This window comes from Camponotus floridanus, unplaced genomic scaffold (assembly GCF_003227725.1).
Source record: "Camponotus floridanus strain SB8 unplaced genomic scaffold, Cflo_v7.5 scaffold69, whole genome shotgun sequence".
NCBI classification, from domain to species: Eukaryota; Metazoa; Arthropoda; class Insecta; order Hymenoptera; family Formicidae; genus Camponotus; species Camponotus floridanus.
Window position 1 is genome coordinate 143715 of NW_020229837.1, and position 121896 is coordinate 265610.

A 121896-nucleotide genomic window follows, 5' to 3' on the forward strand; every position below is an offset into this window, starting at 1 on the left:
AATAAGCTTGTTAATTGAATTAATCCGTTACCCTTCTTTCCTTCTCAACAATTTAGAAACCATTAAAAAAGTATTATGAGAATTCGAAATTATTACACGAACGTAATTGTCGCAACAACGTGACTAAATGTTAAATATAAGTGCGCTCTCTAGCTTTTTATCTGCTCTTTTCGTATTTTTACTCATAGACGCCTATCTTATGAGTGTCTCTTTCTTCTTATATTCTTCTTATATTTTGACATTTAGTTTTTATTTAATTGTACACAGAGTATACAATAGTTTCATAAAATGGCTTATGCTCATAAATAGTGGAAATATCGTTTTTTTTAATATAATGCAATAAATAAGCTTGTTAATTGAATTAATCCATTACCCTACTTTCCTTCTCAACAATTTAGAAACCATTAAAAAAGTTTTTCTCGCCTACGTCTCTTCAGGGGGGTTAAGAGGGGTTTTATAGTGTGTTCTCGGATTTGAGAAACCTATATCTTGGCTTTATGCACCAAGTAAAATATAGGCATATGTCATTAATTTTTCAATAATTACGCGGTTTAATTTTCACGAATTACCAATCATTTTAAATTCACGCACTACCATCCGCCTTGGCTCTTAATAATAAGCTCTTATTCTCAAACAATATTCGTTTTGGATGTGAGATTCCCGTGTAAGGAAAATTGTTTTAATACATAACAGAGCCTTAATTTCTTTATCTAGTTATTAATTTATTAAAAAAGTATTATGAAAACTCGAAATTATTACACAAACGTAATTGTCGCAACAACGTGACTAATGTTAAATATAAGTGCGCTCTCTACGTTTTTATCTGCTCTTTTCGTATTTTTACTCATAGACGCCTATCTTATGAGTGTCTCTTTCTTCTAATGTTCTTCTTATATTTTGACATTTAATTTTTATTTAATTGTACACAGAGTATACAATAGTTTCATAAAATGGCTTATGCTCATAAACAATAGAAATATCGTTTTTTTTATATAATGCAATAAATAAGCTCGTTAATTGAATTACGATTTGGAAAAATTAAAATATTATCGAACATTTTAAGAGAGAGTGATCTAATACTATGCGTGTAATTTTCGGTAATTCTGACTACTCGCTTTCTCTCGGTACTTTCTCTACGGTTTGTGTAACTCGTGATCTAATTTTCCCGCATTTACGTGCTCGATCGTACATTCCTAGCCTTTGTCTGTTAATTCGCTTTAGTTACATGCGTGTTTGTGCAATGCTTATGCAACAAGCGAAGCTTGCAAATATTCAGAATGTTTTAAGTGTCGGCCAATTTTAATTCACATGTCCGTAACAGAGTGCTTTTCGTTTGCAAAGACTTGTAGGATTAACTAAACGGACATTTAAATCAGCAATCTAGAAAGAATTCCAGACTAAATTCAAATATTCGAGAAGGATAAAGCAGGTGCATTCGCCATTAACGCGAATCATACAAGATGAATGTACAATGAATCCTTTCTCTCGTTAACTAACATTTTTATAACGCAATTTTAATAACGCTCCTACCTTCTCTTGTTATCATTATCGTTATCGCATAGTTGAAAAGAATGAATAGCACGATTCTGTCCGTTAAACGGCTGAAAGAAAATCAGTCATCCTTTTCGGCCGCCCGGCTCTCTTTTCGTCGCAAAGTTGAATAGAGGAGGAGCGGCGAGGCAAAGGGGCAATGGTAAGTGAAGAATGCAGAAACAGGACGGCTCTTATCGAGCTTCTTTCTGTTTTTACCTCTCGCGGATTTTTGTATCTTTATTTTAGATCGTTGCCGGCACCCAGCCGATTCTCTCGGAGGCGTAGCCGCTGTGTAACTCCCGTCTTTCGCGGAGAAAATCTGGGATAAAGAGAGTGAGGGTAGGCAAGAGAGAAGCGTCCGGCTGTTGCCCCAGAAGTGGTAGACGTGAGGACGGAGAAATGGTAAGAAAACGAAAAAGGACAAGAAAGAATCGCTTAGTGAAGGGCAAAGGAAAAGGAGAAGAAAGAAAGAGAGATCGGAGTAGTCGCTCTCTCTTCTGAAGAAATGGAGTTTTTAGTTCGTCCCGAGGGAATCGCGAGGTAATAATCTTCTTCCGAGACCGTTCCTTAAAAAAAAAGAATGAGAGAGAGAGAGAAGATTGCACCCTGCCATTCCTACTTCCGAAATAGGCGCGCGCGATTAGCTCTCTTCCGTCCGTTATTTGTGTCTTTTTCATATTCACTTCTTTTTGCTCTCTCTCTCTTTCTCTCTCTTCTTATCGACATATTATCCGCCTTCATATCTATCCTCAATTTTACCCCCTCCATCTCAATCAAGTATCATTCTCGCGGAGCTCGATATGGATAATTGAATATATTTTGATCACGCGATCTTTCCTCGTCTCTCGCGATTCTCGCCAATAACAGAAAAATCTCGACGATCTTTTCTACCTATAAACGGCAAAGTGATACGCTCTTGTTCAAGGAAAGAGCTCCATTGTCTGCGGAAATCTTTGAGTAATAAATCCCCATTTGTTCAATCATAATAGGAAAATAAATAACGTATATTTTTGTTAATTAATCATGATTGATTAAGGATGTTTTATGTATGTAATCCCAGCAAAAAGTAGCTGAAAATCAATATTGACGAATATATCCACTTTTGGTGTATTTTGAGTAAGAAATTGTGTGGAATATTACAAATTGATTTTAGCTATAGCGCAGAGATGTATTTTTTAATATTTATTGCATTTTTACTGAAATATTCCGAATTTTGTTAATCAAAATGATTAATTTTTGGCAGAGAATTTCGCCTTGTGACAGATACATGTCTAACTTCATTCAATTATATTTAATATCTTTTTAACCAGTTAGTACTTGTATAATATTATTTGACCAAATATTTCCTCTGTATCTAATCTTTTGCAAATTTTAAACAAATTCTGAATATTACTTCCATGTGTCTTTGTCATTTGAATCGACGTGGTTATACGTTTTCCATAAGAACACATGTTAATTCGGTGCAAATTAAAATCCTTATAACTTGTGAACGCTTTAGTGAATCAATTTAAAAATTGTACTGAAGATTCTAAACACATGTAAGGACATTCTGTGCAATTTTCATTAAATTCTCAATAGTTTGAAAATAGGTACAAAACATCATTAATCGAAATGATTAACTTTTGGCAGAGAATTTCGCCTTGTGACAGATACATGGCTAACTTCGTTAAATTATATTTAATGTCTTTTTAACCAGATAGTACTTGTATAATATTATTTGACCAAATATTTCCTCTGTATCTAATCTTTTGCAAATTTTAAACAAATTCTGAATATTACTTCCATGTGTCTTTGTCATTTGAATCGACGTGGTTATACGTTTTCCATAAGAACACATGTTAATTCGGTGCAAATTAAAATCCTTATAACTTGTGAACGCTTTAGTGAATCCATTTAAAAATTGTACTGAAGATTCTAAACACATGTAAGGACATTCTGTGCAATTTTCATTAAATTCTCAATAGTTTGAAAATAGGTACAAAACATCATTAATCGAAATGATTAACTTTTGGCAGAGAATTTCGCCTTGTGACAGATACGTGTCTAACTTCATTCAATTATATTTAATATCTTTTTAACCAGTTAGTACTTGTATAATATTATTTGACCAAATATTTCCTCTGTGTCTAATCTTTTGCAAATTTTAAACAAATTCTGAATATTATTTCCATGTGTTTTTGTCATTTGAATCGACGTAGTTATACGTTTCCCATAAGAACACATGTTAATTCAGTGCAAATTAAAATCCTTATAATTTGTGAACGCTTTAGTGAATCGATTTAAAAATTGTACTGAAGATTCTAAACACATGTAAGGACATTCTGTACAATTTTCATTAAATTCTCAATATTTTAAAAATAGATACAAAACATCCTTAAAAGCTCACACGATCCTATTCAACACAACTCGAATCGTCTCTCTTACATATTATCGACTTTGTCTACGAGAAGATGGAAACAACGTCAACTGTTCTTAATCCTGAATCAGCGAGCAATACCTTTCGACACCTTTTATACCGTACGGATGCGATAATACGACCGCCGATATTACACGGCGGTGGGGCACGACAAAGAGGATCCATCAAGGATCGTACAATGGACGATTCTAAGTGACGATGACGGGTAGGCGCGTCCCGGCGGGACGGCATAGAAGCGAGCAACGGAACGCGGTATTGATACCGGTATTTCTCGCGTAGCTCAAGCTCGACCGACAGAATTCAGAGATTCCATTTGGCATTCTCCAGAGACAACGGGCTTGGATTGCCAGTATGCGTGAACCCGCTCCAGCACATCCTCTCTCTTTCTATCTCTCTTGTTTAGTAGTCGCGTGCACAACACATCCATACATCCCATCTGTTGTCCGTCTCATCGGATGCGCATTTAGGTGCGTATGAGTGTACATGTATATCGCGGCTATCCTCGTCTTTCTCTCTCTCTCTGTTTCTCTCTCAACTTAGCATTATAGCTATCGATGACAATTGCCTGCGGTTCCTACATGTTGAATGATCCGACGATGATATACCTGTTGGCCATTTGAGAGCCGACAGGTAGTTTCCTTACGACCTGTCGCAAAGCTGCGTTGATGTCTTCCGGCCATTCGCTTCTGTCCGTTCATGAAACGACGCGAGTACCGAGTCTCTAAATAATACGAGGCTTCTATGACCTCTTGTATCTCTGGCGACACTTTGGGAAGGGTGAAACTCGCGCGCGTATGCCCTCCACTCAGAAACAACGGCCCGGGCATATTACCACCATTAATCATGCCCCCGTATTGAGTGGAACACTGGCGGAGCTGGAGAGAGACCGCTGTTGTATGTGACGACATGGGACGTGAGAGGGAAAGAGAGAGAAAGGGAGAGAGTGGACGAATAAGTACCGATCCACTCACACGCCCTCTCGACAGGTTCCCCGGTTATCTCATTAATTATTCCAACGCTTCTTTCCCCTCCCTTCATTACCGGATATTACAGAACGTCATCGTGTTTTTACACGAGACTGGAAAATGATGGCGGACCTTATTCCCGAGACGGCGCGGATGACGTCGGCGTAATATTACGGTTGCACTACTGTGTTCGTCGAGCAATGCGGGACAAGCTTTTCGTTAAGTGAAATATCGACGCGACGCAATGCGATGTGTATTCGAATTTCACCTGAAAAAATTGACAAGCTCGCCGTCCATAACAAATCGACAAATAAGACAACTTTCAATCCGCAAAATTAAATTGCCGATTCAACAACTGAGTTTCGATGAACATACCCAATGAAATGTCGCAACAATTTTATTTGAAAAACACAAGTGCAATAACAGCTCTATATATATATATATATATATCTATATATATATATATATAAGTACATTGTGTAAAATGGAAAATATAGATTTCTATGTTTATTGATATTCACCATACTACTATTTATCGATGCAATTGTTAAAACAACATCCTGTTAATAACTCCACTTGAAAATAGTCGACGTGTAACACGCAATCCAATTTGCATGCACGTAATTTACATTCCAGACCTATTTGTCCATTACGCAATAATGTTCATCAACAATACTTGGATCGATCTCACGATTCTTTGGACCGATCACGTACGAGTTTCACCCTGGCAAGTTGCCGAAATTATGAAATCAGCAGTACGTGCGAAGGATTTCCTCGATATGGCTGATACGAGGCTAGCGAACGGAATGAGAGTACGAGAAAGAAGGACGCGCAAAGGGGTTGAAGAGAGAGAGAGAGAGAGAGAGAGAGAGAGAAAGAGAGAGGCAGTGACAGAGAGGTAGACCTCTGGCTCGGGGAAGACGTATTAACCGAGCTCCCGAGAGTGCCATAACCTCTCCTACACGTCACCGCGCTGCGAGGCACCCGTGTGTACACAGTGTGGGTGTTATGGTGTCTCCGGTGTAGACCGCGTCTTATCAAGAAATATGGAACAACCGCGCGTAAATTGGAACGACCGCAGAGGCGAGCCAAGCTAGGTCGAGCCGCTCGAGCCGCGTAATTATTTCTATTCAATTACGACATCGACTTCTCAGGAGCGTCGTTGGCACAAATTGAATGATACGCATCTTATTACGGTTCGATGAGGTATGAAATAGTTTCCTTAAGAAATTACTGTCTGCTTAAACGTCAAGAAAAATAAGTCGATCTCCGCAGTTTCTTTTTTACACTGGATGCAATTTTGATCTCCAAAGTGCTCCGTTACGTTACACTTTTGAGAAAATTTGTTAGCTTGAAATTATGAAGAAAGATTGCTTTAAATATGATTAATATGTATGTGTGTTGATAAAGTTATATTCTATTCAAAATTAAGTATATTGTTAAAAACTTTTAGACCTCGGAAAGAATTTGTTGGGAAGATTGAGGATAACAAGATTTTCGTGATTAAATGTTGAATTATTAATTGCGGGAAAGCTGTAAATTAAGCCATTGAAAATCACGAGCAGTCTGCCAAACATTTTACAATTGTTTATTGAAACTTAAGAGTCTTTCAGATTCATTGAATGCAAATCTGATGTTAAAACAGATTAAAAGTCAAAATAGCAAAATCAATATAGCGGATGTCAAAATCAAAGATTGTCCGTGTGATCTTCAATGGCTTAATTTATTTTTCTCCCGCAATATAATATTTTTTACATATTTGCAAAAATTCATACATATAAATTTTTCAGATTGCTGAATATAAATCTGATATTAAAAATCAACAATTGTAATTTGACGGATCGAATGTGAATGGATAATTAATTTTAATTTCTCAGTGGTGCGCATGATAAATTCAATATTTCATCTTTTATTATCAAAATCTTATTAATCCTAATATTTACTATTTTTTTGAGAGGTTCAAAATTATAACAATATAAACTTAAATCTCAAAAGATTAAATTTTCTATATCGTAAAGATAAAGCTATAAATTGCATGATAAATTATTAAAAACTTGACCTATTTTATATAATTTAAATTATAATTTAAATTTTAAATTGAATCTTTTTAAGATTATAATGGAAAATTTTATAGAACTTGATTTTAATTGAATTGATTGATATTAAATATATTTGAAGAGATAATTTATATATATTTTTCTTGAATTTCTTTTTTCGGCTGTTATTTAACCCAGTTTTTTCCTTCTAGATTAATTGATGAATAAAACGATCCGATATATGCTTTTTGCCTTTTACTTCGATTTTAATAATAAGAAAAGAAACCGATCACGAATTTACAAGAAAAAAATATAATGGGACGAATCGCAGAGCAATTGTGATCGAATGTGCAATCAAGTACATCCGATATCACATTATAAGTGTAAATGAGCTGGACAAATGCAGCAAACTCCGAGGATAATTGACGGATCGTGTCCATTGTTGGCAAGTATTCTGCGGGCGTGCAGAAAGTGTTATCCCCCTGATGGAGTGTCAATTTCCCATTCTCCTTCCCTCTACCGTCGTAGATAATTAACGGTCTTGTGGCCTCGTGTTTCTTCGCGGTAACTTCATCGCAACCGAAACTTGGCCATTGATCGAGCAAGACTCGTGTCTGTCCTCCGTGGCACAAGTAGTGTAACAACTGGTCTTTCACGGGTAGAAACACGACGAAGGCGAGAGGGGAGAGAACGGCAAGGATTGCGCCACGTTATTTCGTCCCGTTCTACATTCAGAGCAAGGAAGTTTCATCGATCGTTCCCACGGAAAATGAAATCGAGCGTTCTCCTTGCGCCAGGATTGTTCCGTAGGATTGAACGGACGTGGACGACCTCTGAAATGTTTGTCGCAATCATCATTTGTCTTCGCGGCCACCGATACAAGCGCATCGCCGCTCGTAGTACATCCTCCGTCTTCGCGTCCCGGCTCCTTCTTCCTCCATCAACCTGCCACGGACCGAAATTCTGTCCCTTCTCTCTTGATCTCGCCGTTTTGTCTCTTGATTTTTCTACCTCGATTTGCTACGCGCTTGGCACGAGCCTCGTTCCCTCTTTCTTCCCTTTCGACGAACGTGCGCGGAATTGTCCGGTTGTCCGTGCGATCGTTCACCAGGATGGGGGAAATCTTGGAGCAGATGGGGAGCCCGTGAGGACAAACGCGAAAGGGTACGAGGGCTCGGAAAACGTACGTGTCCCGAAACGTACGCGCCGAAAGCAAGAGACAAACAAGAGCGGGATCGGAAACTAGTTTTAAGAATTGCCTCGGTCACGTAAGCTTGGTAAGACGTTTACTCGTGACATCGATCGCCACTGCCCGTTCCCTCTTCGGGATGAGTGCGTTTTTTGATTTTATGTGATAATAAGAAACGTGCTATTACAGTTCGCATGGGTATCTATTAAAATTATAGCAGCGCGCTTCTCTCTTGTAAAAATGTATTAGATTTTCGCGATAAAGTGTGAATATTAAAAAGCTTTTTATTTATGAATATTATGAGGAAACAAATGCACAGTACTGCGTAGTTTATTACAATTTTAAAAGTCTTTTTTTATTCGGGCATATTTTTTATTTTCTTTTCTTTTTCCCTTCTTCTCCTTATTTGATGTTTCGAGAAATTAAGATAGTATATCGTTGAATTAATCCATCAATCGTTACTTTAAAGCGTATGCCGGAAACAAATGCATAGTTATTGTGCAGTTTATTACAATTTTAAAAATGTCTTTTTTTATTTGGGAATATTTTTTTATTTTCTTTTTTTTTCCTTCTTCTCCTTATTTGATGCTCCAAGGAATTAAGATGGTATATCGTTGAATTAATCCATCAATCGTTACTTTAAAGCGTATGCCGGAAACAAATGCATAGTTATTGCGCAGTTTATTACAATTTTAAAAATGTCTTTTTTTATTCGGAAATATTTTTTTATTTTCTTTTCTTTTTCCCTTCTTCTCCTTATTTGATGCTTCGAGAAATTAAGATAGTATATCGTCGAATTAATCCATCAATCGTTACTTTAAAGCGTATGCCGGAAACAAATGCATAGTTATTGCGCAGTTTATTACAATTTAAAAAATGTCTTTTTTTATTCGGGCATATTTTTTTATTTTCTTTTCTTTTTCCCTTCTTCTCCTTATTTGATGTTTCGAGAAATTAAGATAGTATATCGTTGAATTAATCCATCAATCGTTACTTTAAAGCGTATGCTGGAAACAATTCAGCGAAAGAGAATGCAATGACTGCCGCGAAATAGACGGCGATTTTCCACGTCCGACACGGAAATGGAAGGAAAAGGAGACCAGACGCGGGCAGGTTCAACAGATAGACGAGGAACGAATCGTGAATAGCGGGCAATCCAAACCACTCTGGGGAAAAATAGTTGGACTGAAAGGGAACTAGATGGGAGAGAGAGAGAGAGAGAGAGAAAGGAGAAAAAGGGAAACAATGATCTTTCAGGAAGAAAAGAGATAATATATTTATAGATCTGCCAGTGGCATTATTGCGAGAACTCGCTGCTCGATGAAAAAAAATGGAAGATCTTAAACAGATTATCGTGTTCGAAACTCAAACATAATTATGTAAAACAAAACACTAATATAATTAAATATTTAATACATTCGTTGGAGAAACAGTTGTATTAATATTCCCGTTGGTAATTTACCATCCTCGCAATCATCTTCATAATCTTGATTAATAATCCTAATAGTCTCACGCGCGAAATGAAGGGTGATGAAACGAATTACACGTTATACACATCGCTATCATATAAATTATCCCGTCCTTATTACTTCGTAACTAGTGAAATAACGCTATAACAGTGAATGATATACTCATAAAGAGTATAACGTGAGGTAGGAAAGTGGAGCCCATTAGATTATATCTTCGCCGGGATCAATACGGCGGCTTATAAACCGATTTTCGACAGAGAATAATACCCACGATTCCTCAGTTTCATCGAACCTAGCTATTACATTGCACTTGGCACGCGTACATACTCGCGTGCATTTTCTTACGTCGTCAAGTTGTGCTTATGTCAACGTAATTTTTCGTCACGTGCGGCAACTTTGTCTCGCGACGAAACTTATCGATCTTAGAAATTTAACCTCATACATCAAGCGACGCAAATTAGACAAATTATATAAAATTATTATAGAATTCTCAATTACGAAAATTGCAAAAATAAAAATAACCAAATTGATTCCTATCGACTTTTAATTATATGTTTCAACAATAAATAACTCTTTTTAAATCCCAAGAAAACACTTTGATATCGAATACATATTTTAATTTCTTTTAATTTATTAAAATTTATGTTACAATTTTGAAAAATTCGAAATTAATTATAAAATTATGATACTACGATACGTATTAAAATAATTTTATTCTATCCATAATTAAATATTTAAAAAAATGTAAATCTTCTGGCACACCACATGTCACAGTTATAGCGTGATGAATTATAAAGATATATTTTTTTACATCTTTAACCTCGTATCTGTCAAAATTCTAACGCAATGAAACATTCACCTGTATAAAATCACGTTAACGTTAAAAAAGCTGAGAAATGAGAAATTATTTTTTTTTCTCAGGCTGTTCTTGTCGTACTGTATTATCCGCGATGTTATTCGCAAAATGGAAAAATTTTACAATAAGTCGGGGGAGCCGTAGAGCATTGTCATAAACCGCAAGAGAGAAAAGGGGAGAGCGAGGGTGTGGAAGATGATACGATCCGGTGGAACGACAAGTGGTATTCGTCGACAGCACTTTATACGCTCGATGACGATCGATGCGAGGGAGCTTTTCGCGATAACAATTTGTACGATGGTCGTCTTTCTCCGCGAACGTACCAAGTCCGATTGCAATCGTTACAGGCAGTTAGGGCATTAAAGCGAAGGGAGATACCTAAGGGAGGAAGTCCAAAGCCCTGGTACGCGATATATGACCCTAGAATGTACCTGTAATGGATGCTTATCTCGTCCCGTGGACGCGAGACTGTCGTTCGTCCGGATCCCAAGGTGGATAATCAATTGATTCCTTTCTAAAGCCGATGACCGGACGCACGTGAAAAAAATGATAAATAAGCAAACAAGCTAGTTTTCTTTAAGGATGTTTTGTATGTACAATATCAGCAAAAAGTAGCAGTTGAAAGTCAATATTGACGAATATATCCACTTTTGGTGTATTTTGAGTAAGAAATTGTGTGGAATATTATTTGATCTTAGCTACAGTTCAGAAATGTATTTTTTAATATTTATTGCGTTTTTACTGAAATTCCGAATTTTGTTAATCGAAATGATTAACTTTTGGCAGAGAATTTCGTCTTGTGACAGATACATGGCTAACTTCATTAAATTATATTTAATATCTTTTTAACAAATTAGTATTTGTATAATATTATTTGACCATATATTTTCTCTGTATCTAAACTTTTGCAAATTTTAAACAAATTCTGAATATTATTTTCATGTGTTTTTGTCATTTGAATCGACATGGTTATATGTTTCCCATAAGAACACGTGTTAATTCGGTGCAAATTAAAATCCTTAACTTGTGAACGCTTTAGTGAATCGATTTAAAAATTGTACTGAAGATTCTAAACATATGTAAGGACATTCTGTACAATTTTCATTAACTTCTCAATATTTTGAAAATAGGTATAAAACAACCTTAATCGAAATGATTAACTTTTGGCAGAGAATTTTACCTTGTGACAGATACATGGCTAACTTCATTGAATTATATTTAATTTCTTTTTAACCAGTTAGTACTTGTATAATATTATTTGACCAAATATTTCTTCTGTATCTAAACTTTTGCAAATTTTAAACACATTCTGAATATTTCCTTGTGTTTTTGACATTTGAATCGACGTGGTTATACGTTTCCCATAAGAACACATGTTAATTCGGTGCAAATTAAAATTCTTAACTTGTGAACGCTTTAGTGAATCGATTTAAAAATTGTACTGAAGATTCTAAACATGTAAGGACATTCTGTACAATTTTCATTAAATTCTCAATATTTTGAAAATAGATAGAAAACATCATTAATCGAAATGATTAACTTTTGACAGAGAATTTCGCCTTGTGACAGATACATGGCTAACTTCGTTAAATTATATTTAATATCTTTTTAACCAGTTAGTACTTGTATAATATTATTTGACCAAATATTTCCTCTGTATCTAAACTTTTGCAAATTTTAAACAAATTCTAAATATTATTTCCATGTGTTTTTGTCATTTGAATCGACGTGGTTATATGTTTCCCATAAGAACACGTGTTAATTCGGTGCAAATTAAAATTCTTAACTTGTGAACGCTTTAGTGAATCGATTTAAAAATTGTACTGAAAATTCAAAATATGTAAGGACATTCTGTGCAATTTTCATTAAATTCTCAATATTTTGAAAATAGGTACAAAACATCCTTAAAAGAATATTCGATAACGGTGATTATGTCCGCCGACTTTTCGTCGTATGAGTGCACGAACGAAAGGGATCGATAAACGTGCGATTAATTAACCCTTGTTTTACACCTCACAATACATACGTTTTACACGCATTGCAGTAGAGCTCATATAGATTACATATAGATACAGGTTTTATCGGACAATATGTATACAGTATAAAGTGCAGCAATGTATCGATTAACTTTTGCGTGCTTAAAAACGGAAGTGCATTCAATGTTCAATGCGATGTGTTTATGAGCGAGCGAACTGCGCTTTATCCGTTGAATCGTTCACCGGTACTTCGTGAAAGGGCTTTATGTAATGTGTTTTCACGCTCAAAGCATAGCGCGATGATATTAGCAAATGGGCGTTCGAACATAACTGGCCATACGAATTGAGCTGAATAACTTCGATATAACTATACGCCTGTGTGTTGAGGTATGTGTGCGTGTGCGTGTGCGCGCGCGCGCGCGCGCGCGCGCGTGCGTGTGTGTGTGTGTGTGTAAGTTGGTGACCTTTTTGCCCGAATGTATCCTATCAACCTGCAACGCACTAAACGTGCCATTCCGTTAGCGTAAGACCGTCGTAAGAAAGCACGGTCGCGTGAATGAAGGAAATTCTTTTACCTTTTTTTTTTTATACGATGAAGCGAGAGACAAAAAAGAAATTTCAAGAGAAAAGGGTCATGCGCTGTTAGGGAGACGGTCGTCTTTCCTCTTTCCCGGGGGACCTGTTTTCTACCTCGGTCAAAATCGACGAGATCTTCGCTCCCCGGATAGCCGGACGCCCGTAAAGACGATGTCAACCGATACAACTCAGGATTGGATGGACGGGAGATGATATTGTACGACACCGTTTTCCTCATCGTCGTCTCGCGGTCGTCGCGTCCCTCGCATCCTCGACAAATAAGATCTCGGGGAGGGAAAAAAGAAGAAAGGGGATATTGGATAGCCGGTTACACGGATACCTGAGCGACGCGGGGGCTGTTCGCGTCCCGTATATGCGTATAAACCCGCTCTAGTGTACCGTAACTCTTCTGTATTATACGCCGAGAGAAAGGACTCCAGGGTCGTCGACACCTTCATGATAAAAAGAGGATCCCCCGATATGAATCCTGTCGAAAACCAGTCGCGTCTCTGTTTCCCCGTCTCCCTCTCTCTCTCTCTCTCTCTCTCTCTCTCTCTCTCTCTCTCTCTCTCTCTCTTTCTGCGCGAACGAAAAAGTTTTCCAACGCAATATACCGTTCAAGAATCCCGGGCATTTCGAGAGCAATCTAGGTTCATGAGAAAACGAATCCGGCTCATGGAAAGATACACAAAACATGAGAGAGAATCGAACAATCGTCGGGAGGGAGGAGATGAATGCGGGAGAGGAGGTCCATTTTTGCGCTTCGAGTACACTTGTGTCACTGTTTTGCTGTTCCGTCCATTAGATACGGTTTACCGAAGAATAAAAGGAGTAGCCGAGTATATATACAGAGAATTTTTATCATAGTCGCGCGCCTGCGCTCCGCACATGTATGAGGGACGATGAATGGACGAAGGAAGGAAGGAAGGAAGGAAGGAAGGAAAGAAGAGAGAAAGGAAGGAAAGAGGAAAAGATGTAACACATAGCTAAACCATTGCTTTAGATTTCGAAATACTGTTCACAGTAGCAGCAGCAGCAGCAAGTAGCTGGCTCGTTGTTTTCTCCTCCACCATCTCTCATGTCCCACTCTCGCAAGTTGCGAGCCAGCCCGACTACCTTCGCGAACTTTCACCTCTTTCTCTCTAGCTCCCACCATCCCCCCGTCACTCTCGCCTTCTTTTTCTCTCTCCCCTTTCTTTCCACCCTCCTCCTTTTCAGCACACTCTTCTTTTTACCGTTCAGACATGTTCCTGCCGCGCAGAAAATTTAAGACCCTGTGCATTATCGTGTAATTTAGGATACGCGAAGCGTAGCGGAGGAGAAGACGAATAAATTATTTTATTGGTCGAGCACAATGTCTTCGTTATATACCGACCCAAGATGGGCGTATAAATCGCGTATAACTTATTACGATACCCACCCCAAGGGGTCAGAAAGCGCTTCTCAAGGAGCTACAACGTAGATTACCTGCTCGCGAGACGGATAAAGAGCAAGGATGCTGGCGAAATGACGAGCAGCCGAGAGGCGATCGAGGGGCATTATGGATATTATCGAACCCGTACCGTAATCCCCGCGAAAGCCGGAGGATCCAATATGCGAACGCTTCACGATGCGCTCGCGCAACGTTTCATATTACTCTCCGTTGTTGAATATTGCTCCAAAGTTCATCCCGACCAAAAATTCGTATCGTAAAAGGTTAGCGCACGCGCGCCGGGCAACATATTATTTGCGCGGAACGAAATTCAGAGAGGTCGATTTCGGTTTACGAATCGACGGCCGCGTGTAAAAGGACGAGAAGCGGGAGGGGATGGGGGGGGGGGGGCGAAATGAAAATTTTTCTCGTTCCGGTAAAATCGATATCCGAATAATTTCGAGAATCCCGAATCGAGATATCCGCGCGTTTGCTTTCGTACGCGAAATAACTGGAGCGCGGAAACCTAGAGAGAGAGAGAGAGAATTTCGATGTCGCTGTGCTTGCTTTGTCCTCGGCACTTTGACGTGACCGAATAATCCCGCGACATCTCGAAGCGACCTGACCTCGCGAATGACCGCAATGCGAAACGCTAAACGCGTAAACCAAAAGCGCTAGGCCGTTTCCACTCGTTTTGATAACCGTAACGTGCAGGGTGTGTGACAGTTCCCTCCCCCTCCCCCTCCCCACCCCGGCGCCCCTCGTTGCAGTTGCACGTGAAGGGTGGAATACAGGTGGAGAAATGTATTTTCTCTCTCCCCCTCTCTCTCTCTCTATCCTCGCAGTTACACATGGAAAATCGTACACAGATACGCATGTACGTGGTTTACGATTCTCGACACCTGCGCGAGCAATATGTCCGACCGGCCGCACTCTGTAATCCATTGTACAATCTCCTATCGGAGGCATAAACTACGATACGCGGTATCAGGATTAACCGAATACGACTATTTCGAATCGTCCTGGCCGTCTTCGACCGAGCCTGTATCTTATCCTTGTGGGAGAATCCTTGCGCGGAATCATTTATCGCCTCTTATCCGTTATCGTCTCTTTGTTGCAACGAGCAACCCCTGTCATCGCGTTTACGTGCGACCGAATGATTGCGTGTCTAGTGCGATAAATGGGCACCCGCGGCGACGTCCTTGAGCTTAATCGTTTGCGAGCCACGTGTCGCCGGAGCATACTCATTTTCTGCGGCCGGTCGGCGACGCGAGAGTAGCGTGCTCGACGTGTCTGGCGGAATTTGTTTGCCGAATGACAATTAATTCAAATTAAAATACGATCTTTTCCACAACATGCTTAAAAATTTTAACAGGCACACTGAGAAAAATCGTTTGATTGTACCAACAAGACGTATATATGATTGAAGGCATTTTAGTTAAATCAAACAAGAATTTCTAATTATCATAAAATAAATTAATACAATTATTATAATTATCAATAAATAATTTAATATAATAATATAATTATCATAAATAAATAATTAATATAATTATCATATAAGTCATATGATGACTTGATTTTTTATAACTAGAACGTTTAATAAATTTTACTACACAGACAAAAATATCATTCTACTGCCAAGAAAAGCGATTACTCAGTTTATTTTTCTTTTTTTAAGTAACAGTTTTCTTCGACAAAGAATATATTCTTAATAATAGTCTTAAAATATATTCATCACATTAAAAAATCTCATTATCATGTAATGAGATTATCACTCAATATCTCATTATCACTCAAAAGAAGAATTTATTTTCTCTTCAAGAATATTGTAAAGTCGTATAAAAAAAAAATCAAACATATTTTGCGTCAACTCTTGTGCAAAGCAAATCAAATTTTTGTTTTAATTTAATATTCTTGACTAAAATACTGCATTTACTAAAATTCAGAATATATTCAATTAAATTTAATGCTTGTGGTGAACTTGTATGGATACTTGATATATTTGCGGATATACAAACTTATGATATACTTAAAATAAATAATATTTGCTTGAATACAGTATACATTTTTCTCTGTGCATAAGGATTTAGTTAGTATTTTCTGATTGGATCTATAAAATTTCTTGTTACATTAATTTCTTTGCTTGTCGGTGAACCATTTTTAACTTAACTCGTATTCAATATTTGCTATGAAATGTATAAAGAACTAGTATTAACATTAAATCCAATGCATATCTCTTTCTCTTACGAGCAGTAGTGCCAGAAAGAGGCTAGCTTTCCGATTGTGTGTTTGAGCTGCATCCTCTTCTTGCATCACTGTTTATCAGTTTAATTTCTAACAGACTGAATTTAAAATAATTTATTCAATAATCGGGATTAAATTTATTTAATAATCTTGTTGGAATTCAGAATATTAAACAGACTTTTGAGATTAGATGGAAAAAATTTTAGACGACTTGGTGCTGGCGAGTTTAGTATTATTAACCAGAAAATTGGTAAATTTAATAGGAAGGAATTAATCAAATTTATCTGGTAATTCCTACAAGAATTCTGATTCGTCCATTTTTCAACAGACATACTGGTTGAATCTACCAGAATTCTAATTAATGCAACCAGATTTTTTCTCAGTTAAATATCGCGATCTGTGCCATTGCTTTATTACTTTATTTTTATTTCCCGCGCTAAAAAATAATAAACTAAAATTATATAAAATGCACAATGTCCCTCTTTCCTCTTTCTGTGACACGCAAAATGACGCAAACAGATTTTACGATGCGACATCTTTGTTACATCAACGTCACTTGAATTATATTCTTTATCTACCAGAATTCTAATTAATGCAACCAGATTTTTTCTCAATGCAAGATCGTTTGATGATTTAATATCGCCAGGATTCCGCGAACAAATTGCTACGCGGCACGAAAATAGTAAGATTACGTTTGGAAAAATTCATTTAGCAACGTATGCAAAGTGCACGAAAGTGCGATCTTCCAAGAGGAAGAAGTAATTAATCGTAGAATACTAGGCGAAGCAATCGGACGACTTGGATCGTTAGTTATATCGCCCGCTGTCGCAGTAAGTTAACTTTTTGCGGGCGAGTCGCGACACGAAACGAAAGTGCCATGCTCGTGTTCGGCGAAGGAAGCATTCGTCCAACGGCTGCAATTTATGTAGATCACGCAAACATTGCATTTTCGTGAGAAAATCTCAATGACGCCGACCGACACGTCGCCGGCTCGATCGTTAGTGTCGCCTCGCGTACCAAAGAATAGTAATTCTCTCTAAACAAGTTACACGAAAGTAGCGTTGACGCGAACGAAAGAATGCCCTTCGACGAAAAAGAAACGTACATTTTACGTGCGAACCGCAGACAGTCGCAAACTCGTAAGAATATTACAACGGTGATGCTGCGAAGCGAGAGTCAACGCGACGCGACGAAATCGCATTCACGTAAATTAAGGCCAAATTGGCTAAACGAGCTCCGAAGCGCGACGACACCACCAGTAATAAAGTGTCACTGCGTCGACATTTTTATTTGCGCACGTCGTTTCACATCGGTCGTTTTACGCGTTTGCTTTATAACTTTCATCGATTCCTTCATGAACGCTCTACGGATTAAAACGTGAGAGAAACTATCAGAGAAAAAAATTGTTGAAACAAAGAAAGCGCAAATTCATATCGCATTCTGAATATTATCACTGAATTTTATCACTGAAGCTTACGCGTGGTTAAAATAATTTTGTGTACATTTTGCAAAACACATACAGATATATCAACTGTTTAATTATTATTCTCAACTTTGACATGAACGTTTGTTTAAACAAGATAATTGCGGCATTCTATTAAATGTAATAATCCACGAGATATTGAAATGATAAAATAAATATATTCCAATGATGTGACTGGATTTATACAATAAGCATATTAATATTGAGCATATTGTTATTCTTATACAAATTGTTTATATTATTTGTAGATATCAGTCTAAAAAATTCCTTCTTCCAATATTTAATTGTGATTTTTCTGTGTAATATTAATTCACATGTATAATATTACATATCTGAAAATACATATATACACTGAGGAAAAAATTATCTTGAAATAAAAAAATTTTAGTTAAATCAAGAAAGCTATTTATTCGGTGGGTACTAATCACGTATTTACTTGTATTCAAAACGTCAATTTGCTTAAGTTAAATATTTATTTATTTAAATATTTATATGTTTCAAAAATATATATGCTTAAAAAAATATAATTTTTAATTAAATATTTTTATTTTAATTTTACAAAATATTTATTAAAATGCATTTTATTTTCCCAAAAATTAAAAATTTTTTAATTTTAAAAAATAATATATTTAATTTAATAAATTATAGTATATATTTTACGAAAACAGTATTTAAATATGAAAAATATCTAAATAAAAATAATGTGACTTGATATAACATGTATATTTAATTAAAATTAAATGCTTTTGCTTAAATGAAATAAACAATTTCTTCCATTTAAAATACAAGTTTCAAGAAAACAAATATATTTGATTTAAAAAAATTTTTCCCTCAGTGTATAAGAGAAAATTTGAAGAACTAATGGAACTAGACCCTCGATGCACGTTCGAAACGAGGGATGAACGTGAGCAGCGCTGATCGGTGGCAACGTGTTTTGTGACAGCTTCGAACGAAATATCCCGTTCCCAGCCACCGTCGGCGGTTTAATGGATAAAACGATTCGTCCGGACGCGCGGATCAGCCGAATCGCGTGAAACCCCGTCACAGATCAATCCGGGTAGAATCTGATTGCAATTAAGAGAGGGCCAACATAGAGGCCGACGCGGCTGTGCACGTGCCTTTTGATTAAACGCACGCGGCGAGCGTGCGAATTGGAACGGGCGCGAGGCACGATTTTCTGTTCCTATCAATTCCGGAATCGTGAAAGTTACCTCATCTCCTCCGGCGGTATTGCGGCAGTTTGATAGAACGCGGCTGCCGTTTCGCTCAATCGAGTCTCTTTTTCGACACTCAACGAAGATAGATCATTATTAATTTCGGAAACCGAAATCGGAAATTCCACGCATTCGTTGCAATGCCTCTTTCATTTTTGGATTAGGTATTTTCGTATTGAATCTAGATATGTATTTGCGCGTCACCCTGTTGAATTGTGTCCGACAGATATGGATATGCATGACAAATAAAATAAATAAAAATAACATGTTATATAATGTTATATAATGGAGTTGGATTTTGAAGTTTTTTAACCAATAGTCGTGACGAATATATAGATGCGATGAATTCAATCCGACAATATTTAAATCCAGAAATAAAAGGTATTAATAAAGTCTAATATGATAAAAATGAAAGAAAATTTATTTGATAAAAATAATTGTATAAAAATAATTATATAAAATTATATAAAAATTAAATAAAAATTATATAAAATTATATAAAAATTATATAAAAATTATATGTAAATAATTATATAAAATATAATAATTATATAAAAATTTATATAAAATTAATATTAAAAATTTATATAAAATTATATAAAATTTATTTATTAAAAATCTTGCAACAAAATTATTTTTAGCAAATTTGAATAAAAACTGACATTTAAGAGAGAGAGAGAGAGAATTTAGCACCAAATAAAATCTTTATATACATTTATATATGTATGTATAAGCTTTAAAATAAAACCTCTTTAATATGTAGTAAAATCTCTCTTTAATATATATTGTAGTTAAATCTGCCACTTTAAATTTTGAAAACTTGGCCTTGTACTTGAATTTAACTCACGACAATCGCTGCATGTAAATTTTCATTAAGATTACAAATGATTTTAATCTTTTAATTTTATCGAAGCTTAAATTTGCCTTAACTTAATAAACCTCAAAATTTTCACACGATATTTAACTTTGTTTCTCTCTTGTGAAATTCTTTATAAATTTTTATTAAAATTTCAAACATATTTCAAGTTTTGAATTCGCTAATTAAATTTGCCATTTTAAGTTTTAAATTTTTAAGTTCACAATATGCGACCTCGGAAGCTCTCAGACATTTATGAATCTTGTAGACAAGATAACAAAAAAAAATTGACCCGCCAAAAAGTTAAGATTTTTAACTAATCAACTATGCAATCAATTTTGATTATTCAGTCCTTCAGAGTGATTATTTCTCTGGCTAAAAAGTTTGTGCTAATTTTGCATTTAAATTGACTTTCAAGTCAAGTTTAATATCAAATCGCCGGAACGAAATTGGTTTCAAATTCTTGCGCTGCCGATCGAGAAGCGTACGAAATCAATGGTCTCGCGTGCTCGCGGCCGCGTCGCGTCAATCGTACGTTCGTTCTACTTACGTAGGTAAGATAAGCGCGCGTCACTTGCTTGGGCCCTATTAATATCGTATCGTATCGCCGCCCAGTCACAACGAACGAGTTTGAAACGGCAAAAGCGACTACCGGCGTCCATTGTAGCCGCAGGCTCGCAGCAACGAAAGAGCGATACTTAGTCGGTCCCGCAGAAATGCGGTTAAATGAATGTCGCGAGCACCAGCCGTTCTCGAGCGCGTAATGTGCGGCGGTTGGGCGTAACGTCGACGCTATTTCTTCCGTGTATAATCCACTTTAAAGTGCGCGGAACAAAGGCATTCCGGGCAAACGAGCGCACGCGCGATGCGACAACGAAATTGTTGGTGAAAAAGTGCTACGCGCAGTCATTTGGGATCGATTTGTACGAACGAATGGCATCGGGAACGGCAGGTTTTATGTTGCGCTATTATCGGGCGGCGGAAAGAAAAACAGATAAACGCTTAATTGGTCACTGCGGCGTTATACCAGTATATCACGATTAATGACAGCGGTTATTTTTCTGCGCGATATAGAAATACAGCAATATGCGCGTATATCGTTTTCTGAATCGAATAACGCACGCATTAATCGTCCATTGATATTCCCATTTTTGATATTTGATTTAACAGGCAAGTCTCTTTTATTGTACAGCGCTATTTAAATGATTGACTAATCAAAAAATATAGCAATAAAGTAATCTCATACAATATTTAATTACACACTGAAAAAAAAATCTGGTTGCATTAATTAGAATTCTGGTAGATTCAACCAGTATGTCCGTTGGAAAATGGACGAACCAGAATTCTTGTAGGAATTATCAGATGAATCTGATTAATTTCTTCCTGTTAAATTTACCAAATTTTCTGGCTAATAATACTAAACTCGCCAGCACCAAGTCGTCTAAAATTTTTTCCATCTAATCTCAAAAATCTGTTTAATATTCTGAATTACAGCAAGATTATTAGGTAAATTCAATCCAAATTATTGAATAAATTATTTTAAATTCAGTTTGTTAGAAATTAAACTGATAAACAGTGATGCAAGAAGAGGATGCAGCTCAAACATGCACAATCAGAGAGCTAGCGTCCTCCTTCTGGCACTATTGTTCGTAAGAGAAAAAAGATATTTGGATTTAATGTTAATACTAGTTCTTTATATATATTTTATTGGAAATATTGAATACGAGTTAAGTTAAGAGGCAAGCAAAGAAATTAATGTAACAAGAAATTTTATAGATCCAAAGAAAATACTAATAGAATTATAGATCCAGAAAATACTAGCACACAAATCCTTGTAGTAAAATCTATTAAACGTTATAAAAAATCGAGTCTCATTATCTGATAACTAGAAATTCTTACTTGATTTAATCAAAATGCCTTCAATTATATACATCTTGTTGGTATAATCAAACGATTTTTCTCAGTGCATCTTATATAACATATATACGTACGTATACGAGTATACTACGCGCAAAATATTAGCGAGAAACAAAAAGTATGATATCATTGGTATTGGGTATTACGATTAAATACGTTCCTATCATCCATCTTAGCTATCAGATTATAGCAACGCCGGATCGATAAAGCCGGAAGATGAATCGGATTAGAGTTAAAACTTGACGCCTCGCGGAAAGTACAGCGCCTGGTCATAAGAGTAACCGCTCCCTCACCGCCAGGTGGATTAGCGGGGTAAGCCCAAGCGAGTGGAAGAGAGTGAATCAATAAGAAAGTTTTTAATTTAAAGTCCGATATCTCGCCCGCGCGCGCCGCGGGATTCCATTCGTCTGCCCGAAACGTTGCGATTGATTAACTTGTACTCTCGTTGACAAAAAGAGAAACACACCGTCGTTCGATTAAATTTGCAGCGAAGCGGTATCTAATTTTCGCGATCTCATGCCCGGTTCTCATTATCTGGTCACGAGATCGGATAATATGCAAGTTTGCCGGGATAACAATCAGTGCGCGGAGGCACCTGGCTCGCGGCCGGCTTTACATTTGCCGTTACTACTTCATCCTATTTTTCGCGACTTCCTCTCTTCGCTCGGTTCTCGCGACCGTTTTCCACCTCTCCTCCCTCTCCCCCTTCTCACCTTCTCTCTCTTTCCTTCTTATCGCGCCGACCTTTAGTCCCGGTTATTGTCTTCTCTGCATTTTTAACGTCACTTTATCCTTTTTGCCAGAGGCTGCGGAGATACACCGGCAGATTATTACCACCGCACTGCGGCGCATCTCGTTCTATTATTTCCCGAAGTAAGTATTCCGGTATAATTTATCGATAAAAACACCGCTAATCGAGCGGTGACTGCGATTTGAAATTCGAGAAAGTGCACGAGCGCGAAAGAGCGCGTTATCGTTCGCATTCGCGTAACTTTCTGTTAGCTCAAGCCCGTTAAAATAATCTTTCGTTTTGGTCTTTCGTTATTTCCACTTCTATCTGTATTTTTGCAATTTTATATTCCCCTCTCCGTATCGTCCGCCCGTAGATGTACCGGCGAAAACTTTAATCTGATAATCAGAAATTACGAACGCCGAAAAAAATCGAGTTAATTAAGTAGGTACGATATGTCGAGCGCGAAATTTGCGGTAATATTTGAAGGGAATAGCGGGGTCGGTAGAGCGGCAATTCCGATCGTCCCGCGAGAAATCCGCGTTACGGTAAATATGGCCTGAATCTTTGATTCTTCGGCGGTTTCGATTTTGCGAGATCCTCTCTCTTCTTGATACCCGACGCGCTCCGGGTTCTTTTCGGCGCGTGAGATTAAAGATTCCTGACCTCAATCCCACGCCAAAGGATTATCCTAGAGATATTACCGTCATCGTCGACTTTTTCCCCCCTTCCATACCTTCTCTCATTCCTCTCCTCTTTCCCGCTTCTCCACCTTTCGCAATTTTTGTTTTCAATATTTTCACCTCTCTCTGTCTCTTCTACTTTTTACGTTCTCGTATACATCTACCGGTTATCATATACGATGCGCAATTGATCGCGCAGTGGTAAAAGAATATTTTTCATCCGGCATAAAAATCGTGTGCTGAAATTACGATGAAATATCTTTCCGCGGAAAGAAATAGATAGATGGATGGAGAAAAATAAAAAGTATCGTTGCAGCAAAGAAACGTATATACGCCCTTTTGCAACTTTGGATAACGGCGAGTCTCGCGATTTGCATAATCTTTGTCTTTACAACGCACGTGCTCGCATTTACATTCTCCCTCTTCCATTTTCATATAAATCTATTGCGATTCTAATACGTGACATTTAATAAAAGCGCGGAGAAACAATGCGATGTGTAGTTTTATACATCGGGAAAATAAATCCGATAAACAGCATTTTCCACCGCAGCGTTTAATGACGCTGGAATAACGAGATTATCGACAGGTGTAAAAGTAACGCAAGTCCAAACACATATATATCGCGTATATTGATACAACCGCCGCAGAATGTGCGTGAGCAATTTTTCGAGATAAATAGTTAGCGTTAAATTATATTTCCACGACGATCAATTTCGGTCGAAAGAAAGCCCATATATTATCGTAAGACTGGACATTTTTTTCTCGTGGAGACTAACTTTATCATTTCTAAATAATATCAGCGAGAGCCTTCGAGCCACTTGGTTAGACTCGCGACTTTATCGCGACATCACGCTTCAGGCTTTATACCGTAGACGTAATTGTAAGAATACTCTTGGCAAGTCACGCGAATTGCCAATCCCGCTTCTTTTTGATTTATTATTCCGAGCCCGATACAGGAAACTCAAGGAGCGTTAAGAATGAATAAATGTCGATTTTCGTCAAAATAAATCAACGTTAATTAGCATCTTTTTAGCGTCCTCTATTCATTAATATTAATTAAGTAGTATCGCTCGTTATAACAAAGTCCGCTGTAACGAACAAATTAAGTAGCGAATGAAATGATTGCACAGATAAATTTGACATTGTAACATTCTGCGTAACGAGCACGTGAAAGATGAGATAAAGAGCGCACAATGGCCGACGGTAAACAGGTATAGAGGTCCGCGCGCGCACTTAATTGGCATTAATTAATGTTTTGTCGCATGCGACGGAATGCAACATCCATTAACCAATGTCAAAAGTAAATTCAGGTTGAGGCTGACGGGTATCGATTAAGGACCGATAAGACAGTTTCATATTACGTAAGTTCGCGTAATGGATGATTAATGAAACTAAGTGTGCACGGTTGCCACGGGTGCGGTATTAGCGAATCTTTCCAAAAATCAGTATCGCGTGTCGGTCGGCCACTTCGATATTAATAACCACGTAATCTATAACAATTATTTGTTATAGTATACACGTGTACAGAGATCGGAAAAAGTCACATCACGCTTAGTCAACTAATTTACACTTGAGGGATAAGGATAGCGATACCGATCGCCGCATGCAAGTTTAAAGAAGAAAGAAATGAATCTCGCAAAATGCTTGGAAAAATATTACACGAGTCGTATCCGGGAATTGTTTTATAAATATTAGATAATAAAATGTGCCACGAAATAATAGATTAACAGATGCTCCCATTTTTTTTTTTTTTTTTGATACATCCAATCGAGATATTTCCTGGTGCGTATTCGTTGACATAATTGGTAGCTTGTATGTCAGCCACGTTACAACGATTCCTTCATATTCCGCCCTTTCAGACATGGTATGCTGACAATTTCTGGGTTGAAATGACCCATTCGCAGCTCCGCAAATTTAGGTCACGTTACACAAGATTCTCAGATATTAGGGTCATTGAGGAGAGAGAGAGAGAGAGAGAGAGAGAGAGAGAGAGAGAGAGAGAGAGAGAGAGAGAGAGAGAGAGAGAGAGAGAGAGAGAGAGAGAGAGAGAGAGAGAGAGAGAGAGAGGGAGGTTCCCGACTAGGACCCTGGTTAAGTAACAGAAACTCTCAGCAGTTGCTTATCAAAGAAAGATCTTATCAAAGAACGGCGATTGTTAATATTTCATTCCTCTTTGGGCTTGATGTGTAAAGCGTGATATAAAAACGCAAAACTTGTAACCAGATGAAAAATTTCGCTTATTCGTGATGTATTGTAAAGCTTAAAGTAATTCATTAATACTTCTAGATATTAACAATCTTATTGTCGTTTAATTATTTTTATGAGATACAATTCGCCGCACTGAGAAAAAAATCTGATTGCATTAATTAGAAATCTAGTAGATTCAATCAGTACATCTGTTAGAAATGGAATCAGAATTCCTTTAAGAATTATCAGATGAGTATGATTAACTCCTTCCTGTAAAATTTAAATTTTCTTGTTAATAATACTAAATTTACTTAAAAAATGACATCATTGTGTCTGTGTTTAATTAATATAATGAGAAATTTTATAGATTCAACTAGAAAATACTAACCAATCCTTGTAGTAAAATCAAACGTTCTAATTATAAAAAATCAAGTCTTATTGTGATAACTAGAAATTCTGCTTGGTTTAACCAAAATACCTTCTATCAGATACATCTTGTTGATACAATCAAACGATTTTTCTCACATTGAGAAAATTACCAGATAAATTTAATTTCTTTCTGTTAAATTTATCAAATTTTCTGATTAATAATACTAAACTCATCAGCACCAAGTCGTCTAAAATTTTTTCCATCTAATTTTAAAAATCTGTTTAATATTTTGAATTCCAACAAGATTATTGGATAAATTCAATCCAGATTATTGAATAAATTATTTTAAATTCAGTTTGTTAGAAATTAAACTGATAAACAGTGATGCAAGAAGAGAATGCAGCTCAAACACACACAATCAGAGAACTAGCGTCCTGTTTCTGGCACTACTGCTCGTAAGAGAAAAAATATATACTTTCGATTTAATGTTAATACTAATTCTTCATATACATTTCATGGCAAATATTGAATACGAGTTAAGTTAAGAGGCAAGCAAAGAAATTAATGTAACAAGAAATTTTATAGATTCAACCAGAAAATACTAATCAAATTTTTATAGTAAAATCTATTAAACGTTATATTTATAAAAAAATCGAATCCTATCATGATAACTAGAAATTCTTGTTTGATTTAATCAAAATCATATACATCTTGTTGGTACAATCGAACGATTTTTCTCAGTGCAGTGCGGATATTTCAATCTCGCCGCTTCTAATCAAAAAACAGGTCGCGATGAGAAAACAGATTAGAACGCGAAACGGATCGCACGCGGGTACGATTCTGATTGCTTCCCGTAGGACGCACGGACGACAGCTGTTATCTGTATCAATTTGTCGCAGACAGTCCGGACACGTGTGCTCGCGCGCCACGTCCTCCAAAGCCGAGTTGCAGAAACTCCCTTTACGTGGCCGATTTCGATAGTCGGTTTTAACGATTGCGATGTGCGGTCTGCGACGGATAGCTCGTGGTTGTATCCGCGTTTCTCCTACGGCTGTTCCGTCTAATTTGACCAATCGGCGGGTTTCCCGGCCGGTTTTGGCCCCCGCCGCAAGGAAAACATCTCGCCCGGAGAGTTTCCTCTCCCTCGTAGCTTAACCGGAGGGTTGATGCAGGTGCACCGAGAGAGATACGACGAAATGCGAGCGGCGGCGTCTCGTGTATCTCGCGGAAGAAAGGTATACGCCGCCAGAAAGGGAGCTCTCGGGCACAGCTGTGAACGGCTACGACCAACACAGCCACCAGCTTCCACCCCCTTGCGCCGGTCTAAATTACGGGGCCGAGTGGGTAAGTGGTGGAAAGTGTAAGGTCGGCTCGAAGCTCAAAGTAAACTTTACTTTTCACGCCGCGCATTTGTCCAAAGCATAATTCGGAGTTCATTCCACGAGCAAAATCCCGTCATATTTTCTCATTCTTTCTCTCTCTCTCTCTCTCTATACCTGATTACTTTCTTTGCTCCCTATTTCGATATAACTTTCTCTTCTAATATCTCCTCTAATATCTCCGCATCCCTACAGGCATCCCCGGTTGGCTTATCATTCGCTCGGCTTAGCTTCGCCAGTCAACTGTACGAGAATGCGATTAATGCCTCAATTCCCACTGTGATATGAAGATAATCGAAACTTACGTAAGCGTGGATACTGTTACAGTTCCCGGACGTCATGGTCGATCGCGCACGTAGACGTTATCGTGCGCATGATGGGACAATGCCCGTCCAAAATAACTCGCGCACAGTAGAACAGCTTCGAGAGGGCGACAATAAGACGGTGGCCTCGTGCGAATTTCAAACACGTTCATAAAGCGCGATAAACTTTTCGTTATTTTATCGTATCCCCGGAAAAGCAAATGGCGAATGTTCCGAAGTATCCCCCGATTGTTCTACGTGCTTCCTGCGTTTATCTCACTCGCGACTCGGTCGGACACACGTCGCGATACATTTCACATTCTCGGCCGGAGGAGTCGAAATGAGAAAAGTTTTTGCAGCGTAATAAGCGACGGATCTAACCTTCCCCCTTTCTTGCGCCTCACCGACTTGATCCGGCCGCCGCCGCGGGATTAACACTCCGCAATGGCGCGATATAGCGCGAGAAATAATAAAAGGTAGAAAAAGACCAGCTGGGAGATGGGAAAAAAGGAAAGAGAGAGAGAGGCAACGCGAAGAGTGGGGTACGAAACTCTCTTAATGACGATTCGTACCATCCAGCCATCTAGATGATAAAAATTTTGTTCGATATTGCGTCCAACGTCGAGATTATCCGTTGAAAAATATACGACAATATGCGAAATAGTGCAAGCACTTTTCATAAACGACTAATTGCAAGTATTAGTTTCCCAAAAATATCTCGTTACACTATTCAAATGTGTTTTAATCCTTTAAGGTCCGTTATTAATTTTCTTTAATAATCTTCATTTATGAGCAAAAAACGGAAAAATATATTTACGCAAAAATAATATCAACGATTTAATTAATTAGTTATTATTACACAAATGATATGAAGGTATCTTGAATCATGGAATATTAGTAAAAACTTTAAAACTGAAAAATATATTTAATAAATTATATATTTTATCAAATAAATTTAAAAATATATTTAAAACTGAAAAATATATTTACGCAAAAATATCAACGATTTAATTAATTAATTAGTTATTATTACACAAATGATATGAAGGTATCTTGAATCGTGGAATATTAGTTTGTCGAATTATACCATCACTAAAATCGGGGAACAGATCTGCTCCAACAAGTCGGCAATCAAGAAAGCTTGTGAGCCGTCTAATTAATCTACATACTATTAGGATTACCTTGTATGTGCGGATTTTAATTACGAGATAATTTATGCACCGGGTGGGCATTTTTTCTTTCCGCTTACATCGATTTCGCCCGCACAGAAATAAGAGTCGCGAGAGCAGATGAGAGAAGAGGGAGATAAGGTAGGTCGTGAGGTAACTATCCGTATACTATATATTCTCTGGAACATTTACCATCAGGATTTCCCCAGGTGGCTGCTGTCACGTGCCACTAGGACACGTGCCAGGCGTACGTCTGAGGGGGCTAAGAGAGCTTCCTCGCGCCTCTCATTCCCCTCATCGCGCTGCAATCTCTCGCTCTTTTTCTCCTCTGCCATCTCCTCCTACTCATCTTTCTCTTTTCCCATTCCGTCGTCCTCATCCTGAGCGCTCTCTGCGAAGCAGATCCCGCAGGAGAAAAATGGCGGAGGTAGAAATGTGTGCGCGCCGTGCGAGTAGGGCTGTTCACGGGTCAAGCGAGAGGAAGGGCTCAAGTCATTTTGTACACTTTACACCTCATGTCCACGTTCATCTCGCGTCCGCCCTTTCGTATCACGAGCAACGCGCTTTCATCCTCCTCTCCTCTGTCTCCTGTTTTCTGACTTGGAGTCCTGGACGCTTGTAACGCCGGATTAATGAGTAAACCGAGATTAACAACAAAGTCCCTGCAATTTATGCGTCACTCGAGTCACCGCATCTTCTTTAACGCAGCTTTAATTGAAAAATCAATCGCGCTTTACCTCGCGTATCGATATTTCTTCCTGATATTGTCCAATGTTTTTTTTATATTAACCGGCGCAAAATGCTAAATGCGTTAAAGCACCGCAAACGACATTGCTAACGAATGAGAAAACCGTCGAACACGTATCGCAAAAAGTATTATTGATATATATTCAAACGCGAGCCGCGAATTCTCGAGACTCATAAACTTCGCGCGTGATGGAAGTCCGATAATTCCATTCACGTTGAGAATCAATGTAAATTTTGATGCGCGCACGATTAAATGAATGCAAGATAAGGCAGGAGGAAAAAAAAGTCGGGAAATCGACTATCGGAAACGGACGTGAAATTTCTACAATATCCTGCAGCGCTACGTTTCACGGAAAGATTTTAATTAATTCTATCTGTGCTCGCGATCAGCGGGATATTTAGTTAGTCAAAAGAAACAAATATCAGAACACAGCCATAAGTCTACATCTATTAAAATTAAAAAAATAATTACCGATAAGATGAAATCTGTTGAAGCGATAATGAAGCGATACACGTTACTTTTCAGCAAAGGAAAATAGTAAACTGTATTTCGTCTATAGTTAGTCAAATCAAAAGAAACAAGTATTAGAACAAAGCCATAAATCTATTAAAATTAAAAAAAAATTGCCGATAAGATGAAATCTATTAAAGCGATAATGAAGCGATACACGTCACTCTTCAACAAAAAGAAATAGTAAACTGTATTTCGTCTATAGTTATTCAAGTCAAAAGAAACAAGTATTAGAACACAGCCATAAATCTATTAAAATTAAAAAAAAATTGCCGATAAGATGAAATCTATTAAAGCGACAATGAAGCGATGCATGTCACTCTTCAACCAAGGAAAATAGTAAACTGTATTTCGTTTATAGTTAGTCAAATAAAAAAAACAAATATTAGAACACAGCCATAAGTCTATTAAAATTTAAAAAAAAATTGCCGATAAGATGAAATCTATTGAAGCGACAATGAAGCGATGCATGTCACTCTTCAACCAAGGAAAATAGTAAACTGTATTTCGTCTATAGTTAGTCAAATCAAAAGAAACAAGTATTAGAACACAGCCATAAATCTATTAAAATTAAAAAAAAATTGCCGATAAGATGAAATCTATTGAAGCGACAATGAAGCGATGCATGTCACTCTTCAACAAAGGGAAATAGTGAACTGTATTTCATCTACAGGTGATCAAATCAAAAGGAACAAATATCAAAACACAGTCATAAGTCTACACCTATTAAAATTTTAAAAAAATGCCGATAAGATGAAATCTGTTGAAGCGACAATGAAGCGATACACATCACTCTTCAACAAAGGGAAATAGTAAACTGTATTTCATCTATAGGTAATCAAATCAAAAGGAACAAATATCAGAACACAGCCATAAGTCTACATCTATTAAAATTTAAAAAAAAATTGCCGATAAGATGAAATCTATTAAAGGGACAATGAAGCGATGCATGTCACTCTTCAACCAAGGAAAATAGTAAATTGTATTTCGTCTATAATTAGTCAAATCAAAAGGAACAAGTATTAGAACACAGCCATAAGTCTATTAAAATTTTAAGAAAATTTCCGATAAGATGAAATCTATTAAAGCGACAATGAAGCGATACACATCACTCTCTTCAACAAAGGGAAATAGTAAACTGTATTTCATCTATAGGTAATCAAATCAAAAGGAACAAATATCAGAACACAGCCATAAGTCTACATCTATTAAAATTTAAAAAAAAATTGCCGATAAGATGAAATCTATTAAAGGGACAATGAAGCGATGCATGTCACTCTTCAACCAAGGAAAATAGTAAATTGTATTTCGTCTATAATTAGTCAAATCAAAAGGAACAAGTATTAGAACACAGCCATAAGTCTATTAAAATTTTAAGAAAATTTCCGATAAGATGAAATCTATTAAAGCGACAATGAAGCGATACACATCACTCTTCAACAAAGGGAAATAGTAAACTGTATTTCATCTATAGGTAATCAAATCAAAAGGAACAAATATCAGAACACAGCCATCAGTCTTCATCTATTAAAATTTAAAAAAAAATTGCCGATAAGATGAAATCTGTTGAAGCGATACACGTCACTCTTCAAAGGAAAATAGTAAACTGTATTTCGTGTATAGTTTACTCCGGAGAATTCTGGAAAAAGAAATGCGTAAACAGAGGGGCTGTGTTGATACTGGGTGCGCGTCTCGCGTCAAGAAGAATCATGGAAAGGAGAATCTGCGAAACGCCAGACGGTGCCGTCCGTCTGGTAAATTTACGGCGTCGGAGTTGAGTGCGCGCACTCGGAAACGGGCTCCCCGCCAGAAAAATAACAGGTAAATGGAACGGAGGGAAAGGAGGGCGCAAGATTGTTCATCCGGTGCGTCGGCGGAGATAGAAAAAGTGACCCGTCTCCGGCGCCGACATCTCCACCCTACGTCTCATTCCTTTGCACGCGCGTTCGCGTGCGTGAATCTCCTTTCTCCGACAATATAATATCGCCCTTGTGAGCATTCACCGGCCGAGGATTCCATATCCTCTTCCGCCGTGTTGCCGCGATGTCGGATTGAAGAGCCGAAACGTCCTCGCGCCGATATTCCCTCTTTTTTTACTCGAGATCTGCCCGCTATCTCGTCGCGAAACCGACATATACCATTCTTTTTTTCAGTATTTTCACGAGCATACATCCGTTAATCCGCCATTCCGACGAGCATATGGAATTACTCTCCTTCCGAAGTGTCGCACTTCGACGGAGGAAAAGCGATTCAACGACGCGCGAGATGAATGGAGTAAACGGAAACGCCCGCGAGTGCCCGCAATCGTGTTTACGAGAAGAAACGAAAACGATTTATATACCGAGAGTACGAAGTACTATTACATTGTCGACGAAACATGATGCGCTTCTCTTCCGCTCGGCGCATCTCTTTCGATTCACCGCGCGAATCCTCCGGGCGTTCCATCTGCCTCCCCACGCATCCATCCTGCCGTCCCGCATCGGTATGTACTTGGTTTTACGCTTCTCAGACTCGCGGAGTTCTAAGCAAAAGCTGTCAGATTAAAAGTGGTCATTCGAGCGCATCTCGACGTACAGGCTCCGCATGTATGACCCTCCATTAATTCTCCTCTTGCTCTTTTGCGCTCGCGTCTTTCCTAGAGCCCGAGAGATTTAAAAGAGCGGAAGTGACAGCTGTCATAATTGGGAGCATCCCGACAGGTACCGACTATTGTAACCATCCCGATCTTTGCATTACATCAAAGAGATTTTACGTAGAACTGTACATTCTCTTGAGAGATTGCATGTAACTTCTATAGAATTATATACACGCGCGAGAAAAATAACAGTAAAAGATGTATAAATCACAAATAAAATTAATAGTACCCTTCTTCCTTACATAAAAGTAAATTCGTTTGGATTCTGCCGAGTCTTTTGTACAGCAATATTTCATATTATTATTTTATATTATATATTATATATTTTATATTACAATTTTTTTATTATTATTTTATTATTATTTTATTATTTTATTATTATTTTTATTATTATTTTTTATTATTATTATTTTATATTATTATTTTATATTATAATTTTTTAAATTTATATTATATTATATTTAATTATATATTTAAATATAATTTTTTAAATTTATATAATATTATATTATATTTTATATTATATTTTATATTATTATTTTATATTATTAGAATTATTGCAAAAAGAATAAAAATAACGGGGAATATTTTATAACATTCTATATATTTTCTCTCTCTCTCTCTCTCTCTTTCTCTCCTCCTCCCTCCCCTTCTCTCTCTCTCTCTCTCTCTCTCTCTCTCTCTTTCCCTCTCTAATAGTTGTCTCATAGTTTCTTAAACTATGTTTGACCATTCCACCCGGTTCCACGATCCACCGTGTACAAATTGTAGTCGGAAACTACTTTCTCGAGATCGCTTCCCTTATTGTGCGCGCACAGGCAGACTATTAAAAATGCTTTGAAAATTTGCGGAGCATAGTGGAGACCTCGGCGATGAGATTAATTCGGAGTACGTCGTTTGGCAAGTCCCCCCGTCGAGACTTTCTTCGGAATAGTTTACGAGCGCGTACTTCAGCCCTTTGCAAGCCTTTAAACGGATTTCACGGCGCGCCCGCGTAATTACATTATTTATCGCGGTTGACCATGCTACTTCGTAACATCTTTCGCCTCTATCTATCGTCAAGACAAAAGCGATCCCGTCGAGGGTTTTTAACGATCAAGGGCGATGCCTGTGCGCGTCTCTCTTTGTTTTCTTACCACTCATCGGCGCAATTGATCCATTTAACGACGAACGTAAAAGTGAGCGAGAAAAGAAGATTCCCAAGATCGCATGCATACTTAATGATTTCGTTACAATTCAGACAGTTTGCGGAACTTAACTTCGAAAATATTTGTACGCGATTTCGCGCGTATGATATATCGAATATTACATTACAATTTTAATAACAAAAAATGGATGGTGTAATTTTCCTCCATTGCCCGTTATATTATTTCATGAATATTTTATCCTCCTCTATACATATGTGCGCACGCGCGAATGTATGTGTAACGTTGCATCATCAATTATTTCTCTTTCGCGCGAGGCAACGCGAACGTAAAAATGACTGATTAACAATGCCTATCATACACATGCGACAAGTAATCCGATGTGTATATCGTCCAATTGTTAAAATTTCAACGCAATTTTATTATGTGCGTACACACGAATTTATACACATATCCAAGTGTCACACGTGCATATGCATTTTGTGTGCTTAAATTCAATTATTAAGATATTATTTTTTGCTCCAGAAACATCACGAGAAACTACTTCGCTTCAAACTTCTTCTCTCAAATTTCTTCTCCCAAACTTGTTCTTTCGCGAAAAAAAAATTTGTCAATAATACATCATCACGCGGCAGTATAAGTAATCGCATCATCGCGCCTTTTACCCGAAATTGCGACATATTTTCTGGAACTGTGGAATTTTATTCCTCGGAGGGTCGCGCGGGAAAAAAAAAGGGTCCACCGCTCGATGAATCACGACGATGTGTCGCGCGAAAGAAGAGCCAATAGCGCAAACTTTTAAACTGCCAGTGTCGTCCAGTTTGCGTCATCGTCCGTCGGTTGACAAGTCGAAGGGAAAGTCCACGTAGCTCTTCTCCCGCGGGATAAAGTTGTCGGCGGACCGACGATGAGAGGTAGTCACCGCGATGAAAGGCGATAAATAAGGCTCGATTGGATTCCTGCTGGTCCTGAAAGTTTCCCCGGCGCGATAGTCCTTTAACTCTCCCGCGCTTCCCATATGCTTTTCCCCGACTCTCCTTAACTATCCATGACTCCCTTCCGTCCATTCGGTCCCGCTAACTGCGGGACTAACTGGATTAATCGAACCCTCTGCAGACGGAAACGAGACCGCACTTTGCCGTACGATTCGCCGCTTATCCGTATCACCAGGTTATTTTTGTTGGTAACAATTATTATCTGTATGCAATCGATTTTTATATTTTAATTTGTTCAAAAGGCATTTATAATTGCCGTCTAAAAATATTACGACCGAAAATCTTTATAATATTGTAAAAATATAATATAAATATTGTAAAAATATAATAATATTTGCGAAAAAAATAAATAGGAATATATTAAGGATGTTTTATATGTACAATCACAGCAAAAAGTAGCTCAAAATCAATATTGACGAATATTCACTTTTAGTGTATTTTAAGTATGAGAAATTGTATGGAATTACAATTTGATCTTAGCTACAGTGCAGAGATGTATTTTTTAATATTTATTGCGCTTTTACTGAAATATTCCGAATTTTGTTAATCGAAATGATTAACTTTTGGCAGAGAATTTCGCCTTGTGACAAATACATGGCTAACTTCATTCAATTATATTTAATATCTTTTTAACCAATTAGTATAATATTATTTGACCAAATATTTCCTCTGTATCTAAACTATTGCAAATTTTAAACAAATTCTGAATATTATTTCCATGTGTTTTTGACATTTGAATCGACGTGGTTATACGTTTCCCATAAGAACACATGTTAATTCGGTGCAAATTAAAATCCTTATAACTTGTGAACGCTTTAGTGAATCGATTTAAAAATTGTACTGAAGATTCTAAACATATGTAAGGACATTCTGTACAATTTTCATTAAATTCTCAATATTTTGAAAAATAGGTACAAAACATCCTTAACTTTTGGCAGAGAATTTCGCCTTGTGACAGATACATGGCTAACTTCATTAAATTATATTTAATATCTTTTTAATCAGTTAATACTTGTGTAATATTATTTGACCAAATATTTCCTCTGTATCTAAATTTTTGCAAATTTTAAACAAATTCTGAATATTATTTCCTTATAACTTGTGAACGCTTTAGTGAATTGACTTAAAAATTGTACTAAAGATTCTAAACATATGTAAGGACATTCTGTACAATTTTCATTAAATTCTCAATATTTTGAAAAATAGGTACAAAACATCCTTAACTTTTGGCAGAGAATTTCGCCTTGTGACAGATACATGGCTAACTTCATTCAATTTATATTTAATATCTTTTTAACCAGTTAGTACTTGTGTAATATTATTTGACCAAATATTTCCTCTGTATCTTTTGTAAATTTTAAACAAATTCTGAATATTATTTCCTTATAAGTGAACGCTTTAGTGAATTGACTTAAAAATTGTACTAAAGATTCTAAACATATGTAAGGACATTCTGTACAATTCTCAATATTTTGAAATAGACAAAACATCCTTAAGTACGAAAATAAAATAATATAAAATAATATAAAAACTTAATATTTCATAAAATACCTTTTCGTATAAAAATACTGTTGGTAAGAATGATTAATTAAAATCACCCAACTTTTTTTCATTCAAGATATAATACAAGTCCAAAATTATATTCCTCAAGTTTCTTGCTCTTGGAAATTTAATACGCACAGCAGGCTATTTAGTATTACGAGATGCGACAGTTCAGCTCTCTGATGCGAAAGTGATTGCTAAGTATGCAGTCATTATTTCGCAAAGAAAGTCTATTATTATGAGAAAGAACACAAAAGTGTTTAAGTTTATAAAAATGCAAGCGTCGCGACACCCCAATTTCCATAATACACTACCGCATCAGCAATGAAAATGCCCGGGGCTTAAAAGCAAAAAAAGAAGATACACGAGGAAAGTTCGAATTATCCAATTTTCCATTTTATCCCCTCGTAAACGAGAATGCATGTGCATTACGTATTAAATCCGTCGTCATGTCGAGATAAGGAAATATATTCTTCAATTTCACTGTACGCGATCTATCTTTCAAGGGATTACCGTTACATATTTAAAACGGTAAAACTCAATCGAAACTGAAATGTTCTTGGTAAGTGATTTTTAAAGAAAAGACTTGAATGACGTCGTTCAGAATATATATATATATTCCCAAGCGACAGCGCCGAGGAAAGATGGTCGATCGTTCCATCATGGCGAGCAGACTCTCCTTTTAGCGAGGGATTATGACTTTTTATATGTCGCGAGTCTGGTTTTATCGACGAGCTCATAGTAGTCCCTCGGTGGCCTCCGATATGAATAGCGTCCAAGTCGAGGACCATCGACGCGACCTTGGGTCCTCGGGAACGAGTGCGAGGGAGACGGACTTGACGGTCCGGGTTTCCATTTATCTCGAACGTCCATTCCCGAAGGAGCCGTCAACGTCGTCAGGAGGATCTACCGCGAATTACGGTACGCGGTAGGATCCCCTCCCTCCTTTATAGCGCTACGGAATTGACCGCGGCAGGATATCCCCGACATAGAACTCGATCAAATATAAATCGCGAATCCCGGCTTACGGCTCGTCCCATTCTTCGATATCGGAGTCAATCCTAGTTTACAGTCGCCGTATATGTCGCGATAGATCGGGAGAGAGCCTCGAATCCGCAGTGCGATACATACATATTTCAAGAGGAGTCGATCGGGCGGAAGAGCGAGAGCTGAGACACGGAGCGCCGCGATATAGCCCTCGACGCAGGACGCGGAAAGGGGGGGAAAGGAAGAAGAGGATTCGACGTCGTTTCTTCTTTATCGAAACTTGACGGACGCGGGAGCTTATAACCGACGCCCCCGTCCCGGTTCCAGCGGAGGAATACTTGATCGACAATAATATTTCGAGCGTAAACAAGTTCCGAGCGATCCATATTCGGGACGAGATTCCGATGGATTATTGCATTTATAGCCGACACATTACACGCTAACTCACCAACCGCCAACCGGTAGTTGCGTTGTTACCTGGCCGGAATTGCTACTGGCTCGGATGATAAACAACGTATTGAAATACCGTCGGATCCGCGAGATTACTACTAGAGAGAGAGAGAGAGAGAGAGAGGAAGCTGCAGGTTTACATATTCTGCGAAAAATGTTTCCCACAGAAGAATCTCGAATAAGAAAAAATAAGCGGAATAGCATTTTCGCGATTATATTTCCACGCCCGTGTTGTGATTTATTACCCGTGAAAACTAAATTATCGCGCAAAAATCTATCTGAAATGCAAAAATCTGAAAGCGCCTCGTAAAAATGAATAAATAACACGTGTAATTTATGCGACAGGCGCGAGTACCAATGATGCGCCGTTTATCCGAACATTCCTTTCCTTTCTCTCGGCGCGGAAACAAGCCATGTCGAGGCGTTTCGGAAATCCAATTTCATGGCGGAGATCTCGAACGCGTCTACGTCCGATACTTGGAGAGAGGCGGTGGAAAACACAATGCGCTAGCCGGATCGAGCTGGATTCCCTAAGCGTATTTGTAATACACCGATGATCTAGTAGCAGCGGCACAGATTCCTCGTGCAATAGCTACTCTTTCGCAACGACACATTCGAGAAAAATTCCATTCGTCAATACTAAATTCCTGCGCGTGGTATATTAAATTCTTTTACCAATTCTTTTTTTTCCGTATGCACGGAATAATTGTTAAATTCTTGATTTTAATATACAGATTCAATATTCAAACGTCTAAAAATCGCTCGGAAAACATTGTTTTCGAAAACTATATTAAATATTGAATTAATTTTTGTTCTGTCAAATAAATATCACAAAACTAAATTTGAAAAAAGATGCATATTTTTGTATTTTGACGCAAATTTTTTTTTGCCAGCACCATTTTCTCTCTCTCTCTCTCTCTCTCTCTCTCTCTCACACACACACACACACACACACATTGTTCTTAAAATTTTAATTTGTCTTTTCGTAATAACACAAACATTTTTTATATATGCACTGATGAACAATGCTAGTTGATATTTTGATGCTTTTAAAATACGAGATTATCATCCAAAAACATACTATAAGCGCGAGAAATACGATATAATCCATATGTGTAAATCGAAACATTTCCTATATCACGCGTTATTTATATTTTTCGACCAAATTTATAGAATGCACGTAAAAATTTACTCATTTATCTCCTACGCAGCCTCTTCTCCCCCTCTCCCTTCCCCCTCCCTTTTCTCATTGTTCGGATGGCGATAAACACTGTGAAATTGATTAATGTATACGGCACGTTACATCATACACAACTACGTGCCATCACTATTGAAAATACGCGATATTCGAGTGAAGGCAAATATATAAACGAAAAATATCGACGATCGAAAAAACGGCGTTTTTTTTGCCGACGAATACCTTGCGCACCACCTCCGCAATAGTAGGTTAATCGTAGGTTTATAGCAGGTTTATATCTCTCTCTCCTTTCCCTCTCTCCCTTCCTTCTTTACCCCCTTTTCCATAGTTCGCGTGCGGAGGCCGCGCTGACGTTTTAATACCAACGGCAATGCATTATTACGCAATTACGCTTCGATAGCGGAATAATCGAGTCCGCTGTCTGAATTACACGCGGCGTTGCCCGGAACAGCGTAACGAGTATCGCGAAAGATAACGTTATTCGCCGAATAAAAAAAAAAAAAAAAAAAAAAAAAACACTTCCCGTTCCCATGTCTGGGGAAAACAAAAACTACATCCCCGTCGCGTTTCCATTTCTCTTTTTTTTCCGCATGTTGTCATACCGTGCATTCATCGCCGTGTATTCATCGCGATGAAGCATCATCAACGAAATAAAGGTAAACTATTCTAACCCGGGTCGACCGATGCGCGCGACGCGTTACCGCATTTCCCGCGTGCGATAATAATTGAACAATCGGTTCGGCAAAGTTCCGGCCTTTACGTCGAGAGATATTCGTGACAATGCATGCACTGAGAAAAAAATCTAGTTGCATTAATTAGAATTCTGGTAGATTCAACCAGTATGTCTGTTGGAAAACGGACGAACCAAAATTCTTGTAGGAATTACTAGATGAATTTGATTAATTTCTTCCTGTTAAATTTACCAAATTTTCTGGTTAATAATACTAAACTCGCCAGCACCAAGGCGTCTAAAATTTTTTCCATCTAATCTCAAAAGTCTATTTAATATTCTAAATTCCAACAAGATTATTGGATAAATTCAATCCAGATTATTGAATAAATTATTTTAAATTCAGTTTGTTAGAAATTAAACTGATGCAAGAAGAGGATGCAGCTCAAACACACACAGTCAGAGAGCTAGCGTCTTCTTTCTGGCACTACTGCTCGTAAGAAAAAAAAATATACTTTAGATTTAATGTTAATATTACTTCTTTATATACATTTCATGGCAAATATTGAATACGAGTTAAGTTAAGAGTGACTCGCCGTCTATACAGAAAAAAATGTATACTGTATTCAAGTAAATATTATTTATTTTAAATATATCATAAGTTTGTATATCCGCAAATATATCACAAGTTCACTACAAGCATTAAATTTAATTGAATATATTCTGAATTTTAGTAAGTGCAGTATTTTAGTCAAGAATATTAAATTAAAACAAAAATTTGGTTTGCTTACTACAAAGAGTTGGCGTAAAGTAAGTTTGATTTTTCTTTGATACAATTTTACAAAATTCTTAAAGAAAAAATAATTCTTCTTTTGAGTACATGATAGTGAGATTTTTTAACACTTGTGATGAGTATATTTTAAGACTATTATCACGAATATATTTTTTGTTGAAGAAAACTATTATTTAAAAAAAAAAAAAAATAAACTGAGTAATTGCTTTTCTTGACAGTAGAATGATATTTTTCTCTGTGTAGTGGCAAACAAAGAAATTAATGTAACAAGAAATTTTATAGATCCAACCAGAAAATACTAACCAAATCCTTATAGTAAAATCTATTAAATGGTCTAATTATAAAAAAATCATTATAGTTATAAGTTTTAGTTATAAAAAAATTTGTTCTAGTTAAATCGAGTAAAAAATCGAGTCTCATCATGATAACTAGAAATTCTTGTTTGATTTAACCAAAATGCCTTCAGCCATGTACGTTTTGTTGGTACAATCAAACGATTTTTCTGAGTGTGGATTTGCGACGATTGCAAAAGCGGGGGAGCGTCGTCGCAAATTCGCCTAACGAGACATATCTGAATCCTTGTGTCCTGCAAGAGAGATGTGCGTCTCTTCTCCATACCGTTCGGATCGACAATTTTCGATTTTCGAATTTTCGGATCGACAAATGTGCTTTCGTGTTTCGAGGTCTCTGCCAACTAGCGCGAAACTGGCAGCGTAAAATCTCGCGCAAGAATTATTTTCAAGATCCCGACGCAAGAAGAATATCGCATCAACGCAAACAATCGCATCCGAGCCTCCATCCTCCGAGAGAACGGGGCGAGGTAACCATCTGTGTAGTCGGATGGAACTCTGGAGAAATTGCAGCTACCAGATCGTACGCCGTCCTTCATCATCATCGTTTGCGTGCGAAGTTTGTGCTGACGCTTTAATAATACTCACCGTGCCCGATGCTTTATTACGCGATTACATCACGATGACGGAATAATCAAATGGGAGAGAACGAAGGTAGACGAGAAGAGAAAGAGGAGAGGAATGAAGGAAGGAGGGAAAGAAGTGGAGAAAGTGAAAACTGGCAAAGCGCGGAAGGGAAGGAGAGAAGAGGGCCAAATACCATCGAAGAAAGCGAGAAAAAGGAAGAAAGGGTGCGAAGGAAATGGATAAAGAAGGGGAAAGAGTAAGGATGTAGAGGAATGTCGACGGCTAGCAGATCTATCCAGCGGAATGGGAGATGGAACTCGTAGTCTGAGATAATACTACCTGAGAAATAATTGCGACCACCCCGAAGAATCGGCGATGAGACTCCGCCGCCGGTAATTTGAATATATTCTAATGAAACATTTCCCCTCGGCGCGGCGTCTTTCCTACTCTGCATTTTTCGAACGAAAAAAATGTGTTCCCTGCGGAGGGAATGGGAAATGATAATTGCGAAATCGTCGATAAAGAGCACACCGGTTACGAATTTAAAAAAATCCTCCGCTCACCTCTATGCGAAAGGTTTCGATCGTTTCTGGCTTGGTGAGCAATAAATTCGCCAACGCGCGAAATTATTGTCGGCGATAAAGCTTCGGCGTCGCGAAAAAATGGTGACGGATGAGAGGAATTATGTTCAGTTGACAGCTCGTCGACGCCGATGAGACTTGGACGTTGAAACGCGGACGTCGGATTTAAAAATAACAGATCGCTGATGCTCGAATAAGCGATGTAAGCTGTTGAATGTATTTTTCAGAACGATGTCGCGAGTGCTCTTATATGTTGTGTAACGTCGGAATACGTGCATGCGAAGAAAATTCAGAGAGTTGAGGATGTTTTGTACTGAACCTATTTTCAAAATATTGAGAATTTAATGAAAATTGTACAGAATGTCCTTACATATGTTTAGAATCTTCAGTACAATTTTTAAATCGATTCACTAAAGCGTTTACAAGTTATAAGGATTTTAATTTGCACCGAATTAACATGTGTTCTTATGGGAAACGTATAACCACGTTGATTCAAATGTCAAAAACACATGGAAATAATATTCAGAATTTGTTTAAAAGTTTCAAAAGTTTAGATACAGAGGAAATATTTGGTCGAATAATATTATACAAGTACTAACTGGTAAAAAGATATTAAATATAATTCAATGAAGTTAGCCATGTATCTGTCACAAGGCGAAATTCTCTGCCAAAAGTTAATCATTTCGATTAAGGATGTTTTGTACCTATTTTCAAAATATTGAGAATTTAATGAAAATTGTACAGAATGTCCTTACATATGTTTAGAATCTTCAGTACAATTTTTAAATCGATTCACTAAAGCGTTCACAAGTTATAAGGATTTTAATTTGCACCGAATTAACATGTGTTCTTATGGGAAACGTATAACCACGTCGATTCAAATGTCAAAAACACATGGAAATAATATTCAGAATTTGTTTAAAATTTGCAAAAGTTTAGATACAGAGAAAATATTTGGTCAAATAATATTATACAAGTACTAACTGGTAAAAAGATATTAAATATAATTCAATGAAGTTAGCCATGTATGTGTCACAAGGCGAAATTCTCTGACAAAAGTTAATCATTTTGATTAACAAAATTCGGAATATTTCAGTAAAAATGCAATAAATATTAAAAATCGATATATTCGTCAATATTAATTTTCAGCTACTTTTTGCTGGGATTGTACATACAAAACATCCTTAAGTATAAGTGCCGATCACTTCGCTGCGTCTAAATAATTTTCACATCGCCAATTCTACGATAAACGGTGAAAATGTATTAAACTATTACGCGTCCTATATTCAATTGTACTCGTAATATAAGGTATTATTGGCGCAATATTAATTCAACGTATATTTGCCCGTGGGAAGGTCGGCGATGGATATACAATGCAATATGTACCAATCTTTGAAAAGCTGCTAATAGAAACGGTAGACCAGCTTTGTTTGCCTTTATGTTAAAAGCAATTTACTTACAAACAGTCAAATTAATATAAATTTCCACGAACGCGTGGCCTCATTATTGCACAAAATGAATAACGCGCGACAGGGGTGAGTTAAGAAGATACTACAATATTATTATTTAATTTTCTTCACCGTCGAAAGTAATAAAACGTACGGACGGAAATAAAATGTCGACGTTGCGCAACGTTATTTGAGAATAAAATAAATATTTCGCGATGCAATTTTTCGACAAAATTCAATAGACAGAAAATACAGAGAAGCATAAAATAAACAGTCGGCTAAATTCTCGTAGTACCTATTACAGCGTCAAACAATTCTTGTCGCTAAGTTAACAGAGTATACCTCGGTCACGCGAGTCCACGTCGAATTTCGCTCGAAAACGCTCCATTAACTCTCTATATGTGATTTTCTCTATATGGTTTTCCGCCTGAATATATAACAGAAAACGTGAATTAAGTTAATTTCGCGTCGGTTCTCTTTCCCACAAATAATATTTGATATCCGGCGCTACGTATGCGAGCGCATAGCTTTATTTCGTCTCCTCACTTCTGCCGAGTATGTATTAATTTTCGCGCTTTTAACCGACATCGTGCGCAACAAAAACGATACGAAATACGCCCCAATTATCAGATTCATCGAACATCGTGTTAAAACATATGAACGAGATAATATCGGTATTCGGTTGCTATTTTTGCTTATTTTTGCGGGATCGATTGCGCGACGATTATTTATTAGCATTATTTGCTTTAGCTCGCAGCCACGCAGCCGTCATTTTCGTTGAAAATCATGGCGAAAATCAATCGCTATCGCTATCGCAACGCGTATGATACGATGATCGTCAAAGTTGCTACCGATTACGGATGGTTGGTTTCGCGTTGGAGCAAAAGCTGGCGATGAAACGCACGACGCAGCCGGGCAAAATTCGCCGTCAATTATCGATATCGCGACGACATTGAAAGTGACAACGCCCCCGTGCAACAATCTCGGCTTGTTGCGTGTTTGTCGCGTTTTTAATATACACATCCCCGATCTAATTTACAGACGATACCGGCGCGAAACTTTGCCGAAGGCAAATATACCGCGTGACAAAGAAAACGATAGAACGGAAAACGAAAATCAAGGATTAAAGGATTGTCGAGACCGCCACAAAGGGCGCCGTCGATTAGTTTTTGTACATGGTTGGTCCAGATTTGTTTGCGACCGGAGGCCAAAGCGTTGATAACTTTTTTAACATCTGGCTGAAAACTGTTATTATTCGGAGCACAGAAACAGACATTTGTATATACCACGCAATGATAATATTGGAATATCTGAAAATTCACCAATTTCGATCGCTTTCAATCAAAGTTTGATAGAGTCCGTTAATTTAATTTTCAGCCGAATATATCTAAATTTATTACGCACGACGTAATATAAAATCATTTCCATAGAGATTGCCCTCTATCCTGTTTTGAAAAAAAAATCCAAATCCCTTTATTACTCTTGCGTGACGTAATTGCCACAGATGAGCGAGAATGAGCAAGGAAAGAGCGCGTATAACGAGAGTGCGATAATACGACTACATCCGAACAAAGCCCAAGATTCGAAAGAGAATGTTAATCGAATGCTAATCGAAATAATGCGCCGAAAGCACGTCCGCGAGACCAGCGTATCGATTCCATTGAGACACTGCTCATCACCTTCTGCCCGAGTGTGTGCGATCGCGGCAATAGACTTTTGAGAAGGTGGTGGAGAGAAGCACGACGAAGCCAATTAATTAAAAGCCAATCGACGACGTAGGTGCCACTCGACTCTGGCGCGAATAATCCGGCAGTACTTGTAGTATATATGTGTATATATATATATGTATGTGTGTGTGTGTGTGTGTATGTGTGTAGTAGTAGTAGTAGTACATATATATACGTATATACACATGGATATCAACGTAAATGCGGAAATACGTATGTGTGTACCGTCGCACACATGTACATATAAGTGTACCTAACGTAGGTACTTTTCGGACGCGGACAAGTCGATTAGCATAGAGATTGAGTCGCGGCTGTTTATGCAAATGTGCCACGATAATGGTGGTAGTAGCGGTAGTTGACGTCGGCGACGACGAAGACGACGATGGGCTGCGACGATGCCGTTGTGCCCCGTCTTACGCACGTAGACCCTTCGGCACTACCCTCGGGGAGACGGCTTTTTTTCCTGTTTTAAACACGCCACGTTGTAAGACGCGGGCCGTCCCTTTGGCGGGGCCGCTATTATTATTCCTACGCCGGAGGCCCCGGTAATGAAAATAGCGACTATCGCGAAATTAGATCGGCCAAATTTAATAAAACGCTAACCGCTGTTAATACGTTATCATTGATTCGCAGTGACGGTGAATTATTACGCCATGTGAACCTCGTTACGCGTCAGCCATTCATGTATCCAGCATGCATATGGCCGACGTGCACGCGTATCTTGAAAGGGGGATCGGGCTTTATATCTCAACTGCAAAAATACGTAATGTTTGCGGATGTGAAAAAGCATCTCAGATTAAATATCGCGATCTATGGCCATTGCCTTATTTTTATTTCCCGCGCTAAAAAAAATAATAAACTAAAAATAATAAATAATATAATAATAATGATATAATAAAATAATAATAAAACAATAAAATAATAATAATATAATAATAATAATATAATAAAATAAAATAATAAACTAAAATTATATAAAATGCACAATATATAAAATTATATAAAATTATGTAAAACGCGCAATGTCGCTCTTTCCCCTTTCTGCGACGCGCAAAATGACGCAAACAGATTTTACGACGCGACATCTTTGTTACATCAACGTCACTTGATCAAATATATTCTTTATTTTTCGTGACGTAGACAAATCGAGGCAATATTCCTTCCGTTCAAAAACAAGCGCGCAACAAGACGAACAGCGGCTTCGATTGATTGGCTTATCGGGCCGGTATTAAATCGTTGATAATCAATTACGGACGAGAACGCGGTACGTGCCTGTCGGCCAGTCCATTCGCGAACGTGGATCGCGGCTTGCGCCGAACGACATCGACGCCATTAGCATTGACATTAGCATTAGCATTAGCATTAACGCCGACACCGGCAGTAACGTTACCCCTTTCCCGCCTCCCTCTCCCCCTTCCGCCTCCGCCGTCGCCCCTCGGTCCTCGTTGCCGTTCTCTATGAACACCTACGTACACGTCCGCAATATCGCTGCCTGTCCTTCGGTCTGTATGCTGATCGTTCCTGTGTATGTACACCGAATTCCTCGACAGCCGCAAATCGCAATTGACGTTATCGTAGCATAACATGCTTATCGTTTGTTTAAAACTCGCGGGAAAATACAAGCGAGTCTAGTTTTTCGCGAAATTAATTAATCGGAGGAAGGATATTGAAAAAAATGACATATCTCGTTTTTAAATTGTAATTGAAAAAGTTTGAAAAAGTTTACGTGCGCAGAGATATTTTGAAAATTCCGCTGTCTATCTCAGATCGTATCACAATTTCGATAATATTGTAATGAAACATTTTTCTCTGTTTTTTTGTCCTTCCTTTTTCGAGCAACCGATCTTTTTTTTGGAAAAAAAATAGAAATTGAAAAATCCGAGAAAATAGTTCCAGACATCAACTCATTAAATCTATACAAAATGCAAAATATTAATAAAGTAGAGTCTTGGCTTTATTTCTACCAACCAGCTTATATAATTCGTTCGTAAAGAGAAAATAGGACAAACATTGTTCAAATTTAATATAGATCCATCTAGCACATAAAAACAAACGACAAATGGGAATTTAAACCTCGTAATGAATAAATTTACAAGTAGAACAAGAGTTCATGTTAGTTCCGACATAAAAATAATAATACAATTTAGAGATGTGCTAGTTTTGATATTTATTTGTTCCACTAAATAAATATAGTATATGTATTATACATATATGTACAGCTACTTTTTATTTAAAGTGGCGCTGCGAATTTTATTGCATTAACTGAATCGCATAAAGCAAATACAACGGCTACAATTTTTTCGATAGCTCGATATTTTCCTGACGCGCTATCCTGACAATTTCGCGAAGTAATGCGTGCGATCGACGTATTATCTCGCATGTCGGAATTTCGCCGATATAAAACAATGTCGGTGACCGAGATATATTTTTCATGACATCGAAGCTTGTGTGACACCCGCGGAACTTATCGCTCCTTCAGCGACCGCTTCGACCGCGAGTTATATTTATCTGTCCGGCTGCTTATTTCGCGACGTGTTCTTCTCGAGGATCCACTCTTTCTCTCGATAAAGAAAGATTTCCCGGGGCGGTAAAAGTCGGCGTTTTGTTTCGCGCACGCGACACGCGAGATGAGAAAATCTCGCGTCCGATACAGCGGATCTTTCATCTGGATCCGATCAAAGGGGGTTGATTTTGGAACAATCGAACGCGCCTGCAGGTCAGGGGAAGTGAGACACACGACGAGGAACTGTCCCGCGTGCATCGAAATCCTTTCGAGCGAGGCTCCTCCTATTGTCATGCTGATTGGAAAGTTCGTTAACGAATAACAACAGCATCTGCACGTATGGACCTAATCGGAGCCGGGATCTTTGATTTTTCAAAGGGAGAAGCGCAATCGAAAATTCGCGCGCATAACGAATTAATCCGTCAACGTTTCGCCAGTACATTACATGCATTATGTGTATACTGTATGCATGTAGCATGGAGTCCACGTTAGCATATCTGTCGCGTGTTATCGGCGCGATGTATGCAGTAGAGTAGAGTACGGTGCAGGAGAGTGCAGTACTGGCGATGTGGTGCACGCGCGGCGCACAGCGACGGGAATTATTAAAATGGCATATAAATAAATGATAACGTAATACTATAAATCAACCGGGGGCAACACGGAACGGCGAGCGCGCGATTATTTATCATTATTACGCGTATTCGGTCCGCGTCCACGTCCGCGAGCGCGCAGCCCTGTGTGTCCGCATGCATCTTTGATAATCGCGGGATCCGCGATTATGATACCCAAGCTTCAACAAATACAATACAGCCGCTCGCGGGGAATGAACTCACTATCAGCGAGTAATTACAGACAAATAATTACAGACGGGACTTACAAAATGGAGCGCCCATATCTCTCGTGTGTGCTTGCGTTAATAATAATAAAATATTAGCCATAATATTTCGCGCGCTAAATAACTCGGGACAACACTGAGAAAAATCGTTTGACTGTACCAACAAGACGTATATGATTGAAGGCACTTTGGTTAAATCAAACAAGAATTTCTAGTTCATCATGATAAAACGCGATTTTTTATAACGAATCTAGAACGCATTTTTTATAACTAGAACGTTTAATAGATTTTATTACAAGGATTTGGTTAGTATTTTCTGGTCGGAGCTATAAAATTTCTTGTTACATTAATTTCTTTGCTTGCCATTACACAGAGAAAAATATCATTCTACTGTCAAGAAAAGCAATTACTCAGTTTATTTTTCTTTTTTTAAGTAATAGTTTTCTTCAACAAAAAATATATTCTTGATAATAGTCTTAAAATATACTCATCACAAGCATTAGAAAATATCACTATCGTGTACTCAAAAGAAGAAATTATTTTCTCTTTAAGAATATTGCAAAATTGTATTAAAGAAAAATCAAACTTACTTTACGCCAACTCTTTGTAGTAACAAACCAAATTTTTGTTTTAATTTAATATTCTTGACTAAAATACTGCACTTACTAAAATTCAGAATATATTCAATTAAATTTAATGCTTGTGAACTTGTGATATACAAACTTATGATGTACTTAAAATAAATAATATTTACTTGAATACAGTATACATTTTTTTCTGTGTAGACGGCGAGTCACTCTTAACTTAACTCGTATTCAATATTTGCCATGAAATGTATATAAAGAAATAGTATTATCATTAAATCCAAAGTATATTTTTTTCTCTTACGAGCAGTAGTGCCAGAAAGAGAACGCTAGCTTTCTGATTGTGTGTGTTTAAGTTGCATCCTCTTCTTGTATCAGTTTAATTTCTAACAAACTGAATTTAAAATAATTTATTCAATAATCTGGATTGAATTTATCCAATAATCTTATTGGAATTTAGAATATTAAACAAACTTTTGAGATTAGATGGAAAAAATTTTAGACGACTTGGTGCTAGTGAGTTTAGTATGATTAACCAGAAAATTTGGTAAATTTAACAGGAAGAAATTAATCAGATTCATCTGGTAATTTCTACAAGAATTCTGGTTCGTCCATTTTCCAACGGACGTACTGGTTGAATCTACCAGAATTCTAATTAATACAACCAGATTTTTTTCTGAGTAAATGTATGCAAATTTCGGATCTCTAGACGATTTGTTTCTCTCGTCAAGTATACGCATCGAGTAGCGTGAAACGCCCGGAGAAACGCATAGTCGCACCCGGATTTACACAGCTCGTGGGTAACTAACTTCACCGAACCGTACTCGGACCGAATCGGAGTTGTCGCCCGGCAGCAAACGTGTACGGCATATACGCATAAGGCGGACGAGGGGAAGAGGGCGAGAGAGGGGAGGGGAATTGTTGCCATTGTGCGGCAAGGGTGGCGCGGCTATATTGTACGCGCGTCAAGCTCGCCCGTATTGTTTTGCAATATTTCGCGCACTAATTGGCCTGGAAATTGCTATTTCCTGAAATTACAACCGAGCTCCGAGGTCGCCTCCATTCAGAAGACGTAATAGCACTTCGCTCATATCTTTCACTCTCTTTCATCTCTCTCTCTCTCTCTCTTCTTCTCTTTCTTTCTCTCTGTCTCTCCCTCTTTCTTTTTTTTTCTCTGTTTTTGGTAAAAAAAAAACAAGATCTTTAAATAGAATAAGTATTTATATCGGCGTGTACTATGTAGATGTATTGTATAATACATAAGTTCAATCATGGCGCCTCGCTTTGAATATTGTGCAACGTTGTTAATTGATATAGGAGAAACACAGTTGAATAAATTGCAAATGGCGCAAAATCAAGCCACAAGAGTCATGTTGCAATATGGTAGGTATATCAAAGTGAAATATATACGTTGCAGTTTATGCCACAAGAGGCTATAACGTATATGTATATTTAATTTTATGAGTTTAAAAAGAACGTGTTACCAGATCAATTAAGTAGTAGATGAAATATATGAACTGAAAGAGTGAAAAGCGAACACGACGAGGGTCGAGTACATTGCAATTTCGTAAAACAAGAAGTACGCAGAAAAGTACAATTTACAAAGGAGTAAAATTGTATAATGCCAGCTAAGATAAAACGATGCGAAAAAATTGAACCGTTTAAGCAAATGGTTCAAGGAGCCATTGTACTTTATCCAACGTAATTTAGATAATTGCAATGCAATTTTCTACTACAAATGAAGAAAGCTAATTAAAATCACTCAATCATCAATCAATCTTTTTTTCTCTGTCTCGGATAGATTTACGGAATCTCTTTATGATAGCTTAATTTAGGAGGAAAGAAAAGTTCTGTTAGCTCATCTTTTAATACGAGAAACGTATCATCAACTACAGCCGCTGGTATTAATCAACAAAACCGAGAGATTTTCATGTTAAATCTCGAATCTCTTGATTAATCATATTAGCATTTAATATCATCGTATCAAACACACGTTTATTTTCGGAATAATCTTAGGCAAAATTTGCTGCATTCGTACTGAGAAAAATCGTTTGATTGTATCATCAAGACATATATGATTGAAGGCATTTTGATTAAATCAAACAAGACTTTCTAGTTATCATGATAAGACTCGGTTTTTATAACTAGAACGTTTAAATAGATTTTACTATAGGAATTTCGTTAGTATTTTCTGGTTGGATCTATAAAATTTCTTGTTACATTAATTTCTTTGCCACTCTTAACTTAACTCGTATTCTATATTTGCCATGAAATGTATATAAAGAACTAGTATTAACATTAAATTCAAAGTATATTTTTTTTTTCTTACGAGCAATAGTGCCAGAAAGAGGACGCTAGCTCTCCGATTGTGTGTGTTTGAGCTGCATCCTCTTCTTGCATCACTGTTTATCAGTTTAATTTCTAACAAACTAAATTTAAAATAATTTATACAATAATCTGGATTGAATTTATCCGATAATCTTGTTGGAATTTAGAATATTAAACAAACATTTGAGATTAGATGGAAAAAATTTTAGACGACTTGGTGCTGGCGAGTTTAGTATTATTAACCAGAAAATTTGGTAAATTTAACAGGAAGAAATTAATCAGATTCATTTGGTAATTCCTACAAGAATTCTGATTCGTTCATTTTCCAACGGACCTACTGGTTGAATCTACCAAAATTCTAATTAATGCAACTAGATTTTTTTCTCTTGCATGAAATGTATATAAAGAACTAGCATCACTGTTTATTAGTTTAATTTCTACCAAACTGAATTTAAAATCATTTATTCAATAATCTGGATTGAATTTATGCAATAATCGTGTTGGAATTCAGAATATTAAACAGACCTTTGAGATTAGATGGAAAAAATTTTAGACGACTTGGTGCTGGCGAGTTTAGTATTATTAACCAGAAAATTTGGTAAATTTAACAGGAAGAAATTAATCAGATTCATCTGGTAATTCCTACAAGAATTCTGGTTCGTCCATTTTCCAACGGACATACTGGTTGTCTACCAGAATTCTAATTAATGCAACCAGATTTTTTCTCAGTGCGAAACTCTCGATATTGTTAAGACGAGGTAAATGATAGCGGAAGGCATCATTGTATCGACCGGCAATAAGGGCACGTCTATTCGACGTTACGACGGCGCTGGCCGTTCCAAAATCAAAGCGGAACGGACGAAAATGGACGATAAATTTCATACGGATGTCGTTCGGCGCAACGCGGTGGAGTTGTAAAACGGTGATTTATTTACAATGCGAGCTAATTGATTTACAATCGCGGGCAGTGCCGTTTTCCAGTCGCGGTTCGCCCAACCTCTGCTGCGAATGAGCATCGCACTTTTCCTCTATCGCTCCATACGTATGCGTGCTTTCGTTCTCTCTTTCTCTCTCTCTCTCTCTCTCTCTCTCTCTTTCCTCTTTTCTCTCATTTGGATATAATTACAGTTGAGTACGGTATCAACATATAAACAGAAAGAGGCAAAGCGTGGAAGGCAAAAACGGAATATAAACGCAGCTTTTCTCTGATATCAGCTTTTTGAGATAAAAAATTATAAAACGATATTTGCAGCATTGTGCTTAGATATCGATCTCATGGTAAAAAAAACTTTTTTATAAAGCGCGATATGGGACGACAGTTTAGAGAAAGCTGCAGTTTTTCTTTTAAAGCTAAATTTATAATAACCTTGCATTATAAAAATGACACAATCTTTGAAATATATAGCAAGATTTTATATAAATAATATTAAATAACGATAAAATATACTTTTGAAATAGAGATATGCATTTCTAGATATTCAGTATTTTAAACTATTTTCGTCCTTTTTTTTTACGCGCGACTATTCTTTTTTTCAGAGTACCTTTTGTCCTTTCTTCCTTTTGCAAGACGACAAGATTTCGTGCACAATCATAAAACTGATAAAAATATATCTCGTGGATCTCTGACTCGCGTGTCCATCATCATCGTTGCTTGTAAAAGTTACTTTTTATCCAGCACGCGAAATTATAAAAACATAAGGCGATTGCAACGACCACGGAATTTTATATACGTGCACAATCGTGCATAAAATTTCGTGTTTTATTGAATGAGTTCTCTTCTATACATATAATATGATGTTACAGATGAAATTTACGATTATAATACGATGTTACAAAAGTAATTATAAATTATATAAATTTATAAAGAGAGACGCGAGAAATGGAACGGAATATTTAAAGAATCTGGCCAGGATCTTTAGGATTCTATGAGAATAAATATATATTTTTGAAGATATATTGCATCAGAAATTAGATATCCTGTCATGAATGAGAAATTAAAATAAAATCTTTAAAAAATAATAAGATGTATCCATATATTTATTCTGTATCTTATATAATAATAATTAATGTAATTTATCTAGTATAATAACTTTTCTCAATCAAAATGTAATAATATCGAATGATATTTGAGACTAGAGTAACCAGTTTCTGTTAAAATCAATATAAATCCATTATCTTATGTTATTATGATAAAATATAAAAACAAAAAATTATATTGTATAAATGTTATATTATATAAAAATTATATTGTATAAAAATTATATTGTAAAAATTATATTATAAAAATTATATAATTATAACTTGATATCAAAAATGGAAAGATGCGAAATACAATATATGTCAATTACTTGTCGACAAGTGCATAAATTGTAGCGCATATTTTAAACTCACTCTTCAAAACGAGGTCTCTTACCCGAATAAGCTTCAGATTATATATAACGCAGTCACGCGATCAATATAACCCCGTTTTACTCAATCTCGTAATTAGTGACATATTACATTACTCTGCATTCTTTAACTTGGACGGCGTATAATCTCTTCATGATATGTCTAAATAGTGATATATGACCTCCTAAATGTAATCCGATATTATTTTGATAGGAAAATATTTTATTAACGTTAAAAAAACAATATAATATTTTTTATACAGAGAGATATTGAGTGTTCTAGATACAAGATATTCTAAAAACTCCGCGTATTTTGGTAAAATAATGTGTATCAAATAATTTTATAATTTAATAATTCGATGATGGCACGAGAAGTATTGATAATTGACACGTCGAAAAATAACAATATTTTTACTCATTCTTTTTTTATAAAGGATAATTTTATTTTTTATAAAGGATAATTTTATTTATAGAATGTGAAGAAAATCAAAACCTAGATTATGGAAACGTCATATTAATTTTTTGATTATATCTTTCATATATTTGACAGAGAAAAGACAGTTTTCATTTATAATAAATATTAATTATCAATATTTCTCATAAAATATTTCGTGGAAATTTAACGGAAATTTGTCCTATTTCATCAAAATACGCAAAAGTTTTTCCACATTATATAGATAAATAAAAATTAGATAAATATTAATTGTATAAATATTCCAAAGAGATGAATGCAGTTCGTACGATATACAAAAAGCTCTCTTGCAATCGATAATCGATAATTACCGATATAAATCGCATTCTTTCGTTAATTTTAAGGCTAACCTAAATATTCAAATATAGAATTTTTTTTCTCCGACGACATGTTGACTCGTTTTCGGAAATCCTGCGACTTAGATTCTTCCCGTGGGATTCGTGCGGTCGCGTGACAACGACACGTCACCCTCCATCCAACGCGCCTTAGTTCTGATTAACGTGTACATGAGTCCTGTCGCGAGCTTGTGGCAATTTACAGCTAGGATCAGTGTCCTTTAACAGACAATCGTACCACGGTCGTCCCTTAATCCTCGTATATCTCGGCAACTTCGCACGCTCATCCCGATGTCGCCAGCGTGAACGTGAGACACAGACCCACTTTAATCTATTAAACGCACATAGTAGGACCTTTATAAACTACTTATCTATCAAATTCTTCATTTCGCATTTTTGTAAAAAAAAATCGAGTTTAAATAACATTTTTTTTCTTCGAAAAAATTGTACGACATCAAACATCATTGTTGCACAAATTGTATTTAAATTTATCTCCTTTTCTCTCCTTTTTCACATCTGAGGGAAACATGCATTTTACAAGTCTTTATGTGTCTGCATTTTTAATTGACTTAAAACATAGCATAAACCGCGCTATGTGAGACATATATCTCGTACAAGCTTTCCGCCATTTTCTCGCTTACGAGAAGTAGCGCGATTGAAGGATTTTTCGTGAAAGATGAAAGGTATGATTAGACATCATCGCGAATAACAAACGAAATACTGTAAATATTGCAATTCATAAAATGTACGCAGATCTCTGATTTTGGGAAAATAAAATCGATAATTTTACAAGTAATTAATCTAATAAATTTGTGTATCACACATGTTGACGTTTAAATCTTCTTTATATGTGTTCTTTATGTGTTTTTTTTTCTTTTTCATTGGTATCTTATGATAAGGAGCTTGATCAAATATTTAAAAAGTTATATGAAAAAGAGGTAATTAATGAAACTAGCGTAGTGACTGACGGGGATATTTGAAAGGCTCGATCAAAAGTGCATCAAAAGAGTTTATAATGAACTGCACGGTCATCACTGTAGAGCACAGTTAGTTGATATTGACTTTAAAGTGATGTAGCTTTATATGTCTGCGCCGGATAAAAGCCAGTCAACGCTAGCGCAAGGACAGGAGTTTTCGATCAGAAGTCGACAGAGCAAAAATGTCGATATGGTTTTATAAAACTAGTAGCATCATAAAGTTCCATTGCATTCCCACTTATCTTTTCGTTATATTCGTATTCGACGAAAACGTCATCGAGCTATTCTGTCTGTAACGACGAGTGAATTTTCAATACCTCGATATACGTTTCTTTGCACGTATTATGCGATATTTTTGTCTACTTGCGATATTTCTGTTACCATGTTATAACAAATTATGCGAATCTGCGATGCAGACTTTCAAAATATAGCAGAAACTTCGGCAACGAGGGAAACTCGCGAAGACTGAAATATCTCATGTTCGTGGCTGAGAATAATGAAAACGCACTTCGTAGAAGTTATTAGTAGCTTTTATCCGGCTTCAAAATGTTGAGATAAAGAGAATGTAGAGGGAACATTTGATAATCTTAAGATGTACGGTTATTCGGATTCCTTCTTCCGTTGATATTTGAATAAGTCGCGAAACTCTACAGTTGCTTTAACTAATCTTTGATTCGTCAAATAAGCCGGCGGAAGCTTATCGTCGCGTTTCGCAAATGATACGTTACGTTAATGCAGAATGGCTTAAAAACATCAGCGCATTTTACGGTAAACGTAAAAACGCAATACCGATCGCAATGACACTAAACAGGAGTCGGAGCCGCCGGGATTTCTGTAGTATCCGAGGTCGACCGTAAACCGGAAGAGCTTATTGCGTATTCTCTGGGCAAACTAGATTCGCCGTGTACACACACACACATACACACAACTAGGCCGTTGTCGTAAATAAAAAGGTAGAGCGTCGGAAGGATATAACAAGTTTCAAAACTCTGGTAATACCGGTATTATGCTGGAGCGTTGTTTATTACATCTTGAGAAAGGTAGTCAATACATTAATTTTATCTTAATACACAACGCAAAATGATGAAAGGTAATAAAAATAATTTTCCTTCAATCGCGCGACGTAATAATTCTTACGTAATAAGCAATCGGTGATGGAAAAAAGCTCATTTGTCAAAGTGACGGGGGAATGCATAAATAAACAACAAGATTTTATTCTTATTTATTCCTGCCAAGCAGCTTATTGGCAAAAGTTTCAAATATAATTAAAGATATAGTTATAAAAATATATTACGGTAAAAGACTGTTATATTGAAGGATGACAATCACTTGAATTATTTTAGACGAAAGATTTACTTTCAATTTCTCAAATTCTTTTGTTCGTAAATAAAAAAAAAAGTTTCATTTAACTGTGAAAGATTTTACTGCGACAAAAACATGAGACAAAAGTGTAATAAATTAAATTCTGTTAATTTTCTAGATCCATTAAAGATACGCGTTAACTCTTTTGCTTTATATTATGCAAGATATTCTATTTCTGTCCACCATTTTGGCGATTGAAATAGCTGACAAAGAGTAGAAACTAGGTTACCTGCAGAATGTATCACGTCGGCTAAATCATTGTGCGAGAAGACAAACATATCCCGTTACCCGCTTGATATATCTAGAATTCTACACGAATGCCACATAAAATCGCAATAGTAGCGCGCTAAACGCCGCGCGAAATCGATCATTGATGCGAATTGTAATGGCGAGGCAACCAGCAGGGTTATCAACGCTTCGAATCGCACGGCAGATTTATCGAATCATGAGTTTCGTGTTATTCAATGTCAATCGATGAGAATCACGATCAATGAGAAAATTGTCACTTATGAAAATCGAACGAAAATACGATTTGAGAGAGCTAAATCAAGAGTTGGGGAAAATGAAAATTGCCGATAAATATACCAAAAGGAAATTAATTAAAATATCTTTCAAAATAAAATAATTTTCTCAGCATCATGGGATGCATTATAGTCCTTCTAATTGTTTAATTCTTTAAAAAAAGCAGATAAAAATTTTAATTTAAATACCAAACATACAGTAAAGTTAAAAAGAAATGGTATTTAATAAAAAACTATTTACCAAAGTGACGGAAAAATGAAATATATATTAAATGGAAAATTATTTCACATCGATATTATGTCATAAGAGCTGAAAAGAAATCTGAAAATTCCAAAATTTTACCTTTTCGCGCATATTGAATAAAATAAATATCCATTATAAATATAATTTAAATTTAATGAAATTATAATTTAAAACGTCAACGTTTTTATAGAAAAGACACTTGAAAATATTATTGTAATTTAAAATTTTTAATGATATTATTTCTTTGATGGAAAGAGGTTGGAAATCAATTATGCTGGCGGCCTTTAAATCCGGCGTCGAGGAAGCGGCGGGAAAGGGGGAGAATGGTCTGACGTATGGCACGCGGCAGGATTCGGCGGCTTGAAAATCGAGGGTCGACCACGAAATGCCGCGTCGTAGATGGGGAAGAGGGTGCGGAACGGACGGACGGGCAGACGGACTGACGGATGGACGGTCGGTCGGTCGGTCCTTTTCGCCCTTTAACGAGGCACAATAGCCGGTCATTTGAGGGTTCTCGGATCAAGCTGAAAACCGACACGGTCATGCCTCTGTCGAAGGCCCATCCCCGCGAGTAGATAGGTAGGTAAGTGGATAGGAACATCGTCGTCCACCGCTGAGAGCATCTCGGTAAAGGGGTGAGAACGCGTTGCTCGAGACTCGAGCAACCATCGAGAATCTGGGTTCGTCTTTCCGTCTCTCTTTCTCTCTCTCTCTCTCTCTCTCTCTCTCTCTCTCTCTCTCTCTCTCTCTCTCTCTCTCTCTTTCTCTCTCTCTCTCTCTCTCTCTCTCTCTCTTCCTTCCTCCCTCCATATTCTCCGATGTCTTACCGAGTGTAGCCGGGCGGATACCTCGTGGGGCTGCGAGCTCGTCGCCCTCTTATTTTGCACACACCTTCGGGCGAGTTGTGTATCTTGAGCAGCATTGTGATGGAAATTCTCACCGCGCGTGGTATTCACCCGCCAATCATTCGGGCCGAAGAAAACACTTATCGGAGGTACCTGCCATGTCGGCGGGAGACGAGAGAGAGAGAGAGAGAGAGAGAGAGAGAGAGAGAGAGAGGAAGGGAGAAGGGAACAAAGAAGGATCGCGCTGGATATGTGGTCAAACAGAAATGGAGCGATAAAGCTTTTCTCGCGTGTCTATTGTGCGCCTCATCGATACGTGCAAGTTTGATAAATTTATCCCTTCGTTTCGAGAAATCTTACAAACAATATAATTGGATACAAATAAATCTTGTTCGAGAACCGGCGCTGCCCATGTTTCGTTCGCCCCTTGAAATCTTTATCGGTTTCAACATCGCTTGCGGAAATTATGATTAACAAAATAAAGAGTGAAATTTTGATGATTTATCGGAATAATAACAAATACCATGTTTACGAAGGATGTTGTCTCGTCAAATATTGCTGTGCGCGCACATGAGCTGCATTGGGCGGCTATTCAGACGGAAAAAGAGGGTGAGGTAGAAAGAGAGAACAGAGTAAAATTAAAAGTTAAGCGCATAAAGCTTCAATAAAGCGTTCCGCGAACGTACTGACAATGGTAAATTGCGCCCAACGAAAATCGGGCGACCACTCGCGACTGAGCGAGTATTAATTTATTCGCTTTGAATGCTTCTCAGATGGCGAGTTACGACGATGAAATGAATTTGCCATTGCGTTTGCAGCCGGCCAAGCGACAGAAATACGGTATTTTGTGTCGGGAAACGATATCGAGCAATAAAAGCTATTTACATGTTGGACGTATAAACCTCCTCGGACATTCGTATAAAGAGCATGTGCGATTAAAATATCCGACTCTCTCTTCTATAATACTTATAATTCTTTATAACATTTATCAAAATAAGAGTTGTTGATTTTATATAAAATTAAAAGACTCAAAAAAATCTCGCGAGATTCAAAGATCCCAGGTCGATTATAAAGGAGAGATCTCTCTTTAAGATGATTGTCGTGCAAAAGGGTACGCATCGTCTCTCGGAGAAATTATGTCGCTCGATAAGGGAACGAGCGGGCCAAACGCCTACTTTGCGATGCCGAACATGAATCCCGAAGGCGCTCGCATAAATTCGGGAAGCCGCTTTTCGCGCCGATTCCTCCCGGTCGCTAAACGCCCGATGATCCGGACCGGCGTGCTTTATGGAGCGCGCCCGCCGGACGACGACGGACGAACGTGAGGCCCCATATTTCCAGCGGATGTAGAACGATTCGTGAGTTGGTATCGCAAATGAAATCACGTACTCCGCCCGTTGAACGCGGCGGAAACGACCGTCTGGCGAACGGTTCCGTATGTTTGCGAGCGCGAATACGTTCGAACGAGGAGAAGGCACGTTTATACGAGTTGACAATTTCGAGTCTGACATGGGGCGGCGATATCTACTGAAATATTTTTCAAGCTATACATAGCAATCCTCTCGCGATTTTAAGTTAATCCTTATAGACATTTTATATCGTTTCTCGAGATAGCCTCCATTTTTTTATTGATTCTATTTTATGTTAAGGATGTTTTGTATGTAAAATTCCAGCAAAAAGTAGCTGAAAATCAATATTGACGAATATCCACTTATGATAGATTTTGAGTATGAGAAATTGTGTGGAACATTACAATTTGATCTTAACTACAGTGCAGAGATGTATTTTTTAATATTGCGTTTTTACTGAAATATTCCGAATTTTGTTAATCGAAATGATTAATTTTTGGCAGAGAATTTCGCCTCGTGACAGATACATGGCTAACTTCATTAAATTGTATTTAATATCTTCTTAACCTTAAGTTAGTACTTGTATACTATTATTTAATTCAGAATATTATTTCCATGTGTTTTTGTCATTTCGAATCGACGTGATTTCCCATAAGAACACATGTTAATTCGGTGCAAATTAAAATCCTTATATCTTGTGAACGCTTTAGTGAATCGATTAAAAAATTGTACTGAAGATTCTAAACATATGTAAGGACATTCTGTACAATTTTCATTAAATTCTCAATATTTTGAAAATAGGTACAAAACATTCTTAATCGAAATAATTAACTTTTGGCAGAGAATTTCGCCTTGTGATAGATGCATGGCTAACTTCATTGAATTATATTTAATATCTTTTTAACCAGTTAATACTTGTATAATGTTATTTGACCAAATATTTTTTCTATATCTAAACTTTTGCAAATTTTAAACAAATTCTGAATGTTATTTCCATGTGTTTTTGTCATTTGAATCGACGTGGTTATACGTTTCCCATAAGAACACATGTTAATTCGGTGCAAATTAAAATCCTTATAAATTGTGAATGCTTTAGTAAATCGATTTAAAAATTGTACTGAAGATTCTAAACATATAAAGACATTCTGTACAATTTTCATTAAATTCTCAATATTTTGAAAATAGGTACTAAAAGCATTCTTAATTATAGAACAAAGTTATAATGATATATTGATCTTAATATTAATAATCAATAACGTGGAAAGAATAATCAAGATTACCTGCTATGATACACAATCGATCTGATATTTTCTTAATGAGATAAACGATATAATAAAAATATAGCGATTTTGTAAGTCAAAATTTAAGGCACTATTAATATCTTTATATATTATTTTATTAAAAATTATTTATACATTATTTTATTTAAAAAAATTGTAACGATAAATATTACACAGATTGCGTAATCCAAACGCGCCTCGAGATAACTGAATATAATAATATTTCGACGATAAAATGTACGCGACTACAATGTTGAGAATTAAACGCGTTGGAATTTCGATATTCGAGAGACACGGTATTCACAAATTTCTTGAATGTTCGAGACTCCAAAAAGCATCGTTCGTTTGTTCGACGTGTTACGTGTGGAGAGCTAGCTCGCTAGGTAATACATCGCGTACGACGGAAAGAGGAAGGAGAACGAGACGCGCGCGACAATGAAGCGACGCGACGTCCGCTCGCCGGGTTCACCTGCGCCCGGGACTAAAATCAATTGTAATCAACACCGATGTATAAATCAAATCGTCCGTAGGGTAGGCAGCGAGCGGAGAATAGAAACGGTAGGAAGAGCGGCAGAGCGGCGCGCTTCCCTCCGAATGATTTGTCGATGGCACGCTTTACGAACCGTTTCCACGTAGTGTGTGCTCCTCGTACCATTCGGCGTTCCCATTCGCGTCCCCTACCCATAAACGTCATCGTCGTCGCGTAACGCGGTCGTCGCTCGACGCGGGAAGAAAAAGGGGAGAAAACTTTCGCCATATCGACGGAAGTTTCTGATCGCTTATAAGGAAATAATGCCTATAACAAGACAAGATGTGTCCCATCAACCCATATTTTCCTTCAATGGCGAAAGGTATTATTATTGTATTCAGTTATCGGAGCGCGTTTCGCCATCTGTGTAATATTCCTTGTCGTTACAGTCTCTTTTTTATATAAAATGATACGTAAAAGTGTCAATAACAATTTAAATTTTGATTTAAAAAATTACGTTATTTTTACTATCGCTTATTTCATTAAGGATTGTTTTGTACCTATTTTCAAAATATTGAAAATTTAATGAAAATTGTACAGAATGTCCTTACATATGTTTAGAATCTTCGGTACAATTTTTAAATCGATTCACTAAAGCGTTTACAAGTTAAGGATTTTAATTTGCACCGAATTAATATGTGTTCTTATGGGAAACGTATAACCACGTCGATTCAAGTGACAAAAACACATGGAAATAATATTCAGAATTTGTTTAAAATTTGCAAAAGTTTAGATGCAGAGAAAATATTTGGTCAAATAATATTATACAAGTACTAACTGGTTAAGAAGATATTAAATATAATTCAATGAAGTTAGCCATGTATCTGTCACGAGGCGAAATTCTCTGCCAAAAGTTAATCATTTCGATTAAGGATGTTTTGTAGCTATTTTTAAAATATTGAGAATTTAATGAAAATTGTACAGAATGTCCTTACATATGTTTAGAATCTTCAGTACTATTTTTAAATCGATTCACTAAAGCGTTCACAAGTTATAAGGATTTTAATTTGCACCGAATTAACATGTGTTCTTATGGGAAACGTATAACCACATCGATTCAAATGACAAAAACACATGGAAATAATATTCAGAATTCAAATAATATTATACAAGTACTAACTTAAGGTTAAAAAAATATTAAATATAATTTCATGAAGTTAGTCATGTATCTGTCACAAGGCGAAATTCTTTGCCAAAAGTTAATCATTTCGATTAACAAAATTCGGAATATTTCAATAAAAACGCAATAAATATTAAAAAATACATCTCTGCACTGTAGCTAAGAAATTGTAATATTCCGCACAATTTCTCATACTCAAAATACACCAAAAATGGATATTCGTCAATATTGATTTTCAGCTATTTTTGAAATACATATATAACATCCTTAAATCAAAGAATAATCTGTACATTCTGGAGCAATCGAAAACGACAACTGAAATCTCTTTAATAAATTTTTATAAATAGTTCTTATTTGTTTTCGATATTTTCCAGTATCACATATTAACCTAGTCCGAGTAAAGAGCAAAGTTACAATTTCCTAATATCGTTTTTTGCCTCATCTCGCTATCGATTCTTCGATTATCAGTAAACATAAGCATAATCCAACTATTATTCTCGTGACATGTATTCTAAAGTTGTTTTAAACAGATTCCAAAAATTCAATACCGTTCTATAAAAATATAATGTTTCATAAAGTACCTCGATTTTCACGAGAGAAAAAAATGACATTAATTTCCAATATAATTCATCCAATATAATTACTTTTTACTGAAAAAAGTTCACTCGATATTTTATGCTTTTTATTACACGTTGGCCACGTGACAAAATCAACATTTGTCAGCTGCATTTTTAAACTTATGGGCATGTCACGCTTCACACTTAAAAGTTAATTTAGTACAATAAAGCATCGCTTCTCTTTTATATTTATTCAATGTGCACGCTACATATTCACGGCGGTAACGAAATTTTGCACGAGCGTAATATTGCTTGAAAATTTCATGTCGCGCCACATTACGAATGTCTATTGTAGCGCGTACGTTACATGACGTTATGCATTTCATAACATTCACTTCATTAGAAAAAAAATGTATTCTCGCAGGCATTCCTATAAAGTCACCGTAGAGAGCGGGGCTGGCGCGCCAATTTAATATCCTCGCGCGCTCGAACGCACACGTTACGCGTCCTTAAATTAGGCTCGCTTATCGCTCATGGACTTCGTACACGAGATAATACACGGCCGAGGGATTATTCAACTCGGCACGCGGCGACGAACGGAGTTGACAGGAATTTCGCTCCGACGGGGGTTGCATTTCGCCCGCCAAAACAATGCAGAGAGAGAGAGAGAGAGAGAGAGAAGGGGAGACCGTCGTGTGTTGTCTGCCGATGTTCCGCCTTCATCCTTAACGTCGCGCGCATACAACACGTGTCGCGATCGCGTGTGCGCGCGATGCGTGCCGCTGCACCTGTCCGAGGTTGTGAGCCGCCCCCGCTCGTCCCCGAAACTCCGCTAATGCAGTTTTCATCGAGGAAGTTACACCGCGCGACGTACGCGAGTACAGGAGTAGCTGCGGAGTTTCGGGAGATGTCAAGTCCGTACGTTTTCGGGAACCGGCAGTTATCCTCCGATATTTGAAACAAAACGGAGCCAACATTCGGACGCAGGTGTGTCCCCGTCGAGGACGAATAATTCTATAATGAGAGAGAGAACTCTTCTTCGTCTCCCTTTCTTTTTTCCAATTTCATGTATGTGGCGGTTGTTTTGGTAAAAGGAACACTCGTTTCATCGATAAATTTATTTTTACTCTGTAGGGAGTGAGAAACGCTGCTCTCTTTTTGTAACCGACTCGGTGAGATAAAGAAGATTCGATTATCTTCGTCTCTGAATAATAATATTCGATATTGATAAATTAATAACGCTCGTGCATATTTCCCTGCGGAAACTCTCTTCAAAGTTTCCTATGTTAATAATAATCAAATAAATATTTCGTCACATAATTTATTAATTTTTATTAATTTATTAATTTAATTATTTTTTCAAGATTTATTATATATAACAGAAATATTTAGCATCGAGATCTGATCGATCGATTTGATAGTGAATTCTAAGCCTTATATTTTTATCGAAGAATAGCGAATCTATTTCCAAAAAAATTTCCAAAATATCATCTAAACTATCGAAATATCAAAATTATTAAAGTCGAAAATAGATCATTTTATAATCGATTTGATAGTGAATTCTAAGCCTTATATTTTTATCAAAGAAATATATATAACAAATCTATTTCCAAAAAAAATTTCCAAAATATCATCTAAACTATCGAAATTGTTGGAGTTCAACGATTTCAGATATATACATCTATTTTGGACTTTAATAATTTTTAATAATTTTTGGCATTTCGATAGTTTAGATGACATTTTGGAAATTTTTTTGGAAATAGATTTGCTATTCTTTGATAAAAATATAAGGCTTAGAATTCACTATCAAATCGATTATAAAATGATCTATTTTCGACTTTAATAATTTTGACATTTCGATTATATCAATTATAAAATGATTACGAATTGCAAGATATATATCGTAATATTATAAAAATACATATTAAAAATATAATATTAAAAGAATACATATTAAATACATGTTTGTTAAAAGAATTGTAAAAGTGATGCATTCCTATAACATGTAACACTATGAAATAATACTATGAAATTAAGTAAATGTGAACGTATACATCATAATCCACTATTACAAAATCTAATTACAATTCGCGCTTCAATTAAATCGCACGATTTAATTAATAAATAAGTTAATAGAAAAGCGAACATAGATAATTTGCCAAAACCAACCAAAAGTACAAACGCGCTGTTACGCAAATTATATTGCAATTACATTACGCGGTACAATAAAATACAATTATCCACCAGTTATACATCTAATTTCACGTATGATCGTATTAATTACTGCCAATTTCCTGTCTAATTCCAAAATGCACTCGTATAGCGATGACGCATGACAATTACGTGCTCGCTTGATTATTAAAGGCCACCGCGACACGACTATGGAAAGTCGCGCGCTACATTTCGCGCGACGAGAAAAACCTAAATCCGCGATATTCATATCTGTCTCGTAGCCGTAGTATCGTCGGAATATCGCGCGGAGAGAACATATTTTAAGTACCGGAATAATCCGCCTCCTCGATCCGTCTGCCGTCCTTCCTTTCGGCCCAATCTCCATCCTGCCATCATTGTACGTCGCCGTACGTCTTAGCTCGTAAAACCGAGGCGGCTTATAAGCGTAAGCGGAGGGGTAATCCAAAAGCGGCCACCCGTAATTTAATGACGTTTAATATTCAGCGACAGACTATTATTCTGACCTTTGCACCAGCGCGAAATTATCTCAAAATTCTGAATCGAGTCGGCGGCATTATTACCGGGAGCGAGAAACGGATTCCCACCCTCCTCCGTCTTTCCTCCCTTTCTCCTTCCTCCCCCCTTACTCCTTTTCACGCGGTTATTGCGCGAAATTTTAAATCACCGCCGAAAGAATTCCACGCGACGATAAAACATTTGTTCAGGTAACACGGCGGCTAATAAAATTCTGACGGGCTAGAAAAATTTCATTACAATTTCTATCGAATCGTATTTTGTGCCCAATATGCAGTATAAATAAAAAAAATGTATCGTACGAATTAGCAAACTCCGGGGGATTCGAATCAAAATTCATATCCAGGTAGACTCAATTTAACGCATCTGTTGAATTGACGTAGCAAAAATCCCTCGAAACGCGAAAATTGCGCGTTCAGACGGTATCTCGTACAATTTCGCTCCGAGCGGAGAGCAAGATCGCAGTGCCGCAATTTGAATCTTTTTCCAAACAGAGATAAAACACTTTGCGTCTCTCAAGCGTGATGAAATTCCGGCTGCATCGCGAAAACGCCGTTGTTGCAGGGGACGTCGAGTACAACGTTTTCGTCGACGACGCCATCGATGGAATATCGCAGATGGAATATCGTTCTCGACTCTCAAGACAACGTGCTGCTCGAGACGTTATTCTGGTTGAGAAAAAAAAATCCCCGTCGTTTTTTCCCTTTTGTTTTCGCTACGCTTTTTACCGGTAGTCTCAGAGATCGACTTCAAGATTGCGGTTTGATGCATTCTAGATCATTAATTCGTTCAATCGCTCGAATGCGATCGACAGGCGTAGCCCGAGTCGTGTGATTGGTTCGTTGAAAGGATCGTCGCGGGGGGCAAATTACAATTAATCTGGAAAAATTGTAATCTTCGAGTGTAAAAAATTTGCACCGAAAACATGTATATAATATGTAAAACGAGACGAATATGTTAATGGCCGCAAATATAAAGTTTTTATCACGTTCGTTGAACAATACGGCATTGCTACTGATGCCCGCAAGTTTTTTTCTCTCGGTAAAAATAACGCTTTTCGAAAAGAAAGCGTGTTACATCGTACGTGCAAGAGAATCGTCACGCTTTTATTCTTCGTTAACGAAGCGCAAGGTACAGAAATAAAACGTTTCTATTATCATGATCGCGTATCTTACCGCAGAGTAGGAAGACGGCCGTCCTTCTTGATCGAGCTTCACCATAGTTCATTCGACACCTGATGAATAAAATATTAGTTCTCATGCATTATGATAAAAATATTTAGGCGGCGAGCTCGTTATAGTCGCGTTTCTCGAGTAGTAGTATGTATCTCAATCCAGAGATACACAGAGGTAGAGATAGTAAATGGTTCGTTCAAATGGAATGGTTTCAAAGCAGCATACGGACAAGTGTATTGTCTCTTTGGTATTGTGCAGTCTCGTTCTCGAGAAACATTAAAATCTAAATATCCAATCGGCTATCTAATGTTCATCATTACAGCTAAATATCGAGTATCAGTAAATGGAACGATCAAACAGACGGGATTTACGGGTCATCCCTACGCAACGACACGAACACGTACATACACAAAAGGGGAGAAGGTCGGGCGGGCGGGGGCGGGAGACGCGCGCATTGACAAGGCACGCACAGATAAGGACGTAATTCATCACAAATCTAAACATCGATCAACTAAAAACTAGAGATATACGAATCTTCGATCAAAAAGAAAAAAAAAAAAGGAAAAAAAAAGAAAAAAAGAAGAAAAAAGAGAAGACAAGTCAATCGGTGTCAATCGAGTCGAAGTGGTGGTGGCGTCACACACACTGTTTGATACGAAAAATCAATCGATATATATAATAAATCGGATATACACATATCCATATATATGCGTATACATACAACTTGATACGTGTGAGTCTAAGTACACATATGCAAGGATCGAGTCTGCATGTACGTATGTATAGATATATATGCTACGATTAGTAACGATCAAAGGTGGTGATTGGTGTTAGCATGGTTAATCGAGCGACGATCGAGGCATCAAGAGAATAAAGGAAAAGGTAAATAGTGAAAGACAGAGAGAGAGAGAGAGATATATAGATAGATAGATATGTATATATATATATATAATATAGAGATAGATATAGATAGATAGATAGAAGTAATAAGTATACAGGGGAAAGATAGACGAGTATATATATTATATGTATGTAAAAGCGAAGTCTATACGCGTGAGATAGAAGAAGAAAGAAAAAGGAAAAGGACTAGGGCTTTTAGAGAAAAAAATCTACTGACTAATCCTAATTGCAAACCAAACAAACGAACCAACCTCCTCGGTAAGGCCTAGCCGAAAATGTTCGCGGGACCCCTGTAACAAAAACATATATAAATCATAAGAAATCATAGAAGAACAAAAAGAAACAACTACTGAACTTTTAATGAGTGACAGACGATATTGTTACAGTAGATATCACATGAGGGCGAGAAAGGTGCGATGAGAATCGACTATCTTCTCGGGGTGTCAAACGCGTCGACGCGAATTTTATCGTCGATATCCCTTCTTTCGCGAGTCGAGTTGTTTGTCGCGACGATAAATCGGTGTCGATATTTCTCGTACGTGTCTCCTCTGTCTTGTTGCGTATATCATAAAGATATGGCATTCGCGAAAATAAAGACCGATAATAAACAAATCTCTCGAATTCGCGACGGTCGGTTCCGAGCGTTCGATTCGAGGCGCGATCGATACGCGCGTATATTTGCTTATAATTGCAAACGTTTTTGCCCGAAACTCCGATCGGATTCGCAAAACAAAAATATTCCCGTTTGACACCCCTGCAGAGATACGCAGTCTGCTTTATACTTTTTTTTCACGGCCGGGTGGAGGTATGCGATCGCGAATTGCGTGGGAGGGGGAAGGATCGGGGAGGAGGAGGGTTACATTGTAGTGGCCATCGAGCGCGAAATAAAGTTTGCACCCGCTTTTTCGCCCGCGATTAGCCGCTATCGAAAGCGCGCCATCGACTGACGAATAGCCGACCGCAAATCGGTCGCGTTTAACCCAGCTCTCAAAATCCGACGCGCTCGTGCGAGTCTTTAATCAGACGCGACAAAAAGTGCCGCGCGTGAAAAACAAAAAACGGTGAGTTACACGCGAAGGAGTTATCGCGTCGTACATGACGATAAATCTGTACGTCGAATATTTTCGATCCTGTAATTTTCAATTGGAAAAAGTATCTCGCAAATTAACGCGCCTTCCTCGCGAGAAATAAAAACGCGAGCAATTATTTGACGACATTAATTCCCCGATTACGTAACGTATCGAGAATGTGTAACGTGTGTTTGTTTTTATCTGTACGTTTATTCCTGCGAATATCGAATCGATAATCTCCTTCCTCCTCTCGGTTTGACATGCAAAGGCCTTGGCTTGTTCTAATTACTCTTTCGCGCGTAAAAAAAGAATGTAAACACGTGATGTCCCACTACTCTCCACACACGTCGGGTTTACACACGGTTCGTACGCGAGCTCGCGAAATATATCGCATAATAAATCGTGTCTTTTATTTCCGAACGTACGCGTCCGGAAACTTTATTTTTTCCTACCGATGCGCGTAAAACGATCATCGCTCGCTCTCGTATCAAAGATGAATATCGTCGGGGGGTGAAAACGAAAGAGAGATGCATGGTATCTCTCCCTCTCGGTATCGATGATTTGTGCGTTTATCGTATTTTTTTCGCGAAAATAAACCTCGTTACTACCCGGTCTCTTTTTTTCTTCTTCCTCCCTCGTGCGATCCGCCCCGCAAAACGCGGCGGTAATACAACAAGTTTCTAATTTACAGGCGACCGCGATAAGAGACTCTGATAACGGGAGAAAGTACCTTTTACCGTTTCTGTATTATTCGCATTCATTACATTGCGGAACGCGTTCGCCGGAAGATTAAGTTTCTCCATCCGTTCGCCGCTGCCGCTATGCTTTGTTCCACTCGGCATTACGGTAGTTCATACAGAGAAGCGTATTACTATCGCTACGATGGCGGTAACTTATATACGCGGGCTAAGTCGATGGATAAATGCCCCATTGTGTAAGTGGTGCACCGAGATAACGGCAAAGCGCACGGATGGAAGCCCTCTCGTCGAAAAATTGAACGTTCCACGACGAGCATCGCGAGAGAGGGTGAAGTTCTCGGCGACCTCTCGCGATTATCTCGGAATTGTTTCTCGATAGCGAGGGGGAGACACAAATAGAAACAAGATATCGGACAAAGGTCGGGGCTAAACGTTTGTGTACGTCGTTTGGAAAGTTATTAAAAAAAGTACGTTAAAAGTGGATTACGTGTCCTCGGAAGAAAATTACGGGCGATAAGAAAAATGGCTGTTGCTGGAACTTAACGCAACGTTGTCGTCGAAATGATCTCGCTGCAAACTGGTTACGCGACATGATAAATAGGAAAAAATTGCTAAGTGCGATCTCTCAAGGGAAACGCGTATATATATATATATATATATATATATATATATATATATATATATATCTCGCGGAGAATAAATCAGGCTCAAGATTTTAGACACCGGCGATAAATACGTGCGCACAGCTGGTTACAACTGCGCGACGATCGATACTTGTTCCATGCTCCCCCGGTAGGACGACTTCGCTGAATGTTACGAGAACAGCTGTGCGTGCGCGACATCTTAAACTCGGAAGTCTTACCTGCGTTTAAAGACACACAGCACACATACACACACGCACACCTCCAACGTTTCCGCTTACGCATTTCGAATTTCTAGCGCTGACGGATATTTCCTTCCCAAGTGAAATTAAAGCGAGGAACATCGAAACGGGAAACGGAAAAGACAAGAGGTGGAAAACGAATCTGGCCGATGATCGCCAACAAAAGTTAATCAAGATTCTTCCCGGAACAGTTGGCAGTGATTACGTCGGAAGTAGAAAGTTCCGGTCACAAGGGAGCTTCTGGCGCGCGCACACACAACATAATCTCGGGAATTCTACTACGGGAGTAAAGTGCGGTGACGATGGGGTAGATGGGCGGAAGTTGGTGTTAACGGAGGTGCAGCGAAGGTTGCGGGAGATTCTAAATGTGCGGCGTTCCCGTGTCCGCGCTGTGTGTTACATATGTAGTTACCAAGTGTACGTGAAGAGACACAGGCGTGACCGAAAGTCTCATAACACTTGGAAACAGGTGGCGTACTCTCGTACTCTCATCTTATTGCCTCGACTAGTTCGTGCCAGAGGCAGAGAGAGAAAGAGAGAGAGAGAGAGAGAGAGAGAGAGAAAGAAACGAGATGAGGAAGAAGAGAGAAAGAGAGAAGTTGATACTCGCCAAAGTAGGAAAAAGGGCGAGAATACGAGAAGCGCGACGAGCTGGCGGACAAACGAGAAGAAAAAAAACTAATTCGATGTTAACCGAGTGAGGATGCTCGGCAAAGAGAAGACGGGATGTGCACAATAGACATTTGACTTTGATCACTCCCTCTCTTCCTTCGTCGACGCTCCAAAGTTTCAAGACCGAAAGTATAAATGTCGTATTGCGGGGAAACAATTATTCCTTATCGGAAGCTTACTTGGAGGAAACGTACCTAACGATCAGCATGTGATCACCCATGTAATTTTGTAAGTGACATGTACAAAAAAAAAATAAAATAAATTCGAAATCTTGAAATGCTTGCGTTTAATACATTCACACATGCCAAAGCTGTCGTGTCTGTGACAAACGTAACCTTCTGCAAAACTGCAGCATTATGAAAATTTCCATATCTGAGTGTTGATTGCGTGATGAAAGAACGTCCAGGCAAGTTGAATTATTAATGTAACAGCTATTCGTTCGCAAATACTAGTATCAGAAATGAAACCAACGAAAAGAGAATATGCAATAATTATCGTAAAACTTGAATCATCTATGTGTAATCATCGCTGGACGCTTGGCTGCCTTTCGATAAGGTTTTGCCAAGGAATCGAAAAATGGTGAAATTAAATCGATAAACCGATACATATCAAAGTAAAATATCATTCTTCTTTTTACGGCAGACACATGCCGGCACTAATATATCTTTGATCGCTCAAGTTGAGTGAAACAACACCGGTATACACGATCAGACATTAAATGCGACGACGTCTAATAAGCGCCTTTTTGCACGAATCAGTTTCAGGTTGCATCGCTGTGCACTTAAGACGGCTCACCGTCTGAAAGTTCTCATTTATACAGCCCTCTACTTTCGAACAATTTTCCGCGGAGACAGACGTAGCATCACTGAAAATTGCTTCGTGCGAAAAGAGTCTACGCGACTGCGCTTTATACAACTACGCCCTATTTCACGAAGCTACTTCGCAGTTTGTCGCTTTACGCCATTACATTTTGCTTTCCTTTCCGCATTTTATTTCTCGGCAAACGAAAATCGCGCACAAGCCGAATGCAAAGCGCAATGCGACAAAATGTCAAATCGTCGGCGAGATAAATATTGATCTGAATAAAAAAAGAAAAACAGCTTTTACACGTATTAAATGGCTATCGATTACTGTGAAAAACGTACTAAAAATATATATATAATATGGGAAACGCAAGGAAATCGCGTACGCATCGCATAAAATTGATGAAAATGATGTACCCTGACGTTCCGCAGGCACAAATACATCTAAGGAGGGCATGCTTCGGGATAAACGAAACGCGAGGCAGGCAGTCATTCCAGTCTTTGGGACAGAATACAATAAATAACAACAACAACATGCAAAATTACAACGAGAAACAACCACGTGATGCGTTCCAAGGTCTAATAAATCGTCCACACAAGAGTCATCTCTTGGTAAGAATACACCGATATACACATAATCGTGCGAGTCGCCGTGCATCATCTGGCACCGCATGCAAACGCATTTACGAAAGTACGTGTGCTCTCTACCGGTCGTAAGGAAGCGTCGCACGGCAAGTAGCTGTGAAACGTTGAACGCTGCGCGCCTCGGCCTCGAGAGTGTGTCACACCTGCTCTACGCGTTGGTACTCTTGGCGTCGTAGGTGATTCTTTTCGCGCCGAGTCTCTCTCTCTCACCCAGTCACTGTACCAGGGATAGACCTCGAAGCAGACATCCAGCGTGATCCGATTAGAAAACGGCGAGGCCTCGTAACGCGATCGCGTTACGTTCGCCAAATTGTTTCGCTCTCCTCGCAGAACGGGATCGATGGACGTGTCGATACCGCAAACGATGCTGTCGGCCCTCTTGCTCGGCAAGTTCGATAATTTCCAACCTTTTGCCCCGGCTCGCACTCGGGCGCAACTTTGATTAATGATACCGTCGCGGCAAACTCACTTCGCGTCACTTTTCTCATGCGTTTACTTGCCATCCGCCATGTTTACGCCATTATTAGCCGCGAGAGGGTACGCATAAAGACCACGACTGCGTTTCGCAAAAATGAAGATTTCGCTGCTGGTCATTTTATTCGATAACGATATATTGGTTCGTTTGAATCGGCAAGTATTTCTGGAAAACTTATAACATATATTTGATTTACGCGATACGGAAAAGGTCTTTTAGGTCTAATTTATGAAGAAGAAAATGTGTGACGGCGTAGCGAGTGAATCCGATTGCGCATTAAATTTCTTGCCGCAAAATAATTGCGTAAACCAATTCCACGCAAGACCACGCAATCAATCAGCGAACAGTTCTGCAAACACGACTTAATTAATTACCTTTCACTTTGGCGTTGTATCAATAGCTCCCGCAGATTTGTTCCGCAACAGAAATCAATGATTATGCGCGATATATTAAGAGAAATTTCATTAGTTCGCTCGCCAAAATTACCAACACCGATAAAGGCAAAATTTCATCAGGTCGGAACGGTAATTAGTCTATTAATTAGTTAACCTCTTGAGGGAACACGCACGCAAAATTTGCCGATTATTCACATATATATATTGCGAGAGCTTTGGGGGCGAGTGAAAAAAAACATACGTTTTTTATCCGCGCATTTTTCATACGAGAAGATAAGTCGCGTGAATAATGGACGGGGCCGGCCGAGCAAAAACAGAAATAAGAATCTGCATCGCGTCGACCGCGCCCTTGGCAATGATGTAATATCACGCAATGTCTTTGTAATTAGCTCGGCTACGCGAGCGATAACTTTTATGGGTTTCGCGTCTTCAGGAGGGAAGTGTCGAATCTCTCTCACGCGACTTCAACATCGATCCGCGTCCCCAATTATAGCAATAATCAACGTTTATTTGACAGATTGATCAAGTGGTTAGTTCCCTGAATTTTTTCAAGAGCATTCCGGTTTACGCATTGAGAAAAAAATCTGGTTGCATTAATTAGAATTCCGGTAGATTCAACCAGTATGTCTGTTGGAAAATGGACGAACCAGAATTCTTGTAGGAATTACCAGATGAATCTGATTAATTTCTTCCTGTTAAATTTACCAAATTTTCTGGTTAATAATACTAAATTCGCCAGCACCAAGTCGTCTAAAATTTTTTCCATCTAATCTCAAAAGTCTGTTTAATATTCTAAATTCCAACAAGATTATTGGATAAATTCAATCCAGATTATTGAATAAATTATTTTAAGTTCAGTTTGTTTAGAAATTAAACTGCACTGAGAAAAAAATCTGGTTGCATTAATTAGAATTCTGATAGATTCAACCAGTATGTTTGTTGGAAAATGGACGAATGAGAATTCTTGTAGGAATTACCAGATGAATCTGATTAATTTCTTCCTATTAAATTTACCAAATTTTCTCGTTAATAATACTAAACTCGCCAGCACCAAGTCGTCTAAAATTTTTTCCATCTAATCTCAAAAGTCTGTTTAATATTCTAAATTCCAACAAGATTATTGGATAAATTCAATCCAGATTATTGAATAAATTATTTTAAGTTCAGTTTGTTTAGAAATTAAACTGCACTGAGAACAAAATCTGGTTGCATTAATTCGAATTCTGGTAGATTCAACCAGTATGTCTGTTGGAAAATAGACGAATCAGAATTCTTGTAGGAATTACCAATTCTTGATGAATCTGATTAATTTCTTCCTGTTAAATTTACCAAATTTTCTGGTTAATAATACTAAACTCGCCAGCACCAAGTCGTCTAAAATTTTTTCCATCTAATCTCAAAAGTCTGTTTAATATTCTAAATTCCAACAAGATTATTGGATAAATTCAATCCAGATTATTGAATAAATTATTTTAAGTTCAGTTTGTTTAGAAATTAAACTGCAACTAAGAAAAAAATCTGGTTGTATTAATTAGAATTCTGATAGATTCAACCAGTATGTCTGTTGGAAAATGGACGAATTAGAATTCTTGTAGGAATTACCAGATGAATCTGATTAATTTCTTCCTGTTAAATTTACCAAATTTTCTGGTTAATAATACTAAACTCGCCAGCACCAAGTCGTCTAAAATTTTTTCCATCTAATCTCAAAAGTCTGTTTAATATTCTAAATTCCAACAAGATTATTGGATAAATTCAATCCAGATTATTGTATAAATTATTTTAAATTTAGTTTATTAGAAATTAAACTGATAAACAGTGATGCGAGAAGAGGATGCAGCTCAAACACACACAATCAGAGAGATAGCGTCCTCTTTCTGGCACTACTGCTCGTAAGAGAAAAAAAATATACTTTGGATTTAACGTTAATACTAGTTCTTTATATACATTTAATGGCAAATATTGAATACGAGTTAAGTTAAGAGGCAAGCAAAGAAATTAATGTAACAAGAAATTTGATAGATCCAACCAGAAAATACTAACGAAATCTTTGTAGTAAAATCTATTAAACATTCTAGTTATAAAAAATCGAGTCTTATCATGATAACTAGAAATTCTTGTTTGATTTAACCAAAATGCCTTCAATCATATACGTCTTGTTGATACAATCAAACGATTTTTCTCAGTGCGTGAACATTATAGAACGCAATCCTTCAAGCGAGCGAACTTGCCTTTCGTTTTCGGGGAGCTTTAAACCTCCAAAGTCTACTTCCTTCCTTCTCTCTATCTTTCTTCCTATCTTTCCTCACGCCACTTGAATCCAGCGCGGTTTCTAATCCCGACTCGGCATCTGCACGGCTATCATTTTATTTCGATTCAGTCTGCCTACTCCGTTCCCGCAAGTGGCAAAGTTTTTCGATTTAAGTGGAGTACAACGATATATATCCGATGCGTGCAGATGAAACGCGAGGATAAGGAACCCGGAAACGGCACGAACAAATCTCCCGAGCAATTCTTAGTAGAAGAGCAAGCGAAACCACTGAACCTCTTTTCAGTCACAAATGTAAAAAACAAATGAAACTTGAAAAATACGGTCGCGTCGCAAGGAACAAGACAATAATTGTTTTACGCGTCTCTAATATAAAGCACGGAATATGTTTGTTTTGTTAATAATTGATTCGTTGTATTGTATTGTATCAGATTTATCGCGCGCTTCCGCTTTAACTTTATGTACACACATTACATATTCAGTACAATGTGCATTATAAAATATAATTTAGCTCGTGCAGGCGCAGGACAGGCGAATAGTATCGCGAAATTCGTCAACCGCATCTGCATAAATATGTCTGTAATTGGAACTCTTTATTCAGCGAATTCGAATGACTTCGAATATCATTTATAACGAGCCTCGTTTCATTTGTAATACGATATCGCGAACGATATGCGATAAAAACGAGCGTGTTTCACTCTCTCGTGTCACGGTTATCCGGAATCGCTGTTTTCCCGTAACGAGCACGTTAGTCCAAATTACCATCATTGAAATTATTGCGCTGATTGTAAATTGACAAATTTCATAAATATCGATTATCGCACGGCTCGCACGAGTCTCGACGTCTGATCGATCAACTCGCGTCCCTCGCGAATAAGACGACCGAACGAATCTTTCTTCTCGACTCTTCGCGCTCTTGAAGAGACTGCGTCTCCAAAAGTTTGCGAACTTGAAGAGTGAATTTTTTTGCAACTTGTTCGACAAACTCCCAAAGATTGTGTCGCGGTATTTCGATCGGATATTCAACGTTAAATCAGATTCTGGTGCGGATAGTGAAGAAATTAAATGATCAAATTCATGAATACATCGAATACGTAAAATATGGACAGCAACATGACATTAGAATTGCGTAAAATTTGCTTGTTTGTATTTTTATCATATCCGTACAAGAGCAAACGATTAATTAAAATTCTCACAAAAGCTTGTTTGTTTCATGCGCAAAAAACGCGGCTATTTTTTCGATTATGTGTACTTTTTATGTGTACTCGCCTGCGGTTTCTGCGTAATCTCGTCTTGAATAGATAAATACACGCGTTTTACTCAAGTGAACTGAAAACAGCACATGCGATAGTAATCACGATTTAATTAGTAGCGACATAAAATTCATTTTTTTTTCATTAGCCTCATCAGATTTAAACGCCTGTGTCTGAAAACAAGCCAGCTAATGTAGGCTATAAATCTGAGGTTAATAATAATTTATCATAAATCTTTTATGACCTGATTTACGCGACTTTTACGGCTATCTAACTTCCTGCAAGAAATCATTTTCACTGCGTGTGTTGCGTATTGCCCATTTTATCGCCGTAGCTGCTAAAATATACTCTTAATCCAAGAATATTAGATCTTTCGCGTAAACCCAGCGCAAATTCATGATATCTCTGAGGAACTTTACATATATATAACGAGAAGCGTGGATAAAAATAATCGAATAAAATTTACGAAATGCGACAAATATCTCGATAACTGTTTTAGCTATTTTGGCAACGCGCGTAATAAATACAGGGGCAATGAAAAATAATATTGACTGTAAAAATAATGTGTTATTCCTGTCTCGGAAAGTTTGTCCGCGCGCGTCGCGTCCGTAAACAAAACCGTGAAATCGTATTCTACTGTGTGTCGTAAAGCGATGTGGGCAAATGTTCGCTGTTGGTTGAGCAAATGTCATTAGACACGGCGATTGTCGTTGTCTCTTTAATAGCGTCAAGTGCGATTCTCCGCGGGAAATCAGTTGTTTATTGCCGTGAGCGACTAGCGGGGAAATAAAAGCAAATCCACTGAGCGAGGAGGAGCGGAGGAGATTTCACCAGCGACACTATAAAAGTTGCGACCGAATGCACTGACCCGCGACTGAATAACCTGTTGTAAAATTTACGATCGTTTTGCTATCGCATGCGAAATATTCTCTTTACTTTACTTTATCGATAATTTAACGATAATTTTATCTCGGAAAATTGATGTATATTTTTTTCAATCGTTGATTCCTACCTTATGAATGCAGTCTCTTTATCGATTCGTTTCAAATTAGTAACAATTGGCTTTTAGAAGATCAATTTCGATTATTTAATTTTATTCGGCTTATCGTTTCAATTTGATACGGCATCAAATCATTTGGATACATTTTCAACATCGATTTCAAATTTATATTAAATGCTATTTGTCTTACAATTAATTACTTTTCAACATGAAACGATTATTTTTAATTATTTAATTATGCTAATTTAAAAGAAATTTAAAAAAACATATTTTGAAATAAATCGCTGTTTTCAGCACCGATTATTAATATTTCGCAAAGAGAGAGATATATGTTATTATAATAATATATATATATATATATATATATATATATATATATATCTGTAACTGTAATATATATGGAATAAATATTTCACGAGCGTTATCTACAATTTTTGCACAAACACGGCTATCCAACTAACGACCAAATATTCAGAATTAGTGCGGCACAGATTTCACAAACGGCGACCATCGGTTTTACATGTCGGTGCTATCGAAATCCAGTTATCCATGAACAGGCAATTAATTACGTAGAATATTGTATAATATATTCAGCCCATTTTATCAGACCGTATATTAACGCGTATAATGCAATACGTGAAGTGAACAAAGTCAGACTGTAACAAAAGAGTCAGACATGAATCAGAAAAATTCAAATTTTCAGCATTTTTCATTCAGTTTTTTGCCAAAAAGAATCGTTCAAAATATTTACAGAATTTAATATTATTTTTTGCGTTTCACGTTTTAATATTCGCTCGATTCTCGACAAAATTATACGTGAAAAATCGCGCTCTTGTACGAAAATAATTTAATTGCACGGGGATATTCGATTACGTACTCGATTATGAGACATTATTGTCTTAGTACAGCCGTTTTCGACCCTCTTCGAGAAACACTTTCGTTTTTTCGAGCAGCGGACTTCAGTACTCGAGTCATCAACCGCACTACGCACTAGTGTGTTCTTGTCCTCGACCTCGTTTCGCCTGACCTGGTGGGCCTCAACGAGACGTTGTCGACGACGTTGACTCCGGTCGCTCTTCGTATAATTAAGGCTGTTGGCCAAACGGGATCGCCAAGCGAAATGTTCTCATCCTCCTCCCCCATGCTCTTCAGCCACTCACGTTTTCCTCCCTTCTGCGAGTGAGGGGGACGCGATTAATCTTAATTTTCGTCGAGCTATAATCTTTAATTAAATCGCCATTGATCCGCAAATGCCAGGACTCGCCAATCAGGAACTTCGCCCCAGCGACGAGACAAGGTTTCAAGAGGAAAAAAATATACGAGAGCGCGTCCAGCCCGGGGAATCAATTTTCTGGATAGCGCGGGGAAAGAGGGGGGAGGTGCGGACAGAATCTAATTATCAATTTACGGATATAAATAACGGTCGGAGGCGCGGCATTGAGAGATCGAGCTCTCGAGGAGGAGATATTCGGGGTTTTGGGCACCTGCAAATTGTTTCCACCTTAATCGTTCGAGAGCGGATCGACATGTACGAGACGTGCGGCTTCTTCGAGGTTGTCTTAGATGAGGCGAGCCGCCTCGAAGCCTTCTAATCGTCCCGTCCGTTAAGGTAACTGGCGTTTTCAACCTTGTCGATAAATAATTGCTCGTGCTTTGCAACAGCACATCTATTATTATTGAACGGATCGGATGAAAATTGAAATTAGGCGCGAGAAGCCGCGCTATTAACCGTCTCAACGAGACCCCGAAATTGCTCGGATCAGGTCAAATTGCCAAATCAGTGGCGAGTAATAAGGATGTGGCCTAAAAAAAAATCAAAGCAACGAGCGAACGTTTGCGGAATCCCGATGCAAATATAATGTATAATTCTCTTCACACACGATACACCTAATCGTGAGAGACCAAGTGGAGTACCAGATAGGTCGACGGTGAAATAAGGACAAAGAGAGGAAAATGGAAGGAAAACTCTGGGAAAGAGAAGGGTCATCGGTGTGTTGGACGAGCAAGGCATACCTCGAACAAGTAACGGTGCAGGAAGTGGCAAAGAGGCCGTGAAATCTAGAGGGACGCCTTTTCGATCGGTCGCTGAGTGGTCCTCGAAAGGAAGTGTATCCGAGAGCGTGCTCGTGGCTTTCTTCTTCCTTTTTTTTTCCTTAGAGAAAACAACGTTCTAAAGAGCATTTGTGATTCTCCGCGGAACGCCTCGTTCCAACGTCAGCTAAAAATTAGTTCTCTTCTTTCGAATTCATATCTTTTTTAAACATGGTAACTGTTTTTTAATTAGGTCACTTTCTTGCTTATATCGTGCAAAGTTATTGTTAGCTTTATACTGAATGTCATGTCAATTATTCTTATAATAACGGAAGGATATTGATAAAAAATATTGTATCATCTGGACACTGATTGTGAGTTATAAACATTTTTTGTTAAATTTGCACGAAAATTACAAATGTAATTTTATTATAATCTTATTTATTTATTTTTTTCCATCGCAAAATATTTGGGAAAGAAACCTGGAGGGAAAAGATGCTGTACAAACAAATTTTTCCCATGAAAAGTTACAGTTCAAAGTTACAATATTGACACGACATTATTCATAGACCGCGAATAAATCGTCGATATAAATTCTTCAGCATGACTACTTTTTCAGCATGAGAACTTTGTCTAAATCACGCTCGCTAGATCTTCATTATCTCTTCATCAAAAGGAGCAAATCTTGCTCGAAATTCGGAGCAAGCGACGTATTAATCCTCCCGAATGCGAGAACGCAATATCCTTGAGGTGGAACAATATTCCGATTCAAAGGCCAGATCGTGTTGCCGGCGTGTATATGTCTCGTACTCGAGGCAAGAAACGGAAACACGCGCGTAATCGCGCGCACGAAACTAACACCTAATCCAACATTCTCGCGTCCGAAAACCGCGGCGCGTCTTTATCACCAGACACCAGCGGAAGGGAATCGTAATTAAAGGCCGATCGCGTTCCTCACGATGAGAATCTCGCTCTCTTGTCTCCGGTTTTAACACGATTAAGCAGTTACTTCCACGACGAAAAGGAGGAGGAGGAGGAGCAGGAGGGGGAGGGCGATAAATCTTGAAAATTCATCGCGCACCCAAGTCCAGTCACGTCGCCGCCGACGTTCTGTATCGCCGATTTATGCGCGTACATTTTCGCGGGATTGTATTTAATTTAATCGCCGCCGAGCCATTTCTGAGGGAAACTTCTGTCGGTTTCGCGATAACACGAGAACTCGTCGTGCTTCCCTCCAAATTCACCGCCAACGCGATTACGCCCTAGTACATCTCGCATTTTTCGTATCGCGTTATTCCACGTATGATTATCACGAACCGACGATCTCTCCACGTGTTTAAAAAAGTGGGCTAAAACTGTCGGGAAATTATATTAGTGCCGTTTTACGAGCGATAATTAAGCGTCCATTACATTAATTTGACAAATTACGATTATATTTGACTAAAGCAAATTGTCACTCGAAAAATTGGTAGAAGTATACATTTAAAATAAATTCTTTTCTATAATAATTGTGTTCAATTGGGTCAACGACACATATGCTACAATTCTTTCGAATTTATCTCATTTTTGTCCCACTACATTATACATGAAAAGACTAATTGCAATCACAGTTGTTTTTTTTGTTCCTCCAATCGCGAGACAGTATTAATGCCCGTATACTATGCATGATCGGAATATCAATTTAAATAAACGCTGAAAACACACAGTGGGTATGTAAATTTAATAAAAGTTCCCGCCGTAGGTGGCAAAAGTTAGGGATGCGATATTATCGACAAATCCGAGTCCCTGCATAATGGATACTTGTCTCGAAAGCTTTATCGCTTCGGAAAGCTCTCCGCTCGGTGCCAGCTTTCGTCAAGATGTATTCGTGAATGTGTTGCGATGAAATGAAAATTAAGTGCTAAACGTCATCAAAAGAGAGAGCGAGATGCGTAATATAAAAATATTCTTAAAAACGCATTAAGGCCGCGCGCAAAATAACACCGCGACTGGCCGGCCCTTATCCAAGTATCGCAGCCAAACTAATCGCGTCATCAGCTGCGCCTTGTTATAGGATTAATGAGTCTGCATGAGAAAAACATAGATAGCATTTAATGAAGAGAAGATAAGGCGGCGAGACGGAAACACTATTATAGAGATCATTTCGTCCTTAATGTGAAAAGTTTTCACCTCGTAACGGCAAAACTCGGAGAGAAGCGGCGAAAAATATTTTAAATAAGAAACAATTACGCAAAAAAAGAAACAAAGGGCGAAAGTATATATCCTCTTTAATAACCTCCTACGATGTTTTTATATGGCAGGAGATATCGCGCTTTTTGAATTATTGCACCCTTTTTGCACAATTATTAACGACATGTGTTCGTATGTAGTGTTTCTAATTTTAATGTTAAAATTTTGAAAATGTGGAGGATCAATTAATCAAAAGAAAAGTATTTTGAAGATTTGTTCGTTTTAAAAAAAAAACGCAAAAAAAAATTTAAAATGTTTCCATTTTTATCATGTATTCATTTTTCTAAAGAAAGTATTGTTTAAAATGTTGGTCTCTTGCAATAATACAAGTATTACATCTAGTATTGGCAGCTTGTATTGCAATCAAATATTATTCTGATAATATTTGATACATTGCAGCCACGATTTTCAACTGTTCTTTTGAGTCGATTAGCAACGTTCTTTATTAATCTCCTACGATGTTTTTATATGGCAGGAGATATCGCGCTTTTTGAATTATTGCATCCTTTTTGCACAATTATTAACGACATGTGTTCGTATGTAGTGTTTCTAATTTTAATGTTAAAATTTTGAAAATGTGGAGGATCAATTAATCAAAAGAAAAGTATTTTGAAGATTTGTTCGTTTTAAAAAAAAACGCAAAAAAAAATTTTAAATGTTTCCATTTTTATCATGTATTCATTTTTCTAAAGAAAGTATTGTTTCAAATGTTGGCCTCTTCCAATAATACAAGTATTACATCTAGTATTGACAGCTCGTATTGCAATCAAATATTATTCTGATAATATTTTTGATACACTGCAGTTACGATTTTCAACTGTTCTCTTGGGTCAATTAGTAACGTTTCTTTTTTTTATAAATAATTTTACTATTTTACATTCTTTTTGAGCAATTTTTCTTATTATTAATTTATCAATCTCCGGCTTTCAAAACTGACTTTGACATTTAAATCCAGGGCACTCTGTATAATATCCTATTCGCGGTTATATAATTAAGAAAATGCTTCAGTTATAATAAGATAATTCACGAATCGCATGAAGAATAAGTCTCGCTTTTTAAATCTTTGTATAATAGCGATCCGAAAATATCGATATCAACTTCTCTTCGTGGAAATCGCTTGCGAGAAACGCGACGATTACATTATTCGACGATCATTATTCCGATCCGATCGAGCGCGTCTCCGAAAAAAAAGCGAGAAACACAGATACAAGCGAGCGTCGAGTACAATGGACGATTAAATATTGAGTAAACGGGGTGTTCGATGGCGTCGGACGGCGGCGGCCCCGTTATTTATTCAGGTGCCACGGTCTATAATTCGTATCGCGCGCGAGCCACGAAAAGGTGAAGGGAAGTGGGAGGGGCGGAGGGGGGGCAGGGGAGGGACCGCTCTCGTTCTGTGTAATATAGAAATGGCTTAATTACACAACCGTGTGCGAGAGTCCTGCGGGCATATCGGAAACGGTTATAATTTGTCGATGGACGTAGGAAACCTCGATCGCGGTCCGACATATCGCCCGATGGATGAGTACAGCCCCGCCCCCCTCTCGCGGCTATAAATTTGTATAAATAGGTTACGTTGTTCGTGCATATACATACATACATATATATATATATATATATATATATATATATATATATATATATATGTATGTATATGTTCCTTTCCCTCCCGGATATATGTATATGTTCATCAGGATTCGTCGATGTCATGTCAGATACATGCCGCGTACCATCGTATCGCGCAAAACGACACGAGCGCTACGCGAAGTCGGTGATGAGAAATTAATAAATCAAAACTGAATCGCACGCGAGAGATCCCGGCGAATCACGTCGGATCGAGAACATCGCGGTCAGCTCCGCGAAATTTCGAGCACACAAGCACCATCCAATCACAGGCGGGTTTAATAACGTCTGACTTTAGTATCGACTCTTTCGTGATTGCGCGCTGTTACTTTCATCCCTTACGGATTTTTTATCGCGCGAAAGAGGGAGGGAGGGAGAGTCGGTAAGTCTTACTCAACAACGTTTGCGCGAAATGATACTTGCGGTCGAGAAATGATTCTCGATGTTTTCTCCGTTCGATCGCATGTAGGACTCTGGTATTTCTACGTAAACACTGGCATGTATACGAGAAGGCGCGCTAAGGGAAAGAGAAAAAAACAGGTATCGGTGGAGCCGGAAGGTGTCGGTACTTAAGGTATATACGAGAACTGGAACGAAAGCACAACCCCTTCTCTCCTTCACCTTCCTGCCGAAGACTCCGACCCACCTGACCCGTGACACGCGAACCTCTCGAATCCTAGCTCGATCGATATGTACCGCGGCAGGCCACCCCCTCCCTCCCACCCCCGAGTTCTCCTCGGGGGGATCAGTCGACCGACCCGTCGAATATCTCGTTGGGAGCGTGAAAAAAATTTTTAAGCGAAGAGAGAGAGCGAGAGAGAGAGAGAGAGAGGGAGGGAGAGAGAGAGCGCACTCGCGCGAATAAAACGGAATTACGGTAACGAGTCTATGGACTTTGTACAGCCAATTTCCGGAAATTTCTCCCCTTTGAATGTAAGCGCGTAAGGTGGAATCGATTTTTCCCATGAAGCCAAGTGAGGCGTGCGACGGATATACGATGGCGAACATACGCGCTTTGCGATCGCGTCAATTTTCGCGCCGACCGATGAATCGCGCCCCGCATTGCCAATCATAGATTATATTCTCGTTGACCCGTTTAAGCGTTTACACGCGATGGAAAAGGGACATTTGATATCGCTTCTTTCGGCGTTAACCCAGATTTTCATGCGGCCGCTCTGTTTGTCGAGCACTTTGAAGGGTCGTATGTATATGCGCACGGTTTCGGTACCTCCCGCCATAAATGGATTAAAGGGCGACCGTCAGTAATGACCATTGATTTGCTATCCACTCCAATATCCACTCGATACACGCTGGCATGCGTTCTATTTAAAAAAAAATGCGTGAATCAAATGTATATATTTAATTTTTTTGTGGAGAGAAGAGAGGGAGATTTTATATAAAAATAAAAATAAAAATCTCTAAATCTTACATGAGAAAAAAATCTGATTGCATTAATTAGAATTCTGGTAGCTGCAACCAGTATGTCTGTAGGAAGATGGACGAACCAGAATTCTTGTAGGAATTATCAGATGAATCTGATTAATTTCTTCCTATTAAATTTACCAAATTTTTTCGTTAATAATACTAAATTCGCCAGCACCAAGTCATCTAAAATTTTTGCCATCTAATCTCAAAAGTCTGTTTAATATTCTAAATTTCAACAAGATTATTGGATAAATTCAATCCAGATTATTGAATAAATTATTTTAAATTCAGTTTGTTAGAAATTAAACTGATAAACAGTGATGCAAGAAGAGGATGCAGCTCAAACACACACAGTCAGAGAGCTAGCGTTCTCTTTCTGGCACTACTGCTCGTAAGAGAAACAAAATATACTTTGGATTTAATGTTAATACTAGTTCTTTATATACATTTCATGGCAAATATTGAATACGAGTTAAGTTGAGAGGCAAGCAAAGAAATTAATGTAATAAAAAATTTGATAGACCCAACCAGAAAATACCCTATAAGCACACAATATTCCTAGGATATTGTATAAATATTATTAACTGTTAATAATATTTGATATGTGAACTGTTAATGATATTGTATAAATATTATTAACTGTTAATAATACAATATTTATACAATATTTTAGGAATATTGTGTCTTATAGGGTACTAACCAAATCCTTATAGTAAAATCTATTAAACGTTTCAGTTATAAAAAATCGAGTCTTATCATAGTAACTCGAAATTCTTGTTTGATTTAACGAAAATGCCTTCAATCATATACGTCTTGTTGGTAGAATCAAACGATTTTTTTCAGTGTGGCAATTGAATTTTTTAGACGACTATAAATGGACAATTTAGACGATCACAGGCCGCTTTGACACGGATCTAAATCATTACGATTTATCAATAGAAGAGCGAACGCGTTTTCAAAGGAAATTAATCGAGAACTCGTTAATCAAAATGGACGAACGCGCCGCGTTTTTGTCGCCGAATCTTAATACGTTTCGCGAAACGTACGGGAGCGGAAACAAATGTCCGACTCGAGGACAAACGATCGAACACATAGGATTCGCCGACGGCGGGTCGCAGATTCGCGGAATATTTACTCCGACTTCCGGCTGTAATTAAATCCGGTCACTATCGAGAATGCACTCTCGGGACGCAATACAACGAGTAGGAATCTGGTCGTCGGGATATCTAGTCGCACTGCTTGACGAGTGTTTAAAAGTCTGCTTTTATCCTTTCGCGAATCGGTGAAAATCGACAGACGTGAGTGTCAGCTCTCCTTCGCTCAGCAAACCGCCTAAATAATGCACCTGTTTATTGACAGACAAACTTTCCGGTTTGAAGACACTAAACTCGCAAACCCCAAATGAATAAGAAATGCCCGCGACGAGCGACAACGTCAATTACGCGGCATCCGGGGGATGATCAAAGGAAAAATCCATCTCGGAGCACACGTCACGCGCAATTTATTTTCATCCCCCGCTCCGGAGATACTCGGCAAATATTTACGCGAGCAAAGAGCCGAGCGCGTCATTTTGATATATAAATTTATAAAGCATCGTTGTGTGCGCGCGCTCGTCGACTTCAGCCAAAATTTGAGAGAACCTCCCTTCATACAAGAGATCACACGCGATCAAAATGATCGATTCTCGTCTCCCCTTTTTTTCTCTTTCATATTCCCGTTCGAAGGTAAACAGTTTATCGTACACGCACTTAGTGCCCGTCATTCGCAAACAGCATTTACGTCTATTTAAACGAGATGATTTCGCGCAGCTCTCGTTAACGAACTGAAAAATCCCGCGGAATTATTCGACGATTCGAGGGGAGCGAATAACCGCAGTCGCGGTCCCGCCGAGTTTCGCGACATTTCCCGTGATATTTCCCCCAAACGCGCCCAGCCACGGAAATCCAGGAGCTTTTGTCGCGTCACGTACACGCGAGTCGCCTTCTCGTTCGAAAAAAGCTCGTCTTTGACGACAAACATCGCATCGAAAGCTTTCACTCGCGGTCGATGTTTGCACATCTCCGCGTATCTGTATCCACGTATACATATATTCTCAGATACACACGTACGCGCACATACATGTATATAAAATACATATTGCATAAAATATGGTTTGAGCGGGTATCCGAGTATCGCCTGCACGCGCGCGCGCGCGCGCATTTTCGTACGCACACTTGTTTATTTGCGCGCGTCTCCGCGTATGACGCGCTATATCCGCGGTATCGGTCGCATGACAGGACCATCATGTATAGGAAGCGAAAGAAATTTATCGTCTCCAAGAAAGTCGAGGAGAAGAACGAATCTCTTGTATAGAGATAAGTGTGCGCAACGGAAAATTTTGACGAAATAAACGCGCTTTTTTTGCTTACTTTCGCGTATAAAATATCGCGGGATATTTCTTTCAAGTGTCGCACGACTCTCCAATAAAGCATAAAGTTACGAAACGAAAAGAGACATAATGTAAAATGAAATTATAAAAAACGAAAGAGACATGATGTAAAATGAAGTTATGAAAACAAAGGAGACATAACGTAAAATATAATATAATATAGAGTTGTATAATTTTTTTATATAATAATTTAAATACGCAGTGTATATAAGTTATATATAATTTTTCCATTTAATAATTCAAATATATCGCAAAAGTGATTAACTCCGTTGAATTTAAAAAATTATACCATCTATCTTTTCGTCCAATCAATCTACTCATAAAAAGCAGCGTATTGAAAGAATCTTATTAAAAGAAGTAGCGGAAAAAGTTTATAACTTTCACGAAGATTGATTAATTTTCCGATATCCTTTTTATCAATGATTTGAGATATATCAAGGCAATATTAATTTGGTGGAATAAAGTTTACCCGTTAGATCAAACTATAATATTGTTAGATGATTAAAAGGATCATTTATCGCGCGCAATAAGTTTATTAATCTCTCGACGTTATTTGCATGTAAAAAATTCACAAGATCTCCGTTTGATAAATACTTTTGATATTGTAAAGAATATATAAAAAAAAAGAAGATTAATAATATAAAATATACGAAATATATAAAATATATTTTAATAAAATATATTTTAATATATTAAATATAATAAAATATATTTAAATATATATAAAATATATTTAATAAAATATATATAAAATATATTTTAATATATTAAAATATAATAAAATATATTTTAATAAATATATAAAATATATAATATTAACCTCTTAAAATATATAATATACCTCTGTTTCTATTAAAATAAATCAACTTTATGATAGAGATATAAAGAGATTCTGCAAGCTATCGGTTAAGAAATCGTCTTCAAAAATTGATAAGAAAGTAAAGAAACCTGCGGACAATCGCAGATTCGACTTGAACGGAAGGAGATATCGGTGGCCGCGCACAATAACTGTATGTGGTTTATCTTATGATCCGGTCGACCGCCGCCGAGAGAGAGAAGCCCGAGGAGGCGTTGCCGCGGTACTTCGCAAAGTTCTCGCCACGGTTCGGTCGTTCAGAATTTACCGCTGACGCCGACGTCGGTGCCGCGTCCGCGAGAAATACCGTTTACGCCCCCTTTTTCGTTCGATCCTCGACGAATGGTCCGCGCGTCCGCCGTAGGGACAAACGGTTTTCACGGCGCGAAAAAGAGCGGAACAAGAGAACGTGTAGGGGCCGAGGAGGAGGGGAGGGAAGGGTGAAATGCCGCGCTGCGGCGAAAAGGGGTGCCGCGAAAAAGCGGGACAACGGGTCGAAGGGAGGCAGAGAGAAAGAGAAAGAAAGAGAGAGAGAGAGAGAGAGAAAAGGAAGTGGGACGCGCGCGATATAAAGGAGAGGGTGGACGCGACACCGATGGTGGCGCACGACGACGTTTGGAGAACGGACGAACGAGGGCGAAAGAGAAAGAGAAGAATTTCCTCCCCCGCTGCGGGGGAGGGTGGTTGACGCGAGGGGAGGGGAAAACGTATGACTTCTGCGTGTGACACGCGGATTTCTGCCCGCCAATAACAATATTTATGAAACGCACCGAGATGTGCGCCGCGCGCCCGGTGCTTGTCGTCTTGTTGATAAAGTATCTCTATTTCGGTTCTTTCTTTCTTGAAAGAGCGTGTCGCGTTGTATGGCAGAACGTATTCTTTCTCCCTCCCCTCTCCCGATTTACTCCGAGCAAACAAATGAAGAAATGGAAAGAAATCTTGTAATTAACGTTGTGATAACGAAAAATCAAGTCAATCAATAATATTCTAATATTCTAATATTCTAATAATATTCTAATAATATTCAATAATAATATTCTAATATTCTAATAATATTCTAATATAATATTCAATAATAATATTCTAATATTCTAATAATATTCAATAATATATTCACTAATATTAAAATAATATTCTAATAATATTCAATAATATTCAATAATATTCTAATAATATTCAGACAAAACCTGCACTGAGAAAAAAATCTGGTTGCATTAATTAAAATTCTGGTAGATTCAACCAGTATGTCTGTTGGAAAATGGACGAACCAGAATTCTTGTAGGAATTACCAGATGAATCTGATTAATTTCTTCCTGTTAAATTTACCAAATTTTCTGATTAATAATACTAAACTCGCCAGTACCAAGTCGTCTAAAATTTTTTCCATCTAATCTCAAAAGTCTGTTTAATATTCTAAATTCCAACAAGATTATTGGATAAATTCAATCGAGATTATTGAATAAATTATTTTAAATTCAGTTTGCTAGAAATTAAACTGATAAACAGTGATGCAAGAAGAGGATGAAGCTTAAACACACATAATCAGAGAGCTACCGTCCTCTTTCTGGCACTACTGCTTGTAAGAGAAAAAAATATACTTTGGATTTAACGTTAATTAATTAATAGTTCTTTATATACATTTTATGGCAAATATTGAATACGATTTAAATTAAGAGGCAAAGAAATTAATGTAACAAGAAATTTGATAGATCCAACCAGAAAAACTAACCAAATCCTTATAGTAAAATCTATTAAACGTTCTAGTTATAAAAAATCGAGTCTTATCTTGATAACTAGAAATTTTTGTTTGATTTAAAAATGCCTTCAATCATATACGTCTTGTTGGTACAATCAAACGATTTTTCTCAGTGTGACAATGAAAAAGATTCATTAAAGTAAATATTGGAAAAATTTTGAAAAATTTTGTCGTGCAATTTTATGCGATGCACTTTTATCCGTAAACGACAAGACTGAAATAATGTCATTTTGCTTATGTAAAATATATATTTGAAAAAAGGTCTATTTGCGAGTAAAAAATATTTTTAATAATGTTTACTTATTATGAAAAATATAGCAAGAAAAATATTACATATTTTTTCGAAATATGCTGTCGTTTTGAATGATAAAAAAGAGACAGTTACGTCGAACGAGGTTGATATATATATATATATATATATATATATATATATATATATATATACACATAATAAACATCATTTAAAACGATGAGTAGCTTAAATGGCAAATTAATGGAGCTTATTCCGTAGATATCGTTTATGAAGCAAACACCGCGAGTCGTATTATCACATTCAAATGTTAATTAACGGATGTTGTTGAATGTAATACAAACTATTGTATTCCACACTGGCGTAAGGTGATTTAATTATACAATAACTTGCATATACGTAAATACATTGACAAAATTATTCGACGCGTTTCAAAGCAATATTCCTGAAAACATGAATGACTGAAAAGGAAAAAGAGGAACTATTTTAGCGTCGAATCGTTTCTTTTATCTCAAGAATAACACACCGATCGATTCGAGGTGCATTAACATAAAATGCAGTTTCTCCAGTATTCGATCGCCTAATGAACTCGAGCGTATCCTTGATATCCCGACTAACCAGTATCCTGCCTCGAGCGGCACGCTCCTTACAGAGGATATACAGAGGATATTCAGCATAATTCGATCACTCATTTCCTCCACAAGTGTGCAAACTTGTTCTTAACGTGCCGTCGTCCCTCGGGAAGAATAAAAACAGGTCCGGCCGGTCCGAGAATCCTCGTGCGTGTTAACTCCTTCTCGCGAAGTTAGAATTAAGCGAGTTCTTGCAGCGACGATTCCTCCTTCTCGGAAATGGGACACCTAGTGTATCAAGTATCGCGTTCCTCGTTAACGTAAATATAATGAGAGAGAATCTTTCGTCTTTAAAACTCTGCGGGAGCGATATCACGTTGCGCATTATCCGCTTTAACTTGCTGGCGGTGACAACAAAGTCGCGCGCGATAAGAGACCATCTCTCCCCCTTTCAATCCCTCCCTCGCTCCCTCTCGCTCTCTGTCTGCGTGTTGGATAATTATCACTTCGATGGATCGTACGATTATCGATCGCATGGGAGAAACCGTCTACGCCCGCGGCATTTCACGCTGCGAGCGAGCCAGCGATCGCTGGCAACGTCACTGAAGGTCGAAGACACTATCGGTGAGCGAGATTAAAGGGAAGGTCAGGTGCATGGAACATACAAGGTGTTAAAAGGGACGCGGAGCATAAAAACTGCGGACCTGAAAAAAAAAGAGAAAAAAAAAGCAGCACTCTCTCACTCTCTCTTTCTCTCTTTCTCTCCCCGTATGTGTGCCCCTAAAGAGCAGCTCGACATTTGCACATACACACAGACTCGTGTTACTAATTGGCGGAAATTAATCAAACATGCCGCTTTAATCATTAACGATAGAATTGAGTTCTATTTCTTCGTAAGAAGGAGACTGCGCCAAGAGTGCGAGTCTTGTAAAATAATAAAATAGCTTTCCTCTTAAGTAATATCCCACGTGTTTATGCATCGTTAATAATTAAACAAAGCGCGATATATGTTATAAGCGTTATAAAATAAATAAAGCGCTTTTACGTTGCGTAAAATTTTTTCAGCTCAAGATAAGCGCCAGCGAGAAAATATAAACATTGACGAAATATATAAAATTTCGTCCAACATCCATCTATCCATAAAAAGCGCCGAGGGAGACAAAAAATAGAAATATATTTACTTATTTCTTTACAAGATTCAATTGGACAAAAATAAAACGATACTGCATATAACATGTCGAAGGGTGTAAAAATGCTTTACAAATATATTCTTAGAATGATATGGATCGTTCAACGAGTGAGTTTTAAACCCGTCCGAATTGTGAATTTTTACTGCGACGATTCAAATGATCACACAAAGTACATACACACACACACACACACACACACATATAAAATGGCTTTCGTGTGTGTGTTAAAATGTAATATTAAAATAAAACTGCACAATTGTTGCAAGATCTGCACAATTTTAGAATACGCTAACCCAAATGTAATATATGTTTACAATCTGGCTTGTAAAAATTTAGATCGATAAAAATTTCAGCTTCAAGTTTAGTTATTTGCCAATCGCATATACGCAATACATGCAGGTGAGCAATTTCGAGTATATTCAGTGGATATTCCCGCGATAATAAAATTATACTGTAGTATAGGATTATATTTGCAAAAAAAAAATATATACAAGGTGTCCCATTTTAACCTTCACACTCGAATATCTCGAAACCATGGTGGTTTCGGTGAAAATGTTTTAAACAAAAGTTGCATGGTTTCAAGGGGGCCATAAGATGGTGTCATTAGTTTTACCTTGAAAAGTCGTTTAAAAATCACGTGAAGATCACCTCCAACTTTTTAAACGGGACACCCTATATACTTTTGCATATTCTTATAGCTTGCCCTGAGAGCTTTCCAAAACACTACAATTAAACGTTTTTTCATTAAATACGTTTCGAGTTATGAGGCTTAAAATAATTTTACATAAACCATAAAATATCTAGTAAAAGATTCATTTTTCGATTATCTTACCTTAATACTTTTATGTACAAAATAATGAGAATAATCAATTGGTATAAAGAAAACATAGTTGTTTTTAAGAAAAAATATGGAATTGTTAATTGCAAATTACATATTTTTTCTTAAAAACAACTATGTTTTTTCTTTACACCAATTGATTCCTCTCATTATTTTGTACGTAAAAGTATTAATATAAGATAATCGAAAAATGAATATTTTACTAGATATTTTATAGTTTATGTAAAATTAAGAAATTATTTCAAGCCTCATAACTCGAAAAGTACTCAATGAAGAAATACTTTATTATAGTGTTTTGGAAAGCTCTCGAGATAAGCTACAAGAATAAGTAATAAAAAATAGGGGATTTCATTTAAAAAATTGAAAGTAATCTTCACGTAACCTTCAAACGATTTTTCAAAGTAAAACCAATGATACCATCTTATGGCCCCTTTAAAACCATACAACTTTTGTTTAAAATATTTTCACCGAAACCGCCATGGTTTCGAGATATTCGAGTGTAAAGGTTAAAATGAGACACCCTGTATATATCACTTGAAATCATCTTGAAATTTAAATAAAAATCGTCAACTATAGAATTCAAACAAACTATACGTTTTTTCAATAATAAATAAATAAAAGGAGACTTTTTAATTTTCGCTCATCGATAAAAGTCAACAATAAACAATTTCTCGGTCCAATTCGCTTGTGCTTTTCGCGTACGTAAAATAGCGGAAGATAATTTCGAGATAGTCGTGAGTTCGTAATTTCAAAATTGCTGTGTTTCCACATGCGATACGTGACAATGCTTGCTCGTTGTCTACGATGATAATAGACGGGAAACTAAACCGCAATACACCCTTTTACGGTCTATCCTCATCTCGGGGCCGGATACGCCCCTCAAAGCCCTAGAATCTTCAGTTCCGGGTCAATGCGATCTGGCCGATCTGGCATCATGGTGGATTTCTAGCAGACTTTTATTGATGGAAGTAACGCATCGTGGAAGAACGAGGGCCTGCGGATTCGATATATATGTTTCCCGTACGTATCATTCACTTAGGATCCCGAAGCGTATCGCGGAACTAACGTACTTGACGTTCGTTAAGCCAGGGAGCTGTCGATACGAGCGATCTCTCGGATCCACCAACAAAATCCGGCCGCGAGAGTAACGACAGCGAACGACCGAGAGAAGCCTCTGTCGGATGTTGAATTTCCAGCTCGATACACGGCAACCTCTCGCGACGAGTAAGAAGAATTCGATTTAGATCGCGGCCAATCGCGTACGTCGTTTTCGCGAAGCGACGTGTAAAAATTCACCATTTTCGCTCGATATGCCGACGCAAAAATCGCTTTCGCGACAATTCCGGTCTCGCCCGACTTGTCTCGCGCTTAGAAACAAATCGGCAAAGTTTCCCGGCTGATTCACGGAGGATTCCGAGGGACCGAATTGTGCAGAGGTAAGAGTCGGGAATGAAATCTCTCGAATACCGTGCACGCGACAGAGAATAAGCGAAATGTAACGGCGAGGTGACGTTTAATCTGCTAAATGAGTACGCTTAAAGCCGGCGCGACATTTCAAATGTGTCATCGGCAGTAAACTGACGTTGATCGCGCCACATTCGATAGATTGATTTATCCCTGTTGCCAGAACATTGTTACGCAGCGACGCTCGCGATTCCGAAGGCAAATGGATGCGTCGGCTGGCCGTCAATCTATTAAAATGATTAATTTAATTTATCGCGGAAATTTTCATCGACTCTCCGTCTCTATTTTGAGACGGTCGGCGTTTTCACATTTCGAGAATGGTCCGCGACAATTGGATGAATGACAGTTGGAAGAAAGAGGAAAATTGAAATATTTATACAGTCGTCAAAAAGTCCCGGAACGCTAAAATATCTCGAAAACGATCAGCTATAAAATATGTAAGGAACAAAGTTGTAGGACTAAATAAAATGTATCCAATGATGATAAGAATTTGACCTTGGATGAAGTATTCATATGAAGGCCAAATTGATTTTTTTAAATAGAATTTTAAAAAATCAACTTGGCCTTCATATGAATACTTCATCCAAGGTCAAATTCTTATCATCATTGGATACATTTTATTTAGTCCTACAACTTTGTTCCTTACATATTTTATACCCCTTACATATTTTTTTTTCATACCCCCTATTTTTTATTGCATATTCTTGTAGCTTATCTCGAGATTTTTTCAAAACACTATAATAAAATATTTTTCCCACTTTTTGAGTTATAAGGCTTGAAATCATTTCTTAATTTTACATAAACCATAAAATATTCATTTTTCGATTATCTTACATTAATACTTTTATGTACAAAATAATGAGAGGAATCAATTGGTGTAAAGAAAACATACAGTTGTTTTTAAGAAAAAATATGAAATTGTTAATTGCAACTTCCTCTCATTATTGTGTACATAAAAGTATTAAAGTAATAATCGAAAAATGAATATTTTACTAGATATTTTATGGTTTATGTAAAATTAAGAAATGATTTCATGCCTTGTAACTCAAAAAGTACTTGAGGGAAAAATATTTTATTATAGTGTTTTGGAAAGCTTCGAGATAAGCTACAAGAATATGGAATAAAAAATAGAGGGTTTCGTTTAAAAAAAATCAACTTGAACTTCATTCTTTGAGTACTTTATCTAAGGTCAAATTCTTATCATCATTAGGTACATTTTATTTCGTCCTACAAATTTGTTCCTTAGATATTTTTCATTACAGTTGATCGATTTCGAGATACTTTAGCGTCCCGGAACTTTTTGAAGATCCTGTATATTAATATTTGTGAGGCGCACACACACACATACTCAGTTATGTCTCTTTGGCAAAGTAAAAACAAGAGGCAAGAGCAAAGTGCCTGCGACAGATTCGCTGCCTTTGCTTGAATGAAATTTGTTCAGTCATATTTATGTCCCTAGAAACGCTCTCCTCTCGACAATGTTGTTGACGATGACGGTCACAGGTGACGGCGAGCGCTCGACAGGAACGATAGTCGGCGTGCGTAAAGTTTCGTCGCGTGCACGTCACGCGTACTCGGCAGATACATATGTACATAATATCATGCAAATACACACGTCACCTGTTCGTGCATCCGTCAAAGATTTAATTAAACGTATATTCAAAACTGGCGCACGGATAGATTTTACTCGGGCCGGCAGCGACTGTCGAAGAAACTTGGCACGGCATATCGCGCGCCTCGCCGCTTATAATGCTCTTTAATTAGCGTGGGAGCATTTCGGCTTTCGCTCGAGCTCGCCCTCTTCCCGTTCGAGCGAAAGCCCACCCCCGCGAATCGTCGCGACACCAAAATGCGATGCGGCGCATAAATAGACGCGGAGGGAGGGAGAAAAAAGAGAAACTCTCTCGCTAACTCGCCGAGAAATTCAATACCGTTTATTCCCCGGGACCTTTATACGAGCCGAGCGAAGCGAACGATGACGAAAAGGAAGTTGAACTTTGCTGCGGGACTCGAAACGAAAGTTCCAACGAATGTAAGAAGCCCTACGTGACTTGTATCCAGAAGCGAGTAAATAAATAAATACACGAGGAAAATTATGGTAGAGAGGGTCTAAATCAATTTTCGTAAAAATATCGCAGTTGCTGCACATGTTCTATCGCTCTGCAGAACGAGTATAGACTTTTTCGCGACGTTTACTTCATCATCGGATTCAATCGTATTAGCAGTATTAATTATATCGACAAAATCAATCGAGGTGACAAACAAGCCAATGTATTATTCGCATTCGACTGATCCAGGTTTCGAGACAATGTTTACGCATATTCGAGCCGTGGGGGAGGGGGGCGAGAAAACCGAGGGGGAAAACTTGAAAATAATCAATTTCTATCAGCAGGTCTCGATCTACCCGTTGGTAGGAAAAAAGGAAACGCGTGTTCTACCCGCCTATAACTATACTCAATTGCTCGCATCGTTAAGTGCAATCGCTCGCGTAGCGTCCGACTTGCGTGTTTCCATGCATTTATATCGCTAAACGATGCCTACGATGTAATTGCCGATTAAAGGTCAACTAAGGCCTGTGTAAGAGATACATCGGAATGATCCTCGCTCGCTCCGTAGGTGGCACACACGTGTCCCGCGATATGCTTGATTACTAAATTACGATGCACCTGCGCCGATGCGTGGGCGCATGTATATACATACGTGCGCATTACAATGGTACGAGGATGCATCATCGATTGCTCGAGTGTAATCCGAGCCGCCTCTCTGCGGTGGTCCGCGATCGAATTTCTTCGAGCGGTCGATCGAAGGATGCACCATCCACGTACCTTAAGAGAGAGAGAGAGAGGGAGAGAGAGAGAGAGAGAGAGAGATGCATGCTCGCCGGAGCATCGCTTACCGAGCAATTACCCCGATCTATCGTAGAGAAAATTCCACACGGCATCCCCTTAATTGGATGCACCTTTCGTGCGTTTCTCACGATCCTAAATGATGCGCGTTGAAATGCCGAACATTCGATCTACTCGAATGGGGAGATTCGATTATGCTTATTTAAGCGCGCAACCGTACAAATGCAGTAGGTGGACAGCTTGTTGCTTTAGAATAACAATGTGTACGCGTCTCTATCTCGTTCTTGCGTAAAGTGCCTTTGAACCGTGTGTTTTCTCTTTATGAAAGACGCTGAAAATAAGAGAGAAATTTAAAATAATGATATTTTTTTCACACGTGTCTAATTTTCCTTCTCATAATTTTTTAAGGATGTTTTGTACCCATTTTTCAAAATATTGAGAATTTAATGAAAATTGTACAGAAATAATGATATTTTTTTCACACATGTCTAATTTTCCTTCTTATAATTTTTTAAGGATGTTTTGTATCCATTTTTCAAAATATTGAGAATTTAATGAAAATTGTACAGAATGTCCTTACATATGTTTAGAATATTTAGTACAATTTTTAAATCGATTTATTAAAACGTTCACAAATTATAAGGATTTTAATTTGCACCGAATTAACATGTGTTCTTATGGGAAACGTATAACTACGTCGATTTAAATGACAAAAATACATGGAAATAATATTCAGAATTTGTTTAAAATTTGCAACAGTTTAGATACAAAAGAAATATTTGGTCAAATAATATTATACAAGTACTAACTGGTTAAAAAAATATTAAATATAATTCAACGAAGTTAGCCATGTATCTGTCACAAGGCGAAATTCTCTGCCAAAAGTTAATCATTTCGATTAACAAAATTCAAAATATTTCAATAAAAACGCAATAAATATTAAAAAATACATCTCTGCACTGTAGCTAAGATCAAATTGTAATATTCCACAATTTCTCGTACTCAAAATACACCAAAAGTGGATATATTCGTCAATATTGATTTTCAGTTACTTTTTACTGGGATTGTACATACAAAACATCCTTAAATAAAAGAAAAGGAATAAAAAATAATATTAATATACCTATATTTAACCTATATTTATATTTTACCAATTACATATGTGTACGCATATGAAATACATACATTACAGACATTTGAGTGAACAAAGGCACATTGATCAAGTTTTACAATGTAATTAAAGTACTCAAATAATTCGATAGTAATATGTGCGTTTAAAATGTAGTCTTAATACTCTTTTAAACATTGTACTTTGTCAATGTATCGCGAATGATCGGTAATAATCCACGTTGATTAATTAATCTGGTAATTCATATTTTGCGCTCAAGAGCCTCGCAAAATACATTGCGAGAGATACTGCGTCATAATTTCAGAGATAGAAATAAATTAATCTTTTCGAATCACACATATCCGAGGGACGTGTCTCTCTTTAGAAAAAAAAAATATTTCCTCCCACCTCCCTCCCCATCCCCCTCCTCTTCCACCTCCATCCCTCTTCATCTCTCCGCGCGCTGTCACTTTCTATATTTTAATTCATTATATCCTCTCTCGCCGCATTCCAATATTTCGCGCGAAATCAAGCGCAATGAAAACCCGGTATCTCTCGAAAGCGGAGAGGTCCTTCCATTTCGACAGAGACAGGAATCGCGGGATGTCGAAACGGACGTCTGTCGCGTCGATGCGCGAAAAAAGAGAGAGGAGGGAGGGAGGGTGGCATCGATCTCGGCGAGGGGGGAGCGGAGAGGAGGGAGGGGGGAGGGGGGAGGGGGGCAGTCGCCCGCGCGATTTATAATATCGTCATCTTCGTTCCGATAAAGCGACAGAGTTCGTTACGCCGCGAAATTTCATCCGCGCGGGAATAAATTTCGACCTTTCGTCGAACGGCGGACGATCTTATCGGTTCTGCCAGCCGGCGTGTCGCTAAATTATGAAGCCCGGGCATATATATATACGCGAAGCTACCGATATCCAGCCGCCGCCACCAGCGACAGGCGACAGCGCAGATAGAAGGCGAAAAGTAAAAAAAAAAATAAAAAAAAAAGGCGAAAAAGAAACAAAAAGGAATAAAAGAATATGAAAGATCCGCCGCGTGCTGTCCGACGTAGTTAAATATGTATGATAGAGAATGGCCGTGTGTGGATGCGCGCGGACGCGACAGAGTTTTCACTTATCCGTCAAAAAAACCACCCTCTCTCGTTCATGCCGATCCTCGCCAAACGTACAAAGACGAATACATATCCGTCGCACAATTTCGCATATGAAATGTTTCATACTTCCAGCGAGCGCGCATCATCGCGAGTTGTACCTATATAATATAATATCGGTTATGTTTTAACGGAGAAGGAACGTATAAAAGAGAGATCTATTAATAAATGTTATGATTTTATATCGCTTCAGTCTCGTGTTAATAATATCGTTAAATACGTTACGTTAAAAATATTATATAATGTGTAAAGCACTATAACATGCGAAATTTGAAACTCTAAAGGTTCCAATCATCGATGATGTTTGCCGATAAATGTAATATGGAAGCTATTATAAATCAGCTGGTATATTTTATTGGCTACCCTTTCTCCTTCTTCATTTGCCTCTTTCTCTCTTCCCCCTTCTTCCTCTCTCTCTCTCTTTCTATCTTTATTCACAGTCCGCTTCCATTATCATCTAACCGGAAGATTGGTCACGCGAGCTAATTGAACCAAAAATTAAGCTCAACTTCATCGATTAAAATTGTTCGTAACTTACGAGAGGACCGTGTAAACGTCGGTCAAGGGTAGTTGGAAAGACGTCTGATTAATAGTGAAACCCGTCCCACGCACGCTCCAGCCCGAAGGCTAACGTCGGGTTTTTGCCCGGAACGTCCATCCGTTCCCTCCTGGAGAGCCCTCGCAACTATTGGGTCTCGTTAATTAAAAGTTACCTAATAAACCGAGCCGCGAGATCCATTTCGCGGCGAGATGTGCAAACCGGACCCGTCGCGCGGGCACTTTTGCCGCAAGAATGAACGTCCTTCGATTCTCCAAGTGGCTCGCATAATAATAGAGTAAGATTAATTAAAACATGAGATCGACAATATGCGATTGCGCGCATTTTTTCGCTTCCTCGTTTTAAAGTTACGAACGACGAAAATTAAACTTCAAAACTACAAGTTTTTTTTAATTTAATCTCTCAAATGGATTTTTTATTTAAAAGAATAAACCAAATTTCAGCTCTAATGAGAGATTTAATTAAGGATGTTTTGTACCTATTTTTAAAATATTGAGAATTTAATGAAAATTGTACAAAAATGATGATATTTTTTTCACACATGTCTAATTTTCCTTCTCATAATTTTTTAAGGATGTTTTGCAGCTATTTTCAAAATATTGAGAATTTAATGAAAATTGTACAGAATGTTCTTACAATCTTCAGATCGTCCTTACAATCAATCGTTTAAAATCTTCAGTACAATTTTTAAATCGATTCACTAAAGCGTTCACAAGTTATAAGGATTTTAATTTGCACCGAATTAACATGTGTTCTTATGGGAAATGTATAACCACGTCAAGTCAAGTGACAAAAACACATGGAAATAATATTCAGAATTTGTTTAAAATTTGCAAAAGTTTAGATGCAGAGAAAATATTTGGTCAAATAATAGTATACAAGTACTAATTGGTTAAGAAGATATTAAATATAATTCAATGAAGTTAGCCATGTATCTGTCACAAGACGAAATTCTCTGCCAAAAATTAATTATTTCAATTAACAAAATTCGGAGTATTTCAGTAAAAGCGCAATAAATATTAAAAAATATCTCTGCACTGTAGCTAAGATCAAATTATAATATTCCACACAATTTTTCACACTCAAAATACACCAAAAGTGGATATATTCGTCAATATTGATTTTCAGTTACTTTTTGCTAAGATTGTACATACAAAACATCCTTAAAAGATTGATTCGAACATTAAATAATGTCATTTCTTTATATTGAAAAATTAGCGTTTACGAAAATCCAAAATTTAAGGAGCATGGGCGCGCATGAAAAATACATGAAGAGTGGCAATAACAATTTGGGGCGACGAACGATTCGAGTCACGAGGGACAAAGGTACGCGGTAGTAGCGTTAGTAGACCGTAAGACTTCCGTCGGCGTGACAGAGAAAAGGATAAATTGAAATGTGCGATGCTACGAGAGAATGTCGCTACATCCACCCACACACGCGTGTGTGCTTCTCGCTACGTAAGTAACTGCGGCGGCGGCCTCGTGCCAAACAATTTGCAATGCTGAAGCGAAAAGTTGTTGAGCTTTACCACGCAACCCCTTCTACCAACGAAAGAGAAGGGAAAGAGTCGGCCCCGTAGACAGAAGTCGTCGCCGAGCAGACTCAAACGGCGAGATGGCGGAGGCTACCTTAAGTAGACGAAAAGAAGTGACGCGAGACGAGAAGAACGGGCGCGGGAGGAAGGCAAAGAAAGGAGACTTTCAATGCAACGACGATTCCAATTCACTCCGATACGCGGTTTGCTTTCCGTAACCTAAGAAAAAAGTCGACTCTTACATTCTCTTTCTCGCGTATTCCATTACTCGTCCTTCTTTCAACTTCTTGTATAGCTTGTTGCGCCCCTTGTTTCATGCCATTTTTGCCTCGTATATCGAAAACATACCTTCAACATTTCTTTATGTAATAATGAATGTCATCTCTTAAATCTCTCGTTACAGACGCGATACCTACAAGCATGATTTTAAGAAGCTTGATTTGACTCGAAATAAAATAGTAATTCTTAATTGACACGTGTCACGTGTCAATTAAGAATTACTATTTTATTTCGAGTCAAATCAAGCTTCTTAAAATCATGCTTGTAGGTATCGCGTCTGTAACGAGAGATTTAAGAGATGACATTCATTATTATAAATAAAATAGTCATTCATTATTAAATAAAATAGTAGTTCTTAATTAACACGTTTCTTAAAATATCCTAATATTTATGTCACATATCAATTTGCATTCTTTTCATTTTCCAAATTATGCATATGGCAAAATGGCAGAAACGATTAATGGATCTACAAGAATAAAATGAAAAGGCACAAGAATAAAATTGTATAGAAAATATAAAAAAAAATAAACTCGCATAATAAGGTCAATATTACATTTGTCGTACAACAAATTTCTCAAACATAATTGATACAAAATAGAAAAGATAAAATAGAAGAGATAAAATAGAAGATATCTAAGAAACTTGATGAAATATAAAATACATCTAGAAACGAAATAGAAAATATCTAGAAGCTCAAGAAACTTTTATCCTGCAGTCAATTAATATATTTAAAAAATTTTTCGTACAACAAATATAAAATAGCTTTTTTAGATTGAATTTTTCCTCATAATACTAAAACATCATGATCGAATTTTCTTATTAAATATGAAAATTTCAAATTTGGACGGAAAAGTTACTCCATGAGAGAATTCAGTTGCAACAAAACATTTCATAATTTTAATGCAAATGTTTAATCGTTTAATAATGCATATTAATGAACATTAATTAAAACAGATTTTGATGAAATCAATATTTTAGTATAGTGTTCTAAATTTTTGAGAATCAATATTATCATCGAAATGGTCCAAACATGTATATGAAAATAATATAAAATCAATCCAATAGATCCGTTTTATAACATTTCCGTTTATAATTCATATAATACAGTAATATCAAATAGTTTACGTAAACAATGGGAAAATTTAGCTATGTTTATATGCATGTGTTTATGTAATACGATTATCTTGCTCGCAGCGGATATTAAATTCTTACTGGATCAAATATGAATTTCCAATTAAATATACATCCGTAAACATACCTCGTATTTGATCGCTTGATAAGCAACAGCAAGAAAAATATTATCCGATTAATGTTCAAAAGAAATATATATTCAGTATGATCTCTTTTACAAATAACGCAGTAACAAGTTTTTCAGTCTTTCTCTTCCAGATGTTCAAATAATAGGATTCCAATAAATCATCTACACGAGAAAAATTGCGATGTTTAATCCGACACACACGTGTACACGCATTCCGGAGTATTCCGATAATAATTTATAGAATCTATGCAAGACGCATGATTTTTTTTCTTAACATCCCTCGCGAGATCTTTCAATTGCGATGTACGCTCGCGCACACATATACCCATAGAGAGAGTCTCGACTGTATCGGATTTGTGTAAACTATCGTACGCGATCGGTATCAGGACAATTCTCTACGTATAACGATCGCGAGTGGAACGGCGTTAATACATGTACTTTATCGCCGTTGATCGGTGCCACGGAAGGGCTTTAAACTGCGGAAAACTGGAACGGCATACGGGGACGGGAGTATACGTGACTGCCAGCGGTGCCGGTATAACGCGCATACGTGTACAATTCTCCTCGATTAGTTTAGTCGCGGCGGGAACACGTTGCCCGCCCGCGCTCCTTGTCTCCGCTTTTCGGCTCCAGCCATCCCCCCCCCTCCTCTATTTCCCTTCCTTTCCATTCCCCGGGAATAGTTTGCCCCCCCCCCCCGCGCGCATGCAAATTCGCTGTCGATCACAAATCATTACCGCGCGATTCGAAAGTTATCCCGGTAATCGCGATAACCTCGGACCGTACGCGGAGGAAATTCATGGTGCATGCAGAGAGTTCTGTATCGAATCGATACAATTAACCCTGCAAACCACAATGGGGTTGCGCGCCGTTGTATTGGCCAACACGACGTTATAATTGCCGCCGCTGTCGTGGACGGAATAGTTTTATTCGTCGCGCCACCCAACGGCCCGGATTTATGATATTTAATCCTGTCATAAGCACGCACGCATTATTCTCACCATTGTTGAAATTAACCTTTTTTATCCGCCGAACGTGATAGACGTTTAATAGATTGGTTTCACGAGGACCGAGCTCTTTATTCCCGACAAAAGCCGTGAAATGTGCTTTTTTTCGCGAGAGCTCGCGAAACGTCAAAGTACAAATAATTGCGCTGGAAAAAGCGACGAGCTGTCTTTATTCAAGCATCATGCGATTTTACCGAAATAATTTTTATACAGCAATATATGTCATTTTTAAATTTCATGACATTAAATTAAATCAATTATATAATTGTATTAATATTAATGTTAGAAAAATATTCTTCGCGATATACAGGGTGTCCCAAAACTCATTATCAATCTTTCAAAGACAGATTCCTGGGATCATCTGAAGACGATTTTTCCTCAACGAAAATGTCGAGGCACTAATAATTTTTTCCATCCAATCTCAAAAATCTGTTTAATATTCTGAATTCCAACAACATTATTAGAAATTCAATCCAGATTATTGAATAAATTATTTTAAATTCAGTTAGAAATTCAACTGATAAACAGTGATGCAAGAAGAGGATGCAACTCAAATACACACAATTAGAGAGCTAGCGTCTTCTTTCTGGCACTACTGCTCGTAAGAGAAAAAAATATGATGGGTTTAACGTTTGGATTTAACGTTAATTAGTTAATAGTTCTTTATATACATTTTATGGCAAATATTGAATACGATTTAAATTAAGAGGCAAGCAAAGAAATTAATGTAACAAAAAATTTGATAGATCCAACCAGAAAAACTAACCAAATCCTTATAGTAAAATCTATTAAACATTCTAGTTATAAAAAATCGAGTCTTAGCATGATAACTAGAAATTCTTGTTTGATTTAATTAAAATGTTTATGAGAAAAAAATAAAATAATATAAAATAACAAATATAATAAAATAAAAAAACACACAAGGAACGTAGCTGTAACATGTTACATAGATTGCATTGCTTTAATAGTACAACGCGCAAGCAGAGTTCTCCGTGACTTGGTCGCGTCTGTGCGAGGGCGCAGTAAAGATTAGCGCATTTCGTGAAACAAGCTCTTTGACGGTACGTGAAACTTATCCCGGGTATCCGAGAGCTTTAATAAGGCAGAGACCGTGCTGCGCCAAGTTCGCGATGTAAGCGCAACGGTGCGGGCAACGCCCGTCTCATCCCTATTTCCGTGCCATCATCCGAAAGCCCTGCCCTGACACCTTCTCATCGCCATCTGCGCGCGATTCGTCTCACGGGCCAGGTAACTCGCACCTGGCGCCGCAAACATCGACGAAATTCGTCGAACGAGTCGTACCGGTTTGACCGGTCGTGCACTTTAATCGAATCGCGAAAAGTGACATCGTTTCTATAAGTGACCTCTCCATCTCTCTCTTTGTATTTCATAATTAATTTAAATTAACATAATAAAATATATATTAATATAATAAAATAAATGCGAATGCGTATTCGTACATGTTGAAGAAAATGGAAAACAAAGGGAGAAGAGGGAATAAATTTTTACATGAAAATGTCTCTCTCTCTCTCTCTCTCTCTCTCTCTCTCTCTCTCTCTCTCTCTCTCAGCGATCCAATTACTCAAGACGATCGTCATCCAGGTAAAGCGATGGAACAAATTATTGTTATCGTTACTATCGCCGGATCTAATCTACGAGTAGAATTGATCCACCCCCGGGACTCGCACGTTTTCCCCTCCTTCTCATCCCTCCACTTACTCGTCCGCAATTATTTATCCAAGTCTTATGCTTTCCTCATGCATACCTGCCGTCTCATTATCGCTCGTATAACGTGACGAAAAGTCGTATAATCACTTAATGGCCGCTTCTCTAAAACTCATTAATTTTTTCTTTACTCCGTATAATACGGTAGATACTTGTATAACAGGATTCAAATAATTAATGCGGAAAATTGCAATCGGTCCGCCCACGCGATGTAATAATAGGATTAATGAGCATTTAACATTCATCTTACAAAGTAATACATCGATCTCTATCCATTTATTTATCTATTTCTCTCTCTCTCTCTCTCTCTCTCTCCCTCCCTCTCTCTCTCTTTTTTTGAATCTGCCAGTTACTTCAACCAATTAGAAAAATTGTAATTTTTTATCTCTCCTTCTTACATAAAATATATTTCAATTATATCTTTGAAAGTCATTTCGGCGAAATTTTCAGGAACGAAAATTTGGCAAATTCTATAATAATAATCTATACTGTATAAAATATATTTCAACCAATAAAAAACATTGTAATTTTTTATCTCTCCTTCTTACATAAAATATATTTCAATCATATCTTTGAAAGTCATTTCGGCGAAATTTTCAGGAACCACGAGAAAATTTGGCAAATTCTATAATAATAATCTGTACTGTATATTTAATTGAGGTACCTATAGACCTTCTACGTCAGTACTTGATATGTATTCGCAAATAATTCGAAACGTGACATCTGAGACGTTACGTCTGAGAAGGTTATAAACGACATCGCAATTCGCGTAATAGTGAAATGGAGAGAAGGAAAGGGATGAGAAGGATGAGGTTTTAAAGATACATCGCGATTTTATGTCGTTGCGTCGTGAAACACGATACGGAGTTTCTGTAAATAACGTAAAAAGAAATCCCACGCGCGCCATTTCTTGAGCGCGAATCAAACTCGCGACGACAGTCTCCGTTATTTTTAATAAATTACGGTCTCCGTTATTTTTAATAAATTACATTTCACTAGTTTATCTCAATTATTTTTAAATCATCACCGGCCTAACTATTTTGCGTAATTTCGATGTAAATTTATACGCGTGGGTTATTGCTCTCTCCTTCTCTGACCTGTATCGAAACAAATATGCTCAAATACGTATTTCTAAGAAAGATTAATAGTTATCGCCCGATTGATCAAACAAAGTCGGAGAATAAACTCCGGGGATATTTTATACATGATTTTACATTATTAAATCGCCCTGAAAGAGACACTTTAGTAGAACCACTGGAAATAATATCGACTTTTTATGGAAAGTAGGCACTCAAAGAACTCGGCTATTTACTTTTTCCCCTTATTACGCTACCAATTTAATGTACCTAACGATTGCATCTCCGACGAGTCATTTCGCCATCGAAGGCACCCCTCGGACGGAAACAGCGAGAAGGAGAGAGAGAGAGAGAGAGAAAGACGGACAACGGACGCGATTCATCGCGTCGCAACTCGCTGTATTTATGAGACGGGAAATTGCGTGTCCCCTCTGGCTCTGGCAGGGAAAAAACTGGACACGCGCACGACGTCAACCTGTTCGTTCAAGGAAGCCCCGTAAAGGAGCATACGCGACCGTATGGTGACCATCTACGAGAGGAATAACCAAGAAGAGCGACGGGGATGGGAGGAGGGGGACCCATGGGGACACATGTCGAGGACACGTAATTCGCCGACCACGCCTCGATGATCGTGCGGCACGCATGCGGCACACACGTATGTACGCACGCACGCACGCACGCGTGCGGCTTGGATTCGATTACACAAAGGTGATGGGCTCTTGGGGTTACTTGCGCGCCACCCTCGTCGAAAAAAAAAACATGAGAGATCGCGGAGATAGCACCCCCTCTCACCCCTGCGCGATAAACGATTATGAGAAGCTAGGATCACAGGATCAAAAGCGCAGAAGCGCAACTTATGTATAACGAGAGCTAGATCCATTAAATATCAAATAGGATTATGTATGTACTTTGACTCCCGCAGAGGCAATCTCCATCATCTTTTTAAGGATGTTTTGTATCTATTTTCAAAATATTGAAAATTTAATGAAAATTGTATAGAATGTCCTTACATATGTTTAGAATCTTCCGTACAATTTTTAAATCGATTCACTTTTAAAGCGTCCACAAGTTATAAGGATTTTAATTGCACCGAATTAACATGTGTTCTTATGGGAAACGTATAACCATGTCGATTCAAGTGACAAAAACACATGGAAATAATATTCAGAATTTATTTAAAATTTGCAAAAGTTTAGATACAGAGAAAATATTTGGTCAAATAATAGTATATAAGTACTAACTGGTTAAGAAGATATTAAATATAATTCAATGAAGTTAGCCATGTATCTGTCACAGGGCGAAATTCTCTGCCAAAAGTTAATCATGAAGGATGTTTTATACCTATTTTCAAAATATTGAGAATTTAATGAAAATTGTATAGAATGTCCTTACATATGTTTAGAATCTTTAGTACAATTTTTAAATCGAGTCACTAAAGCGTTCACAAGTTATAAGGATTTTAATTTGTACCGAATTAACATGTGTTCTTATGAGAAACGTATAACCACGTCGATTCAAATGACAAAAACACATGGAAATAATATTCAGAATTTGTTTAAAATTTGCAAAAGTTTAGATGCAGAGAAAATATTTGGTCAAATAATATTATACAAGTACTAACTGATTAAGAAGATATTAAATATAATTCAATGAAGTTAGCCATGTATCTGTCACAAGGCGAAATTCTCTGCCAAAAGTTAATCATTTCGATTAAGGATGTTTTGTACCTATTTTCAAAATATTGAGAATTTAATGAAAATTGTACAGAATGTCCTTACATATGTTTAGAATCTTCAGTACAATTTTTAAATCGATTCACTTTTAAAGCGTTCACAAGTTATAAGGATTTTAATTTGCACCGAATTAACATGTGTTCTTATGGGAAACGTATAACCACGTCGATTCAAGTGACAAAAACACATGGAAATAATATTCAGAATTTGTTTAAAATTTGCAAAAGTTTAGATGCAGAAAAAATATTTGGTCAAATAATAGTATACAAGTATTAACTGGTTAAGAAGATATTAAATACATATAATTCAATGAAGTTAGCCATGTATCTGTCACAAGGCGAAATTCTCTGCCAAAAGTTAATCATTTCGATTAAGGATGTTTTGTACCTATTTTCAAAATATTCAGAATTTAATGAAAATTGTACAGAATGTCCTTACATATGTTTAGAATCTTCAGTACAATTTTTAAATCGATTCACTTTTAAAGCGTTCACAAGTTATAAGGATTTTAATTTGCACCGAATTAACATGTGTTCTTATGGGAAACGTATAACCACGTTGATTCAAGTGACAAAAACACATGGAAATAATATTCAGAATTTGTTTAAAATTTGCAAAAGTTTAGATGCAGAAAAAATATTTGGTCAAATAATAGTATACAAGTACTAACTGGTTAAAAAGATATTAAATATAATCAATGAAGTTAGCCATGTATCTGTCACAAGGCGAAATTCTCTGCCAAAAGTTAATCATTTCGATTAACAAAATTCAAAATATTTCAATGAAAACGCAATAAATATTAAAAAATACATCTCTGCACTGTAGCTAATATCAAATTATAATATTCCACACAATTTCTCGTACTCAAAATACACCAAAAGTGGATATATTCGTCAATATTGATTTTCAGTTACTTTTTACTGGGATTGTACATACAAAACATCCTTAAACAGAGCGGTGGATAATTTTTAAAGAGCGTAAAAAACATTGTTTAGCTCGAAATGGACAAAAATCCGTAAAAAATGATGGAAAATTGTTGAACATATATTCCCTCGCTATAACAATAATTAAACTAAATAGGTAAACTATGTAAAGGCAAAAGAGATTATTGTGTTGAAATTACGAATAATAAGCCATTTTTCATACCGGTATTATATTATCCATTAAAAGTCACAAATTTAGCCATAGACGCGGAAACGCGACAATAGTATGGTCGCTATGAATTCATGCATATTATGCGAAAATTATTTTCGAAAAATTGGAGTCTCGTAAAAAGTTAATAAACGCCGGGCTACATTATTTGCAACGTAGGAATAATGGCGCGCATAATTAAATGGGCAAACAGCGAGCGAAACCCCGGAAAATCAATTTGGTGAAAGCATCCACGACTTGTAAATGTCACCGATAATCTCTATGTTTTGTGTTGCACGCTAAAACAAGATATTTGTGTACCAAGACCATCGATATATATTTATATAAATATTTTAATAACGGACAATACTAAAGGCCAAAGTAAAAAGAAAGCGATTTGTGAGACACTGATATAAGCACTTATTGTTTTAATCAATTCTTACAGTGAGTCCCAAAATTGCTATAAATACTACTGTCTTTTAATATCTACCTTTATGCAACGGAAGGACACTTTGGAAAAAATGTCAAATTATTTCGTCACATTCTAAATACGACTCGTAAAATTGAGAATGATGAGAATAAGAGATGAGAAACAATTTCCGGTGTTTAACGATGTAATCCGTAGTCAAATGTCAACGTTATTTGTACAGTTATCTGAGTTGATAATTATATCCCTTCCGCATATCCCATCGACAACCGATGAAGTCTAAATTTAAACCCTACTTACGAAAAACCTAACGAGAATTAGGCGCGAAGGTATTTTCGGAGTCATAAAATTCTCATCGACGCGAGGAAAGTTTCATCGTGGAAAAACGTCCAAACACATTCCGAAAGAGATACGAGCCCGAGGTATAAAATTTCCTACCAAATAAACATCATCCCGCCCTGAGAGTGCGCATCCCAGCCGCTCTTATTTCCGTTGCCGTTTCCGCGTTTCTGCCGCGCTTCAAGAGCGGCCGATTAAAGAGAGAGGAGCCTCTGCGCGAAGGGGAGTCGCACGGGAAACGGGACGGGAAATACTCCCGCGCAATATTGCGGGTAATGCCCGTGTGTGTGTGTCTGTAAAAAACTTGGTTAGTTTAAAAACAAAAACACCTTCCCTCCCTCCCTCCCTCCTCCGGGCGTCCCACCTCCCGGGAGAAAATCGCGCGGCCACTCTGGCGAAATAATATTGTTGTTGCTTTTAGGAAGCGTCCTCGCGCGACGATGATTAATGGCCGACCCGCGACAATGGGTAGACGTCAGCAGATACGCGTGAAACCACGGTGTTACACGGTGAATGTCGGCACGTGTGCGCCATTGTTAGGGAAATAGACTTGAATGGTGTGTTAAACAAATTTCACTCGCGAACGAAATATCCGACATGGATGAAAAGTTGCGTCGTGCAAGATTCTATACCGACGACAAATGTGATTTATCCCGCGGCGATAAGCTCGTACAACGTAATACGGAGAATCCCAGTATTATCATGTATAGGAGATTTTGAGCGTGTATGAAAAAAGCTTTTACGAGAAATTCGCGTAAATTTTAAATATTCAGCGTACCATGTATTATTAGATTCGTAGAATATCTATGAAAGGATGTCGTCGAGTTATTTTTCAAGAAATAATTACAATGCGGAAACTGATGGGATACCTACTGATTTTTTAAAAAATATAGAAAAAAATATTATCCTTGATAAATTGATATTAAAAAGATATCGTCAATTAAAGGCTTATAATTTTTTAATCCGCAGAAAGAACCGTGTTTGAAAAACTTTTACGAATTACGAATATGACAGAGGCGTGCAATTAATAGAACATCTATGAAAGGATGTCGTCGAGTTATTTTTCAAGAAATAATTACATTGCGCAAACTTATGGGATACCTACTGATTTTTTTAAAAATATAGAAAAAAATATTATCCTCGATAAATTGATATTAAAAAGATATCGTCAATTAAAGGCTTATAATTTTTTAATCCGCAGAAAGAACCGTGTTTGAAAAACTTTCACGAATTACGAATATGACAGAGGCGTGCAATTAATAGAACATCTATGAAAGGATGTCGTCGAGTTATTTTTCAAGAAATAATTACAATGCGCAAACTTATGGGATACCTACTGATTTTTGAAAAAATATAGAAAAAAAAATATTATCCTCGATAAATTAATATTAAAAAGATATCGTCAATTAGAGGCTTATAATTTTTTAATCCGCAGAAAGAACCGTGTTTGAAAAACTTTCACGAATTACGAATATGACAGAGGCGTGCAATTAATAGAACATCTATGAAAGGATGTCGTCGAGTTATTTTTCAAGAAATAATTACAATGCGCAAACTTATGGGATACCTACTGATTTTTGAAAAAATATAGAAAAAAAAATATTATCCTCGATAAATTAATATTAAAAAGATATCGTCAATTAGAGGCTTATAATTTTTTAATCCGCAGAAAGAATCGTGTTTGAAAAACTTTCGCGAATTACGAAGCGTTTATGTGACAGAGGCGTGCAATTAAAATTCGCGTCATCTTTGCGCCGAATTTTGAATTTTACTTTCTGCTAAAAGATTTATGTGTACATAAAAAATTTGGTAAATTTGCTTTTGCGACTATATTTTTAGCCAATGATGTAATACGGTCAAATCTGGTTAAGTGGGACTTGGATAAGAGGGAAATCTCTATTACTGAAATTATTTCTAAGGTCCCAACATTTTTGCATCAAAAAACCTCTGTAAGTAGAAATGCCCGACCTCTTTAACTGAGACTAATATTTAGTAATAATTACCTCTATAACCTCATAGAAAACCTCTGTAACTAAGATTATTATCGTTTTTACATTGCAACGTGTATGGCGTTATCGAAAATGACAGATATTTTTTAAATAAATTTTTTTACAATGCATTACATTGTACATTTTTTCACATGTGTAATGACATAGTGCTTATTTGCATAATAAAGTTTATTTGAATACTTAATTTATGTGCGTATTTTTACTTGATAATTATAAGTGAGACATACGCGTTTTGAATCTGGATAATTGAGAAATTGAGTAAGTGAGATATCTCTTTAAGTGGAATCAAATGAGCTGTCCCTTGCGATCTCACTTAACCAGGTTTGACTGTATTAGGGTTGAAATTTTTGCAAAGTACAATACGTTACAGCTAACTCGCGCAATAGAATCCATTTTTATACTTCGAATAAGTAACGCCAATTAAACAAATTCCCTAGCCTCCAGGGGTAATTTTCTTTCTTGAACAGCGCTTTACGATTATCATGTAAGTTCGCGTGATTAAATTAGCGAGAAATCTCTATAAATTTTAACGACATTTTTCGTATAAAACGAAAGACACGTTTTAACGAATGGGCGCCTTTAATCTTCGCAGGGAGAAAGAAACGAGCGATCTCGTCGGAAAGATCCTCAAAACGGTCTCTCGCGTGTGAACAGGGAAAAATATCGCCAAAGTACAAACCGGCACCGGGGGTACACGGGGGGGGGGCTAGAAGGGGGGAGGGACGCAAAGTAAGACATAATTGCGCCATAGTGGGGAAACGAAGAGTAAGTAATAAAAAAAGATAAGGAATGCCGGGCAACAGACTGACCTTGAGCACGGACGACGGTGAGCAGGCCGGCGAGGAGAACGATCGGATGGCACCGCATCATCTTTTTCACCTTCCTTCCCGCCTCGAGGCTATTTTCACCCGGCCGTCCTCCAGCTCGTCTTCACTTTTCTCGTTTCTCGCCGCACGCGTAGACGGGTCCGCTTTCCTCTCTCACGCAACCAAAACGAGAACACACTGCTATTACGTTCTTCCCGTCCTTCGCTCTTTCCCTTTCCCTCTCGCTATCCACTCGTCTCCCCTTCGCGCGCGATATCCGGTCTTGCTCGCGTGCCGATCACTCGATGGTATTTCCTTGGTAACGCTCGCGACTCGATCGCCGTTTAACGTCACGAAAGATCCGGCGTTCGGCACTCATATCACTTGTCCCCCTCTCGTCCGCTCGCCCGATCGCGAGAGATCCGGCCGCGAGTTACCTGGGACGCGGTAGAAGAGCGCTCCTTTGTACGGATCACGTCACCTGTTCACTGACGATCGCGGATCCTCGCGACGGTCCTCCGTCGACGTCCGCTCCCGCGTTCGTTCTCTGGAAATAGAGAGGAGGGCTGTTCGACTTTACCGCCGCCAAAGCCGATGGTAAAACGCAATAATGGCGCTTTATCGCCAAGAGTGGCAGTCGGGGTCTCGAGCGTCGTCTTTCTCCATTCGGTCAGGTCGTCCTATTTCCGTATCTTGAGGAAAACCCTCCGGATTCGCGCTCCAACGGGAATCTCTCTCGATCGTGGCGCGGGATATTAAAGCGGCGAGAACGGAAGCGGAAGGGATCGCCAACGGGGATATCGCCCGGTGGATATAGACCAGTGGACCAGCCGGAGACGATGATGAAACGAGAGTGCAAACTCGCGCGAGAGGATTGTCCCAACTTTCGCGTCCTAGACTCCAGTGATGGGATAAAATATAGCGACATGGTTATGCTCTCTCTCTCTCGCGCGCCACCTCGAAACCGAGGCTGATGTTGGCGAAGAAAGATAGGGATGTATGTCGGACGTGTAAAGACACGCCATGAAGGATCCCTGAAAGGTGAGGAAGAAGCGAAAAACGCACTGAATACGTCTCTAACGAACCACGCGAATTTGTTTCCATCTACATAAGCTCTCACGAGGAAGGATATCACGGCGGGTCATCGAATTCCTAGAGTCTTACTATCGTCGCCGATGATCGATGAACTCGGGACACACAAGTGCGCGTAGCAGATGGTGGCTTTCCGTCAGGAAAACGAGGCAATGCGATGCGATGCGACACGACGCCATGCCATCGTTGCGGCCAACCGCGATGCGATCCTCCCGGTCTCGAATAACACTTTTGCGAGGTTTCCGAAAGCTTCCCCGGTCGTTTCTCTCCGGTAACTTCCTTCGGTAGCCCTGTACTGTCTTCGCCAAGCCTTGGCGCATTCCTTCCGTCTCTCTCTCTCTCTCTCTCTCTCTCTCTCTCTCTCTCTCTCTCTCTCTCTCTCTCTCTCTCTCTCTCTCTCTCTTTCTCTCTCACCACTTTCAACGGCACTCGACTTGGGTCCGCAACGAGACGTAATTGAATAAAACCACTAAGTGATTAATTGCCGGAGTCTCCGTGGCGTTCTTCCATACTTGGCCCCGCCAACTTGGTACTCAAGTTTAAAAGATCTCAAGCTCGGGCAAGTTTAAAGAATCTACGAGAACGAAGCAGCCTTTCCACCTGACCGATAATTTCGACCTCCCACATCTTTGCCTTCTCTTCCACAACGCTGCCATACTTATTTCATCTCGATATTTTTTAGAACGATAATCATTATACATATATTACGGAAAAAAATTAATGCGCGCAAATAAATTGTAAATTGTTTACAAGTTCTTGAAGAAAATATCCAATAAAATGTCAATTTCAGTCTTTCAGAAACTGAATATCGTTATAGAAAATTATCGTGAAACGGTATTTTATTTTAGCTGATAAATTACAGTTTTATGGTCAGACGAATCAATCGATGAGGATTCGCGATGGTACGTCTTTCTCGAAGCCGCATCATTTTTATACGAATTACCAACTTTTTACCCGCAAAAAGAATTCCAATGATACTGTTATTGCCTCTCTATTGTACTTCACTTGGATTATTTATTGAACTATGAAAGTCACATTAATACGAACACGGGAACGATCAAGAATTTTGTAGACGTTATTTATCGAGGTACAAAGATGTATAAATTATACGGTACCGGTAGAAATAAAATTGCAAACATTAAAGAATTTATACCGAGTGCCTTCATCTTTCGATATTACATTCCTTTTCCTTATCGCCTCATATTCAATAATAAAAAATATGATAAAAAGTATGATAATAAATGACACGGAATTTTCACAAACTTTTACTTTTTCACTCAAATATCTCGTCGGCAAACATCTGGTGGCATCCTGTGCTCAGCAAGATCCCGGTTTACTCTATTACGGATGTTATGGTTTCTGGCGCGTTCAAACATTCAATACATCACTCCGAGACAGGCTATAACATTACCTCCCGATGTATTTTCCCTATAGTTGATCACAACATAAAGCACCATAAGTAGAATGCGTTTAAAAATACTCGAGTAGATAATGTCAATGTACGAAGATATTAAGAAGGCTATCTTATAACAAACACCATTAACGTCATTGGAGTTCGTTAAGTATCATGCAGCGATAAAATTTGCAATTTCACGATATCGGTTTTCTCGATACAACATCGTTTCCCTTTTCTTTTTCCGGTAAAAAGCCCGGACGGAGTTGGTTCTGCTTTAATCGTGATGTATGGTCCAACTTACGCTATTAAATCGAATTTACTTATACGTCTTCTCACGTTTTAGGCAGGAAGAGAGTTTTACTAGTTTAAAACTTACGCCGACAAACCGTACAGGTAGGGATGCGTATCCGCGTAGGAAAGTAGGATCCGATGAATTTATCGGCTTTCAGGAAAGTTAAAAGTCTTGGCGGGGTCCCGATAAGCAATTTTATTGACTTTGCGGCGAGATGATCGCGCATTTCTTTTTCTATTACGCGATAATTGACATTTCCGTGAGGAACTTGAATAAACGTCAGATCCCTCCTCCGCCGCGTTTCCCGATTAAAAAAAAAAAAAAAAAAAAAAAGGGTAAAAAAAAGCAGCTCGCCAATTCATCGGTTTCCATCTCTCTCTCCCTATGTTTCACCCTTTGAAACTGGATAGCTTCGCTTTTAACGAGCGGAGCAATTTTCGTCATGGAAGCGAGAAAAGAGAAGTCGCTATTTAATAACATTTCGTTACATCGTGAAAATATTTCCCGTCTCCTGCTACATCCTCGTCACGTTTCCAAGATATACATTTCGCCAGCGTCGATTCGAAAGAGCGAACCGGGGGGGTCGCTCGACGAAAAATCGTTAACTACCCGTTTCACAGCTAGGAGCCCAAGTTACCGCAACGAATCGAATTTGCTAATAGGGCGGTTCTAGCTCACCGAGCCTGGGGGGAATCGAGCCGACGCGTGGCAGACAGGCAGTTAGGATGTGTGTCCTGCGGGCTGGTCCTGGTGGCCCGAAGGGTACGAGGACTGTGGGACTGTCGCGTTAACTGAAAAACGCTCGTTAAAACGCGCTCATCCCGCATACGGGATACTCGCGTTGCGATTAACTCGAGGGGAGACGCGTTCGAGAGCTAACGAGAGTTAACTAGGAAGCGCCGCTTTCGCGGAAGGGGTAACTTTGAAACGCGCTCGTGCAAAAATGTTCCGTTCACTTTCGTTTGTGCCTCGGAATATCGCGCGAGTTTCTGTCACGCCGGGAAATGACAAGCCCAGCCACGCTCGTGAAACGTCATAAGCGACGCCCTCGGAAACGCTGGATCGGATTAATTGAACGAATATTAAATGTCATTCGCGTAATTACCGCGCAAGTCGCGAAAAGGTCGCTTTTAAACGGGAAACGCGAGAAACAAAGTTAACAGAAATAAAGCACGCGCACCGCGAATTAGGTCAGCGGGACATTCGAGTGATTTGATAAAAATGTTGGCTTCAAAAAAATCGAAATCGATCGCGGGACGAAGTCGATGTAATCGTAATTCCAGAGACAAATCGAGAATGAAATTCTCACTCCCGAGGAAGAGCAAGAGGATCATCGGTCTCTCTTGCGCGTGAATTTACAATTCGAGGAATTACTGTTGCATCATGAAGATCAGGAAATCGCATCGATATCAAAGGGTCCTGGCCCGCTGCTCGTTAGGAGAATCGTCACGAAGCTACGTGCTTCATCTATCATTCAGCCAGTTGTTTACTTAGCAAAAACACCTGTCGGCACCAGCCGACGGCTCTTCCACCGTTGCTGCATCGACACCGATCGTTTTGCCGATGAAAACTAGGGGAATCCAACCGGGACGTCCGCCCGATTCCAATCACCGCCGAACAGCCGACCGATAAAAAGCCGCGGAACTCGTTAAGCTGCCGCGCGACCGCGGTGGATTGACGTCGAATAGGAATCGAGAGATGCGAATCTCAGTTGGGAAATCCCCCGATGCACCCCCAGAGTCACGTCACATTACTATCTCCCCCGATTTGCAGAAGCGATGGAAAAGGGTCGGAAACGAGAAGAAAAAAGAGAGAGAGAGAAACGGGGAAAAAAGGAGAAAGGGACGATCGAGAGGGAAAAATCGCGGATTCCTCGTCGTCCAGGAGGAAACGTCATCCCCGAAGGGTGACCGGTGGAGAAAGACACCTCGAGACCCCGGGACTCGGAAATCGACATCGACCTCTCCTTGCGAATCCTGGAGCGGAAACGCCGGCAATTTTTTTTCGGAGCGATCGTCGGCGACCGGAGACTCAGCACCGACGAAGGACTACTGAATTCCGCGCGGTCGCTCGCACGCACGACGCGTGTCAGGGATCGGAGAGCCGTGTGTTTAAACGCGCGCGCGCGCGCGAGAGATACATGCACGGTACGCACGGGATACGCGTACGCTCGCCACGATCGCGGGCTCGGCACTGGCGCGCGGTGGCGCCCGGACTTTTAGTTCGTGGCGCTACCGCGCAGCGTCGCGACGCCCGTCCGACTTCTCCCTCTCCCTCTCGCCCTCTCGTTCTCCCCCCTCTCCCGCGCTCCTTCATCCCTTTCGCCCCACCACGGGAGCGATGGGCGACGTTCGCCCGGCGCACCGGGGGCCCTTCCGCGCGAATATCCCGCCGATACCCTCGTCGGCGATGCCCGCCCGCGATGGGAAACCCCCGGCGCACGTGCTGTCAATCAAAAGAACGCGAGATAACATCCGCGGATAAAGGCTGTCAGTCCCGCTATCTGTACTTTAGATAATGAAATCCCTAACTTCATTTTCCACGGAGTGAAAATGCGCAATTATTCCGGCGGACGTCGATCGACGCGTATATAAGCGGCATGCATAATGAAGCTTTCCAATTGCACCCTTTTTGCGGGGATTCTTTTTACGCCTTCTTAAAGCTTTTTTTCTATTTCCTCTTGATTGTGTGGCAAAAATGTGTGCAATGTATTATTTAAATTTCTATGTTTTATATAGTCAGTATTTGGTTGATACGTTTGTTGAATTTGTTAATTGCGGCATGTATATGTTTCTATGTATGTAGAAATCATTTTATTTTTATTATAATTTCATTCTTTAGAAATGTTAAGAGATATATTAATTAAGTATAAAAAAAAAATTGTTGAGAATCATAAGAATAAAAATTTATCAAATATTACTGCCACACATGTTTCCATTAAATCGAGAATATTATATATAATCAAAATAAAAATTTCAGTATTTGGTTGATACGTTTGTTGAATTTGTTAATTGCGGCATGTATATGTTTCTATATATGTGGAAATCATTTTATTTTTATTATAATTTCATTCTTTAGAAATGTTAAGAGATATATTAATTAAGTATAAAAGAAAGATTGTTGAAAATCATAAGAATAAAAATTTATCAAATATTACTGCCACACATGTTTCCATTAAATCGAGAATATTATATATAATCAAAATAAAAATTTCAGTATTTGGTTGATACGTTTATTGAATTTGTTAATTGCGGCATGTATATGTTTCTATATATGTAGAAATCATTTTATTTTTATTATAATTTCATTCTTTAGAAATGTTAAGAGATATATTAATTAAGTATAAAAGAAAGATTGTTGAAAATCATAAGAATAAAAATTTATCAAATATTACTGCCACACATGTTTCAATTAAATCGAGAATATTATATATAATCAAAATAAAAATTATATAATATTTAAAATTATATATCTCTTTGGACATAATTTATGTATATACATAGTTTTACTTCTTAAGGATGTTTTGTATGTACAAACCCAACAAAAAGTAGCTGAAAATCAATATTGACGAATATATCCACTTTTGTATTTTGAGTAAGAAATTGCGTGGAATATTATAGTTTGATCTTAGCTACAGTGCAGAGATGTATTTTTTAATATTTATTGCGTTTTTAGTGAAATATTCCGAATTTTGTTAATCGAAATGATTAAATTTTGGCAGAGAATTTCGCCTTGTGACAGATACATGGCTAACTTCATTGTATTATATTTAATATCTTTTTAACCAGTTAGCACTTGTATAATATTATTTGATCAAATATTTTCTCTGTATCTAAATTTTTGCAAATTTTAAACAAATTCTGAATATTATTTCCATGTGTTTTTGTCATTTGAATCGACGTGGTTATACATTTCTCATAAGAACACATGTTAATTCGGTGCAAATTAAAATCCTTATAACTTGTGGACGCTTTAAAAGTGAATCGATTTAAAAATTGTACGGAAGATTCTAAACATATGTAAGGACATTCTATACAATTTTCATTAAATTTTCAATATTTTGAAAATAGATACAAAACATCCTTAAACAAGTTTTCTCTAACAAGAGCCAAAATAAAAACGTCAAAAGACACCATCTGGATTATAAATGCGATAAAGTCAGATTGCGTTTTACGTTTCTGCTCGCTTTGTTTCAATTTCACATATAAATTTCGATAATACAACTCAGCAAAAGTTTAATTCAATTTTGCGCTTATTACAAGATACCGTTGGACGCGTTGGAACATTTCACGTGCACGAATACGTATCACGTAAAAAAATTATAATCTGCTTGAAATTCCACCACGCCGCCCCACCGAATATACGCTACACGAGATCCATTTAAATTACGCAAAGCAGGAGAATCTCGTAATCTCGGGTGTCCAAGACTAGTCCTGCTCCCGGTCTCCTAATTAGTCTAATCGCTCTATGAAATAACACATAGGTACGTACGGCCATATCTAAACGACCCCCTGAGAATTCTGGAATACTTGATATTTTTCTTAAATAGAAGGTTAAGAGAATATATGATAAAAATTGCCAAAATCAATCGATGCAGTCTCGTAAGAATGAAGGGAACAAAAAGACAAAATAATCCACATATGCTATTATATTACTATCGATGGCGTACATTTAGTCGTATTCTCTCTTTGAGCGAATAAGAGGGAGCAAAAGGGTCACCGAGAGATATGCTTAAAAAGATGAAAATGAAGAAAAACGATACAGTTTCGCGCAACGATCGCCACGCGCTTTATACCAACTGCGTTGCCATGGTAAAGAGAAGCTTATAGGATTTCTCTCGTTTTTATCACTGGTTTACTATAGTTTTCACTGAGGTAAGCAGCTCTTTTCTCGGTGCGCTCTTACCGAGAGCTGGGATGGAGCCTTTCAAGAACGTCTTGTGTCGAACGTCTCGGCGGCCATGGAAATAACGGATAAG

General features: G+C 37.8%; 1 long non-coding RNA gene across 1 annotated transcript; it reads right to left on the reverse strand.

The window, feature by feature from the left end:
* Positions 1-68526: 68526 nt before the first annotated feature.
* LOC109610606 lies at positions 68527-119142 on the reverse strand. The gene is made up of 3 exons (XR_002192942.2): positions 118880-119142; positions 114142-114685; positions 68527-68609 (listed from the first exon to the last, which is right to left on the reverse strand). It is a non-coding gene; the product is annotated as an uncharacterized LOC109610606 (long non-coding RNA).
* Positions 119143-121896: the final 2754 nt, after the last annotated feature.